The sequence below is a fragment of the Rutidosis leptorrhynchoides genome, chromosome 1, assembly GCF_046630445.1.
Source record: "Rutidosis leptorrhynchoides isolate AG116_Rl617_1_P2 chromosome 1, CSIRO_AGI_Rlap_v1, whole genome shotgun sequence".
Taxonomy (NCBI): Eukaryota; Viridiplantae; Streptophyta; class Magnoliopsida; order Asterales; family Asteraceae; genus Rutidosis; species Rutidosis leptorrhynchoides.
The window spans coordinates 581,398,015-581,542,193 of NC_092333.1; the positions used below are offsets into that span (position 1 = coordinate 581,398,015).

Genomic DNA, 144,179 nt, shown 5'->3' on the forward strand with positions numbered 1-144,179 from the left:
AAGACTTAGCCGCTCCCCGACTAATCTTACCCTTCAACTCATCGCTTAACGTACGGTAGAAATCTTTCATTAACTTATGATCATCGCCAACATATTCCGGACAAAAACGAGTCTTTGCCAAGAAGGTAGACTTGAGAGTAACCAAGTCCATTGAACCTTTTTGCAAATTGTGCAACTCGTCCCGCATTCTATCAAGATCAGAAGAAGTTCGGTATTCTTGGAAAAATTCCTTCTTAAACTCCTCCCATGTCAAAGTCATGCATTTCTCTTCACCATATAAGTTGATTTTATCGTCCCACCACAACTTCCCCTCTTCGCGCAATATGCTAGACCCATACCTCGTCTTCTTCTCGGGAGGACACTCCACGGTATGGAACGCCCCTTCGATATCGGAAATCTAATAAGTGCTTTTCAATGGATCCCTCACCCCATTGAACATCGTAGGTTGAGTATCCTTGAAATTTTTGTAGTGGAAGTCCCGCCTTCCACCCCCACCATTACCTTCACCCCCTTCGCCTCGAGGGTAAATGTTTCTAGCTTCTAAAGCCTCCTCTATCGCGGCTTTCATTCGTTCATTGATCATTTCGGTCACTTGTCCATCAACCGACTCTTGGAAGACCTTTCGGACATCCGCGAGAAACTCCGCTTTTTGCTTTTTAAAGACGGCCTCAATCTTGGCCGTGAGTTCAACGTCCTCGCTCGTACCTCCCTCGTTGGTATCATGTCCGTTTCGCATCTTCATTCTATAAAACGGAAAAGGTTAAACAAAGAACGAAAGGACATAACACGTGAGTATATACATGTACACCACACCACCCCGTCTTGCTCGACAATCGTCGTACATCGCTTGTTTGACACGATTTGCACCCGTAACAACGGTAGCTAATTGTTGTTACGCGAGCACGTCACATTAACTTGCTAGTACAACGTCTATCTCGCTTGATGGTTGCTAAAACAACACAAAAAAATTAGTGCAAGGTTAATTCACATAAACACTAGCACTTACAATTCCCGTTCCGACCCAAAATCTTACAAGTCCCGCATAAAACGCGTACACACTAAAGTCTAAGTCTAGGCACCTATCTCAAGTCGCCTAAATCCCTTAGACCATGCTCTAATACCACTTGTAACAACCCAACCCTCGTTATAACAAAAACACGACCCCCCAAAAAAAAAATTCTGGACCTGTACATCTGGACGGCGTCCGGATTCCTGGACGGCGTCCAGTACTGAAGGCCTGGACGGCATCCAGCCTTTTTGGATGGCGTCCAATTGGGCTAAAAAGTTCTGATCAGTTTTTCACTACACTAGAACGAAAAACCCGCTTCCCGACACTTTTCAACGAAACAAATTATCACAACATAACAATGTAAGTAAAACTAATAGATTTCCAACATCGAAACGAGTTTTACAAAATGGGGCCCACAACGGCAGTTTTACGAGTTTCGTACAAATCATGAGTTTCGACCACATTAGTTTAATTTCCAAACGACACTATGAGCATGGTGTTTGGGGGTTAAACTACCCAAAGTCTCGGTCAAACTCCAAAAGCTATCAAAACCCAAAAGCGTCCCCTAAACAACAAGCGGGATCTCTAATCCAATCGAATACCCTTACCCTTGTCAACACCGGAGCCTATAAAAAGATAAACAACGAGAGGGTAAGCAAAGCTTAGTGAATGCAATAATTATACATTATACATATACATATATAACTTACTTACTTGCAAACACTTACACCAAATCCACATACATACTAGCTACATAATTAGCATACCATTACAATGTATAACGCTAAAAACCACGATAACAAAGCTAGTATAACAATAGCATATAACACAACAATATAACATGCTACAACACGAATATATAACATTGATGTTCACAACATCCATAGTACTTAAAACCCAAGGCTAGCCCAACGAATGGTATCGTCAACATCGAACTTAAACCCCATCCGTCCCAATTAATGTGGTATCGTCAACATCGAACTTTAAACCCACACATGAGGTATCGTCTACATCGAACTTTAACCCCTCATCAAAATCACTACAATAGCGGTATGGCATCGTCGACATCGAACTTTAACTCCATACATGAGGTATCGTCAACAACGAAATTTAAACCCTCATCCAACAAACAATAGTGGTATGGCATCGTCAACATCGAACTTTGAATCCATACCCCACAAGCAAATAAATCATATACATACATATATAATTATTCCACTCACCTCAAAGTCTTTTATGAAGGATAACCGAGCTTGCAAACTTCAATGTAACGTACCTATTACATTATGCACATAAACAATCACAACTCAAGTTGGTCAACCAACTCATTCAACATTCTAAAGTCTTTTTGACCCAAGGTGCAATTTTGACCCATTTGCACACTTAACCCTAATTATGGGTCAACTTCACCAAAAACCCTAACTCTAGCCATTTATGGTCTTAATACACATTAAATCACAATGTTATCTCCTTTTCACACTAACAAGACAACTTAGGTCATCAAAAGACCCGTTTTACCCATTCGAGGTTTCCACACCTATTCGGGTCACCACATACCCAAATAACACCCATTTACATAACATCTAGGTGTGCTAGTAGTTAACTAACCAATTTAAAACTCATAAACACATTTAACATTTCCAAACCCTTGGTTAGTCATCCTTGAGCCCTCAAGACTCAAACTTACCCAAAAACCCCCAAATCACTAACAAATGGGTTTTATGTTCATCACTAGCCCAAACCCTAACCCTTAAACACATTAAACTAAGGAAATCAAGTTTAGGACTTACCACCACAACCAAAACGTAGCTAGTGAGGAGATGAACAACTTTAATGCTCGAGTTCTAACCCAAAACAAGCTTCTTCCTCTTCTATTTGAGCTTTCTCACACTTGAATCACACACTCTCTCTAGAATTGAAGTGGATGAAGTTTGGTGGTTGTAAATGGAGTAAATGAAGCTCCAAAAACTGATCTAGGGCTTTAAATTCGGCCCCCAAGTGAAATTACCAAAATACCCACTTTAAATATCTAAAAACAAGGCAGCTGGCCTGCCAGCTATTCTGGACGGCGTCCAAATTTCTGGACAGCGTCCAGCCCTTTACAATGGGACGGCGTCCCAAATATTTGGACGGCGTCCAATATAACTTGGAAAAACTGGATCTTACAACTTTGATCGGAGATTGGACGTCTAATGGCTGTAGCTCATTGTGCTTGGCTCCGTCACGGCTCAACCGCCACCGATCGCTGGAACCCTAACCAACCGACCGGAAATAAAGGAATTAAGAAGAAAATAGTCGAAACTTGTGTTTACCTGGTGCAGGAAGTGCGGCGAGATTCCTACGGTTTCTGACGGAAATGTTTCGACGTAAAGGGATCAGAAAAATGGAGGTGATGATAATAGTTCAGGTTATGCGATAGATGTGAGATTGCAGTTGCAGACTGCAGTGCAGGTGTACATGAATGTTTAGACTTTTTATTAAATGACCATATTACCCCTTCGCGTTTTTTCGTATAAAATTAGACTTTTTTGAAATGTGAGACCCATATTCACTTATCCAGTTTGTACCTCATTTAGTGCTTAGCTATGGATTGGTCATATATATATATATATATATATATATATATATATATATATATATATATATATATATATATATATATATATATATATATATATATATATATATATATTATTTGTTTGTACACTTTTGGGCAACCTTATAGATTATATAAGGTATGGTTGATCTAGAGACGATGAACGATATTGTGGGTGATTTGTATGAGGTTGTATGCTTGCTGGCGATTCTCCTAAAGTAGTGGAATGGTATCTCACTTTACGCCGTGAAGATGAATAAACCGGATCATAGACAATGTAGTATATATGATCTTTTTAGTATGAATTGAGAGTGTGTCCTCCTTCAGGGATTGTGTTTCCATTTTTATAGAGCAACCTTAGAGCGTCTCCCAGCTTTTGTTGCTTTAGATCGGTCTCCAAGGTGGTCTTTTAAAGGTTTAGTTGGCTTTCCTTTTGGTTGACTCTGGAGATGCAGGAGATTAGGAAAGTAAAGCTGGACCATTCATTTTTAGTCTTTGTGGGCGGTAATGTTTGAATCACATATCCCGCCTATGTTGTATCTTTACACTAGGTGATCTCGTGACTCACCTTTGTGCTTTTGCCGTTGGTAATCGTGATATCATCGTGGACAAATCTCTTCGGCTACTACCTTCGGCTATTATCCTTAGTTGTTATCTCTGTAATATTTCAAGGCATGGGGTACACTATCAATATCCATTTTGATGTTGTTGTAGATTCACAACTAAAAGTTAAAATGAGAGTCATAATCTTACGAACTCCAACGGTGAAAGCATAAATAAATTTGGGGTAACCAGATTTGGTAAGTTGAGGTTCGGCTGAAATGGGTTTTACTGACCATTCTTAGTCGAAACAATTTTCAGACATTTTTGGGTTGTTTGAATATTCATTTTGAGTTCTTTGAAACGTCTTTTAAACTGGTATTTGGTTTTAAAATGGAGATAGTGACATTAGAATGATGTTAATTTGATCTTGAAACACAAGATTAGAGTACTTCATAATATAAAGATGTGATGAACAATATATTAGGAACAAACATTATAGACACGAATAGATCTTTAAATTTGATGATGAAATTTGGAGTATTCAACGCTACGTATAATACTATCGAATTTATGACCTACTACTAATTGACTACAAAATCAGATCAATCAAAATGCACCAGCAGCAACGCACGGGCCGTTATATAACTAGTTATATACATAGTAGATAGTTTGAATATTAAATTCAGGGCCGGTTTTAAGTCTGGGTAGCCTGCGCGACCGCCCAAGTGAACAACTAATGAGGGGGCAGCAAATAAGAATCGAAATGCATATATACTGGTAGTTTTTAAAGTAAAAATAACTCATGTTTATGAAAAATGAAAACCCGGGTGTAAGTTTTGTAATGGCGATGTATTAGATGAAAGAGATGATACGTTTTTTATATAATAGTGCTACTTATTAGTTTACTAAAGATCCTCAGTAACCAAGAATATCATATATTATATTTTTAATTTCATTACAAATTTATGTGTTTATAAAAGCAGCCCTAACTGCCATTATAAATTCATATTTATAAATTCAACCGTAATTTTACTTGACTAATTCTGTAGGTTTTGCTTTATGGGTAAAAGGTTTTACCCGGTAAATATTATTAAAAAATAAATAATAATAATAATAATAATAATAATACAAGAAAGCGCAAACGACCACAAGCGCACTTTGAAGCCCCACAAACAACCAAACAACCTAGTAATTAGAACCTAAACATATAAAGAACTAGCAAAACCAAAACACCTAACAACCTGCCTAATCACGGACACAACCTATAACCTGTCTGATTTCATAGCAAACATTGTTCTTCCCTTTGAAAAAGTTTTAGAAGCCATAAACTTAGCAGTTTCATCTTTATCAGATTCAACATCGCTTTCTTCATCAATTAATCTAAACCTCAACATCGCTTTCTTCATCAATTAATCTAAACCCCTCTTTATCCAAAACTTCGAACGCGTTCTGAGTCTTCACTTGTAAACTTTTACTTGTCCCAACTTCCGGCTTCTTTTTGTCACCCGAAACACTCTTATGCAAACCATTATTAGAATCAATATTCTTCTCGGGTCTATACACCTCTTTAGCCACCTTCTTGGACCTATACCCTAAAAGGTTTTGCTTTATGTAGTTATGTAAATTACATTTACTGGAATTTCAGTCTCTTAATTACGCAAATAGTATATGTAATATGTTATATTGTTTTTACAACTAACGGTGAAAGTTTCTAAGTCCGTCTTTAGTTCATATTTTATTAATATTCATTTAGTCTAACGTTAGGCTTTGTTTTATAGAGTTTGTAAAGAAAGAATTGAAGGAAGTGAAGAGAAAGTGAGAAGAAATTGAATCCTTTCAAAAATAGGAGAGTCAAGGGGGCACATATATTAGACTAAATATAAAAAACAAAGGCTAAATTGAATTTCATACATGATTTAAAATCCTTAGAAATATAATTTTACCATTTTTATGGCGTCTCAATTTCTTTTTTTTACTATTCTTTCAAAAAAAAAATTCCTACTTATTTGCCGGAGGTCCACTCGAAAGCAATCGCTTTATCCATCGAATAGAGAGAGAGATGACTTTCTCTACTTTGAGAGTGTTCCACTCTGGATGGAGAAATGACTTGTTTTTATTCTCGGATAGGGGAAGGGTTGTCTACATCTCACCTCCCCATACACCACTCATGTGATATTTGGTTTTGTTGTTGTTGTATATATTAGACTAATTTTCACATTTTCTTTCTTTCTTTTCTTCTGAAATTAAAACTCGGGAACACCATTAAATGTAGTTTTTTCTCCAGTTATTATTATTATTATTTTTAAATATAACTCGGGAACAAAGTCTAATAGATAATAATATATTATACAGTTCATGGCTTAAACTAGATGCTAATTTGAATGTTTATATTTTTATCTATTTATTACGGAGTATATAATATAATCACATCTATCGTTTAGGACCACCCCACTTAATTCATCCAACATAGTATCCAGCTCCCTTATAGCTCTACCCGTAAGGTTTTTGTTTCAACTCCAACACCACGTAATATTATTAAATCTCAATTACAACACTTTGGATGCTTTGAAAGTTTTGAAACTGGATTGTTTTTAACACTCATGAAATTAAGAAGAGTGTTCTTTTTTATTACGTAAGTTCGTTTCTTTTTTGGTGCAATAATAGATCAAGGAAAGGGTGTTTGATAGTTATGAGAATGTGAAAATTGTTCTGCGTGTATTCCCTTGGCTATAGCCCTTTAAATATACATCGTACATGATCTTTGCCTAACAAAATTCGAGGAAGGCCTTTGGTAAAAATATCTGCAATCTGAAATCTAGTTGGTATATGAATGATGCGTACGTGGCCACGAGAAACCCTTTCACGAACAAAATGAATGTCGAGTTCAATATGTTTCGTCCGTTGGTGTTGGACCGGATTGCCGGATAAGTATATAGCACTTACGTTATCACAGAAGACGAGCGTGGCTTTCATAATGGGGCAAGATAGCTCAAGAAGAAGATTCTGTAGCCAACATGATTCAGCAACAACGTTCGCAACCCCCCGGTATTCTGCTTCTGTACTAGATCTAGAAACCGTGGGTTGACGTTTGGAGGACCAAGAGATTAAGTTATCACCCAAATATACACAATATCCCGAGGTTGAGCGTCGAGTGTCAGGGCATCCTGCCCAATCTGCATCCGTGTAAGAGATGAGAGAAAGTGATGATGACTTCGAAATATATAACCCGAATGACACGGTGCCTTGAATGTAGCGTATAATACGCTTAAGTGCAAGCATATGAGAGTCATGAGGTGCGTGCATATTTAAGCATACTTGTTGTACAGCATATGAGATATCAGGGCGCGTAAATGTAAGATATTGAAGCGCTCCGGCAAGACTTCTATAGAGAGTTGGATCATGATAAGGTTTTCCCGTGGATCCACTTTGTTTACCATTAGTGTCAACTGGTGTTGCAGCCGAGTTACTTGTAACATACCTGCACGTTGAATTATATCACAAGCATATGCAGTCTGATTTAAAAATAAACCATTAGAATCACGCGAAACCGAAATACCCAAAAATGAACTAAGGGGTCCCAAATCTTTCATAGCGAATTCAGTAGCAAGTTTGGACAAGAGAACATACCGAAGAAGAATGGTTATAAAAATCTTTTCTCCAATTCCCCTATTTGAGTATCTATCGATTCCTTTAAACTGGCCTTAATATTCAATTCCATTTTGAAGGTTCTTGACCTGCAATATGAAGACAAATTAGTCCCTAGTAAGCTAATTTGACAACATGTTGCAGCTGATTTCGAACTACACAATTGCAGACGAGCACGCTGATGGGTGGGTTTGGTCCTTATCTTCGCAAGGTATTTTTCGGTCAGAACACTATCGAAACTCATCGACGAACAGATTTTATCACTATCACATTCCCATGAAACCATGCGTAAAAAATTAGTCCCTAGTAAGCTAGAAATCTTTGTGTGGAGAGCAACCAAGAAGCGTATTCCGGTTAGACTTGAGCTTGACAAACGCGGTATTAATTTACATACTGTTAGGTGTCCGGTTTGTGACGATAACGTGGAAAGTGTTGATCATTGTTTGGTTTTTTGCAAATTCTCAATGGAAATTTGGACGCGTGTGCATCAATGGTGGAAACTTGGTCAATTTTCAAACCTAAGTGTTAATGATATATTGCGTGGTAACATGATGAAACAACCCAACCCGTATTTAAACCAGCCCATAAAATTTTTTCTTTATAATACATTAATATCATTGACATTTAGGTCCCAATTATGTTTCCAAAAACATCTTTAATACAATAGTAAGTTTAATAAGCTTTAAAACATTTAATACATGAGTTAAATATCCAAACGGACATACACGACCCGACTAATTTAATTTCCAACAAAATCGAGCATGGTGTAGTGACCCGAACTTTTCCATGTTTATATATATTAATTGAGATTGATATTTACATGATTAAATGTTTCCAACATGTTAAGCAATCAAACTTGTTAAGACTTGATTAATTGAAATATGTTTCATATAGACAATTGACCACCCAAGTTGATCGGTGATTCACGAACGTTAAAACTTGTAAAAACTATATGATGACATATATATGGATATATATATATATATATAGTTAACATGATACTATGATAAGAAAACATATCATAAAGTATATTAACAATGAACTACATATGTAAAAACAAGACTACTAACTTAATGATTTTTAAACGAGACATATATGTAACGATTATCGTTGTAAAGACATTTAATGTATATATATCATATTAAGAGATATTCATACATGATAATATCATGATAATATAATAATTTAAAATCTCATTTGATATTATAAACATTGGGTTAACAACATTTAACAAGATCGTTAACCTAAAGGTTTCAAAACAACACTTACATGTAACGACTAACGATGACTTAACGACTCAGTTAAAATGTATATACATGTAGTGTTTTAATATGTATTTATACACTTTTGAAAGACTTCAATACACTTATCAAAATACTTCTACTTAACAAAAATGCTTACAATTACATCCTCGTTCAGTTTCATCAACAATTCTACTCGTATGCACCCGTATTCGTACTCGTACAATACACAGCTTTTAGATGTATGTACTATTGGTATATACACTCCAATGATCAGCTCTTAGCAGCCCATGTGAGTCACCTAACATATGTGGGAACCATCATTTGGCAACTAGCATGAAATATCTCATAAAATTACAAAAATATGAGTAATCATTCATGACTTATTTACATGAAAACAAAATTACATATCCTTTATATCTAATCCATACACCAACGACCAAAAACACCTACAAACACTTTCATTCTTCAATTTTCTTCATCTAATTGATCTCTCTCAAGTTCTATCTTCAAGTTCTAAGTGTTCTTCATAAATTCCAAAAGTTCTAGTTTCATAAAATCAAGAATACTTTCAAGTTTGCTAGCTCACTTCCAATCTTGTAAGGTGATCATCCAACCTCAAGAAATCTTTGTTTCTTACAGTAGGTTATCATTCTAATACAAGGTAATAATCATATTCAAACTTTGGTTCAATTTCTATAACTATAACAATCTTATTTCAAGTGATGATCTTACTTGAACTTGTTTTCGTGTCATGATTCTGCTTCAAGAACTTCGAGCCATCCAAGGATCCATTGAAGCTAGATCCATTTTTCTCTTTTCCAGTAGGTTTATCCAAGGAAATTAAGGTAGTAATGATGTTCATAACATCATTCGATTCATACATATAAAGCTATCTTATTCGAAGGTTTAAACTTGTAATCACTAGAACATAGTTTAGTTAATTCTAAACTTGTTCGCAAACAAAAGTTAATCCTTCTAACTTGACTTTTAAAATCAACTAAACACATGTTCTATATCTATATGATATGCTAACTTAATGATTTAAAACCTGGAAACATGAAAAACACCGTAAAACCGGATTTACGCCGTCGTAGTAACACCGCGGGCTGTTTTGGGTTAGTTAATTAAAAACTATGATAAACTTTGATTTAAAAGTTGTTATTCTGAGAAAATGATTTTTATTATGAACATGAAACTATATCCAAAAATTATGGTTAAACTCAAAGTGGAAGTATGTTTTCTAAAATGGTCATCTAGACGTCGTTCTTTCGACTGAAATGACTACCTTTATAAAAACGACTTGTAACTTATTTTTCCGACTATAAACCTATACTTTTTCTTTTTAGATTCATAAAATAGAGTTCAATATGAAACCATAGCAATTTGATTCACTCAAAACGGATTTAAAATGAAGAAGTTATGGGTAAAACAAGATTGGATAATTTTTCTCATTTTAGCTACGTGAAAATTGGTAACAAATCTATTCCAACCATAACTTAATCAACTTGTATTGTATATTATGTAATCTTGAGATACCATAGACACGTATACAATGTTTCGACCTATCATGTCGACACATCTATATATATTTCGGAACAACCATAGACACTCTATATGTGAATGTTGGAGTTAGCTATACAGGGTTGAGGTTGATTCCAAAATATATATAGTTTGAGTTGTGATCAATACTGAGATACGTATACACTGGGTCGTGGATTGATTCAAGATAATATTTATCGATTTATTTCTGTACATCTAACTGTGGACAACTAGTTATAGGTTACTAACGAGGACAGCTGACTTAATAAACTTAAAACATCAAAATATATTAAAAGTGTTGTAAATATATTTTGAACATACTTTAATATATATGTATATATTGTTATAGGTTCGTGAATCAACAGTGGTCAAGTCTTACTTCCCGACGAAGTAAAAATATGTGAAAGTGAGTTATAGTCCCACTTTTAAAATCTAATATTTTTGGGATGAGAATACATGCAGGTTTTATAAATGATTTACAAAATAGACACAAGTACGTGAAACTACATTCTATGGTTGAATTATCGAAATCGAATATGCCCCTTTTTATTAAGTCTGGTAATCTAAGAATTAGGGAACAGACACCCTAATTGACGCGAATCCTAAAGATAGATCTATTGGGCCTAACAAACCCCATCCAAAGTACTGGATGCTTTAGTACTTCGAAATTTATATCATATCCGAAGGGTGTCCCGGAATGATGGGGATATTCTTATATATGCATCTTGTTATTGTCGGTTACCAGGTGTTCACCATATGAATGATTTTTATCTCTATGTATGGGATGTGTATTGAAATATGAAATCTTGTGGTCTATTGTTACGATTTGATATATATAGGTTAAACCTATAACTCACCAACATTTTTGTTGACGTTTAAAGCATGTTTATTCTCAGGTGAATATTAAGAGCTTCCGCTGTTGCATACTAAAATAAGGACAAGATTTGGAGTCCATGTTTGTATGATATTGTGTAAAAACTGCATTCAAGAAACTGATTTCGATGTAACATATTTGTATTGTAAACCATTATGTAATGGTCGTGTGTAAACAGGATATTTTAGATTATCATTATTTGATAATCTACGTAAAGCTTTTTAAACCTTTATTTATGAAATAAAGGTTATGGTTTGTTTTAAAAATGAATGCAGTCTTTGAAAAACGTCTCATATAGAGGTCAAAACCTCGCAACGAAATCAATTAATATGGAACGTTTTTAATCAATAAGAACGGGACATTTCAGTTGGTATCAGAGCGTTGGTCTTAGAGAACCAGAAAATTTGCATTAGTGTGTCTTATCGAGTTTGTTAGGACGCATTAGTGAGTCTGGACTTCGACCGTGTTTTCTTTAAAAATGATTGCTTAACATTTTTGTTGAAAACTATATATTTTTAACATATGAATATTATGTGATATATTAATCTCTTAACGTGTTTGATATTATGTGATAGATGTCTACCTCTAGAACAAGTCCCATTGACTCTACTAATAATAATGAAGAGTCAAATGTAAATTGGAATGATTTGTGGACTGATTCACAAGTTCCCGAAGAGGAACCGGAAGAAGAGTCGGAACCGGAAGAAGAATCGGAACCGGAAGAAGAATCGGAACCGGATGAAGAAATAGAACCGGTGGGGGAAATAATAAAACGGTTAAGTAAAAAAAAATCCTCAACCAACCGACCAAAGTTAATTATGGTCAATGGTGTTTCCGCCAAGGAAGCAAAATATTGGGAGGATTACCAATTCTCCGATGAATCGGATTCTGACGAGAATTCCGATGATGTTATAGAAATTACCCCAACTGAATTTAAAAAGGCAAAAGAAAATAATAAGGGAAAGGGCATAAAAATAGAGAAATCTAATTCCAACCCCGATGAACTTTATATGTATCGTCAACCCCCGAAGTCCTTAAGTTGTAACAATGACCCGGGAACCTCTAAACCACCAGGTTTTTCTAAACCAATGTGGACAACGACGGCTCGTATTAGGGGAACATTATATATCCCTAGAAACTTGGCAAAACGAACCAAAATCGAAGAAGAAGAAACGAGCGAGTCGGAATAAGATAGTTGTATTCGTGTGGTGTAATATATGTAATATAGTGTTCTTATGCTTTATGATATATGTAAAAATTGCTTGTATTAATAAGTATTTTTTTATGAATCTAACTCTTGTCTATTTTACAGTTTAAAAACACAAAATGGATAGACAACCCAATATTTTAAGAGACCTACCCGGAGACATGATTGATGAAATCTTGTCTAGAGTCGGCCAGAATTCTTCGGCACAACTATTTAAGGCGAGATCAGTTTGTAAGACATTCGAAGAACGTTCCAAGAATGTCTTGGTTTATAAGAGACTTTCGTTTGAAAAATGGGGGATATCACATTGGGAAACCCATAAGTTACGATGTGTTTACTTTGACGCATATATTGCGGGGAACCCAAATGCTATTTTACGCAACGGGTTAAGAAATTATTTTGACTCAATATATCCGAATATTGGACTTCGTGATTTAGAAAAAGCGGCTAACATGCAACATAAAGAAGCATGTTATGCTTAAGGATTAGTAATGTTCGCTTCTCACCAAAGTGAGAACAAGAACATCGGGCTACAACTATTAAACAAAACGTTTCCACAAGTGACGGAGTCAGTAATTGGGGTAAGAAATGAGGTTTTTAGATTATTACGGGACTGTTGGACATTACGTAACCCTCGTCCCTTTGATGACGTTACAACACGCTGTCTTATCAACGGCCATAACGGTTATGTTGCACAAGACCAAGGATGGGAAGTAGTCCTAGTAAAACCAGAATGCATGACTTGTTTCTGGACGTATGAATTACGTGTCTTTATTGCCTTTGCTGAACGACTTGTGTACTAGCTAGAATTATCTTCACAACTATCTTGTATCAAAGTTATTGTGTGCTATATTTCATGCTTTATGTAAAATAAGCGGTATTGTAAGTTTGTAAAATATTGTATAAAAGTTTGAACGCGAAATATTATTATAATCAGTTTTTCATATAGAATTGTAGTAGTTGAATTGTATATTAGCTACTAAGTATGAACTTAACGGGTAGGTACTACCCGAATTTAAACTTATAAAACGCTAATATGAAGAAAAAGCTTTTATAAATGAGTTCATATTATGCTACGAAATACTATTAACTACTCTTAATATTCTGTATGATTAACTTGTTTCATTTAACTATTTTGAAGGAAATGGCACCGACTACTCGACACACCGTGAATATGAATGAAGAGGAATTCCGTACTTTTCTAGCTTCAAACATAGCCGCAGTACAGGCTGCGCTACATACCAACAATAACCTTGGATCTAGCATTACAGGAAATCGTGTAGGATGCACCTACAAAGAATTCACTGCCTGCAAACCTTTGGAATTTGATGGAACCGAAGGACCGATCGGATTGAAACGGTGGACCGAGAAGGTTGAATCGGTGTTTGCCATAAGTAAGTGTACTGAAGAGGACAAAGTGAAGTACGCTACGCATACCTTCACAGGTTCTGCGTTAACATGGTGGAATACCTATCTAGAGCAAGTGGGACAAGATGATGCGTACGCACTACCGTGGTCAGCATTCAAGCACTTGATGAACGAGAAGTACCGTCCCAGAACCGAGGTCAATAAGCTCAAGACAGAACTTAGAGGGTTACGAACCCAAGGATTTGATATTACCACGTACGAAAGACGATTCACAGAATTGTGCCTATTGTGTCCGGGAGCATTCGAAGATGAGGAAGAGAAGATCGACGCGTTTGTGAAAGGATTACCGGAAAGAATCCAAGAAGATATAAGTTCACACGAGCCCGCCTCCATACAACAGGCATGTAGAATGGCTCACAAACTAGTGAACCAGATTGAAGAAAGAATTAAAGAACAGACTGCTAAAGAGGCCAATGTGAAGCAAGTCAAAAGAAAGTGGGAGGAAAACGGTGATAAGAATCACCAATACAACAACAACAGCAATTACAACAATAATCGCAACAATTATCCCAACAATCGCAACATCAATCGCAACTACAACAAACGGCCCAACAACAACAACAACAACAACAGCAACTACAACAATCATCCCAACAACAATAATAACCGCAACAACAACAACAATCAGAAGCAGCTATGCCAAAGGTGTGAAAAGAATCACTCGGGGTTCTGCACCAAATTTTGCAACAAGTGTAAAAGAAATGGTCAGAGCGCGGCGAAGTGTGAGGTCTACGGACCAGGGGTTAATAGAACGAAAGGAACAAATGGTGTCGGAACGAGTAATGGCGGAGCAAGTAGTGTCGGAGCAAGTTATGCCAATGTAGTTTGTTATAAATGTGGAAAACCAGGCCACATTATTAGAAATTGCCCGAACCAGGAGAACACGAATGGACAAGGCCGTGGAAGAGTTTTCAATATTAATGCGGTAGAGGCACAGGAAGACCCGGAGCTTGTTACGGGTACGTTTCTTATTGACAATAAATCTGCTTACGTTTTATTTGATTCGGGTGCGGATAGAAGCTATATGAGTAGAGATTTTTGTGCTAAATTAAGTTGTCCATTGACGCCTTTGGATAGTAAATTTTTACTCGAATTAGCAAATGGTAAATTAATTTCAGCAGATAATATATGTCGGAATCGAGAAATTAAACTGGTTAGCGAAACATTTAAGATTTATTTGATACCAGTAGAGTTAGGGAGTTTTGATGTGATAATCGGTATGGACTGGTTGAAAGAAGTGAAAGCAGAGATCGTTTGTTACAAAAATGCAATTCGCATTATACGAGAAAAAGGAAAACCCTTAATGGTGTACGGAGAAAAGGGCAACACGAAGCTACATCTTATTAGTAATTTGAAGGCACAAAAACTAATAAGAAAAGGTTGCTATGCTGTTCTAGCACACGTCGAGAAAGTACAAACTGAAGAAAAGAGCATCAATGATGTTCCCATTGCAAAAGAATTTCCCGATGTATTTCCGAAAGAATTACCGGGATTACCCCCACATCGATCCGTTGAATTTCAAATAGATCTTGTACCAGGAGCTGCACCAATAGCTCGTGCTCCTTACAGACTCGCACCCAGCGAGATGAAAGAACTGCAAAGCCAATTACAAGAACTTTTAGAGCGTGGTTTCATTCGACCAAGCACATCACCGTGGGGAGCTCCTGTTTTGTTTGTCAAGAAGAAAGATGGTACATTCAGGTTGTGTATCGACTACCGAGAGTTGAACAAACTTACCATCAAGAACCGCTACCCACTACCGAGAATCGACGACTTATTTGATCAACTACAAGGCTCGTCTGTTTATTCAAAGATTGACTTACGTTCCGGGTATCATCAAATGCGGGTGAAAGAAGATGATATTCCAAAGACTGCTTTCAGAACACGTTACGGTCATTACGAGTTTATGGTCATGCCGTTTGGTTTAACTAATGCACCAGCTGTGTTCATGGACCTTATGAACCGAGTGTGTGGACCATACCTTGACAAGTTTGTCATTGTTTTCATTGATGACATACTTATTTACTCAAAGAATGACCAAGAACACGGTGAACATTTGAGAAAGGTGTTAGAAGTATTGAGGAAGGAAGAATTGTACGCTAAGTTTTCAAAGTGTGCATTTTGGTTGGAAGAAGTTCAATTCCTCGGTCACATAGTGAACAAAGAAGGTATTAAGGTGGATCCGACAAAGATAGAAACTGTTGAAAAGTGGGAAACCCCGAAAACTCCGAAACACATACGCCAGTTTTTAGGACTAGCTGGTTACTACAGAAGGTTCATCCAAGACTTTTCCAGAATAGCAAAACCCTTGACTGCATTAACGCATAAAGGGAAGAAATTTGAATGGAATGATGAACAAGAGAAAGCGTTTCAGTTATTGAAGAAAAAGCTAACTACGGCACCTATATTGTCATTGCCTGAAGGGAATGATGATTTTGTGATTTATTGTGATGCATCAAAGCAAGGTCTCGGTTGTGTATTAATGCAACGAACAAAGGTGATTGCTTATGCGTCTAGACAATTGAAGATTCACGAACAAAATTATACGACGCATGATTTGGAATTAGGCGCGGTTGTTTTTGCATTAAAGACTTGGAGGCACTACTTATATGGGGTCAAAAGTATTATATATACCGACCACAAAAGTCTTCAACACATATTTAATCAGAAACAACTGAATATGAGGCAGCGTAGGTGGATTGAATTATTGAATGATTACGACTTTGAGATTCGTTACCACCCGGGGAAGGCAAATGTGGTAGCCGATGCCTTGAGCAGGAAGGACAGAGAACCCATTCGAGTAAAATCTATGAATATAATGATTCATAATAACATTACTACTCAAATAAAGGAGGCACAACAAGGAGTTTTAAAAGAGGGAAATTTAAAGGATGAAATACCCAAAGGATCGGAGAAGCATCTTAATATTCGGGAAGACGGAACCCGGTATAGGGCTGAAAGGATTTGGGTACCAAAATTTGGAGATATGAGAGAAATGGTACTTAGAGAAGCTCATAAAACCAGATACTCAATACATCCTAGAACGGGGAAGATGTACAAGGATCTCAAGAAACATTTTTGGTGGCCGGGTATGAAAGCCGATGTTGCTAAATACGTAGGAGAATGTTTGACGTGTTCTAAGGTCAAAGCTGAGCATCAGAAACCATCAGGTCTACTTCAACAACCCGAAATCCCGGAATGGAAATGGGAAAACATTACCATGGATTTCATCACTAAATTGCCAAGGACTGCAAGTGGTTTTGATACTATTTGGGTAATAGTTGATCGTCTCACCAAATCAGCACACTTCCTACCAATAAGAGAAGATGACAAGATGGAGAAGTTAGCACGACTGTATTTGAAGGAAGTCGTCTCCAGACATGGAATACCAATCTCTATTATCTCTGATAGGGATGGCAGATTTATTTCAAGATTCTGGCAGACATTACAGCAAGCATTAGGAACTCGTCTAGACATGAGTACTGCCTATCATCCACAAACTGATGGGCAGAGCGAAAGGACGATACAAACACTTGAAGACATGCTACGAGCATGTGTTATTGATTTCGGAAACAGTTGGGATCGACATCTACCGTTAGCAGAATTTTCCTACAACAACAGCTACCATTCAAGCATTGAGATGGCGCCATTTGAAGCACTTTATGGTAGAAAGTGCAGGTCTCCGATTTGTTGGAGTGAAGTGGGGGATAGACAGATTACGGGTCCGGAGATTATACAAGAAACTACCGAGAAGATCATCCAAATTCAACAACGGTTGAAAACCGCCCAAAGTCGACAAAAGAGCTACGCTGACATTAAAAGAAAAGATATAGAATTTGAAATTGGAGAGATGGTCATGCTTAAAGTTGCACCTTGGAAAGGCGTTGTTCGATTTGGTAAACGAGGGAAATTAAATCCAAGGTATATTGGACCATTCAAGATTATTGATCGTGTCGGACCAGTAGCTTACCGACTAGAGTTACCTCAACAACTCGCGGCTGTACATAACACTTTCCACGTCTCGAATTTAAAGAAATGTTTTGCTAAAGAAGATCTCACTATTCCGTTAGATGAAATCCAAATCAACGAAAAACTTCAATTCATCGAAGAACCCGTCGAAATAATGGATCGTGAGGTTAAAAGACTTAAGCAAAACAAGATACCAATTGTTAAGGTTCGATGGAATGCTCGTAGAGGACCCGAGTTCACCTGGGAGCGTGAAGATCAGATGAAGAAGAAATACCCGCATCTATTTCCAGAAGATTCGTCAACACCTTCAACAGCTTAAAATTTCGGGACGAAATTTATTTAACGAGTAGGTACTGTAGTGACCCGAACTTTTCCATGTTTATATATATTAATTGAGATTGATATTTACATGATTAAATGTTTCCAACATGTTAAGCAATCAAACTTGTTAAGACTTGATTAATTGAAATATGTTTCATATAGACAATTGACCACCCAAGTTGATCGGTGATTCACGAACGTTAAAACTTGTAAAAACTATATGATGACATATATATGGATATATATATATATAGTTAACATGATACTATGATAAGAAAACATATCATAAAGTATATTAACAATGAACTACATATGTAAAAACAAGACTACTAACTTAATGATTTTTAAACGAGACATATATGTAACGATTATCGTTGTAAAGACATTTAATGTATATATATCATATTAAGAGATATTCATACATGATAATATCATGATAATATAATAATTTAAAATCTCATTTGATATTATAAACATTGGGTTAACAACATTTAACAAGATCGTTAACCTAAAGGTTTCAAAACAACACTTACATGTAACGACTAACGATGACTTAACGACTCAGTTAAAATGTATATACATGTAGTGTTTTAATATGTATTTATACACTTTTGAAAGACTTCAATACACTTATCAAAATACTTCTACTTAACAAAAATGCTTACAATTACATCCTCGTTCAGTTTCATCAACAATTCTACTCGTATGCACCCGTATTCGTACTCGTACAATACACAGCTTTTAGATGTATGTACTATTGGTATATACACTCCAATGATCAGCTCTTAGCAGCCCATGTGAGTCACCTAACACATGTGGGAACCATCATTTGGCAACTAGCATGAAATATCTCATAAAATTACAAAAATATGAGTAATCATTCATGACTTATTTACATGAAAACAAAATTACATATCCTTTATATCTAATCCATACACCAACGACCAAAAACACCTACAAACACTTTCATTCTTCAATTTTCTTCATCTAATTGATCTCTCTCAAGTTCTATCTTCAAGTTCTAAGTGTTCTTCATAAATTCCAAAAGTTCTAGTTTCATAAAATCAAGAATACTTTCAAGTTTGCTAGCTCACTTCCAATCTTGTAAGGTGATCATCCAACCTCAAGAAATCTTTGTTTCTTATAGTAAGTTATCATTCTAATACAAGGTAATAATCATATTCAAACTTTGGTTCAATTTCTATAACTATAACAATCTTATTTCAAGTGATGATCTTACTTGAACTTGTTTTCGTGTCATGATTCTGCTTCAAGAACTTCGAGCCATCCAAGGATCCATTGAAGCTAGATCCATTTTTCTCTTTTCCAGTAGGTTTATCCAAGGAAATTAAGGTAGTAATGATGTTCATAACATCATTCGATTCATACATATAAAGCTATCTTATTCGAAGGTTTAAACTTGTAATCACTAGAACATAGTTTAGTTAATTCTAAACTTGTTCGCAAACAAAAGTTAATCCTTCTAACTTGACTCATAAAATCAACTAAACACATGTTCTATATCTATATGATATGCTAACTTAATGATTTAAAACCTGGAAACACGAAAAACACCGTAAAACCGGATTTACGCCGTCGTAGTAACACCGCGGGCTGTTTTGGGTTAGTTAATTAAAAACTATGATAAACTTTGATTTAAAAGTTGTTATTCTGAGAAAATGATTTTTATTATGAACATGAAACTATATCCAAAAATTATGGTTAAACTCAAAGTGGAAGTATGTTTTCTAAAATGGTCATCTAGACGTCGTTCTTTCGACTGAAATGACTACCTTTACAAAAACGACTTGTAACTTATTTTTCCGACTATAAACCTATACTTTTTCTGTTTAGATTCATAAAATAGAGTTCAATATGAAACCATAGCAATTTGATTCACTCAAAACGGATTTAAAATGAAGAAGTTATGGGTAAAACAAGATTGGATAATTTTTCTCATTTTAGCTACGTGAAAATTGGTAACAAATCTATTCCAACCATAACTTAATCAACTTGTATTGTATATTATGTAATCTTGAGATACCATAGACACGTATACAATGTTTCGACCTATCATGTCGACACATCTATATATATTTCGGAACAACCATAGACACTCTATATGTGAATGTTGGAGTTAGCTATACAGGGTTGAGGTTGATTCCAAAATATATATAGTTTGAGTTGTGATCAATACTGAGATACGTATACACTGGGTCGTGGATTGATTCAAGATAATATTTATCGATTTATTTCTGTACATCTAACTGTGGACAACTAGTTATAGGTTACTAACGAGGACAGCTGACTTAATAAACTTAAAACATCAAAATATATTAAAAGTGTTGTAAATATATTTTGAACATACTTTAATATATATGTATATATTGTTATAGGTTCGTGAATCAACAGTGGCCAAGTCTTACTTCCCGACGAAGTAAAAATCTGTGAAAGTGAGTTATAGTCCCACTTTTAAAATCTAATATTTTTGGGATGAGAATACATGCAGGTTTTATAAATGATTTACAAAATAGACACAAGTACGTGAAACTACATTCTATGGTTGAATTATCGAAATCGAATATGCCACTTTTTATTAAGTCTGGTAATCTAAGAATTAGGGAACAGACACCCTAATTGACGCGAATCCTAAAGATAGATCTATTGGGCCTAACAAACCCCATCCAAAGTACTGGATGCTTTAGTACTTCGAAATTTATATCATATCCGAAGGGTGTCCCGGAATGATGGGAATATTCTTATATATGCATCTTGTTATTGTCGGTTACCAGGTGTTCACCATATGAATGATTTTTATCTCTATGTATGGGATGTGTATTGAAATATGAAATCTTGTGGTCTATTGTTACGATTTGATATATATAGGTTAAACCTATAACTCACCAACATTTTTGTTGACGTTTAAAGCATGTTTATTCTCAGGTGAATATTAAGAGCTTCCGCTGTTGCATACTAAAATAAGGACAAGATTTGGAGTCCATGTTTGTATGATATTGTGTAAAAACTGCATTCAAGAAACTGATTTCGATGTAACATATTTGTATTGTAAACCATTATGTAATGGTCGTGTGTAAACAGGATATTTTAGATTATCATTATTTGATAATCTACGTAAAGCTTTTTAAACCTTTATTTATGAAATAAAGGTTATGGTTTGTTTTAAAAATGAATGCAGTCTTTGAAAAACGTCTCATATAGAGGTCAAAACCTCGCAACGAAATCAATTAATATGGAACGTTTTTAATCAATAAGAACGGGACATTTCACATGGTGATTGGGGATACGCTACCCAATCCTAATAAATCCAAAAGCACATCTTCTAAAGCAACCTACGCGAGTCCACTAGTTCCCACGCTTACCCGAGCCACCGCCTCCATGCAAATCTATAAAAATGTAAACAACGAGAGGGTAAGCTAACGCTTAGTGAGTGAAAGTATACTACGTACATATATATGCATAAAATGGACAAGCCACACGATAATTAACAAATAGCACATAACGGAGCATCCAAGCATAAAGGCAAGCTAATCTAAGCATACCGTACGATCGCTATACAACAAGCTAATAACATCAACAATATAAGTTCACTAATAACGATATGAACAACGCCATCAAGCTACACCCGGAGGGCTAGCTACATCACCAATACGATGATATATATATATAACAATAAAGCGTAAAACGCCTAAGGTTAACCCCTTAACCCAATACCAAAAGTCAATTACCAAAATACCAAAATGAAGATTGGCCGAACTACACGAGCCTTAGTAAATCCGCATCCACACGAGATTACTATCTTCAATACCACAACAACATCGAGGTTGGCCGAACTACACGAGCCTTAGTGAATCCGAACTACACGAGACCACTACCTCAATAAGATGACCGAAACTACACGCGTCATCGTGAATCCGCATCCACACGTGATTCACTTCCCAAATCAAAACCCACATCATCGGGGTTACTCAACGGCAACTCAATACCAATCCCACGCCATCGGGATTATATAAACTCCACATCACAAGTCCATGTGATAACCTACACACGAAGTGTGCACCTCGCCAAAGGTGGTCAACCAAAATGCACAACCGTGCCCATTAGACCTATACACAAGTCCATCAAATCCACCTATATGTGAAGTGAGCACTATAGCTGAGAATCACTTTACTCAACCCGCACCCATCCTATACATACATATGCACATAGTATATTAACACTCACCTTGAGGTCTTGATGGATGCCAAACCAAAATCCGTAAACGCCAATGGAACGTACCTATTCCATTATCACATAACAAATAATACAATTAGGGTGGATTTACAAACCAACCCAAATCGACAACTAGTGCAAATTCGACCTAAATGCACTTTCAAGCACAAATCGCGCCCAAACTAACCAATAATCACTAACACAAGTGAGAATTATCCTAATACGCCAATTAAACCCAATCATAAGTGTTAAGCACCAAACTTACCCAAATTGACACCTAAACCCTAATTTTGACCCATTTCAAAATTAGTCAACCCAATTACACCCAAAGTGGTTCCAACACTTCTATAATCACTGACACTAGTGATTATACACCACTTACAAGCCTTAAACATGGTTAAATCATTAACCAACCCAAAACCCGCCAAGTATCAACAATAACAAGTTTCCATAAACCCTCTTCATCATCTAAATGGGTTTTACAACTAACAATCTCAAAACCCTAACATTGAATCTCAAATCAAACAATGAAACTCTGAGTTAGAACTTAACAATACCACCAAAATGATGCCGTTGACGAGTAGAACAACTTATATACTTGAGGTTTGACCCGAAACACCCTTCTTCTTCTCCAAATGGAGCTCTCTCTCTCTAAACTCTCTCCTCTCTCTCTAGGGTATGAAGATGGGAGTGTTTGTGTGTGAAAATGAAGATAAGATAAGCCTTGGAACTGATTTGGGGTATAAAACCCGTCCATAAGTGAAATTACCAAAACACCCTCAAAAGATTCCATAAAAATAGGTTACAAATGGCATTACAGCGACTTTTGTCGCGTTTCGCGACACCTTGTCGCGTTTCGCGACACCAATACGCGACATCCCTATTTTAAACGCGATAAAAGGACAGAAGTCATCATCAGAAGTTGTCGCGTTTTGACCATGTTTGCCACGGATCGGGACGAACCAGAACGCGACAAACCCCCTTCAAACTCGTCAGTTTCCCTGATGTACTCCAATTTCACTTTTAAAACATCCCAAAGTCCAACGTGGTCAACGCATTACATCCAAACTATCAAATACTCATTCTTGGACTCCGTAGGACGCCACAAGCGTCATGTTTAGAAAAACGGGGTGTTACAACTCTCCCCCACTTAAATTCGATCACGTCCTCGTGATTCTAGTCAATTAACCGTTCCGAACCTACACGCTATGGTTCTCAACAAACGTTTCAATCCGACTTCCATCACATTACTCATTAACCCGAAGATTAATCCATTAACTAGATATACTCTTGCACGCGTTCCGAGCCGTGCAATACACGCAACATCCCAAGTCTATAACGGTCACCTAGAATACACGGAATCTAAAATGTCCCGTTCATATTGATTATAAACGTTCCATATTAATTGATTTCGTCGCGAGGTTTTGACCTCTATATGAGACGTTTTTCAAAGACTGCATTCATTTTTAAAACAACCATAACCTTTATTTTATCGATAAAGGTTTAAAAAGTATTACGTAGATTATCAAATAATGATAATCAAAAATATACCGTTTACACAAGACCATTACATAATGGTTTACAATAAGAATATATTACATCAAAAATAAATTTCTTGAATGCAGTTTTTACATAATATCATACAAGCATGGACTCCAAATCTTGTCCTTATTTTAGTATGCAACAGCGGAAGCTCTTAATAATCACCTGAGAATAAACATACTTAAAACGTCAACAAAAATGTTGGTGAGTTATAGGTTTAACCTATATATTATCAAATCATAATAATAGACCACAAGATTTCATATTTCAATACATCCCATACATAGAGATAAAAATCATTCATAAAGTGAACACCTGGTAACCGACATTAACAAGATGCATATAGAATATCCCCATCATTCCAGGACACCCATCGGACATGATAATTTCGAAGTACTAAAGCATTCTAAATTCCAGAATGGGGCTTGTTGGGCCCGATAGATCTATCTTTAGGATTCGTGTCAATTTGGGGGTCTGTTCCCAAATTCTTAGGCTACTAAGCTAAAAAGGGGCATATTCGGCTTCGATCATTCACCCATATAATGTAGTTTCATTTACTTGTGTCTATTTCGTAAAACATTTATAAAGTTGCATGTATTCTCATCCCAAAATATTAGATTTTAAAAGTGGGACTATAACTCACTTTCACAGATTTTTACTTTGTCGGGAAGTAAGACTTGGCCACTGGTCGATTCACGAACCTATACAAATATGTACATATATATCAAAGTATGATCAAAATATATTTACAACATTTTTTATTACGTTTTAATGATATGAGTTTGTTAAGTCAGCAGTCCTCGTTAGTAACCTACAGCTAGTTGTCCACAGTTGGATGTACAGAAATAAATAATATATATCTTATCTTGGATCAATCCACGACCCAGTGTATACAAGCCTCAGGCTAGATCACAACTCAAACTATATATATTATTTTGGAATCAACCTCAACCCTGTATAGCTAACTCTAACATTACTACATATAGAGTGTCTATGGTTGTTCCAAAATATATTATATAGATGGGTCGATATGATATGTCAAAACATTGTATACGTGTCTATGGTATCCCAAGATTACATAATATATATTAGAATATATGAATAATACAATATAAGTTTGTTAAGTTATGATTTGTATAGAATTGTTACAATATTTCCCGTCGCTACAACAATAAAAAAAAATCCAATCTTGTTTTACCCATAACTTCTTCGTTTTAAATCCGTTTTGAGTGAATCAAATTGCCATGGTTTGATATTGAACTCTATTTTATGAATCTAAACAGAAAATGTAGTGACCCGAACTTTTCCATGTTTATATATATTAATTGAGATTGATATTTACATGATTAAATGTTTCCAACATGTTAAGCAATCAAACTTGTTAAGACTTAATTAATTGAAATATGTTTCATATAGACAATTGACCACCCAAGTTGACCGGCGATTCACGAACGTTAAAACTTGTAAAAACGACATGACGATATATATATGGATATACATATGGTTAACATGAGATTATGATAAGTAAGTATCTCCATAAGTATATTAACAATGAGTTATATACATATAAACAAGACTACTAACTTAAGGATTTCGAAACGAGACATATATGTAACGATTATCGTTGTAACGACATTTAAATGTATATATATCATATTAAGATATATTAATATATCATAATATCATGATAATATAATAATTTAACATCTCATTAGATATAATAAACAATGGGTTAACAACATTAATTAAGATCGTTAACTTAAAGGTTTCAAAACAACACTTACATGTAACGACTAACGATGACTTAACGACTTAGTTAAAATGTATATACATGTAGTGTATTTAGATGTATTAAAATACTTTTGGAAGACTTCAAGACATATATCAAAACACTCATACTTAACGAAAATGGTTACAGTTACTTTCCCATTCTTTTCTTTCATCAAGAATTCTAGTCGTATTCTTACCCGTATTATACACAGCTTCAAAACGTACTTACTATGGGTATATACCAATAGGAACTAGCATGGGATTCCACTCTTGATTATGTCATGTATTACTAATCAATTTTAACTTCTACCATGAGCTAGTCAACTAACTAGAACTCCTTTTAACCCCACTCACCAATTACCACTCATCATTCACTCCATTTCACTTCCAATTCTCTTTCTAATTCTATCTCAACACACACACACTATTATGAACGTATTTTTCCAGTAGTTAATCATCATCTTCATCAAAAGTCACTTCAAGAATCAAGCTATAATCATCATAGGAAGAACACTTCAAGAACACTTCAAAAATCCCTTCAAGTTTACTAATTTACTTCCAAGCTTTCTAATCCATTCCAAGTAATCATCTAAGATCAAGAAACCTTTGTTATATACAGTAGGTTATCTTTATTATTCAAGGTAATATTCATATTCAAACTTTGATTCAATTTCTATAACTATAAACTATCTTAATTCGAGTAAAAATCTTACTTGAACTTGTTTTTGTGTCATGATCCTACTTCAAGAACTTTCAAGCCATCCAAGATCCTTTGAAGCTAGATCATTTCTTGTCACTTCTAGTAGTTTTACCTACTAAACTTGAGGTAGTGATGATGTTCATAACATCATTCGATTCATATATATAAAACTATCTTATTCGAAGGTTTAAACTCGTAATCACTAGAACATAGTTTAGTTAATTCTAAACTTGTTCGCAAACAAAAGTTAATCCTTCTAACTTGACTTTTAAAATTAACTAAACACATGTTCTATATCTATATGATATGCTAACTTAATGATTTAATACCTGGAAACACGAAAAACACCGTAAAACCGGATTTACGCCGTCGTAGTAACACCGCGGGCTGTTTTGGGTTAGTTAATTAAAAACTATGATAAACTTTGATTTAAAAGTTGTTATTCTGAGAAAATGATTTTTATTATGAACATGAAACTATATCCAAAAATTATGGTTAAACTCAAAGTGGAAGTATGTTTTCTAAAATGGTCATCTAGACGTCGTTCTTTCGACTGAAATGACTACCTTTACAAAAACGACTTGTAACTTATTTTTCTGACTATAAACCTATACTTTTTCTGTTTTGATTCATAAAATAGAGTTCAATATGAAACCATAGCAATTTGATTCACTCAAAACGGATTTAAAATGAAGAAGTTATGGGTAAAACAAGATTGGATAATTTTTCCCATTTTAGCTACGTGAAAATTGGTAACAAATCTATTCCAACCATAACTTAATCAACTTGTATTGTATATTATGTAATCTTGAGATACCATAGACACGTATACAATGTTTCGACCTATCATGTCGACACATCTATATATATTTCGGAACAACCATAGACACTCTATATGTGAATGTTGGAGTTAGCTATACAGGGTTGAGGTTGATTCCAAAATATGTATAGTTTGAGTTGTGATCAATACTGAGATACGTATACACTGGGTCGTGGATTGATTCAAGATAATATTTATCGATTTATTTCTGTATATCTAACTGTGGACAACTAGTTGTAGGTTACTAACGAGGACAGCTGACTTAATAAACTTAAAACATCAAAATATATTAAAAGTGTTGTAAATATATTTTGAACATACTTTGATATATATGTATTTATTGTGATAGGTTCGTGAATCAACCAGTGGCCAAGTCTTACTTCCCGACGAAGTAAAAATCTGTGAAAGTGAGTTATAGTCCCACTTTTAAAATCTAATATTTTTGGGATGAGAATACATGCAGGTTTTATAAATGATTTACAAAATCGACACAAGTACGTGAAACTACATTCTATGGATGAATTATCGAAATCGAATACGCCCCTTTTTATTAAGTCTGGTAATCTAAGAATTAGGGAACAGACACCCTAATTGACGCGAATCCTAAAGATAGATCTATTGGGCCTAACAAACCCCATCCAAAGTACCGGATGCTTTAGTACTTCGAAATTTATATCATATCCGAAGGGTGTCCCGGAATGATGGGGATATTCTTATATATGCATCTTGTTAATGTCGGTTACCAGGTGTTCACCATATGAATGATTTTTATCTCTATGTGTTGAGATTTATTATTGGGCTTAGACTAATGGGCTCATTTACTTGTACATAGCCCATTTACTTATCAGTTAATTAGAATTGGTAGGCTAGTCCAATAAGAATTACTTGAAGGATAAGTTTAGTATTTGTTATAAATAGCTATGTAATTGTTCAATTGGTATTCAATAAAAAATAACTTACGGAGTATTCATCTCCTTTATCAAATTTAAACATGGTATCAAGAGCAAAGATCCAGTAACCAAAATTAAACCCTATTTTCCATCGGTTATACGGACCGATCAATAAACTACAGAATTCGTCTAACCTAAATCCCAAATTCGCCTCTAAATCAAGAACCCTAAATTCAAATTCTTTCATCATCTTTCACAATTGTGAAACAGAATCCAAAATCCTCGATTCGTTAAACACCCAATCGAATTAAAATTTAACTTTTATCATCGGAATAATGGCCGGTGATGATACAGAATCAAGCTCAAGAAACCCAATCGACATCTCTTCACCGTACTATCTATCATCTTCTGATCAACCTGGACAAAACTTTGTTGGAGACAATCTTCTCAACGATGGTAATTACAGTGATTGGAAGAATGAGATGATGAATGCTTTGTTTGCAAAGAATAAAATAGGCTTCGTGGATGGTTCAATTCCGAAGCCCTCTGAAGGTTCGAAAGATCTAATGAATTGGCAACGATGCAACACCATGGTTCGTGGATGGCTTGTGAATTCAATGGTTAAAGAAATCAAAAACAGCGTTAAGTACGCGGCAATAGCAAGGGACATATGGACAGATCTTGATGAAAGGTTCAACAAAGAAAACGCTCCACGTGTATATGAGTTACGAAGGACAATTACAACGATTCACCAGGAGAATATGACCGTGTCTGCTTATTACACAAAATTGAGAGGTATATGGGACGAGATGTAATCTGCAAATCCAATTCCCACATGTACCTGCAACGGATGCACCTGTGATCTGGTAAAATCAATTAACTCTATGCGTGACAAAGAAAAGTTATATGATTTCTTGATGGGTTTAAATGAGGAATACAACACTATTAGATCACAAATCTTGAGTATGAGTCCCTTGCCTAAACTGAGTGCTGCCTTTCACATGGTGAACCAAGATGAACGACAAAGAATCGTTGGTAATTCGAGAATAACAAGCAATGATGCAGCTGCGTTTCAAGCCTCTGGTCGTAATATACGAAATCAGTCAAAATCAAACAATCGGAATTGGAACATGAAAGATAATCGAGAGAAGGGTGATGATAAGATATGCACACGTTACAAAAAGACAGGGCACACTATAGACGGTTGTTTTGAGATCATAGGGTATCCAGATTGGTGGACTAAAAAGGCTAAAAATCAATCATCTACCAAAACAACAAACACTGTTGAGCAGCTGCAAGGCTTCACCAAAGAAGACTATGAATGCTTGCTGAGCTTAATTCGAGCATCCAAAGACAAGAATACAAAACCAATCGCTAATACCACAGGACTTACATTCGAGGAGGCTGATTGGGATGGGTGATCATTCTTAAAAAAAACAAAAAAACAAAAACAAAAGACAAAAACAAAAAAAAGAAAAAAACAAAAAAAAAAAAGAAAAAAAATAATAATAATAAAATATAAAGAAGGGATTTATGGGTCTGAGAATCTAGCAGAGGGTTTGGTTTGTTGTAGTCTGTTGATTCAAGAAAATATCAAGTTATGATTGGCGATGCCGTAGTTAATAATGAGAATGATGTTGTCGTGTAAGGTAGTGGTGATTTGGAGGATAGTGATACTTCTGAGGAATCATCATCTTCATACACTTCAAGTTGGGATTTCGTTGGTTGGAGTACAAAACAAGAGAAGACAGAAAAAGGGGATAAAGGGTTCTTACTTTCTGGTGGTGTTGGCGACTAACAAAAGAAAGAAGGCAAGAATTAAATTGTTGGTTTTGGTCATCACGTGTGTAGAATAAAAGTAGTCAACAAATCCAATTAATTATTTTGTGGTGTTGATTGGGACACGTGAGAAGCAAGAGCAAAACAAGGAAATTTGGACTTTGGTGTGTGTTTTCCAGCAGAAAAAGGAAGAGGTCAAGTGACCTTTCAAAAAATGAGAGGTCAGCTAGCCTTTCAAATAATTAGGGGATCAAAATATCAAAATATTTATCTTGGATTGTTTAATGAAAATCGGCGTGGGAATGAGCCGCCTAGCTTGACTAGGTTCCAAACCCCGAGAAAAAAAAGGAGAAAAGACGATCCATGGCGAACCAAACAAGGTTCAAGTCGAACTGGGTTCAAGTCATGGAGACTGTATACTCTTCGGCGAATCAATGAAGAAGACCGGGTTCAAGTCGGGAAAAAAAACCTCCGGGCGAACCAAACAAGGTTTAAGAATGAACTGGGTTCATGTCCGGAGTTTGATGATCAAAAATCAAAAACGGAGTATTCATCTCCTATCAACAACCAAATAAAGAGTATTCGTCTCTGATTAAGAATCAAAAACAGAGTCTCTGATCAAGAACCAAATACAGTGTATTCGTCTCTGATAAAAATCCAAAGGAGGAACCTTTACCGGTTGGATAGTCGCATTCTAAAAGTTCTATTAAGGCAGCAATGGATCAAAAGGTGGATGTGACTTCTAATGGATTACTTCCGTGGCAAGTTGGATGTTCGAGATCTTCACATTCCAACTTGAGGGGAGTGTTGAGATTTATTATTAGGCTTAGACTAATGGGCTCATTTACTTGTACATAGCCCATTTACTTATCAGTTAATTAGAATTGGTAGGCTAGTCCAATAAGAATTACTTGAAGGATAAGTTTAGTATTTGTTATAAATAGCTATGTAATTGTTCAATTGGTATTCAATAAAAAATAACTTACGGAGTATTCATCTCCGTTATCAAATTTAAACACTATGTATGGGATGTGTATTGAAATATGAAATCTTGTGGTCTATTGTTACGATTTGATATATATAGGTTAAACCTATAACTCACCAACATTTTTGTTGACGTTTTAAGCATGTTTATTCTCAGGTGATTATTAAGAGATTCCGCTGTCGCATACTTAAATAAGGACGAGATTTGGAGTCCATGCTTGTATGATATTGTGTAAAAACTGCATTCAATAAACTTATTTTGTTGTAACATATTTGTATTGTAAACCATTATGTAATGGTCGTGTGTAAACAGGATATTTTAGATTATCATTATTTGATAATCTACGTAAAGATTTTTAAACCTTTATTGATGAAATAAAGGTTATGGTTTGTTTTAAAATGAATGCAGTCTTTGAAAAACGTCTCACATAGAGGTCAAAACCTCGCAACGAAATCAATTAATATGGAACGTTTTTAATCAATAAGAACGGGACATTGCAGTTGGTATCCGAGCGTTGGTCTTAGAGAACCAGAATTTTGCATTAGTGTGTCTTATCGAGTTTGTTAGGATGCATTAGTGAGTCTGGACTTCGACCGTGTTTACTTGAAAAATGATTGCTTAACAAATTTTGTTGGAAACTATATATTTTTAACATGTGAATATTATGTGATATATTAATCTCTTAACGCGTTTGATATTATGTGATAGATGTCTACCTCTAGAACAAGTCCCATTGACTCACCTAATAATAATGAAGAGTCAAATGTAAATTGGAATGATTCGTGGACTGATTCACAAGTTCCCGAAGAGGAACCGGAAGAAGAGTCGGAACCGGAAGAAGAATCGGAACCGGAAGAAGAATCGGAACCGGATGAAGAAATAGAACCGGTGGGGGAAATAATAAAACGGTTAAGTAAAAGAAAATCCTCAACCAACCGACCAAGGTTAATTATGGTCAATGGTGTTTCCGCCAAGGAAGCAAAATATTGGGAGGATTACCAATTCTCCGATGAATCGGATTCCGACGAGAATTCCGATGATGTTATAGAAATTACCCCAACTGAATTTAAAAAGGCAAAAGAAAATAATAAGGGAAAGGGCATAAAAATAGAGAAATCTAATTCCAACCCCGATGAACTTTATATGTATCGTCAACCCCCGAAGTCCTTAAGTTGTAACAATGACCCGGGAACCTCTAAACCACCAGGTTTTTCTAAACCAATGTGGATAACGACGGCTCGTATTAGGGGAACATCATATATCCCTAGAAACTTGGCAAACGAACCAAAACCGAAGAAGAAGAAACAAACGAGTCGGAATAAGATAGTTGTATTCGTGTGGTGTAATATAAGTAATATAGTGTGCTTATGCTTTATGATATATGTAAAAATTGCTTGTATTAATAAGTATTTTTTTTTATGAATCTAACTCTTGTCTATTTTACAGTATAAAAACACAAAATGGATAGACAACCCAATATTTTAAGAGACCTACCCGGAGACATGATTGATGAAATCTTGTCTAGAGTCGGTCAGAATTCTTCGGCACAACTATTTAAGGCGAGATCAGTTTGTAAGACATTCGAAGAACGTTCCAAGAATGCCTTGGTTTATAAAAGGCTTTCGTTCGAAAGATGGGGGATATCACATTGGGAAATCCATAAGTTACGATGTGTTTACTTTGACGCATATATTGCGGGGAACCCAAATGCTATTTTACGCAATGGGTTAAGAAATTATTTTGACTCGATATATCCGAATATTGGACTTCGTGATTTAGAAAAAGCGGCTAACATGCAACATAAAGAAGCATGTTATGCTTACGGATTAGTAATGTTCGCTTCTCACCAAAGTGAGAACAAGAATATCGGGCTACAACTATTAAACAAAACGTTCCCACAAGTGACGGAGTCGGTAATTGGGGTAAGAAATGAGGTTTTTAGATTGTTACGGGACTGTTGGACATTACGTAACCCTCGTCCCTTTGACGATGTTACAACACGCTGTCTTATCAACGGCCATAACGGTTATGTTCCACAAGACCAAGGATGGGAAGTAATCCTAGTAAAACCAGAATGCATGACTTGTTTCTGGACGTATGAATTACGTGTCTTTATTGCCTTTGCTGAACGACTTGTGTACTAGCTAGAATTAACTTCACAACCATCTTGTATCAAATTTATTGTGTGCTATATTTCATGCTATATGTAAAATAAGCGGTATTGTAAGTTTGTAAAATATTGTGTAAAAGTTTGAACGCGAAATATTATTATAATCAGTTTTTCATATAGAATTGTAGTAGTTGAATTGTATATTAGCTACTAAGTATGAACTTAACGGGTAGGTACTACCCGAATTTAAACTTATAAAATGCTAATATGAAGAAAAAGCTTTTATAAATGAGTTCATATTATGCTACGAAATACTATTAACTACTCTTAATATTCTGTATGATTAACTTGTTCCATTTGACTATTTTGAAGGAAATGGCACCGACTACTCGACACACAGTGAATATGAATGAAGAGGAATTCCGTACTTTTCTAGCTTCAAACATAGCCGCAGTACAGGCTGCGCTACATACCAACAATAACCTTGGATCTAGCAGTACAGGAAATCGTGTAGGATGCACCTACAAAGAATTCACTGCCTGCAAACCTTTGGTATTTGATGGAACCGAAGGACCGATCGGATTGAAACGGTGGACCGAGAAGGTCGAATAGGTGTTTGCCATAAGTAAGTGTACTGAAGAGGACAAAGTGAAGTACGCTACGCATACCTTCACAGGTTCTGCGTTAACATGGTGGAATACCTATCTAGAGCAAGTGGGACAAGACGATGCGTACGCACTACCGTGGTCAGCATTCAAGCACTTGATGAACGAGAAGTACCGTCCCAGAACCGAGGTCAATAAGCTCAAGACAGAACTTAGAGGGTTACGAACCCAAGGATTTGATATTACCACGTACGAAAGACGATTCACAGAATTGTGCCTATTGTGTCCGGGAGCATTCGAAGATGAGGAAGAGAATATCGACGCGTTTGTGAAAGGATTACCGGAAAGAATCCAAGAAGACATAAGTTCACACGAGCCCGCCTCCATACAACAGGCATGTAGAATGGCTCACAAACTAGTGAACCAGATTGAAGAAAGAATTAAAGAACAGACTACTGAAGAGGTCAATGTGAAGCAAGTAAAAAGAAAGTGGGAGGAAAACGGTGATAAGAATCACCAATACAACAACAACAGCAATTACAACAATAATCGCAACAATTATCCCAACAATCGCAACATCAATCGCAACTACAACAAACGGCCCAACAACAACAACAACAACAACAACAACAACAACAGCAACAACTACAACAATCATCCCAACAACAATAATAACCGCAACAAAAACAACAATCAGAAGCAGCTATGCCAAAGGTGTGAAAAGTATCACTCGGGGTTCTGCACCAAATTTTGCAACAAGTGTAAAAGAAATGGTCATAGCGCGGGGAAGTGTGAGGTCTACGGACCAGGGATTAATAGAACGAAAGGAACAAATGGTGTCGGAACGAGTAATGGCGGAGGAAGTAGTGTCGGAGCAAGTTATGCCAATGTAGTTTGTTATAAATGTGGAAAACTGGGCCACATTATTAGAAATTGCCCGAACCAGGAGAACACGAATGGACAAGGCCGCGGAAGAGTTTTCAATATTAATGCGGCAGAGGTACAGGAAGACCCGGAGCTTGTTACGGGTACGTTTCTTATTGACAATAAATCTGCTTACGTTTTATTTGATTCGGGTGCGGATAGAAGCTATATGAGTAGAGATTTTTGTGCTAAATTAAGTTGTCCATTGACGCCTTTGGATAGTAAATTTTTACTCGAATTAGCAAATGGTAAATTAATTTCAGCAGATAATATATGTCGGAATCGAGAAATTAAACTGGTTAGCGAAACATTTAAGATTGATTTGATACCTGTAGAGTTAGGGAGTTTTGATGTGATAATCGGTATGGACTGGTTGAAAGAAGTGAAAGCAGAGATCGTTTGTTACAAAAATGCAATTCGCATTATACGAGAAAAAGGAAAACCCTTAATGGTGTACGGAGAAAAGGGCAACACGAAGCTACATCTTATTAGTAATTTGAAGGCACAAAAACTAATAAGAAAAGGTTGCTATGCTGTTCTAGCACACGTTGGAAAAGTACAAACTGAAGAAAAGAGCATCAATGATGTTCCCATTGCAAAAGAATTTCCCGATGTATTTCCGAAAGAATTACCGGGATTACCCCCACATCGATCCATTGAATTTCAAATAGATCTTGTACCAGGAGCTGCACCAATAGCTCGTGCTCCTTACAGACTCGCACCCAGCGAGATGAAAGAACTGCAAAGCCAATTACAAGAACTTTTAGAGCGTGGTTTCATTCGACCAAGCACATCACCGTGGGGAGCTCCTGTTTTGTTTGTCAAGAAGAAAGATGGTACATTCAGGTTGTGTATCGACTACCGAGAGTTGAACAAACTTACCATCAAGAACCGCTACCCACTACCGAGAATCGACGACTTATTTGATCAACTACAAGGCTCGACTGTTTATTCAAAGATTGACTTACGTTCCGGGTATCATCAAATGCGGGTGAAAGAAGATGATATTCCAAAGACTGCTTTTAGAACACGTTACGGTCATTACGAGTTTATGGTCATGCCGTTTGGTTTAACTAATGCACCAGCTGTGTTCATGGACCTTATGAACCGAGTGTGTGGACCATACCTTGACAAGTTTGTCATTGTTTTCATTGATGACATACTTATTTACTCAAAGAATGACCAAGAACACGATGAACATTTGAGAAAGGTGTTAGAAGTATTGAGGAAGGAAGAATTGTACGCTAAGTTTTCAAAGTGTGCATTTTGGTTGGAAGAAGTTCAATTCCTCGGTCACATAGTGAACAAAGAAGGTATTAAGGTGGATCCGGCAAAGATAGAAACTGTTGAAAAGTGGGAAACCCCGAAAACTCCGAAACACATACGCCAGTTTTTAGGACTAGCTGGTTACTACAGAAGGTTCATCCAAGACTTTTCCAGAATAGCAAAACCCTTGACTGCATTAACGCATAAAGGGAAGAAATTTGAATGGAATGATGAACAAGAGAAAGCGTTTCAGTTATTGAAGAAAAAGCTAACTACGGCACCTATATTGTCATTGCCTGAAGGGAATGATGATTTTGTGATTTATTGTGATGCATCAAAGCAAGGTCTCGGTTGTGTATTAATGCAACGAACGAAGGTGATTGCTTATGCGTCTAGACAATTGAAGATTCACGAACAAAATTATACGATGCATGATTTGGAATTAGGCGCGGTTGTTTTTGCATTAAAGACTTGGAGGCACTACTTATATGGGGTCAAAAGTATTATATATATCGACCACAAAAGTCTTCAACACATATTTAATCAGAAACAACTGAATATGAGGCAGCGTAGGTGGATTGAATTATTGAATGATTACGACTTTGAGATTCGTTACCACCCGGGGAAGGCAAATGTGGTAGCCGATGCCTTGAGCAGGAAGGACAGAGAACCCATTCGAGTAAAATCTATGAATATAATGATTCATAATAACATTACTACTCAAATAAAGGAGGCACAACAAGGAGTTTTAAAAGAGGGAAATTTAAAGGATGAAATACCCAAAGGATCGGAGAAGCATCTTAATATTTGGGAAGACGGAACCCGGTATAGGGCTGAAAGGATTTGGGTACCAAAATTTGGAGATATGAGAGAAATGGTACTTAGAGAAGCTCATAAAACCAGATACTCAATACATCCTGGAACGGGGAAGATGTACAAGGATCTCAAGAAACATTTTTGGTGGCCGGGTATAAAAGCCGATGTTGCTAAATGCGTAGGAGAATGTTTGACGTGTTCTAAGGTCAAAGCTGAGCATCAGAAACCATCAGGTCTACTTCAACAACCCGAAATCCCGGAATGGAAATGGGAAAACATTACCATGGATTTCATCACTAAATTGCCAAGGACTGCAAGTGGTTTTAATACTATTTGGGTAATAGTTAATCGTCTCACCAAATCAGCACACTTCCTACCAATAAGAGAAAATGACAAGATGGAGAAGTTAGCACGACTGTATTTGAAGGAAGTCGTCTCCAGACATGGAATACCAATCTCTATTATCTCTGATAGGGATGGCAGATTTATTTCAAGATTCTGGCAGACATTACAGCAAGCATTAGGAACTCGTCTAGACATGAGTACTGCCTATCATCCACAAATTGATGGGCAGAGCGAAAGGATAATACAAACGCTTGAAGACATGCTACGAGCATGTGTTATTGATTTCGGAAACAGTTGGGATCGACATCTACCGTTAGCAGAATTTTCCTACAACAAAAGCTACCATTCAAGCATTGAGATGACGCCATTTGAAGCACTTTATGGTAGAAAGTGCAGGTCTTCGATTTGTTGGAGTGAAGTGGGGGATAGACAGATTACGGGTCCGGAGATTATACAAGAAACTACCGAGAAGATCATCCAAATTCAACAACGGTTGAAAACCGCCCAAAGTCGACAAAAGAGCTACGCTGACATTAAAAGAAAAGATATAGAATTTGAAATTGGAGAGATGGTCATGCTTAAAGTTGCACCTTGGAAAGGTGTTGTTCGATTTGGTAAACGAGGGAAATTAAATCCAAGGTATATTGGACCATTCAAGATTATTGATCGTGTCGGACCAGTAGCTTACCGACTTGAGTTACCTCAACAACTTGTGGCTGTACATAACACTTTCCACGTCTCGAATTTGAAGAAATGTTTTGCTAAAGAAGATCTCACTATTCTGTTAGATGAAATCCAAATCAACGAAAAACTTCAATTCATCGAAGAACCCGTCGAAATAATGGATCGTGAGGTTAAAAGACTTAAGCAAAACAAGATACCAATTGTTAAGGTTCGATGGAATGCTCGTAGAGGACCCGAGTTCACCTAGGAGCATGAAGATCAGATGAAGAAGAAATACCCGCATCTATTTCCAGAAGATTCGTCAACACCTTCAACAGCTTAAAATTTCGGGACGAAATTTATTTAACGGGTAGGTACTGTAGTGACCCGAACTTTTCCATGTTTATATATATTAATTGAGATTGATATTTACATGATTAAATGTTTCCAACATTTTAAGCAATCAAACTTGTTAAGACTTGATTAATTGAAATATGTTTCATATAGACAATTGACCACCCAAGTTGACCGGCGATTCACGAACGTTAAAACTTGTAAAAACGAGATGACGATATATATGTGGATATACATATGGTTAACATGAGATTATGATAAGTAAGTATCTCCATAAGTATATTAACAATGAGTTATATACATATAAACAAGACTACTAACTTAAGGATTTCGAAACGAGACATATATGTAACGATTATCGTTGTAATGACATTTAAATGTATATATATCATATTAAGATATATTAATATATCATAATATCATGATAATATAATAATTTAACATCTCATTAGATATAATAAACAATGGGTTAACAACATTAATTGAGATCGTTAACTTAAAGGTTTCAAAACAACACTTACATGTAACGACTAACGATGAATTAACGACTCAGTTAAAATGTATATACATGTAGTGTATTTAGATGTATTAAAATACTTTTGGAAGACTTCAAGACATATATCAAAACACTCATACTTAACGAAAATGGTTACAGTTACTTTCCCATTCTTTTCTTTCATCAAGAATTCTAGTCGTATTCTTACCCGTATTATACACAGCTTCAAAACGTACTTACTATAGGTATATACCAATAGGAACTAGCATGGGATTCCACTCTTGATTATGTCATGTATTACTAATCAATTTTAACTTCTACCATGAGCTAGTCAACTAACTAGAACTCCTTTTAACCCCACTCACCACTCACCAATTACCACTCATCATTCACTCCATTTCACTTCCAATTCTCTTTCTAATTCTCTCTCAACACACACACACTATTATGAACGTATTTTTCCAGTAGTTAATCATCATCTTCATCAAAAATCACTTCAAGAATCAAGCTATAATCATCATAGGAAGAACACTTCAAGAACACTTCAAAAATCCCTTCAAGTTTACTAATTTACTTCCAAGCTTTCTAATCCATTCCAAGTAATCATATAAGATCAAGAAACATTTGTTATATACAGTAGGTTATCTTTATTATTCAAGGTAATATTCATATTCAAACTTTGATTCAATTTCTATAACTATAAACTATCTTAATTCGAGTAAAAATTTTACTTGAACTTGTTTTTGTGTCATGATCCTACTTCAAGAACTTTCAAGCCATCCAAGATCCTTTGAAGCTAGATCATTTCTTGTCACTTCCAGTAGGTTTACCTACTAAACTTGAGGTAGTAATGATGTTCATAACATCATTCGATTCATATATATAAAACTATCTTATTCGAAGGTTTAAACTCGTAATCACTAGAACATAGTTTAGTTAATTCTAAACTTGTTCGCAAACAAAAGTTAATCCTTCTAACTTGACTTTTAAAATTAACTAAATCACATGTTCTATATCTATATGATATGCTAACTTAATGATTTAAAACCTGGAAACACGAAAAACACCGTAAAACTGGATTTACGCCGTCGTAGTAACACCGCGGGCTGTTTTGGGTTAGTTAATTAAAAACTATGATAAACTTTGATTTAAAAGTTGTTATTCTGAGAAAATGATTTTTATTATGAATATGAAACTATATCCAAAAATTATGGTTAAACTCAAAGTGGAAGTATGTTTTCTAAAATGGTCATCTAGACGTCGTTCTTTCGACTGAAATGACTACCTTTACAAAAATGACTTGTAACTTATTTTTCTGACTATAAACCTATACTTTTTCTGTTTAGATTCATAAAATAGAGTTCAATATGAAACCATAGCAATTTGATTCACTCAAAACGGATTTAAAATGAAGAAGTTATGGATAAAACAAGATTGGATAATTTTTCTCATTTTAGCTACGTGAAAATTGGTAACAAATCTATTCCAACCATAACTTAATCAACTTGTATTGTATATTATGTAATCTTGAGATACCATAGACACGTATACAATGTTTTGACCTATCATGTCGACACATCTATATATATTTCGGAACAACCATAGACACTCTATATGTGAATGTTGGAGTTAGCTATACAGGGTTGAGGTTGATTCCAAAATATGTATAGTTTGAGTTGTGATCAATACTGAGATACGTATACACTGGGTCGTGGATTGATTCAAGATAATATTTATCGATTTATTTCTGTATATCTAACTGTGGACAACTAGTTGTAGGTTACTAACGAGGACAGCTGACTTAATAAACTTAAAACATCAAAATATATTAAAAGTGTTGTAAATATATTTTGAACATACTTTGATATATATGTATATATTGTGATAGGTTCGTGAATCAACCAGTGGCCAAGTCTTACTTTCCGACGAAGTAAAAATCTGTGAAAGTGAGTTATAGTCCCACTTTTAAAATCTAATATTTTTGGGATGAGAATACATGCAGGTTTTATAAATGATTTACAAAATAGACACAAGTACGTGAAACTACATTCTATGGTTGAATTATCGAAATCGAATATGCCCCTTTTTATTAAGTCTGGTAATCTAAGAATTAGGGAATAGACACCCTAATTGACACGAATCTTAAAGATAGATCTATTGGGCCTAACAAACCCCATCCAAAGTACCGGATGCTTTAGTACTTCGAAATTTATATCATATCCGAAGGGTGTCCCGGAATGATGGGGATATTCTTATATATGCATCTTGTTAATGTCGGTTACCAGGTGTTCACCATATGAATGATTTTTATCTCTATGTATGGGATGTGTATTGAAATATGAAATCTTGTGGTCTATTGTTACGATTTGATATATATAGGTTAAACCTATAACTCACCAACATTTTTGTTGACGTTTTAAGCATGTTTATTCTCAGGTGATTATTAAGAGCTTCCGCTGTCGCATACTTAAATAAGGACGAGATTTGGAGTCCATGCTTGTATGATATTGTGTAAAAACTGCATTTAAGAAACTTATTTTGTTGTAACATATTTTTATTGTAAACCATTATGTAATGGTCGTGTGTAAACAGAATATTTTAGATTATCATTATTTGATAATCTACGTAAAGCTTTTTAAACCTTTATTGATGAAATAAAGGCTATGGTTTGTTTTAAAATGAATGCAGTCTTTGAAAAACGTCTCATATAGAGGTCAAAACCTCGCAACAAAATCAATTAATATGGAATGTTTTTAATCAATAAGAACGGGACATTTCAGAAAAAGTATAGGTTTATAGTCGGAAATATAAGTTACAAGTCGTTTTTGTAAAGGTAGTCATTTCAGTCGAAAAAACGACGTCAAGATGACCATTTTGGAAAACATACTTCCACTTTGAGTTTAACCATGATTTTTGGATATAGTTTCATGTTCATAAGAAAAATCATTTTCCCAGAAGAACAACTTTTATATCAAAGTTTACCATAGTTTTTAATTAACTAACCCAAAACAGCCCGCGGTGTTACTACGACGGCGTATATCCGGTTTTACGGTGTTTTTCGTGTTTTCCGGTTTCAAATCATTAAGTTACATATCATATAGATATAGAACATGTGTTTAGTTGATTTTAAAAGTCAAGTTAGAAGGATTAACTTTTATTTGCGAACAAATTTAGAATTAACTAAACTATGTTCTAGTGATTACGAGTTTAAACCTTCGAATAAGATAGTTTTATATATATGAATCGAATGATGTTATGAACATCATTACTACCTCAAGTTTAGTAGGTAAACCTACTGGAAGTGACAAGAAATGATCTAGCTTCAAAGGATCTTGGATGGCTTGAAAGTTCTTGAAGTAGGATCATGACACAAAAACAAGTTCAAGTAAGATTTTTACTCGAATTAAGATAGTTTATAGTTATAGAAATTGAATCAAAGTTTGAATATGAATATTACCTTGAATAAGAAAGATAACCTACTGTAAATAACAAAGGTTTCTTGATCTTAGATGATTACTTGGAATGGATTAGAAAGCTTGGATGTAAACTAGTAAACTTGAAAGGATTTTCGAAGTGTTCTTGAAGTGTTCTTCCTAAGATGATTATAGCTTGATTCTTGAAGTAATTTTTGATGAAGATGATGATTAGCTACTGACAAAATTCGTTCATAAGAGTGTGTGTGTGTGTGTGTGTGTGTGTGTGTGTGTGTGTGTGTGTTGAGAGAGAATTAGAAAGAGAATTGGAAGTGAAATGGAGTGAATGATGAGTGGTAAGTGGTAAGTGGTGAGTAGTGAGTGGGGTTAAAAGGAGTTCTAGTTAGTTGACTAGTTCATGGTAGAAGTTAAAATTGATTAGCCATGCATGACATAATCAAGAGTGGAATCCCATGCTAGTTTCTATTGGTATATACCCATAGTAAGTACGTCTAGAAGCTGTGTATAATACGGGTATGAATACGACTAGAATTCTTGATGAAAAAAAAGAATGGGAATGTAACTGTACCCATTTTCGTTAAGTATGGGTATTTTGATATATGTCTTGAAGTCTTCCAAAAGTATATTAATACATCTAAATACACTACATGTATATACATTTTAACTGAGTCGTTAAGTCATCGTTAGTCGTTACATGTAAGTGTTGTTTTGAAACCTTTAAGTTAACGATCTCATTTAATGTTGTTAACCCATTGTTTACTATATCTAATGAGATGTTAAATTATTATATTATCATGATATTATGATATATTAACATATATTAACATATCTTAATATGATATATATATATACACTTAAATGTCGTTACAACGATAATCGTTACATATATGTCTCGTTTCGAAATCCTTAAGTTAGTAGTCTTGTTTTTATGTATATAACTCATTGTTAATATACTTATGGAGATACTTACTTATCATATCTCATGTTAAGTATATGTATATTCATATATATATCGTCATGTCGTTTTTACAAGTTTTAACGTTCGTGAATCGCCGGTCAACTTGGGTGGTCAATTGTCTACATGAAACTCATTTCAAATAATCAAGTCTTAACAAGTTCGATTTCTTAACATGTCGGAAACACTTAATCATGTAAAAATCAATATCATTTAATATATATAAACATGGAAAAGTTCGGGTCACTACAGTACCTACCCGTTAAATAAATTTCGTCCCGAAATTTTAAGTAGTTGGAGGTGTTGACGTATCTTCTGGAAATAAGTGCGGGTATTTCTTCTTCATCTGATCTTCTTGTTCCCAGGTGAACTCAGGTCCTCTACGAGCATTCCATCGAACCTTAACAATTGGTATCTTGTTTTGCTTAAGTCTTTTAACCTCACGATCCATTATTTCGACTGGTTCTTCGATGAATTGAAGTTTTTCTTTGATTTGAATTTCGTCTAACGGAATAGTGAGATATTCTTTAGCAAAACATTTCTTCAAATTCGAGACGTGGAAAGTGTTATGTACAACCGCGAGTTGTTGAGGTAACTCAAGTCGGTAAGCTACTGGTCCGACACGATCAATAATCTTGAATGGTCCAATATACCTTGGATTTAATTTCCCTCGTTTACCAAATCGAACAACGCCTTTCCAAGGTGCAACTTTAAGCATGACCATCTCTCCAATTTCAAATTCTATATCTTTTCTTTTAATGTCAGCGTAACTCTTTTGTCGACTTTGGGCAGTTTTAAACCGTTGTTGAATTTGGATGATCTTCTCGGTAGTTTCTTGTATTATCTCCGGACCCGTAATCTGTCTATCCCCCACTTCACTCCAACAAATCGGAGACCTGCACTTTCTACCATAAAGTGCTTCAAACGGCGCCATCTCAATGCTTGAATGGTAGCTGTTGTCGTAGGAAAATTCTGCTAACGGAAGGTGTCGATCCCAACTATTTCCGAAATCAATAACACAGGCCCGTAGCATGTCTTCAAGCGTTTGTATCGTCCTTTCACTCTGCCCATCAATTTGTGGATGATAGGCAGTACTCATGTCTAGACGAGTTCCTAATGCTTGCTGTAATGTCTGCCAGAATCTTGAAATAAATCTGTCATCCCTATCAGAGATAATAGAGATTGGTATTCCATGTCTGGAGACGACTTCCTTCAAATACAGTCGTGCTAACTTCTCCAACTTGTCATCTTCTCTTATTGGCAGGAAGTGTGCTGATTTGGTGAGACGATCAACTATTACCCAAATAGTATCAAAACCACTTGCAGTCCTTGGCAATTTAGTGATGAAATCCATGGTAATGTTTTCCCAATTCCATTCCGGGATTTCGGGTTGTTGAAGTAGACCTGATGGTTTCTGATGCTCCGCTTTGACCTTAGAACACGTCAAACATTCTCCTACGTATTTAGCAACATCGGCTTTCATACCCGGCCACCAAAAATGTTTCTTGAGATCCTTGTACATCTTCCCCGTTCCTGAATGTATTGAGTATCTGGTTTTATGAGCTTCTCTAAGTACCATTTCTCTCATATCTCCAAATTTTGGTACCCAAATTCTTTCAGCCCTATACCGGGTTCCGTCTTCCCGAATATTAAGATGTTTCTCCGATCCTTTGGGTATTTCATCCCTTAAGTTTCCCTCTTTTAAAACTCCTTGTTGCGCCTCCTTTATTTGAGTAGTAAGGTTAGTGTGAATCATTATATTCATAGATTTTACTCGAATAGGTTCTCTGTCCTTTCTGCTCAAGGCGTCGGCTACTACATTTGCCTTTCCCAGGTGGTAACGAATCTCAAAGTCGTAATCATTCAACAATTCAATCCACCTACGCTGTCTCATATTCAGTTGTTTCTGATTAAATATGTGTTGAAGACTTTTGTGGTCGGTATATATAATACTTTTGACCCCATATAAGTAGTGTCTCCAAGTCTTTAATGCAAAAACAACCGCACCTAATTCCAAATCATGCGTCGTATAATTCTGCTCGTGAATCTTCAATTGTCTAGACGCATAAGCAATTACCTTCGTTCGTTACATTAATACACAACCGAGACCTTGCTTTGAGGCGTCACAATATATCACAAAATCATCATTCCCTTCAGGTAATGACAATATAGGTGCCGTAGTTAACTTTTTCTTCAATAATTGAAACGCTTTCTCTTGTTCATCCTTCCATTCAAATTTCTTCCCTTTATGCGTTAATGCAGTCAAGGGTTTTGCTATTTTGGAAAAATCTTGGATGAATCTCCTGTAATAACCAGCCAGCCCTAAAAATTGGCGTATGTGCTTCGGAGTTTTCGGGGTTTCCCACTTTTCAACGGTTTCAATCTTTGCTGGATCCACCTGAATACCTTCTTTGTTCACTATGTGACCGAGGAATTGAACTTCTTCCAACCAAAATACACACTTTGAAAACTTAGCGTACAGTTTTTCCTTTCTTAACAACTCTAGCACTTTTCTCAAATATTCTTCATGTTCTTGGTCATTCTTTGAGTAAATAAGTATGTCATCGATGAAAACAATGACAAACTTATCAAGGTATGGTCCACACACTCGGTTCATGAGGTCCATGAACACAGCTGGTGCGTTAGTCAACCCAAACGGCATAACCATAAACTCGTAATGACCGTAACGCGTCCTAAAAGCAGTCTTTGGAATATCATCCTCCTTCACCCGCATTTGATGATACCCAGAACGTAAATCAATCTTCGAATAAACCGACGAGCCTTGTAGTTGATTAAATAAGTCGTCGATTCTCGGTAGTGGGTAGCGGTTCTTGATGGTAAGTTTGTTCAACTCTCGGTAGTCGATACATAACCTAAATGTACCATCCTTCTTCTTGACAAACAAAACAGGAGCTCCCATTGGTGATGTGCTTGGTCGAATGAAACCACACTCTAAAAGTTCCTGTAACTGACTTTGAAATTCTTTCATTTCGCTGGGTGCGAGTCTGTATGGAGCACGAGCTATTGGTGCAGCTCCTGGTACAAGGTCTATTTGAAATTCAACGGATCGATATGGGGGTAATCCCGGTAATTCTTTCGGAAACACATCGGGAAATTCTTTTGCGACGGGAACATCACTGATGTTCATTTCTTCAGGTTTAACTTCCTTGATGTGTGCTAGAATGACGTAACAACCTTTTCTTATTAGTTTTTGTGCCTTCAAACTACTAATAAGATTTAATTTCGCATTGTTCTTTTCTCCGTACACCATTAAAGGTTTTCCCTTTTCACGCATAATGCGAATCGCATTTTTGTAACAAACGACCTCTGCTCTCACCTTCTTCAACCAGTCCATGCCAATTATTACATCAAAACTCCCTAAATCGACTGGTATTAAATCAATTTTAAACGTTTCATCACCCAGTTTAATTTCTCTATCCCGACATATATTATCTGCTGAAATTAATTTACCGTTTGCTAATTCGAGTAAAAATTTACTATCCAAAGTCGTCAATGGGCAACTTAACTTAGCACAAAAATCTATACTCATATAGCTTCTATCCGCACCCGAATCAAATAAAACATAAGCAAATTTATTATCAATAAGAAACGTACCCGTAACAAGCTATGGGTCTTCCTGTGCTTCTGCCGTATTAATATTAAAAACTCTTCCGCGGCCCTACCCATTAGTATTCCCCTGATTCGGGCAATTACTTCTAATGTGGCCCGGTTTTCCACATCCATAACAAACAAAGGCGGCATTACTTGTTTCGCCACTATTTGTTCCTTTAGTTCTGTTAAACTTTGGTCCGTAGACCTCACACTTTTTCGCACCATCGCCAGTTCTTTTACACTTGGTGCAAAATGTCGTGCAGAACCCATTCTGGTGGTACTCTTCACACCTTTGGCATTTTTGGTTTTTGTTGCCGTTGTTGTTATTGAGGTTGTTGTTGGGATTGTTATTGTTGTTGGAATGGTTGTTGTAGTTGTTGTTGTTGGGACGTTTGTTGTAGTTATTGTTAGGATTGTGGTTATTGTTGCGATTGTTGTTGTGGTTGTGGTTGTAATTGTTGTTGTTGTTGTTGTATTGGTGACCCTTGTCACTGGTTTCTTCCCACTTTCTCTTGAGTTGTTTCGTGTTGTCTTCTTCGGCCGCCTGTTCTTTAATTCTTCCCTCAATCTGATTTATGAGTTTTTGAGCCATTCGACTTGCCTTTTGTATGGAAGTGGGCTCGTGTGAACTCACATCTTCTTGAATCCTTACTGGTAACCCTTTTATAAACGCGTCGATCTTCTCTTCTTCATCTTCGAACGTTCCTGGACATAATAGGCATAACTCTGTGAATCGTCGTTCATATGTGGTAATGTCGAACCCTTGTGTTCGTAACTCTTTAAGCTCTACCTTGAGCTTATTGACTTCGTTTCTAGGACGATACTGCTCGTTCATCAAATGCTTGAATGCCGATCACGGTAGTGCGTAAGCAGCATTTTGTCCTACCTGTTCAAGATAGGTGTTCCACCACGTTAACGCAGTACCTGTGAAGGTATGTGTAGCATACTTAACTTTGTCCTCTTCAGTACACTTACTTATGGCAAACACCGATTCGACTTTCTCGGTCCACCGTTTCAATCCAATTGGTCCTTCGGTTCCATCAAATTCCAAAGGTTTGCAGGCAGTGAATTCTTTGTAGGTGCATCCTACACGATTTCTTGTGGAATTAGTTCTACTGATAGATCCAGAGTTATTGTTATTTTGCATCGCAGCCTGTACTACGGCTATGTTTTCTGCAAGGAAAACACAGAAGTCTTCCTCGCTCATGTTCAAATTCTGACGAGTCGCCGGTGCCATTTCCTTCAAAAATAGCCAAAAGAATTGAGTTAATCATATAGAATTTAAGAGTAGTCAATAGTATCTCGTAGCATTATATGAACTTATTTATAAAAGCTTTTTCTTCATATTAGCGTTTTATAAGTTTAAATTCGGGTACTACCTACCCGTTAAGTTCATACTTAGTAGCTAATATACAATTCAACTACTACAATTCCATATGAAAAACTGATTTTAATAATATATCACATACAAATATTGTTCAAACTTACAACTTCGCTATATTACATATAACATGAAATATAGTACACTTTGATACAGAACAGTTTTGAAGATAAACCTAGTTAATACGCAAGTTGTTCAGCAAAGGAAATAAAGACACGTAATTCATAAGTCCAGAAACAAGTCATGCATTCAGGTTTTACTAAGACGACTTCCCATCCTTGGTCTTGTGGAAAGTAACCGTTATGACCATTGGCTAGGCAGCATGTTGTAATGTCGTCAAAAGGACGAGGGTTTCGTAGTGCCCAACAGCCTCGTAGCAATCTAAAAACCTTGTTTCTTACCCCAACTACTGAGTCCGTCACTTGTGGGAAGGTTTTATTTAAAAGTTGTAACCCGATATTCTTTTTCTCACTTTGATAAGAAGCGAACATCACTAACCCGTAAGTATAACATGCTTCTTTATGTTGCATGTTAGAAGCTTTTTCTAACTCACGAAATCCTATATTGGGATATGTTGAGTCAAAATAGGTTCGTAACCCGTAGCGTAAAATTGCATTTGGGTTCCCCGCATTTAACGCTTTAAAGAAAACACGGTGTAGCTTACGGTATCCCCAATGTGATATACCCCACCTATCAAAGGAAAGCCTTTTATAAACTAAGGCATTTCTGGAAAGTCTTTCAAATGTTTGACAAGTTAATTTCGCCATAACTAAATGTGCTGATGAACTCTGACCGACTCTAGACAAGATTTCCTCAATCATATCCTCTGGTAGGTCTTCTAAAATATTCGGTTGTCTACCCTTAACGTCCATTTTGTTTTTATACTGTAAAATAGACAAGGATTAGATTCGTAAAAGATAATTAACAAACAATACAAGCAATTTTTACATAGAACATAAAAGTACAACCACACTACAATACATATAATACACAACATGATTACAACCCTCTAATCTGAATCACTGGTTTCTTCTTCTTCAGACTTGGTTCGTTTTCCTAATTTTCTAGGAATATATGGTGTTCCTCTAATACGAGCCGTCGTTTTCCACAATGGTTTAGAAAAACCTGGTGGTTTAGAGGTTCCCGGGTCATTGTTACATTTTATGAAATACGGATGTTGCCGATACATATAAAGTTCATCGGGGTTGGAATCGGGTTTCTCTATTTTTATACCTTTTCCCTTATTATTTTCAAAAGCTTTATTAAATTAGGTCGAGGTAATTTCTATAACATCATCAAAATCCTCATCGGGATCCGATTCATCGGAAAATTGGTAATCTTCCCAATATTTTGCTTCCTCGGCGGAAACACCATTGACCATTATTAACTTTGGTCCGTTGGTTGAGGATTTTCTTTTGTTTAATCGAATTACTGTAGGTATCGATATTTCTTCCTCCGGAACCTCTTCTTCTTCTGGTTCCTCCTCTTCCGATTCCTCCTCTTCCGGTTCTTCTTCTTCCGGTTCCTCCTCTTCCGATTCCTCCTCTTCCGGTTCTTCTTCGGGAATTTGTGAATCTTCCCAATATATATTCGACTCTTCATTATTATTAGGTGAATCGATGGGATTTGTACTAGTGGTAGACATCTATCACACAATATCAAACACATCAAGAGGTTAATATATCACATAATATTTACATGTTAATAATATATAGTTTCCAACAAAAGTGTTAAGCAATCGTTTTTTTTTAAAGAAAACACGGTCGAAGTCCAGACTCACTAATGTATCCTAACAAACTCGGTAAGACACACTAATGCAATTTTCTAGTTCTCTAAGACCAACGCTCTGATACCAACAGAAATGTCCCGTTCATATTGATTATAAACGTTCCATATTAATTGATTTCGTCGTGAGGTTTTGACCTCTATATGAGACGTTTTTCAAAGACTGCATTCATTTTTAAAACAACCATAACCTTTATTTTATCGATAAAGGTTTAAAAAGCATTACGTAGATTATCAAATAATGATAATCTAAAATATACTGTTTACACAAGACCATTACATAATGGTTTACAATAAGAATATATTACATCAAAAATAAGTTTCTTGAATGCAGTTTTTACACAATATCATACAAGCATGGACTCCAAATCATGTCCTTATTTTAGTATGCAACAGCGGAAGCTCTTAATAATCACCTGAGAATAAACATGCTTAAAACGTCAACAAAAATGTTGGTGAGTTATAGGTTTAACCTATATATTATCAAATCATAATAATAGACCACAAGATTTCATATTTCAATACATCACATACATAGAGATAAAAATCATTCATAAAGTGAACACCTGGTAACCGACATTAACAAGATGCATATAGAATATCCCCATCATTTCGGGACACCCATCGGACATGATAATTTCGAAGTACTAAAGCATTCCAAATTCCAGAATGGGGCTTGTTGGGCCCGATAGATCTATCTTTAGGATTCGAGTCAATTTGGGGGTCTGTTCTCAAATTCTTAGGCTACCAAGCTAAAAAAGGGCATATTCGGCTTTGATCATACACCCATATAATGTAGTTTCATTTACTTGTGCCTATTTCGTAAAACATTTATAAAGTTGCATGTATTCTCATCCCAAAATATTAGATTTTAAAAGTGGGACTATAACTCACTTTCACAGATTTTTACTTCGTCGGGAAGTAAGACTTGGCCACTGGTCGATTCACGAACCTATACAAATATGTACATATACATCAAAGTATGATCAAAATATATTTACAACATTTTTTATTACTTTTTAATGATTTGAGTTTGTTAAGTCAGCAGTCCTCGTTAGTAACCTACAGCTAGTTGTCCACAGTTAGATGTACAGAAATAAATAAATATAAATTATCTTGGATCAATCCACGACCCAGTGTATACAAGCCTCAGGCTAGATCACAACTCAAACTATATATATTATTTTGGAATCAACCTCAACCCTGTATAGCTAACTCCAACATTACTGCATATAGTGTCTATGGTTGTTCCAAAATATATTATATAGATGGGTCGATATGATATGTCAAAACATTGTATACGTGTCTATGATATCCCAAGATTACATAATATATATTAGAATACATGAATAATACAATATAAGTTTGTTAAGTTATGATTTGTATAGAATTATTACAATATTTCCCGTAGCTACAACAATAAAAAAAAATCCAATCTTGTTTTACCCATAACTTCTTCGTTTTAAATCCGTTTTGAGTGAATCAAATTGCCATGGTTTCATATTGAACTCTATTTTATGAATCTAAACAGAAAAAGTATAGGTTTATAGTCGAAAATATAAGTTACAAGTCATTTTTGTAAAGGTAGTCATTTCAGTCGAAAAAACGACGTCTAGATGACCATTTTGAAAAACATACTTCCACTTTGAGTTTAACCATGATTTTTGGATATAGTTTCATGTTCATAAGAAAAATCATTTTTCCATAAGAACAACTTTTAAATCAAAGTTTACCATAGTTTTTAATTAACTAACCAAAAACAGCCCGCGGTGTTACTACGACGGCGTATATCCGGTTTTACGGTGTTTTTCGTGTTTTCCGGTTTCAAATCATTAAGTTAGCATATCATATAGATATAGAACATGTGTTTAGTTGATTTTAAAAGTTAAGTTAGAAGGATTAACTTTTGTTTGCGAACAAGTTTAGAATTAACTAAACTATGTTCTAGTGATTACGAGTTTAAACCTTCGAATAAGATAGTTTTATATATATGAATCGAATGATGTTATGAACATCATTACTACCTCAAGTTTAGTAGGTAAACCTACTGGAAGTGACAAGAAATGATCTAGCTTCAAAGGATCTTGGATGGCTTGAAAGTTCTTGAAGTAGGATCATGACACAAAAACAAGTTCAAGTAAGATTTTTACTCGAATTAAGATAGTTTATAGTTATAGAAATTGAATCAAAGTTTGAATATGAATATTACCTTGAATAAGAAAGATAACCTACTGTAAATAACAAATGTTTCTTGATCTTAGATGATTACTTGAAATGGATTAGAAAGCTTGGATGTAAACTAGTAAACTTGAAAGGATTTTCGAAGTGTTCTTGAAGTGTTCTTCCTAAGATGATTATAGCTTGATTCTTGAAGTAATTTTTGATGAAGATGATGATTAGCTACTGGCAAAATTCGTTCATAAGTGTGTGTGTGTGTGTGTGTGTGTGTGTGTGTGTGTTGAGAGAGAATTAGAAAGAGAATTGGAAGTGAAATGGAGTGAATGATGAGTGGTAAGTGGTGATTAATGAGTGGGGTTAAAAGGAGTTCTAGTTAGTTGACTAGTTCATGGTAGAAGTTAAAATTGATTAGCCATGCATGACATAATCAAGAGTGGAATCTCATGCTAGTTCCTATTGGTATATACCCATAGTAAGTACGTCTAGAAGCTGTGTATAATACGGGTATGAATACGACTAGAATTCTTGATGAAAAAAAGAATGGGAATGTAACTGTACCCATTTTCGTTAAGTATGGGTGTTTTGATATATGTCTTGAAGTCTTTCAAAAGTATATTAATACATCTAAATACACTACATGTATATACATTTTAACTGAGTCGTTAAGTCATCGTTAGTCGTTACATGTAAGTGTTGTTTTTACAAGTTTTAACGTTCGTGAATCGCCGGTCAACTTGGGTGGTCAATTGTCTACATGAAACTCATTTCAAATAATCAAGTCTTAACAATTTTGATTGCTTAACATGTCGGAAACACTTAATCATGTAAAAAACAATATCATTTAATATATATAAACATGGAAAAGTTCGGGTCACTACAGAATCACCATGTATTCTTCCAACTCCTCTAGGCAATTCCTCTCAAAGAGCCACCTTTAACAACTAAATCGTCACCAGCGGTTTAACAATTCCACAATCCGAGCACTAATACTTGCTCAATTCCACATATCGGAAAAACTCAACCAATCTCGTACCGAGATATCAACTCCTAGCATACCATACCAAGTACATCGCTAGTAACAACCACATATCAAAATAAAGTCAACCATCTAGCCGATGAAGACCGAATCAAAGCGAATCCTTACTGATAACACTTACCACTCAACATCCCTTGTAGTGCGCAACACGGCTAATACGCAACTATCATAAAATCGTAAGCAAACGACTAAAACCGCTAGCGTCCCAAACGACTATGGCAACGCTAAACCCAGGGTGTACAAAATCGACTATTGTCACACCCGTAACAACATGTAAGCGAAACACGGCTATCGCATCACTAATCACACAACATGGTCCTCAGGACCCCACCATCGGCTTATAAAATAACCAATAGATCTCCACACTAACCACATAAAGGCTGGCCGAAACTACACGTACCTTAGTGAATCCGCACCACACGCGACTCACCACCTCCACCGTACAACAATCGGGATCGGCCGAACTACACGCGCCCTAGTGAATCCGAACTACACGGGAGTCACTATCCCAATAGAATGACCGCATCCACACGTGTCATTGTGAATCCGAACTACACGAGACTCACTTCCTCAATAAGATGACCGAACTACACGTGTCATCGTGAATCCTCATCCACACGTGATTCACCTCCCAAATCTCAACACAGGAATGGTACTCCCATTCCGATAACGTTATACCATACCGATATAACACTACTCCCATGGTGAAGTTTAGCGTACCGAGTCAACGGCCATAACCCACCAATCACATACGCTCTTTTGGCCTCAATCAACGAGTAGTGTAACATCGCGCACTGCTACACCATAGTGAATCCTAACGGAATACACTAACCATTCATCCCAAACAACAAGTATATACACATACTTAGAAACATTCCACTCACATCGAAAATCTTTGCACATGCATCACACGTACGTGTACACAACGCCACCACAATCGAGCAAGAAACACCAATATCGCACATAGGCACAAAACAATAATTCTCTATAAGAGAATCCGACACGCACATCCCTTAACTGAGGGATCGCGTCTTGCTCGTCAAATACGTCCATTATCTCTCAAAGATATTCACCACATTACCACCTTGGCGGTAATTTAAATCCAAAACCATAAGTACAATTTATTCCAAACCGTACTTTTACCACAATCGACCAACGTAGGTCTCAACGCTAGCTCTGAATCCATACGAGCATCGTCCAATATCAACACACTAGAACATCCTCGTGCGAGAGTTCAAACTCACCCACTTAGAACTCCGTTCCATAACCACATCATCGAGATAAAGGTATCCCGCGAATCCACTACTCACTCATTGTTGATTTAGTCAATGTCGAGTCCGTCTCCGTCTCACTGAGACTCATACAACCATCATGCTAAAGAAAAACAAGATCCATCCGTCTTGTATTCCATAACATACCCATCACGATACCTTGCTCCAACCTTGAGCAAACGAACAACATACAATATCACACTAAAAGTACTTGATGCAGCATCGTTGGGCTTCCGTGCCCCACTTCCCATCATGTAGTCGCGCTCTAACCTCTTAACCCGATAGTCAAACGATTCGGAACACTCCGACTTTCGGTGTCCCTCTTTTCGACAATTAAAGCACCTGATCGTGCCTGAAGGTACACCCGTACAATCTAGTGCCAAATGACCTCTTTCTCCACACCTATAACACGTAGGCATGTAACCCCTCTTACTCTTCTTCTTCACATTCCCGACGCCTTCAGGTGTACTTCGTGCCCTCTTACCAGGAGCACCATGTGACTCAAACCTTGCAAGTACTTCTTCATCATCACTACCTCGAGGTTTGGAAAACCTCTTCTCAAACTCTTCCCTCACGACTTTAGTCACTTGGTCTCGGACCAATTCGGTTACCCGTCCTTCGATTGTCTCCTTGACTACTTGCCTAACTTCGTTGGCCAAACCCGAGACATAGTGTTTGATCGCGACTTCAACCCTTACCGTTAACCCATTCTCGCCTTCATGAGTAAGCCCTTCCGTTCTGTATTAATCTTCCGTCTTCATTCTAAGAAATGCAAAACGATTAGACCACGAACGTAAAACCACACACGCAACATCGCCCCATCTTGCTCAACACTCGTCATACATCACTTGCAGACACGATTTGCACCCGTAATAATGTCTGCAAGTCCTTAGTACGCGCGCACGCCGTATCAACTTGTTAGTACAACGACCGCCTCGCTCGATGATATAACCAATACAAACAAAAATTCTACGCGATAAAAACACGCAAGAAGTAATATCATAACATGAGTCACAATCCTAGTTAGTTCACCTACACGCTAAGGCACTAACCAATCTCAAGTCGCCTAAATCTCTTAGACCATGCTCTGATACCACTTGAAACAACCCAACCCGTATTTAAACCGGCTCATAAATTTTTTTTCTTTATAATACATTAATATCATTGACATTTAGGTCCCAATTATGTTTCCAAAAACATCTTTAATACAATAGTAAGTTTAATAATCTTTAAAAAATTTAATGCATGAGTTAAATATCCAAACGGGCATACACGACCCGACTAATTTAATTTCCAACAAAACCGAGCATGATGATTGGGGATACGCTACCCAATCCTAATAAATCCAAAAGCACATCTTCTAAAGCAACCTACGCGAGTCCACTAGTCCCCACGCTTACCCGAGCCACCGCCTCCATGCAAATCTATAAAAATGTAAACAACGAGATGGTAAGCTAACGCTTAGTGAGTGAAAGTATACTACATACATATATATGCATAAAATGGACACGCCACACGATAATAAACAAATAGCACATACCGGAGCATCCAAGCATAAAGGCAAGCTAATCTAAGCATACCGTACGATCGCTATACAACAAGCTAATAACATCAACAATATAAGTTCACCAACAACGATATGAACAACGCCATCAAGCTACACCCGGAGGGCTAGCTACATCACCAATACGACGATATATATATAACAATAAAGCGTAAAACGCCCAAGGTTAACCCCTTAACCTAATACCAAAAGTCAATTACCAAAATACCAAAATGAAGATTGGCCGAACTACACGAGCCTTAGTAAATTCGCATCCACACGAGATTACTATCTTCAATACCACAACAACATCGAGGTTGGCCGAACTACACGAGCCTTAGTGAATTCGAACTACACGAGACCACTACCTCAATAAGATGATCCAAATTACACTCGTCATCGTGAATCCGCATCCACACGTGATTCACTTCCCAAATCAAAACCCGCATCATCGGGGTTACTCAACCGAAACTCAATACCAATCCCACGCCATCGGGATTATATAAACTCCACATCACAAGTCCATGTAATAACGTACACACGAAGTGTGCACCTCGCCAAAGGTGGTCAACCAAAACGCACAACCGTGCCCATTGGACCTATACACAAGTTCATCAAATCCACCTATATGTGAAGTGAGCTCTATAGCCGAGAATCACTTCACTCGACCCGCACCCATCCTATACATACATATGCACATAGTATATTAACACTCACCTTGAAGTCTTGATGGATGCCAAACCAAAATCCACAAATGCCAATAGAACGTACCTATTCCATTATCACATAACAAATAATACAATTAGGGTGGATTTACAAACCAACCCAAATCGACAACTAGTGCAAATTCGGCCCAAATGCACTTTCAAGCACAAACCGCGCCCAAACTAACCAATAATCACTAACACAAGTGAGAATGGTCCTAATACGCCAATTAAACCCCAATCATAAGTGTTAAACACCAAAGTTTCCCAAATTGACACCTAAACCCTAATTTTGACCCATTTCAAAATTAGTCAAACCAAATACACTCAAAGTGGTTCCAACACTTCTATGATCACTAACACTAGTGATTATACACCACTTACAAGCCTTAAACATGGTTAAATCATTAACCAACCCAAAACCCGCCAAGTATCAACAATAACAAGTTTCCATAAACCCTCTTCATCATCTAAATGAGTTTTACAACTAACAATCTCAAAACCCTAACATTGAATCTCAAATCAAACAATGAAACTCGGAGTTAGAACCTACCAATACCGCCAAAATGATGCCGTTGACGAGTAGAACAACTTATATACTTGAGGTTTGACCCGAAACACCCTTCTTCTTCTTCTCCAAATGGAGTTCTCTCTCTCTAAACTCTCTCCTCTCTCTCTCTAGTGTTTGAAGATGAGAGTGTTTGTGTGTGAAAATGAAGATAAGATAAGCCTTGCAACTGATTTGGGGTATAAAACCCGTCCATAAGTGAAATTACCAAAACACCCTCAAAAGATTCCATTAAAATGGGTTAAAAATGACATTACAGCGACTTTTGTCGCGTTTCGCGACACCTTGTCGCGTTTCGCGACACAAATACGCGACATCCCTATTTTAAACGCGATAAAAGGACAGAAGTCATCATTAGAAGTTGTCGCGTTTTGACCATGTTTGTCACGGATCGCGACGCACCAGAACGCGACAAACCCCCTTCAAACTCGACAGTTTACCTGATGTACTCCAATTTCACTTTTAAAACATCTCAAAGTCCAACGTGGTCAACTCATTACATCCAAACTATCAAATACTCATTCTTGAACTCCGTAGGACGCCACAAGCGTCATGTTTAGAAAAACGGGGTGTTACACATGAACCCTTCAATTCGTATGTCAAAATTCGGTAATGAAGTTTGGCAAGCGGTTGAATCGGTGAGCGCTTACTACATTTGGAAGAATCGTAATAACATAATCTTTCACAAAAAAGGATGGAGCGTTCCGGTGGCAATAAACGTGATCTAAATCAAATCATTCGAGTGGATTTCGCAAAGAGCAAAAGGAAGACAATTTGATTGGTTTTAGTTGGATTAGTGATCCTAGTACTTACTTAACAAGTTCATAATTTCGTGTTTTGTATATCGGGGTTAATTGTATGTTTGCTCTCTCCGCAAGCTTTATAGGTTGCTAGTTGCTAATTGTTGTGTATGGTTTTCTTACATTGGGGACATGCCCCATTGTAACTCTTATGTAACTCTTATGTTTCTTCGTCGAGTAATAATATTACCTTGCTTTAAAAAAAAAATATGAAGACAAATTATCATTAATCATTAATTACAATAAAACACATTATTGCATACAACAATTATTCAATAATAACTTCAACATAAACTTGCTTTTCCAACTCCCACAACACTATATGAGACTTTTTCAATACATAACAAATGACAATTTCAAACAAAATATAAACTTTCAAAATGTAGCTATATTAGAAATTTTTTTGAAAGTATATGACCTACACTGGTATTTTTCTGGATATATAACCTACTTTGAGACAAAAATAAAACTATATAGCTATTTGATAGCCTTAACCCTAATGAAAAAGGATAAATATACCTGGACATATTTTCTTAATTCAAACCCCAACGCAACAGAACCTAGAAACAGAATGGATTATTCTCATATTTTGTACAACAAAATTTAGAGTTAAAACACAAGTATACCTTTTTTTTTGAATAAAGAAACACAAATATAGTTTAACATGCACTTTTTTAAATAACTAAACAATCGTGATAGTAAAACTTAAGGATACTTACTGTTTTAATGAATTTGAAGAATTTACAGTAGTTAACCCATATAGAGAAGTAAATGCTCATAAATAAGAAAACGTAGGTAACCCGATTAAACCCCGTTATCCCATTTTACCCAATTCCATGCCAGTTTTTTTGAATTTGGCTCATTTGGGATAGAACACAATGTGTACAAAAATTCCATGACATAATAGTATTATGATAATACTAATCCATCATTGAAATAACATACTATTTCTTTGGTCTCTTTAACACAATCAGCCATGCAATGCAACGCCATTTAAAGTAAAGAAACATCATTAGTCAATATAATCTGAAGATTTTATTGTAGTATTTCATCAGCTGCATTATGAAAAGAATACACTTCCAAAATAGAATAAGGAATAGCATGCAGTTGTGTTGATGTTGAAGTTATATTACCTCTTCCTACAATATCATATTTTCTGAAAAGTAAATAAAAGAAATGCAATTTTATTGATAAATGGTTAAGGATTACCAGCCAACATCTTCCCATCATTGATTAGTACAGTGTCTATGAGTCTTCGATTGATGTCTCCTATTCCTTCCAAATGGGGATGCTGTTTTGACGACTCCTTAAAGCAAGAACGCTGTTGAATAAAGTTTAACATGAATAGAGTTTAACATAAATAGATCACAGGTGGCAATCCCGACCCATCCTCGTATGACTGGGTTGCTTTGGTGTTATGTCATTTTAAAGGGGTTACGGTAAAAGACTTGATTAGATAATATACATGACAAACGTGCAACTACATGTCTATTATACCGTAACCATAGAGGACCATCACCAAGCCACGTGTCTCCAAAAACGAATATCCATGCATGATCTAATTTTACGATACATATAATGAAGCGGGATAATATTCTTTTCATGAAGCCATAAAGATGAAGCAACAACGGAGCCCCATATACTCTTACCTTTTGGCTGGTTGTTAGAATCAAAACAATATTGGCCATGAATTGCCTTAATCAATCTTGCCCAAAGCATGTCAGGTTTAGAACTAAATAGCCATCTCCATATTTCCAATAAGGTACCTGAACATGTTAATAATACAAATTTACAATAATATAAGTATACGTTGGTTATATAAGATTATGTTAACCCTAATCATCCAACATTTTTCGCAGTTGACATATCATCACAAATCACAAATAAAATTATACTAAAACAAGACTAATGCAAGTGCAGACTTCTTAGAAGTGTTGAGGGATTACAGAATTCCAAATGAAGTGCACCAGATGACCAACTATATATTTAAAAGGAAATCACCTATAAACAACAAACAAAATTAGCTGATAGTAGAATCCCTTCAATATAATGGTTTGTCTGTTCCTTTCACAAATCTGCACTACTTTTGACACTTGTTGAATTATAATTATAAAACTAAATATTATAAAAGCAAAAAGTTTGATACTTGGCCTGTATAATGAAAAAAGTGGGACACAAGGTATAATAGTACAGAGATGTTCTTGACGATTTTGATTGAATACAAGATGTATTTAAACACATAAGTGAATTGTTGCATTTGTTCATTATAACTGATAACTCACCAAAAATTCTTCAGCGACGATGATGTAAATGACATGTAGTTGTATTTGTACTACTATGTGTTTCATCAGGTGAAGTTGGCTGAAAGTCACCCGAATAGTATTAATCCATAAAGGCTCCTACATCATCTTATTAAAAAATGTAATTATTTGTACTACTATTGACGTAATTATTTGAATTCGTAAAATTTCAATAAAGAATTTGACCTTTTGGGACGATGTGTTTCGGTTCAGCCCATAATGACTTGTTTCAACCCGTTCAATACAAGTTACACCAATTTCAATTATGAATGTGAAGCTGATGGTAATGAATGTAAAGCTGAGATATGAAATTACAGAGTAGTAACTTACTTATACCACAGAGGACTCAAACTTTTCTTCCTTGAATGGAGATTGCTGGTGTGACAACTATTGATCTATGACCAGAATTTATCCTCGGTATCTGCTACATCCCAAAGATTAACATATATCAACAAATAACCAAAATCAAGGAAGAAACTTGTTTGCTCGAGATACAGTTTCAACAAATGTCCAACTTCAAAAAGGCCACATTTGCATATATATATAGTTATATCCTCTCTCATCATTAATACCTTTACTCATACATATCTTGTGAGAAAATGGGTATTAAAGTGACACTCAAACTGCATCTAAAAGTACACTTCTGAACTGCATATTATCCTACATGCAACTCATGGAAAGTAGGTTTAAACCAACAAAGGTCACGACTTCAGAAAATTCAAACAAAGGTTTAAACCACAGAGTAATCTTCCAACCAACCTTAATTAATCGAAATCTACAAAGCATAAATCAAATAATCATAAATCCTAAATGATTACCACACAATGGATACAAGGCATAAATCAAATAATCATAAACCCAATTACCACACAACAATGGATGATTATACTTGATATCAAATTCGTAAATCAAATATTAAGAAAACCCTAACTTTAAAATTTTTAAAAACACCAAATAATTACCTCACAATGGATGATTATTGTTGATATCTTTATTCGAATTTGTTTCTCCATCCGAATTGAAAGGTGATAACCTTCCAATTTTTTTAAATGGAAGTTTCCGACTTGAGAAGCCGCGATTTTGACATCCGAAGATCCATTTTTTAAATTGAAGTTTCCGACTTGAGAAAGGGCGATTTTGACATCCGAACATCCATCGATCTAGTTATTTCTTTTGGTGATTGCTAATTAGCCAGATGCAATTGCTAATTAGTGTTGAAGGTTGGCTCGTCACTAGGGTTCCTCGTAAAAAAAAAAAAAAAATAAAAAAAAATTGTTGAAAGTTTTATTAGTTACTTCCGTATCACCAGTTATTGAGTTTTGAACCGGGAATGTGAAGGTGGTATTCTGGTCACTCAACAAATAGACAAATGTTGAAGTGATCGATTGATCTAATAGAATATATTAAAAGTTTGTTTTTCATGGTCACTTCTTTTTCATTTTAAATTTTCTGAAAATGATTAGCAAAAAAGGACTTTGTTATTAAAAGGACTTTGATAATAAATGATGGGTGGTCATGTTCCGATTATAATGGTAACAGGCTAGACTCCAAGTTTATGATAAAATTGAAAGCTGTTAAGTCTAAATTGAGATCATGGAGCCATGAAAAATTTGGTGAGATCGACAAGGAAATAGAAACACACAAAACAATAGCCATGTCGTATGAACTCAAAGCTGAAACAACAACATTGAATGACAGTGAATTGGAAATTTGGAAAAATGAGAGGAAACAGTGGATGGATAAAGACAAGATCAAAGCAAACATGATGAAACAGAAAGCTCGAATCCGTTGGGCACTAGAGGGGGATGAAAACACGAAATTTTTTCACTCACTCATACGAAACAAATACAACAAGTGCAATATTCGGGGTCTCAATATAAATGGTAACCGGAATGAAAATCCAAATGATATAAAAAAAGAGGCTTTTGATCACTTCAAACAAATTTTCGATGAACCTGATACAATGAGACCTTCAATGGAGGATCTCATGTACCCGTCTATTACAGTGAGTGAGACCGAGGCATTGGAAAGACCAATTTTGGAAGATGAAATTCATGCTGCGATTTTAGATTGTGGGAGTACAAAGGCACCAGGGCCCGATGATTTTAACATGAGATTTTTCAAAAAGTTTTGAGATATCATAAAAGTTGAGTTAGTGGAAGCAATTAATTGGTTTTGGGACAAAGGGGAAATTTCCAGAGGTTGCAACGCGTCGTTTGTTACACTTATTCCGAAAAATTCAAACCCGGAGGGACTTGGTGATTTTCGCCCAATAAGCTTAATTGGGAGTTATTACAAGATTGTAGCCAAAATCCTCTCAAATCGTCTTAGAAAAATACTACCTTCTCTCGTGGGATTGGAGCAAAGTGCTTTCCTAAAAGGTCGGTTTATTTTAGATGGCACTTTAATAGCAAACGAAACAATAGAATATTTGAAAGCAAAACGCAAAAAAGGTCTCGTTTTAAAAGTCGATTTTGAAAAGGCCTTTGATAGTCTTAATTGGCAATTCCTTTTCGAGGTCATGAAGAGTATGGGATTTGGCAAGAAGTGGATCAAATGGATAAATTCATTTCTCAAATCGGCATCTATCTCCATCCTTATAAATGGTCCGCCCACTAATGAATTCTCACTTGGAAGGGGTGTGCGACAAGGAGATCCATTATCTCCTTTTCTTTTCATCATTGTCCACAAAAGCGGCAATTGAAAAAGGACTTTTAAAAGGTGTCGAAGTCGGTGAGGATAAAGTTCTTGTTTCACACTTACAATATGCGGACGACACGATTTTTTTTGGCGAGTGGAATAGATTGAATACACTTAACCTAAGAAATATTCTCAAATGTTTTGAACTTTCATCGGGTTTAAAAGTTAATTTCCAAAAAAGTTGTCTATACGGTGTCGGGGTGGATTTTTCGGATGCTAGTCGAATGGCTAGACATATTGGATGCCAAGTAGGTAAATTCCCATTTATTTACCTTGGGTTGCCAATAGGCGCGAAAATGAACAAAATAAAATATTGGCAACCAGTGATAGATAAATTCAAATCAAGGCTTTCGAGTTGGAAAATGCGTTCGATGTCTTTTGGAGGAAGATTAGTTCTAATTAAATCGGTCCTTACTAGTCTACCGTTGTATTATTTTTCGCTCTTTCGTGCTCCGCCAAGTATCATAAAATTGCTCGAGAGTGTAAGGAGAATATTTTTTTGGGGGGGGAACGGGTCAAAAAATAGCATGGGTGAAATGGGAAAATGTTTTAAATACTTTCGGGAATGGGGGGTTAAATATTAGATCTTTAAAATCTAAAAATCTTGCTTTATTGGGAAAATGGTGGTGGAGGTTTAAAACTGAAACCAATTCTTTTTGGGTCAAAATTATTCGTAGTATTTATGGATCAAATGGGGGCTTATTGGTAGAGGGTGATAATCTTCACTCTCCACCGATAGGCATTTGGAATAACATAATTGCTGCTGGTGTTGCTATGGATGAGATACAGGTTCCTTTTACTCATTCGTTTATCAAGACAATAGGCGATGGTGGCTCTACTTCTTTTTGGCAAGAACATTGGATCGGAAGTGACAAGTTGTGCAACCTATTTCCTCGCCTTTATAGGTTAGAGCTGAATCAGAACGCTAGTGTCAAAGATCGCTGCTGCAAGCTTAATGATGAGTTAACTACAAGTTGGAACTGGTCCCGCATCCCGTCTGGAAGAACCTATGATGAACTGCACAGGTTGGTTGAACTTTTCAATACATTAGAGTGTAACAACAACAATTCAGATACCTGGCGATGGGCTTTTGTTTCGAGTGGAGTATTCACAGTTAAGAAACTCACTGTTATTTTGGATGAACAAATTCTTGGTCAGTACACTTCGCCTCAAAATACGTTTCGTAATAATCTTGTTCCAAAAAAGGTTGAAATATTCATTTGGAGAGCTCTCAAAGGAAGATTGCCCGTTAAAATTGAGCTCGATAAAAGGGGAATCGACTTACATTCGGTGAGGTGCCCTCTTTGTGATAATGATTTGGAATCGGTGGAACACACGCTCATATCGTGTAAATGTGTGGAGGATATTTGGTGCCGAATTTATAAATGGTGGAACGTTGGATCCTTCGTTCCTTCGAACATCTCAGATGTCCTAGGTGAAGACAACCCACCTTCAACAACAAAATTTGGTGGAAGATTGTGGCAAGCTATAAAATGGATAAGTGCCTATCTTATTTGGAAGAATCGGAATAATTTGATGTTAGATTTAGTGTAGGTTTAGATTTTTTAGAAGTGATAGATTAGTATGAAGTATTATAGTGTTTATAATGTTAAGGGAGTGTTTTAGAAATTAGAATGGAAACGAGTTTTTAGAAAGTTGTTTTATTACTTCAATTTGTTTGTATTTTGTTGTGTTACATTTTGCAAGACCACTAGCCTATTTATAGGCTCAATAAGTCTACTAGATCATTCTAGCAAATCTTGATTTTTTTGACTAACTAATTCTCTAACAATTTCTAGTCACTTCTACTTAAATATCTACTATTAAATATCTAATAAAACTTACTAATTCTAGACTAATCTATATTAATCTAGAAAAACATTATAATATTTTAACACTCCTCCTTAATGTTTTTCGGTGTTACTCCGAGCATGTTGCGTAGGAACTCGAACTTGGGTCTTGGTAGTGCTTTAGTGAAAATATCTGCAATCTGCTCTTCGGTCTTGCAGTATTTTAATTCAATATCTTTCTTGGCTGAGCTTTCTCGCAGAAAGTGATACTTGATGTCAATATATTTTGTTCTGCCATGGAACACTGGATTCTTTGCCATCGCGATCGCGGACTTGTTGTCGCAGAATATTTTTGTAGCTTCATCTTGTTTCTCGCCCATGTATTCTAGTATTCTTCTTAGCCATATAGCTTGATTAGCTGAGTTTGCGGCTGCGACGTACTCGGCTTCACCTGACGATTGTGCCACCGTTTCTTGTTTCTTTGATGTCCATGAGAACACACCAGATCCAAGTGTGAATGTGTATCCTGAAGTACTTCTCATGTCATCTATCGATCCGGCCCAATCACTATCAGTGTATCCATGAAGCTTCGAGTCTATAGTAGGATTGTACCATATTCCATAGTCCATAGTACCTTGCAAGTATCTTAAAATTCTTTTAGAAGCTCCGTAATGTATTTGAGTAGGGTTTTTCATGTACCTGGATAATAGACTCGTTGCGTACATAATATCTGGTCTTGTTGCTGTCAGATAAAGTAGACTTCTGATGAGACTTCTGAATCTTGAAGCGTCTGCTTTCTACGATCCATCTTCTTGTCTCATCTTCTCATTGGCAACTAGTGGCGTCGCGATGGTTTTACAACCGTATAGTTTAAACTTTTTCAGGAGATTTTCTGTGTATTTCCTTTGGCATATGAAGATGCCTTCCTTTTCTTGACTGATTTCAATGCCAAGAAAATAGCGCATCAAACCAAGGTCGCTCATCTCGAACGTTTTCATCATGTCTTCCTTAAACTCTTGTATCATTCTCTCATTGTTTCCCGTATATATAAGATCATCAACATACAAGGAAATAATGAGAGTGTCAGAGTTACCTTGGGTTTTGATATAGAGTGTGGGCTCACTTTGACTCCTCCTGAATCCTGTACTTGTGAAGTAGTTGTCAATGCGGCTATACCAAGCACGTGGTGCTTGTTTAAGTCTATATAGAGCTTTCTTTAGCTTCAGGACTTGGTCTTCTTTTCCTTTCTGAATGAACCCTTGTGGTTGCTCGACCTATATTTCTTCTTCGAGAAATCCATTTAGAAAGGCTGATTTTACATCTAGTTGGTGTATCGTCCACCTTCGTTGAGCTGCTAATGCCACAAGTGCTCTTATAGTGTCTTTGAAAGGACCCGTTCATATACATTATAAACTATTCACAATAGTTGATTACATTGCGAGGTATTTGACCTCTATATGATACATTTTACAAACATTGCATTCGTTTTTAAAAGACAAACTTTCTTTACATCGAAAATTGACAGGCATGCATACCATTTCATAATATCCACTATCCAACTATAAATTGATTTAACAATAATCTTTGATGAACTCAATAACTTGAATGCAACGTTCTTCGAAATATGCTATGAAATATGTTTGTATCACATATTTATTTGATAAAATAATATCTATAATAATAGTAAGTAAAATTTGTATTATTTTGTAATAATAATTATTATTATAAAAATATCAATATTTATAATTACTAAGATGACATTATGATAAAACGATAATTCTAATTATGATAACTTTAATATTTACGATAATTTTTAATATTATCTTTAAAATAATAATTCTATTTAAAATAATAATAATAATGATATTTTATAGTAACAATGACATTTCTATTAAAATGATAAATTTTGTTAAAATGATAGTTTTGATACTAACGATACTTTTAATAATAATAGTAATGATAAAAATAATAATAACGATAATTTTATCTAAATCAATATCTTATAATATTTTAATTTCATCATGATACTCCTACTCATTATTTCCTAATCGTTTCGTTTAATAGCTTTTAATCGTCTTTTATATCGTGTTCATAATAATGATAATAATAGTAATCAAAATAATTAGGTGTTACAAATATTTGTTTTAATTACACTAATATTAATAATGATAGTTACTATAACATTATTAATGATAATACTAATAATTATCTTAATGATAATATAGTAATAATAATAATAACAATAACAATAACCATTTTTAAATAAAGATATACATATTAATAATGATAATAATAATAATAATACTAATAATAATAATAATAATAATACTAATTATAACTTTAACGATAATAACGATAGTAATAATAAAAAAAATAACAATTTTTAATGATAAATCCTTTTTATTGATAAAGATAATAATAATAATGATAATAATAAGATAAAACTAGAACGACGATAAAAACGACGATAATAATAATCATTTTTAATAAAAATATCGAAAATTCAATTGATTATAACTTCTAATCCGTTCATCGAAACCATTCGATATCTAAAGGAAAATTTCTTAATTTTTCGCTAGCTTTCCAAGGACATGCATATCTTATACCTTATCTCAACCGTAAGTGTAACTAATTCAAGATTCAACCTAACCTGTCTATGGGCAATATCAAAAGTACAAGCATGCATAATCCTAAATACTCGAGCACTAGTCAGGGATACACTATTAGTATGTAAAAGTTAAATTATGAGTACTCACGTATCAATATTGAGATTCAATATTGCAGGAAAGGTACGTAGACGCAACGGAAATGATAAACACTATATTGACCTCACGAGCATACCCATGAACCATACTCAATCACCTCCATAGCTATAACTCATAATTTCCTTAATCCTATCCTACTTGAAAAACAATTTCGAAATCACTCGGACAGCACTCTGTCGTAATATTTTATGTATACTAATAATATCTTGAAATAATATGGAGTAAATATATATATGTAAATCGATTGAGAGAGTTTAGAGAAAAATATTTTCAAGTTTCTATGAAATAATGAAACCTATTTAATTCTATTTATAATAAATTTTTGAATTATTAAAATGAATTATTAAAGTATGAATTATTAAAGTGAATTATTAAAGTATGAATTATTAAAGTGAATTATTAAAGTATGAATTATTAAAGTGAATTATTAAAGTATGAATTATTAAAGTGAATTATTAAAGTATGAATTATTAAAGTGAATTATTAAAGTTAAAGTAAAGTAAAAATAAAGTAAAGGTAAAGTTTAAGTATAGTAAAAGTATAAAACTATGTACGTATAATACGCGTATAAATATATATAATATTAATTTAAATCGTTATATATATTTAATAAAATAAAATATAAATATCGTTATCTTTATCATACTAGTTAAGTAATGAGTTGTCAAAAGTGGTTCTAGATATTTATAAAAGTTATATACGTTTTAATAATAAAGTTCTTTTTAAACTGAAAACGTTTTTGTACGTTTGAAACTAAATAGATCAATCGAGTCTTTATGAGATTCAATCTTCCACTATCCTTTGTCTAGTTCTCAATGATTGACAATTTGTTCTTATTTATAAATCACTTTACCATTTTCCGAATATTGTTAAAATGGAAAGATTTCTCAAATCAACGTGGGCCTTTCAACGGAGACTTGTAATCATAATTCAATATATCTGATAATTCAATCATTTGATCTTATCTTCTAATTCCATTGATAAACATTTTGAAACAGATACAATCATATAAAGTATTTAATCTAATATTTTGTTTACGTTTCAAGTTATAATATATATACACATATACATATATAATCATATTCGTTTAATGGTTCGTGAATCGTTGGAACTTGGTCGAGGTTGAATGAATGTATGAATATAGTTTAAAATTCTTGAAATTTAACTTAACAAATATTTCTTATCGTGTCGGAAACATATAAAGATTAAAGTTTAAATTTGGTTGGAAATTTCCGGGTTGTCACAGTACCTACCCGTTAAAGAAATTTCGTCTCGAAATTTGAGTGGAAAGGTCGTGAATGATAATAAGTATGTTTTCATGATGCATACGGGCTGAAAATTAGAGTTTTATCATCAGCGAATAATTTGGATAAACAATCCATTTATATGAAGAGTACGAATGAAGATAACATAGAAGAGTGAAATGAGTAAGTGTAGATTCATCTTATCATTTGACGTAGATATGATTGATTCCCAGATTTCAAGGGATTTGAAGAAAATCTTCTTAATAAGATTTGACTCTCTGGTAATCAAGGGAATTAGGATCCGCTTTAAATGCGATCGTCCATTTTAATTGTTCTGTCGGAGATTTTCTTATAAATCCACCTCCTTCATTTCCTTACAACTCAAACCTTCTGTTGATGCATTTTATGCAAGTCCCTAGACATCTACCCACGTCCATTGCAGGTACAACAGTTTACAGGCCACCATGATTGCTCGTTATTATCCTATCCGTGTTTGTATGTGGTTACAGGAACTGCAGGAACGAGATTTAGATGTTTAACTATGTTAGACTTAGTCAGACGTATGAGTGAAGCCTCACTAGTACGGCTGACAGGCTCATACGCAAGGTTGATGCTGAGCTAAGTCACAATTACAACCTAAATGAGAAGACTCGAGTGAGTGATCACCCGTACGGCTGATGAAGCCAAATCGTACGTGTGATGAATGAATCGTATGGGTGAGTCAACAGCAGGGGTATATAAAGTTTTATGTTCTTCATTTTAGGTTAAGCCTCTCATTTATTACACACACTCAGATCTAGTGAGCTCCTCCGATTCTCTCTCAGTCCAAATCACCCAGGTGGTGAATAATAGCTCTAGGTGTTGATCTAATCACACTTGATTTAGTTGTGGTTTGACTAAATTAACCAAAAAAAAAAAAACTTAACCTATTCACTAGAGGGTTTGATTCACTTATTCCGCCATTGTGTGAGTTAAATCTGTTAATTTCTAAGTTCCTAGTCATGTTTAATCACCTTCTATTCTTTCCCCCTCAACTCATATTTTAAAGTATTCATCAATATGCTCCATCCAGTTCTGATTCTCGATATACTTCTAACTTTCATATCGGTCATTCTTCTTTTTCATCTACCGCCGGAAGAATCTATTTACTTCTACTATACTCTTGGGTTTATAGTGTTTCTAGTTCTCCCGTGTCTTTATATTGCTATATGCATCGATATATATGGTTTATAATTTCTGGTTTGTCGTTGGCCTTTATATGTTCCCTTATATTTCAAAGTCTCTGCTTCTGTCTTCTATAATCATTATCATTCACAGTTAATGCTCTCTTTTATTTGCTGCAATTTATACCCCAATTTCTATTTCGGAGTTTTGTCCTTTCATTTCTTCTTCTTGCGATTAAGCACCGCTTGTAATGGTCCAGAATTCACAGATATGAATTTCGGAATGAACATTGTTAATGTTCTAGGAAGGAAATTGTGATGGCACGATCTTGACTTGTCAAATTACTAGAATACCTTGGAAAAGGCCGAATCATCAAGAAATATTTTCTTGATATTTTAGAGGTTAAATAGAATACAAGAGTCGTATAACATGACACATGATGATGTTATGATCTGTGAATCATCACATTCTATTTAGAAACTCAGCATGACTTACTGTAATATAATCACATTGATCAAGTGTCATTATATTATACTAAATCATGCTTCAGTTCCCAACACTACTTCAAAATATTCCTATTTTAAACTTGAATGTTTCAGAATTTAGAAACTAAAATAGTTTCTTTTATGATGTAATACATATAGTGCGAAGAGGTAAATGATTTCAAATAAGAAAAATTAAGAAAATATCTTCAGAAATATGGAGGATATTTATAATGAAAGATATGATGATATTTTAGAATTTTTAATATCAAAGGATGATGAAGAATATTGTCCGCAGGGGGTTTAGAGTCAGGAGCAAGGTATTCGTTAATGACTTCAGCATGTACTGAATCATTTGGATCCTTTGAAGTCAGGTTCAGTCTTTGTAATTTGTCCACAGCCTCCTTCCTACTTTGCTCAATCCGTTTTCCAGTTCCAAAACTTCTCTTTTTCTGCGCTTTGCCAGCACACTTCATCATTATCATCCAGCTTTTACCGTTTATAGTTTTTGCTGCTTCATCAGCATTTTTTTTCCATTTTCGGAGAACCAATTCGTAGTTCAGAGTGTTTTTCAGAAACTTCACATTCAAATTAAGTCCAGAAGATAGACGTTATATATACACATATAACTATTGGCGTAGACATGCTGCGAGATTTCAAAATACTGATTGCTAATTCCCAATGATTCGTATGGCAATTCTCATTACAAGATGCGAATGAGTAAATGATGGGGTTTCAATGAATAATTATAATGACTTTTTGGAGAGGCTAAAGTCAAAGGGTAATGAAGTTGTTGGTACATCTGCTAATAATGTGGTGGAATGTAAAAGGTTCCCTGGTAACGATGGTGCATATCTCAAGGTTATAATAAGGTTAGTCTGACTGAAAAGTCGAAGTTGACTTGCTGGAGCTGTGACAAAACTGGCTACTTTGAATAGGAGTCGCAAAGTTATTTTTGCTAATAAATGCCAAAGAATCTGACGCGGATACGTTGTTTAAACTTTTACTTTGGTTTCAAGAGTTTTTCGGGTACATGACTGTGGGTAACATGTGGTTGGATCATCATCTCGATTGCTCATCATTCGAAGTGTCTTCAAAAATTTTTGAAGGGTTTGAACACAGATTGTAATCGTTAACATACATTTGATATTCTAACACAGTTTTGAAGTCAAAATATAGCTTGTGAAAGATGTAAGGATCTAAGAGTGATGATTTTGGTCATATCTCAAGTTAAATTTTGAGATTTCAAAATCAGAATATGTAATTAAATTTTGAATGAGTATGGTTGTTTTGATTTCTATAAAAGAATGTATATTGTTGTGAAAGTAGAGAGTATAATGGATGATTTGCTGAATCAGATTCGAAGAATGTAACATATTAATTGTGAATTTATATATCTCTCGGGTATTACCTACCCGTTAAAAAAATTCACAATTAATATTTTGTACAAAAAAATTTTATTACAGTCTTTATGAAAATATATATATGTATATTTTCTTCAGATGTAACATAGATTTAATGAGTTAATGTTAAATTAAACTCATTTGATTTACGGTTGAAACTAGAATTGAATATTCCCTAAAAGCTTTAAAAAGTACATAACTTTTACGCAGTATTTCTTTAATGACATCGAAATTATGAATCAATACTTCGTTATTTGTTGATGTATGATGTTCGGTTCGTGGAATTCTTGTGAATTTCGCAAAGTACGAATGATGTTATCTGAAAAGTTTCGGGTACATCGATGATGAAAGTGTAAAATCAAATATATACTTGATTTATTATGAATTGAAATTTGTTGAATTGCGACAGAGATTGTAGTTAACGCTGGTTAAGTTGCGGCCGAAGGACGTACATTATTGCATATTTGTAATATGAATTAACCGAGTAGTTAAGATTCACACACAATAACTTAGCACGGAAAGATTTATTTCAATATATATATATATATATATATATATATATATATATATATATATATATATATATATATATATATATATATATAATATACATATAATTTCTTCAGAGGGAATGAGTTAATTCTTCATAACTCGTTGATACAATATACACGTTATTGATTCGTAATGATGTCCACAGTGATTCTTGAACTGACGGAGTTTGTGATATTATCGGTGTTGTTGATTCAGATGTTGACTGTACTGACGATGCTGGTAACGCTGACGGTACTGTTGATGTTGTTGGTAAAGCAAGTTTAGCTTGTTAATCACACACCATTTTTGTCAGGGTTTCTACTCTTCCTTCTATCATTTTGGTTCGCTTAATTGATTTATGGTTAGGGCTAGATTAGATAATCTCTAAGACTTTAGAGATTACATAATCGCCTCGGAATGTTTCTTCAATGAAGTTATGAATTAATACTTCGTCAGTTATTGTTGTTGGTACTCCTTGGTATCTATGGTGCGTATGACGTTGATGCTTGTGGGACAGATTGTGAAGTTGAGGTTTACGACGCGGTTGTGGTTGGAGGTGGTAATGGTACTGTTGGCGTTGATGATGGTGGTACTGGTTATGCTGCTGATGCTGCTGCTGGTGTTTGTAATCTCTGCATCATATTCTCCAAAGCCACTACCCGAGCGCGAAGCTCGTTGACTTCTTTTATTACACCGGGGTGATTGTCGGTTCAGACGAGCGGATAAATAAAATCTAAAATTTGATGTAATATATAATCGTGACGAGATACTCTGGAAATGAGCGAGAAAATGGTGTTTCGGACAGGTTTGTCGGTAAGTGCTTCAGGTTCTTCGTCAAGAGGGCAATTTGGTGGATGGAAGGGATCACCTTCTTCTTGTCTCCAATGATTTAGGAGGCTACGAACCCATCCCCAATTCATCCAGAATAGGTGATGACTGATTGGTTGATCTATTCCGGTCACACTGCTTTCGGAGCTTGAATGGGATTCCATTTCAGAATCTGAGTGACTTGAACTGATGACGAATTCCATTTCGTACGATTGGATAAAGGAATTTTTTTTTTCGATATGAAATGATTTTGGCTAACGGATGGTATTCTAATTACATAGAATATATATATATATATATATATATATATATATATATATATATATATATATATATATATATATATATATATATAGATCAAAAGATTTCGTAGATTACAGAGGACTTTGCGGGATATGTCAGGCAAAGTTTAAAGTAACAGATACGATAAGATATGATTTAGCAGATATGCTAAGATATGAATTTTTGTCTATACACTATTCATGCAATCAATACAGCAAGACGTGTCTTAGACTAAAAATGATAAGCAGGTAATTTCCTGAGGATGATAAGTAGTTAATTTTTGACACAAAATGATAAGCAAAACTTTTGACATGCAGACACGGTCGAAGTCCAGACTCACTAATGCATCCTATCGACTTATCAGTTAGACACACTAATGCAGACCTGGTTCGCTAAGACCACATCTCTGATACCAACTGAAAGGACCCGTTCATATACATTATAAACGATTCACAATAGTTGATTACATTGCGAGGTATTTGACCTCTATATGATACATTTTACAAACATTGCATTCATTTTTAAAAGACAAACTTTCTTTACATCGAAAATTGACAGGCATGCATACCATTTCATAATATCCACTATCCAACTATAAATTGATTTAACAATAATCTTTGATGAACTCAATAACTTGAATGCAACGTTCTTCGAAATATGCTATGAAAGACTCCAAGTAATATCTTTAAAATGAGCAAATGCACAGCGGAAGATTTCTTTAACACCTGAGAATAAACATGCTTTAAAGTGTCAACCAAAAGGTTAATGAGTTCATTAGTTTATCATAATCATTTATTTTCATCATTTTAATAGACCACAAGAATTTCATTTCCAGTTCTCATAAATATACGTCCCATGCATAGAGACAAAAATAATCATTCATATGGAATGAACACCTGGTAACCGACATTAACAATATGCATATAAGAATATCCCCTATCATTCTGGGATCCTTCTTCGGACATGATATAAATTTTGAAGTACTAAAGCATCCGGTACTTTGGATGGGGTTTGTTAGGCCCAATAGATCTATCTTTAGAGTTCGCGTCAATTAGGGTGTCTGTTCCCTAATTCTTAGATTACCAGACTTAATAAAAAAAGGGGCATATTCGATTTCGATAATTCAACCATAGAATGTAGTTTCGATTACTTGTGTCTATTTCGTAAAGCATTTATAAAAGCAGCGCATGTATTCTCAGTCCCAAAATTATATATTGCAAAAGCATTTAAAAAGGGAGCAAATGAAACTCACACATATAAATATTGTAAAACAGTTAATAAAGTATTTGCATGTATTCTCAGCCCAAAAATGTAATGAGTAAAAAAGGGAGCAAATGAAACTCACACATATAAATATTGTAAAACAGTTAATAAAGCATTTGCATGTATTCTCAGCCCAAAAATGTAATGAGTAAAAAAGGGAGAAAATGAAACTCACCATACTGTATTTCGTAGTAAAAATACATATAACGTCATTGAACAAGTGCAAGGTTGGCCTCGGATTCACGAACCTAAATTAATTATATATATTTATGTGTTGGTCAATATTTGTCTAACAAATTAGGTCAAGTCATAGTGTACCACAATCCTAATGCTCGAGACTAATATGCAAAAGTCAACAAAAGTAAATTTGACTCAAAATAATTTCCAAAAATCTATACATGATTAATATATAGTTTAAATATCGTCGTTTTATATTTTTAAATATTTTTAAAAGATTTATTAGAGTAAATAATATAATTTATTTATTAATAAATAAAATTTTATATTAAATTTATATAATAAAATATACTTTTATATAAATTAATTAATAAAATTTATAGGGTTCATTTAGTATCATAAAGATAATATGATATGTATTATTAAAGTAAGTTATTACACGTAGTAAAATATGTTTGTATCACATATTTATTTGATAAAATAATATCTATAATAATAGTAAGTAAAAGTTGTATTATTTTGTAATAATAATTATTATTATAAAAATATCAATATTTATAATTACTAAGATGACATTATGATAAAACGATAATTCTAATTATGATAACTTTAATATTTACGATAATTTTTAATATTATCTTTAAAATAATAATTCTATTTAAAATAATAATAATAATGATATTTTATAGTAACAATGACATTTCTATTAAAATGATAAATTTTGTTAAAATGATAGTTTTAATACTAACGATACTTTTAATAATAATAGTAATGATAAAAATAATAATAACGATAATTTTATCTAAATCAATATCTTATAATATTTTAATTTCATCATGATACTCCTACTCATTATTTCCTAATCGTTTCGTTTAATAGCTTTTAATCGTCTTTTATATCGTGTTCATAATAATGATAATAATAGTAATCAAAATAATTAGGTGTTACAAATATTTGTTTTAATTACACTAATATTAATAATGATAGTTACTATAACATTATTAATGATAATACTAATAATTATCTTAATGATAATATAGTAATAATAATAATAACAATAACAATAACCATTTTTAAATAAAGATATACATATTAATAATGATAATAATAATAATAATACTAATAATAATAATAATACTAATTATAACTTTAACGATAATAACGATAGTAATAATAAAAAAAATAACAATTTTTAATGATAAATCATTTTTATTGATAAAGATAATAATAATAATGATAATAATAAGATAAAACTAGAACGACGATAAAAACGACGATAATAATAATCATTTTTAATAAAAATATCGAAAATTCAATTGATTATAACTTCTAATCCGTTCATCGAAACCATTCGATATCTAAAGGAAAATTTCTTAATTTTTCGCTAGCTTTCCAAGGACATGCATATCTTATACCTTATCTCAACCGTAAGTGTAACTAATTCAAGATTCAACCTAACCTGTCTATGGGCAATATCAAAAGTACAAGCATGCATAATCCTAAATACTCGAGCACTAGTCAGGGATACACTATTAGTATGTAAAAGTTAAATTATGAGTACTCACGTATCAATATTGAGATTCAATATTGCAGGAAAGGTACGTAGACGCAACGGAAATGATAAACACTATATTGACCTCACGAGCATACCCATGAACCATACTCAATCACCTCCATAGCTATAACTCATAATTTCCTTAATCCTATCCTACTTGAAAAACAATTTCGAAATCACTCGGACAGCACTCTGTCGTAATATTTTATGTATACTAATAATATCTTGAAATAATACGGAGTAAATATATATATGTAAATCGATTGAGAGAGTTTAGAGAAAAATATTTTCAAGTTTCTATGAAATAATGAAACCTATTTAATTCTATTTATAATAAATTTTTGAATTATTAAAGTGAATTATTAAAGTATGAATTATTAAAGTGAATTATTAAAGTATGAATTATTAAAGTGAATTATTAAAGTATGAATTATTAAAGTGAATTATTAAAGTATGAATTATTAAAGTGAATTATTAAAGTATGAATTATTAAAGTGAATTATTAAAGTTAAAGTAAAGTAAAAATAAAGTAAAGGTAAAGTTTAAGTATAGTAAAAGTATAAAACTATGTACGTATAATACGCGTATAAATATATATAATATTAATTTAAATCGTTATATATATTTAATAAAATAAAATATAAATATCGTTATCTTTATCATACTAGTTAAGTAATGAGTTGTCAAAAGTGGTTCTAGATATTTATAAAAGTTATATACGTTTTAATAATAAAGTTCTTTTTAAACTGAAAACGTTTTTGTACGTTTGAAACTAAATAGATCAATCGAGTCTTTATGAGATTCAATCTTCCACTATCCTTTGTCTAGTTCTCAATGATTGACAATTTGTTCTTATTTATAAATCACTTTACCATTTTCCGAATATTGTTAAAATGGAAAGATTTCTCAAATCAACGTGGGCCTTTCAACGGAGACTTGTAATCATAATTCAATATATCTGATAATTCAATCATTTGATCTTATCTTCTAATTCCATTGATAAATATTTTGAAACAGATACAATCATATAAAGTATTTAATCTAATATTTTGTTTACGTTTCAAGTTATAATATATATACACATATACATATATAATCATATTCGTTTAATGGTTCGTGAATCGTTGGAACTTGGTCGAGGTTGAATGAATGTATGAATATAGTTTAAAATTCTTGAAATTTAACTTAACAAATATTTCTTATCGTGTCGGAAACATATAAAGATTAAAGTTTAAATTTGGTTGGAAATTTCCGGGTTGTCACAGTACCTACCCGTTAAAGAAATTTCATCCCGAAATTTGAGTGGAAAGGTCGTGAATGATAATAAGTATGTTTTCATGATGCATACGGGCTGAAAATTAGAGTTTTATCATCAGCGAATAATTTGGATAAACAATCCATTTATATGAAGAGTACGAATGAAGATAACATAGAAGAGTGAAATGAGTAAGTGTAGATTCATCTTATCATTTGACGTAGATATGATTGATTCCCAGATTTCAAGGGATTTGAAGAAAATCTTCTTAATAAGATTTGACTCTCTGGTAATCAAGGGAATTAGGATCCGCTTTAAATGCGATCGTCCATTTTAATTGTTCTGTCGGAGATTTTCTTATAAATCCACCTCCTTCATTTCCTTACAACTCAAACCTTCTGTTGATGCATTTTATGCAAGTCCCTAGACATCTACCCACGTCCATTGCAGGTACAACAGTTTACAGGCCACCATGATTGCTCGTTATTATCCTATCCGTGTTTGTATGTGGTTACAGGAACTGCAGGAACGAGATTTAGATGTTTAACTATGTTAGACTTAGTCAGACGTACGAGTGAAGCCTCACTAGTACGGCTGACAGGCTCATACGCACGGTTGATGCTGAGCTAAGTCACAATTACAACCTAAATGAGAAGACTCGAGTGAGTGATCACCCGTACGGCTGATGAAGCCAAATCGTACGTGTGATGAATGAATCGTATGGGTGAGTCAACAGCAGGGGTATATAAAGTTTTATGTTCTTCATTTTAGGTTAAGCCTCTCATTTATTACACACACTCAGATCTAGTGAGCTCCTCCGATTCTCTCTCAGTCCAAATCACCCAGGTGGTGAATAATAGCTCTAGGTGTTGATCTAATCACACTTGATTTAGTTGTGGTTTGACTAAATTAACCAAAAAAAAAAACTTAACCTATTCACTAGAGGGTTTGATTCACTTATTCCGCCATTGTGTGAGTTAAATCTGTTAATTTCTAAGTTCCTAGTCATGTTTAATCACCTTCTATTCTTTCCCCCTCAACTCATATTTTAAAGTATTCATCAATATGCTCCATCCAGTTCTGATTCTCGATATACTTCTAACTTTCATATCGGTCATTCTTCTTTTTCATCTACCGCCGGAAGAATCTATTTACTTCTACTATACTCTTGGGTTTATAGTGTTTCTAGTTCTCCCGTGTCTTTATATTGCTATATGCATCGATATATATGGTTTATAATTTCTGGTTTGTCGTTGGGCTTTATATGTTCCCTTATATTTCAAAGTCTCTGCTTCTGTCTTCTATAATCATTATCATTCACAGTTAATGCTCTCTTTTATTTGCTGCAATTTATACCCCAATTTCTATTTCGGAGTTTTGTCCTTTCATTTCTTCTTCTTGCGATTAAGCACCGCTTGTAATGGTCCAGAATTCACAGATATGAATTTCGGAATGAACATTGTTAATGTTCTAGGAAGGAAATTGTGATGGCACGATCTTGACTTGTCAAATTACTAGAATACCTTGGAAAAGGCCGAATCATCAAGAAATATTTTCTTGATATTTTAGAGGTTAAATAGAATACAAGAGTCGTATAACATGACACATGATGATGTTATGATCTGTGAATCATCACGTTCTATTTAGAAACTCAGCATGACTTACTGTAATATAATCACATTGATCAAGTGTCATTATATTATACTAAATCATGCTTCAGTTCCCAACACTACTTCAAAATATTCCTATTTTAAACTTGAATGTTTCAGAATTTAGAAACTAAAATAGTTTCTTTTATGATGTAATACATATAGTGCGAAGAGGTAAATGATTTCAAATAAGAAAAATTAAGAAAATATCTTCAGAAATATGGAGGATATTTATAATGAAAGATATGATGATATTTTAGAATTTTTAATATCAAAGGATGATGAAGAATATTGTCCGCAGGGGGTTTAGAGTCAGGAGCAAGGTATTCGTTAATGACTTCAGCATGTACTGAATCATTTGGATCCTTTGAAGTCAGGTTCAGTCTTTGTAATTTGTCCACAGCCTCCTTCCTACTTTGCTCAATCCGTTTTCCAGTTCCAAAACTTCTCTTTTTCTGCGCTTTGCCAGCACACTTCATCATTATCATCCAGCTTTTACCGTTTATAGTTTTTGCTGCTTCATCAGCATTTTTTTTCCATTTTCGGAGAACCAATTCGTAGTTCAGAGTATTTTTCAGAAACTTCACATTCAAATTAAGTCCAGAAGATAGACGTTATATATACACATATAACTATTGGCGTAGACATGCTGCGAGATTTCAAAATACTGATTGCTAATTCCCAATGATTCGTATGGCAATTCTCATTACAAGATGCGAATGAGTAAATGATGGGGTTTCAATGAATAATTATAATGACTTTTTGGAGAGGCTAAAGTCAAAGGGTAATGAAGTTGTTGGTACATCTGCTAATAATGTGGTGGAATGTAAAAGGTTCCCTGGTAACGATGGTGCATATCTCAAGGTTATAATAAGGTTAGTCTGACTGAAAAGTCGAAGTTGACTTGCTGGAGCTGTGACAAAACTGGCTACTTTGAATAGGAGTCGCAAAGTTATTTTTGCTAATAAATGCCAAAGAATCTGACGCGGATACGTTGTTTAAACTTTTACTTTGGTTTCAAGAGTTTTTCGGGTACATGACTGTGGGTAACATGTGGTTGGATCATCATCTCGATTGCTCATCATTCGAAGTGTCTTCAAAAATTTTTGAAGGGTTTGAACACAGATTGTAATCGTTAACATACATTTGATATTCTAACACAGTTTTGAAGTCAAAATATAGCTTGTGAAAGATGTAAGGATCTAAGAGTGATGATTTTGGTCATATCTCAAGTTAAATTTTGAGATTTCAAAATCAGAATATGTAATTAAATTTTGAATGAGTATGGTTGTTTTGATTTCTATAAAAGAATGTATATTGTTGTGAAAGTAGAGAGTATAATGGATGATTTGCTGAATCAGATTCGAAGAATGTAACATATTAATTGTGAATTTATATATCTCTCGGGTATTACCTACCCGTTAAAAAAATTCACAATTAATATTTTGTACAAAAAAATTTTATTACAGTCTTTATGAAAATATATATATGTATATTTTCTTCAGATGTAACATAGATTTAATGAGTTAATGTTAAATTAAACTCATTTGATTTACGGTTGAAACTAGAATTGAATATTCCCTAAAAGCTTTAAAAAGTACATAACTTTTACGCAGTATTTCTTTAATGACATCGAAATTATGAATCAATACTTCGTTATTTGTTGATGTATGATGTTCGGTTCGTGGAATTCTTGTGAATTTCGCAAAGTACGAATGATGTTATCTGAAAAGTTTCGGGTACATCGATGATGAAAGTGTAAAATCAAATATATACTTGATTTATTATGAATTGAAATTTGTTGAATTGCGACAGAGATTGTAGTTAACGCTGGTTAAGTTGCGGCCGAAGGAAGTACATTATTGCATATTTGTAATATGAATTAACCGAGTAGTTAAGATTCACACACAATAACTTAGCACGGAAAGATTTATTTCAATATATATATATATATATATATATATATATATATATATATATATATATATATAATATACATATAATTTCTTCAGAGGGAATGAGTTAATTCTTCATAACTCGTTGATACAATATACACGTTATTGATTCGTAATGATGTCCACAGTGATTCTTGAACTGACGGAGTTTGTGATATTATCGGTGTTGTTGATTCAGATGTTGACTGTACTGACGATGCTGGTAACGCTGACGGTACTGTTGATGTTGTTGGTAAAGCAAGTTTAGCTTGTTAATCACACACCATTTTTGTCAGGGTTTCTACTCTTCCTTCTATCATTTTGGTTCGCTTAATTGATTTATGGTTAGGGCTAGATTAGATAATCTCTAAGACTTTAGAGATTACATAATCGCCTCGGAATGTTTCTTCAATGAAGTTATGAATTAATACTTCGTCAGTTATTGTTGTTGGTACTCCTTGGTATCTATGGTGCGTATGACGTTGATGCTTGTGGGACAGATTGTGAAGTTGAGGTTTACGACGCGGTTGTGGTTGGAGGTGGTAATGGTACTGTTGGCGTTGATGATGGTGGTACTGGTTATGCTGCTGATGCTGCTGCTGGTGTTTGTAATCTCTGCACCATATTCTCCAAAGCCACTACCCGAGCGCGAAGCTCGTTGACTTCTTTTATTACACCGGGGTGATTGTCGGTTCAGACGAGCGGATAAATAAAATCTAAAATTTGATGTAATATATAATCGTGACGAGATACTCTGGAAATGAGCGAGAAAATGGTGTTTCGGACAGGTTTGTCGGTAAGTGCTTCAGGTTCTTCGTCAAGAGGGCAATTTGGTGGATGGAAGGGATCACCTTCTTCTTGTCTCCAATGATTTAGGAGGCTACGAACCCATCCCCAATTCATCCAGAATAGGTGATGACTGATTGGTTGATCTATTCCGGTCACACTGCTTTCGGAGCTTGAATGGGATTCCATTTCAGAATCTGAGTGACTTGAACTGATGACGAATTCCATTTCGTACGATTGGATAAAGGAATTTTTTTTTTCGATATGAAATGATTTTGGCTAACGGATGGTATTCTAATTACATAGAATATATATATATATATATATATATATAGATCAAAAGATTTCGTAGATTACAGAGGACTTTGCGGGATATGTCAGGCAAAGTTTAAAGTAACAGATACGATAAGATATGATTTAGCAGATATGCTAAGATATGAATTTTTGTCTATACACTATTCATGCAATCAATACAGCAAGACGTGTCTTAGACTAAAAATGATAAGCAGGTAATTTCCTAAGGATGATAAGTAGTTAATTTTTGACACAAAATGATAAGCAAAACTTTTGACATGCAGACAAGGTCGAAGTCCAGACTCACTAATGCATCCTATCGACTTATCAGTTAGACACACTAATGCAGACCTGGTTCGCTAAGACCACATCTCTGATACCAACTGAAAGGACCCGTTCATATACATTATAAACGATTCACAATAGTTGATTACATTGCGAGGTATTTGACCTCTATATGATACATTTTACAAACATTGCATTCGTTTTTAAAAGACAAACTTTCTTTACATCGAAAATTGACAGGCATGCATACCATTTCATAATATCCACTATCCAACTATAAATTGATTTAACAATAATCTTTGATGAACTCAATAACTTGAATGCAACGTTCTTCGAAATATGCTATGAAAGACTCCAAGTAATATCTTTAAAATGAGCAAATGCACAGCGGAAGATTTCTTTAACACCTGAGAATAAACATGCTTTAAAGTGTCAACCAAAAGGTTAATGAGTTCATTAGTTTATCATAATCATTTATTTTCATCATTTTAATAGACCACAAGAATTTCATTTCCAGTTCTCATAAATATACGTCCCATGCATAGAGACAAAAATAATCATTCATATGGAATGAACACCTGGTAACCGACATTAACAATATGCATATAAGAATATCCCCTATCATTCTGGGATCCTCCTTCGGACATGATATAAATTTTGAAGTACTAAAGCATCCGGTACTTTGGATGGGGTTTGTTAGGCCCAATAGATCTATCTTTAGAGTTCGCGTCAATTAGGGTGTCTGTTCCCTAATTCTTAGATTACCAGACTTAATAAAAAAAGGGGCATATTCGATTTCGATAATTCAACCATAGAATGTAGTTTCGATTACTTGTGTCTATTTCGTAAAGCATTTATAAAAGCAGCGCATGTATTCTCAGTCCCAAAATTATATATTGCAAAAGCATTTAAAAAGGGAGCAAATGAAACTCACACATATAAATATTGTAAAACAGTTAATAAAGTATTTGCATGTATTCTCAGCCCAAAAATGTAATGAGTAAAAAAGGGAGCAAATGAAACTCACACATATAAATATTGTAAAACAGTTAATAAAGCATTTGCATGTATTCTCAGCCCAAAAATGTAATGAGTAAAAAAGGGAGAAAATGAAACTCACCATACTGTATTTCGTAGTAAAAATACATATAACGTCATTGAACAAGTGCAAGGTTGGCCTCGGATTCACGAACCTAAATTAATTATATATATTTATGTGTTGGTCAATATTTGTCTAACAAATTAGGTCAAGTCATAGTGTACCACAATCCTAATGCTCGAGACTAATATGCAAAAGTCAACAAAAGTAAATTTGACTCAAAATAATTTCCAAAAATCTATACATGATTAATATATAGTTTAAATATCGTCGTTTTATATTTTTAAATATTTTTAAAAGATTTATTAGAGTAAATAATATAATTTATTTATTAATAAATAAAATTTTATATTAAATTTATATAATAAAATATACTTTTATATAAATTAATTAATAAAATTTATAGGGTTCATTTAATATCATAAAGATAATATGATATGTATTATTAAAGTAAGTTATTACACGTAGTAAAATATGTTTGTATCACATATTTATTTGATAAAATAATATCTATAATAATAGTAAGTAAAAGTTGTATTATTTTGTAATAATAATTATTATTATAAAAATATCAATATTTATAATTACTAAGATGACATTATGATAAAACGATAATTCTAATTATGATAACTTTAATATTTACGATAATTTTTAATATTATCTTTAAAATAATAATTCTATTTAAAATAATAATAATAATGATATTTTATAGTAACAATGACATTTCTATTAAAATGATAAATTTTGTTAAAATGATAGTTTTAATACTAACGATACTTTTAATAATAATAGTAATGATAAAAATAATAATAACGATAATTTTATCTAAATCAATATCTTATAATATTTTAATTTCATCATGATACTCCTACTCATTATTTCCTAATCGTTTCGTTTAATAGCTTTTAATCGTCTTTTATATCGTGTTCATAATAATGATAATAATAGTAATCAAAATAATTAGGTGTTACAAATATTTGTTTTAATTACACTAATATTAATAATGATAGTTACTATAACATTATTAATGATAATACTAATAATTATCTTAATGATAATATAGTAATAATAATAATAACAATAACAATAACCATTTTTAAATAAAGATATACATATTAATAATGATAATAATAATAATAATACTAATAATAATAATAATACTAATTATCACTTTAACGATAATAACGATAGTAATAATAAAAAAAATAACAATTTTTAATGATAAATCCTTTTTATTGATAAAGATAATAATAATAATGATAATAATAAGATAAAACTAGAACGACGATAAAAACGACGATAATAATAATCATTTTTAATAAAAATATCGAAAATTCAATTGATTATAACTTCTAATCCGTTCATCGAAACCATTCGATATCTAAAGGAAAATTTCTTAATTTTTCGCTAGCTTTCCAAGGACATGCATATCTTATACCTTATCTCAACCGTAAGTGTAACTAATTCAAGATTCAACCTAACCTGTCTATGGGCAATATCAAAAGTACAAGCATGCATAATCCTAAATACTCGAGCACTAGTTAGGGATACACTATTAGTATGTAAAAGTTAAATTATGAGTACTCACGTATCAATATTGAGATTCAATATTGCAGGAAAGGTACGTAGACGCAACGGAAATGATAAACACTATATTGACCTCACGAGCATACCCATGAACCATACTCAATCACCTCCATAGCTATAACTCATAATTTCCTTAATCCTATCCTACTTGAAAAACAATTTCGAAATCACTCGGACAGCACTCTGTCGTAATATTTTATGTATACTAATAATATCTTGAAATAATACGGAGTAAATATATATATGTAAATCGATTGAGAGAGTTTAGAGAAAAATATTTTCAAGTTTCTATGAAATAATGAAACCTATTTAATTCTATTTATAATAGATTTTTGAATTATTAAAGTGAATTATTAAAGTATGAATTATTAAAGTGAATTATTAAAGTATGAATTATTAAAGTGAATTATTAAAGTATGAATTATTAAAGTGAATTATTAAAGTATGAATTATTAAAGTGAATTATTAAAGTATGAATTATTAAAGTGAATTATTAAAGTTAAAGTAAAGTAAAAATAAAGTAAAGGTAAAGTTTAAGTATAGTAAAAGTATAAAACTATGTACGTATAATACGCGTATAAATATATATAATATTAATTTAAATCGTTATATATATTTAATAAAATAAAATATAAATATCGTTATCTTTATCATACTAGTTAAGTAATGAGTTGTCAAAAGTGGTTCTAGATATTTATAAAAGTTATATACGTTTTAATAATAAAGTTCTTTTTAAACTGAAAACGTTTTTGTACGTTTGAAACTAAATAGATCAATCGAGTCTTTATGAGATTCAATCTTCCACTATCCTTTGTCTAGTTCTCAATGATTGACAATTTGTTCTTATTTATAAATCACTTTACCATTTTCCGAATATTGTTAAAATGGAAAGATTTCTCAAATCAACGTGGGCCTTTCAACGGAGACTTGTAATCATAATTCAATATATCTGATAATTCAATCATTTGATCTTATCTTCTAATTCCATTGATAAACATTTTGAAACAGATACAATCATATAAAGTATTTAATCTAATATTTTGTTTACGTTTCAAGTTATAATATATATACACATATACATATATAATCATATTCGTTTAATGGTTCGTGAATCGTTGGAACTTGGTCGAGGTTGAATGAATGTATGAATATAGTTTAAAATTCTTGAAATTTAACTTAACAAATATTTCTTATCGTGTCGGAAACATATAAAGATTAAAGTTTAAATTTGGTTGGAAATTTCCGAGTTGTCACAGTCTTGTCGAGCTACTGGTGCAAAAGTTTCGTTGTAGTCGACTCCTTGTTGTTGTGAGTAGCCTTTAGCTACTAACCTTGCTTTGTGTTTTTGTATAGAACCGTCAGGGTTGAGCTTTGTTTTGTAAACCCATTTAACTCCAATGATTTCTTTATTTTCTGGAGGATCAACTAACTCCCATGTGTTGTTTTTCTCAATCATTCTTATTTCTTCATTCATAGCAGCCACCCACTTTTCATCTTTCGATGCAACTTCATAGCTTTCAGGTTCTATAGTTGTGAAGTTGCAAGTCTCGTACACCTCTGCTAACTTTTTAACTCTTCCCGGTGTTGACTCCAGACTTGAATCTTCTTGCGCTGAAGGTAATGTTGCCGAAGGAGAACTTGGCGTAGCAGGGCTCGTTTCTCCTGTGCTTTCATGACCAGAATGCTCTGTTTGTAGTGGATGTTGAGCTGGAGTTTCTATAGATATCCGCGGCAGATATGTTTGCTTTTCAACTTTGTCTTTCTCCCAGTTCCAAGAAGCTTCTTCGTCAAACTCCACGTCTCGGATGATCACGATGTTATTGGCCTTCAAGTTGTAGACTCGGTAACCTTTTGATTGTGTGTTATAGCCCAAGAATATTCCTTTCTCTGATTTTTCTTGGAGTTTGTGACGTTTCTCCTTTGAAATATGAATGTAGCAGATAGATCCAAATACTCGTAAATGTTTTGCCGACGGTTTCCTTCCACTCCATGCCTCAATTGGAGTCTTGTTTTCAACTGCTTTTGTTGGACATCGGTTTAATATATATACAGCCGTGTATACAGCTTCAGCCCAAAAACTGTTTGGAAGGCCTTTTTCATGTATCATTGTTTTGGCCATTTCCATTACAGTTCTATTTTTGCGTTCAGAGACGCCATTTTGCTCAGGGGCGTAACCAACAGTCAGTTGGCATTTAAATCCTTCGTCTTCACAGAATTTGTTAAACTGTGTAGAGGTGTATTCTTTTCCTCTATCACTCCTTAGCGTTTTTATATAATGGCCACTACTCTTTTCGACGAAGTTCTTGAACTTCTTGAATATTGTAAATACTTCTGATTTTTCACGCATGAAATAAACCCACGTCATTCTAGAATAATCATCGATGAAGAGAATAAAGTACCTGTTTTGGTTAAGTGACGGGGTTCTCATTGGTCCACAAACGTCGGTGTGCACCAGCTCCAGTATACCTTTCGCTCTCCAAGCTTTGTCACGAGAGAAAGGTTTTCGATGTTGCTTGCCCATCACACAGCTTTCACACGTGTCGATGATCTCTTTTATGTTAGGCAAGTCTCTCATCATATTCTTCTGTTGGAGGATTTTTAGTGCGTGAAAGTTAAAGTGGCCAAATCTTCGATGCCATAGCCATGATTCTTCAACTTGAACTTTCATGGCTGTGTCTTGGATATACTGCCAATGAAGCGGAAAGTTGCGGTTCTCCATTGGCACTTCGGCTATTAATTTATAGTTATTTTTCTTGTCACGAATAGCGCATGATTTGTCTTCGAAGAGTAAAGAGTATCCGTGCTCCATCATTTGACCAACACTTAACAAGTTACTTGCTAGGCTTGGTACTAGAAGAACGTCATTGATAGATCGAGTGATGTTATTAGTTTGAACAGTAATAGTACCTCTGCCTTTAGTATCCACGAGTTCTCCATTCCCTAACTTGACACGGGACTTTATGGAGGTGTTGATACTCTGAAATAGCTTCTCATCTCCTGTCATGTGATTGCTGCACCCACTGTCGATCAACCAAGTATCGTCCCTCTGTTTATTTGCGACATGACAGGCATAGAATAGCTGATTTTTGTTCTCCGGAATATCTTCACTTTCTTCCGTGAAGTTAGCTCGATGATTTTGTTTTAAACGGCAATCTTTTTCTAGATGCCCAAATCTTTTGCAGTTATTGCATTGTGGTTTCCCTTTGTGGAAACAATCTTTCTCCAAGTGGTTTGTCTTTTTGCAGATACCACATGGAGGATAGTTTTTTCTTCTCTGATCAAACCCGGTTCTGGGTTTTTCTCCTCCTCTCGACTTTTCTTCGAGATTTCTTTTCCCCTCATTATTAGATTTCTGAGACCTTATTTTGAGTTTAGACTGAAAGGCACTTTCTAGTGAGTTTTCACTACGCCGACTCAATCTAGCCTCATATGCTTCAAGAGAGCCAATTAATTCTGGTACCGACAGAGTCTCGATGTCTTTTGACTCTTCGATAGCAGTAATGACATGATCGTATTTTTCGGTCATACTGATAAGTATCTTTTCTACGATCCTTTTATCAGTTATATTATCTCCATAGGCTCTCATTTGATTTACTATTTCTTTGATTCTAGAATAGTGATCTTTAACGGTCTCAGTCTCTTTCATATTTAAATTTCCAAAATCTCGTCTTAGAGTTAGTAGTTTTACAGATCTCACCTTGGCATTTCCTTGAAATTCTTCTTGAAGGATCTTCCACACCTCTTTGGCTGTCGTAGCTCCCATGATTCGTGGAAAGATAGACGGTGTCAAGGCTTGTTGAATGTAGCCTTGAGCAGCAGCATTTATTACAACATTTTTGTTGTATTTTTCTTGTTCTTCTGCGGACAGAGTTTCGACGTCTTTTGGAGTTGTAAACCCGACTTCGACAATATCCCACAAGCTTTGTGCTTGGAAATATGTCTTCATTCGGATACTCCAAAAATCATAGTTATCACCATCAAAGATGAGGACGGGAATATTGTACGCACCGACGGTAGTCATGGTGTATTCGAACAACGCCCAACACGGCTCTTGATACCACTTGTTAGATTTAGTGTAGGTTTAGATTTTTTAGAAGTGATAGATTAGTATGAAGTATTATAGTGTTTATAATGTTGAGGGGGTGTTTTAGAAATTAGAATGGAAAAGAGTTTTTAGAAAGTTGTTTTATTACTTCAATTTGTTTGTGTTTTGTTGTGTTACATTTTGCAAGACCACTAGCCTATTTATAGGCTCAATAAGTCTACTAGATCATTCTAGCAAATCTTGATTTTTTTAACTAACTAATTCTCTAACAATTTCTAGTCACTTTTACTTAAATATCTACTATTAAATATCTAATAAAACTTACTAATTCTAGACTAATCTATATTAATCTAGAAAAACATTATAATATTTTAACATTTGGTTTTCAAAGACAAAAAATGGACCGCTCTGATGGCGCTAAATGAGATACAATCTAAATCCTACGAATGGCTATCCACAAGATCAAAAGGAAAATGCTCCGATTGGCTAACGTGGATTTCGTTCCCAAATCAATTTCTTCATAGTTCGTAAATTTGAGTAGTTTTTTTATTCGTGATTGTATATAGATAAGTTACATACTTGCAACTAAATGTAACGCTAGTTATAGTTCACGTGCTCTTTCTTAGGAGGACCAGATATGTTAGGTTCCCTTCTCGCGATGTATTCTTTCGAGGTTTAATAAGATTTCTTGCTTTTCAAAAAAAAAAAAAAGAATATAGAAATATAGATATAGATATAGATATAGATATAGATATAGATATAGATATAGATATAGATATAGATATAGATAGATCCTTTTAATTTGTTATAGTATTAATGAAAGCATCAATTGTTAAACTATATTGTGTATTGTTCAACTTTATTACTTCCTCCGTCTCATTACAAATGTCCAGTTTGATTTTTCATAGTCTTTTTAGTTCAACTTTGACTCTAAATAATTTTGTTTTTGTTATGTAACTTTTTACGAAAATGATATGAATTGATTGTTTTTTAATTGTATTTTGATAGATATAAATTTCATCTATTATTATGTAACAAAAATAAAATTACTTACAGTTAAAGTTAAATAAAAAAGACTCTGAAAAGTCATACTGAACACTTGTAATGGGACGGAGGGAGTATCATATAAATTGGGTTTTTCAAATTTTGTTATAGCATAAATTGGGTTACTTAGGGTTAGTTATATATTAGGGTTTTGAGCTCGTACGTTGCACGTGTGTCTAAAAAACCGTGCAAAAAATGTAATTTGCAGTTCATACTGGTATATAAATAGCGATACTAAAAAAATAGGAAAAATATAAGAATTATTTAAGAACACGTGGTGTTGAAAAATTTTAAATTATTATTTTTTTGAGTTTAAGAGCTCGTAGTGTTGACGAATTTTAAAAGTTCTTTTGAGTGTAAGAGCTCGTGGTGTTGACAAATTTTAAAAGTCGTTTTGGATGGTGTTATTATGTGATAACCCGGAAATTTTCGATAAAATTTAAACAAAATCTTTACATAATTTCATTTAACCTCGACTAATTCCGATGATTCACGAACAAATAATTCTAAATAAATATATAAACTTGAAAAATAATACGACTTAATTGTTATAACTAAAAAATGTAAAATTTTATACAAGATAATATTGTTGTTATATTATTACTTTTATTATTGTATTTAACAATATTATCATTATCATTGTCATTTACAATTATCATTATTAGTATTGTCAAAAACAATACTATTATTAATATTGTTATTATTATTATCAAAATTATTATTATTATTATTATTATTATTATTATTATTATTTATCACCTATTATGATGGCTAGTAATATCATTAACATAATATATATCATTAACATAATTATTAGTATAATCACTACTACTAAAATTATTTAAAAATTATTAATAGTATCATTATTATATTAATAAAATTATTAGTATTAATATTATTATTTATATAATTATTATTAGTATTATTATTAAAATACTTATTAATTATTATTAATACTAAATATGTATAAAAAAATATAAAGAAGTCGACATATACCTAAAATGGAATATCTGGTTTCATTATTTTATTAAAAGCAGTTAGGTATATATCTGCATTTTATTTTTAATCAAGTTCGTATCTGCTTTATCTATTTTTAAATTTTTCCTCTTTTCTTAATTGATCGTGATTCTGCTTTCCATTTTTTTCTTCTGCTTTTTATTAATTTTTTTTATCGTTTCCTGATGAGATTCATGTCGACACCCACTCAGGATATATCAAATCGTTCATAGCAGATTTGCTGTTTAAATTAGTCGTTTACCATCATAATATAAATACTACTACTCGCTACAGCTAATTGAAGGAATTAAACAGAAATTCACAGAAACTAAACTCGATATCTCTGTTCTTACTTCCATTTTTACAAAACCTCGAGAACGAATGCCATTTCAAAATCCTTAAATGCAGTTTTGTTAGGAATAATTTACTCAAACTTCCTGTAAAATCCTAAGTTCCAATTCTTGTTATCGAAGTCGAATTTTCGAGTCAAAGTTTCGAGTTTAAAAAGTCAACAATTGTTCTTCCATCAAATTCGTATTCGTTTTGATGTTTCAGATTAAATTGAGGATTTCAGAAGATTCTAGGAAGGTTTTAAAACTTATTTCGTGTAGAAATTTTTGGCTAAAACGATCTTAAATTCAAAAAGTAATTTAGAGTTCATATATTTATTTTCGCGACACACAGCAGGTTTGTTTTTATTTTTTTATTTTTTTATTAACTCAATCAATTATAACTCGTTTCTGTATAAGTTTCAAATCCTAAAACGAAGTAATAAGTTCGTGGGTAGCTTGGTTTGATCCCGGGTCGAGTTGATTTTTGGTGAAGAAGATGAATAAAATGAAACAGAATAGTAACGGGTTATATATATAATAGAATGATATAATTTCAGAAAAATGGAAATGGAGGAGTGGTTAAGGGTGTTTCGGGTGAACGAGAGGTCTTGAGTTCGAGCCCCGGCGTGGACGTTTATTTTTTTAAAAGCCTAATCTTTTGAGGTAGCATTTCTATTTTATTATTATTATTATTATTATTATTATTATTATTATTATTATTATTATTATTATTATTATTATTATTATTATTATTATTATTAAGTGTGAAGTATTATTATAAAAATGATTATTTTCATTATCATTATTATTAAATTTTTCATTTAAAAACTACAAGTATTATTATTAGAATTAAAATTATAGGAGTTATTATTAAAACCATCATTTGTATTAAAATTAGTATTATTACCATTATTATTATAATTATTAGTAAATCATTATTATCGAAACTATTATTTTTACAAATAAATATTTTGTACATCGAATACACTTATTTTATATACTACAATTATATTTCATATAATTATATATCAAACATATTAACATTTTTATATAAATATTCATATATAACAAATTATGTATTTTTAATATAATACCAATCAAACATATATATATATATATATATATATATATATATATATATATATATATATATATAACAATTGAAATAATATATATAAACTTATTCGATTACGAGTATATGTGTTAATATATATACTTGATATAGGTTCGTGAATCCGAGGTCAACTATGTACTTGTTCAGTGCCATCCTATGCATATTTACTACAAACTATCGTATCGTATCATGAGTTCATTTGCTCCCTTTTTATATATATTTTTGGGCTGAGAATACATGCGCAACTTTTATAACTGTTTTACGTTTAGACACAAGTACTCAAACTTTTATGCTATATACGTGCTTTGTCATGCTAAATCCCTGCCGTAATATCGTTAATTGCTGAGGTATAAGATGCAAGCTTAGTTATTGTGAGTAGCGCTACTGAGAGTGACGTCTCTGTCCATTTGACCGTTGGTCTTTGGATACATAATAATGATTCAAAGACACTGACAGTACAAGGTGTCACGGGGTAACTTTTGTTTAGTCGCGATATTACAAACAACAACTCTTTCGATTGATATATTTGGTATCAATCAACTTTAAACTGAAATTTTGTGGTCTAATGCTATACTGAACTATTGATTTATGATAAACCTATGAACTCACTCAACCTCGTGTTGAATTTTTAAAGCAGGTTTATTCTCAGGTACTTAAATATTGCTTTCGCTGTATATCTGCTGCTTTGATGATGATTGATTGCTATGCTTGGAGTCTTCATTACATATCATATCAATTAAGAACATTTAATGCTCTAAATACAATGTAATCTATTTATCTTCCGCTGCAAAACTCAATAAAATGTCTCATATAGAGTCGTTCTCGTTTATACATCTGTAATTTGATATAATTAGTCACAAATACCCCAGGCCCTATTTGGGGGTGTGGCATATTAACTTAATGTCTACAATATTTTTTTCTCACTATTAATATCTTTTATATATATAAATTCTATAGTACGTAATATTTAGAGTACATTGAAAATTTGTCATGAAACGTAACATTAGTAAAGTATAAGTTATATTATTTTAGAATTATTATATACAATTATTTTAGTTCAAATTTTTTAGTGTATAAAAATAATTTCTCACCTTTAAATTATCTACAATCTAAAAAAATAATCAAAATGGGTATAATAAAATTTACTTCGTTACTCATAATTTAAATGGAGTTTTCTTAAATATACGAGTATGTAGTTGTCTAGCACACATTTAATTACAAAATTGAAAATGTAAGGAGTAGTTGTTTATCTATATAACTCGATAAGGGCATAGGAGGAGACAAGAGGATACATGTGAATGTTTTGTCACCATCAACTTCCCAAATAGTAAATGACCCGTGAAACTACGGGTTTGTTTAAACGAAACAGTTTAATGATATGTTTTAGGTATTAAGTGAACGTAAATGCTAAAGTCATTTAGTTTAATGACCCGTGGAAGCACAGAATCCGACTAAGAAACTCGTCAGCTGAACATTTCATCAAAAACCTAAAATGCATATTAAACAATCCACATCCAATCATAAGAGATAATATTAGTTGTCATTTTATTTTAAAAGTGTAAATTCAAAATAATTAATTAAAATAATTCAAAATTATTTAATTTTAATCATTAAAATAATTATTAATAAGCTTTAATAATAATAATTAATTAATAAGATTTAATTTTAATTCAAAAGATTAATGACATCACCTACTATGCTTAGATTTTTTTTTTTTTTGATTTTTTTAACAAAAGATTTATTCTAATAATAACATTATCATTATAGAATTTTAATAACTATAGATAATATATTAAAAATTGTAAATTAATTGCTCCTATTATGAATATTAGGTTTCCCTTAAATATGAATAATATATAACATTTTTAGTTCTTTGATCCAATTGTATACGAAGTATATGAAATTTTTATATTGATATTAACTTTCATGAATTACTCCCTTGTTCGTAAGAGTCTAACTTCGCCTATAAATAAAGGGACTATAATTTCTAAAAGTTCGCGCAAGGCACCAAAATAGATAAGATTGGCCCCTGGGCCCTGACTAGAGTGTTCTAAAAGTTCGCACAAGGCACCGAAATAGATAAGAGAGACCCTGTCCACAATTAGAATTTTCTAGAAGTTTACACAAGGCACCGGCACTAGCCCTAGTTGGCCCTGGCCGCGATTATATTATATTATATTATACTACATACTAAACGGCTTAATTAAAATCCAATACGGACCCGTCACATACTCCACTTTCACTGTTATGCTGTATCATTTTCTTTTTTCCCCCACTAAAAATACATTCTACACCCTTGATATTTGTTGTTGACGATTAAATCTCCTAGGCTTCCATTTTTCTAGATCCTTCATGTCATTGCCTTCCTCACTATTTTCTTCCCCACTTTCATCACGTCACTACCATCTCCGGCGCACCACCCGACGGCCGCCTTGAGCGATTTAAGCCCGACGATTTTGACCTTCTTCAGGGCCCGATTTTAAGCTTCCTTTTATGGCGAAAGACTTTCTCTATATTTGTCTCCTGAAGAAAAATTCTAAAAATGACAGAACTAATCCTCACCATGGATATTGGCCTTGATGGGGTTTCTTTGATCACCATCTCTCATCCCCCTGTTAATGCTTTAGCTGTACTAAGTACGTTTCTTTTTCCTTTAATTCAATTGGATTTTGTAAAATCAACAGAATTTTGATATTGTGTCACATATTCATTTGATTCAGTTAGGTATTATATAATCTAATAAAAAAGTTTAATTTTTGCCTTGCAGTAACTCTTATGGCGTTTAGTTTCTTATTGTTTTATGAATTAAGTTTAATTGAGTTTTTTTCTTACATTTGTTTACTCCAATTTGATCTCAGGTAAAAATAGAAAGTTGAGATTTTTAGTTGATATCTTATGTTAATTTGTTATTTTATGTAAGTTCTTGCTGGGTTGAAGGATAAATGTGCTGAGGCTATAAGAAGATATGATATTAAAGCTATTGTCTTGCCTGGTAATTTTTTGGATCCAAGTTATAATTTTAATTGAGTTATAATTTTATTATTTGTTATTATTTTATTTATTTCCGAATTATTTTCATGTATGGTGAATATTACAGTAACATATAAGAATTCTGTAATGGGTTGAATCCAGCTTTTCTTATCATTAAATTGAGTCTTATACTATTTTGGTCATGTTTGGTAAAACCTAACAAAGAAAGTGACTGGTAACCTCTTTAATTTGATTATTTTTCATGGAATTCAAGTGTTTGGTACAACATACTTCATATGACTAGAGGTTTATTTGAAAAATTATAACAATTAACAATTTCAAGTTTGGACCAATTGAAGTAAGGGTGTTTAATGAAAACTGAATTGTGTTATGACAAATGGTTCAATAAATTAACTGTTAATAATGGTATAATCATCAAAATCAAAATGGATTGATCAATGTTTTCATCCATTAGTATTGTTCAAAAGGACATAGATTTACAGGAAAATACGGTTCTATAAATTGTTATTAGGAGTTTCGTATGACTATTTGATTTAACGCTTTCATCATTTTTTAATGCTCATTTAATAATATATGACCTGTCAATGAAACATTGTTAAGTGAAGTCAGACTTTCAGTCATTTTTTCCCCTCTCAGAATCTGACATCTAAAGCTCTAAATAATTGTACTAAATGCAGATTCGCGATGATTGTGGGGGTTAACAGTCCTTGGTTCTGAATGACTTCAGACTGCTTCGAGGAGCTTTGCTACCGTCTTTGCACATTGTATCCACTATGCATAGTTTGGTTGCCGTCGTCGGACATGGCAGTGTCTCTGTTTGTAGACAATCGAAGTATGTTTATGAAGCTACTCACAACTCCCAATAAAGACGAGTGAGGTTTGCATAAAGAAGGTTTAACTAAAACGGGCTGTGATGATGAAGATGTGGGAGTTAGGTCAAGCAATGAGAAATATGAGCTTGTATCTTGGCGGGGCAACCTACTGGTCGCAGCCATGGCGATTCATAATCCGTTGCTTGATTTTATACAATGATCCGAGCCTCATTTATTTTGATCTTTCTTTTTAAATTTCTATTAATGTCGTTTTTTATGTTAGCATGCCTTTTTCATTGGCGTAGTATGGTTACTGATTCATTCTATATCCAGTGTGTTTCTCTAACAAGTCGATGTATATGTCTGAGATCTTACATCTATCTTGCAGCACAACTAAGTTGTATACTCATTGTACCAGGACTACCGTCATATGTTTTGTGGCAAGATCTTAAGGTAACAATATTTCTAATGCTTTTAGTTTGTTTTATATATGATGTCTTAGCCTTTAAACGAAGAATGCTAAAAAAAAAAATCATGCTCACATAAGGCGGTTTACGTTGGTTTCTCCCAAATTTAGTTGCTTATTGCTGCTCATGTTTCTTTATGCAGGTACTTTTGGATTCTTTTGGGTTAACTCAATATATTTATTTGGGCTGCAATTTGAGTTACAATGATTTCTATGTCGTGTTACCACCATCGTTCTTACCTCCTATAAATGTATGTTACTTTGTGCTTTGTCGTCTTACTCTTTGGTTGAACTAACTACTGTTATTTGGTTGATATCTCTTAATTTGGTTCATTAACTTTATTTTTCTCTTATATCCGCATTCATAGGTGAAGATTCTTCTATTCCATGTCAACAATTTACACAGTTATATGCTCCAACACCGAAGAATGCCGTCAATCGTGCAACATTTGTATTCATCTTGAACCTAAAGGTAACATCCACTTGTTTTTACCAATTTAATTACCTGCTAACTGTTGTGTTGTGCAACAATTGTGTTTTGTATAAATATTAAATCAGTCATTCCATTTTTTACGTACTGTTGCGTTCGAGCCGTCAACTGCAACCCGAACGCATTGCAAGGTGGTTTCAAATTTGGTAATTGTCAATTTCGACAAGGCATACCAATATCCGCCGCGAAGCGCGGACCACATACCTAGTTAGAACTATAATTTGTAATTAATTCATGTATAAAGACAATATATATTACAGTATCAAAAATCCTTTATACATACTAATTGAGATTAGGAATGATGTCGTATTGTTCCCAACTTTTTTTTAAGGAAATTGATAAACGTAGCTCTAAGGGCTACACTTAAATATACCAAAAATAATTTTATTTCATATTTATAACTCAACCCTGTCATGAATAATATTAATACCAAATTTATATAAGGAAAATCGATATTAAAAAAGGAATATTTATAGTTTTTATAATTAATTAAACAAAGTTTATAAACTTATTTATAGTATGCTTAAACGTAATCCTAAGGACTACGTTTATCGAAACCCTTTTTTTAATTATACAGTAAAGGAGATACTCCACATAGATGTGTTAGATGATAGTTAGATGATACCAGGTTATAGAATGAAACTCGTGACTATTACTTTATTATTATTACGATAGATATAGGGATTACAAACCCTAGTATACTAACAAAACCTTAATGGACCCAAACCCACAATCGGGTTAAGCCACTAACTATCATCTAACAAGATGTTGTCGACCACAAAGCAATCTTAATTCTTTTCTAGTTTAACGTATAATTGTGGGCTATTTTAAGATTGTACTGTCCTATATGTCTTACCATTAATGACATTCTCCAAATTTCTTCAAAAATTAAACACTTTTCATTCTTTCACCAAACTGAGACGACTTATTATGACGAAATCTGGCCGGGGATTCAATCCGTACATTTATCTTTGTGTATAAATTAAATACCTCTCCAAATCATACTTAACACATAACATAATTAGGGAGTATAATTATAACCATATAAAGCAAGTCATGCAGGGTGCACTACAACATTACCAACCAATTTCCAAATGCAGCAATCAAGGCAGATCACAACAAACAGTTTTAGCTGATCTTGATGGCACCATTCTCGTATCTCGAACCAGTTTCCCGTACTTCTTCCTTGTAGCACTTGAAGCCGGAAGTCTATTACGCACACTCGTACTTTTATTATCTGTACCATTCGTGTACGCAACCTACATCATCATTTCAGAAACCTTAGCCATTCAAACTTTCATTTTCATATCTTTTGCCGGCCTACGAATGCATGATATTGAAGTTGTTTCTCGTTCGGTTTTGCCTAGATTTTATGCGAATGACGTGCATTCTGAATCATGGAAAGTGTTTAATTCATTTGGAAAGCGGTATATTGTAACGGCTAATCCAAGAATCATGGTGGAACATTTTGCAAAGGATTTCTTAGGAGTTGATAAGGTAATAGGGACTGAATTACAAGTGACGAAAAACGGTAGGGCAACTGGAATTGTTAAGGACCCTGGTGTTGTTATTGGTGAACACAAAAAATTGGCAATTTTGAAGGAGTTTAAAGATCGTGAATTGCCTGATTTGGGACTCGGCAATCACGAGGGTGATAATGATTTCATGTCCATTTGCAAGGTGCGGAATAGTATCAACTTTTAATGAACTTTTTGCTGCATATCCGTTTATTATATATGCATGATTCAATCTAGCTAAATATATAACAATACACGGAAATAGAACAAATCACACTTTGACCATTGCTTTGTTTCAGTGATTTTGCGTAATCACTTGTTGTTTGGGTCCAAAATGTCTTACACAATTAACGTCCAGAATGTCCTAAGATGCAGAATTTATTTTAATTACGGAGTATATTCTATGGTTTCCAAACAAGTCTAATTAATTAAGGCAATTATGTATGTATGCCAATTATTATGTATCCAATTAATTAACGATTACATGTTATTTTTTCAATGGAACAGGAAGCATACATGGTACCAAGGATAAAATGCAATCCTGTACCAAAGAACGAGCTTCTAAGTACGATTATTCTTCACGAAGGTCGTTTTGTTCAAAGGCCTACGCCGATTATGGTGTTATTAACATTCTTGTGGATGCCACTTGGCATACTACTATCAATCCTTCGGGTTTTAATCATCAGATATTCAACCCCAAAGATCTGTACTTACCTGCTTAATATCCTTGGAGTCAAGATAGTCGTCAAGGGTACACCTCCTCCTCCTAACTTAGGCCAAAGTGGTACGCTATTTGTATGCAATCATCGAACTGTCTTGGATCCTGTTTTTGTCACACTCGCTCTAGGAAGAAAAATCAGCGGTGTCGCATATCGTATTAATAAGTTTACAGAATTAATATCTCCAATTAAAATTGTGGAAGTGTCTAGGAAGAGAGAATTAGACGCGATGTACATCAAACAGTTTCTTAACGAAGGTGATTTGGTGCTATGTCCCGAGGGAGCTACGTGTAGGGAGCCATATTTGTTACGATTTAGTGCATTGTTTGCAGAGCTCACTGATAGCATTGTGCCCGTTGCAGTTAACACGAAAGAAAGCTTATTTTATGGTACAACGACTCGTGGGTATAAGTTTATGGATGTATTTTTTTTCCTTATGAATCCAAGACCTGTTTATGAGATAACATTTTTAAGGCAATTACCTTTAGAGTTTAGTTGTGGAGGTGGAAAGCCTGCAATTGAGGTAGCTAATTATATTCAAAAGGAAATAGGGAATGTGTTGCAGTTTGAGTGCACTAGTTTAACCAGGAAGATTAAGTTCCAAAACATGGCGGGAACAAATGGAAGATAGATGCATGATCCAGCCAACTGAATATATATTAGGTTTGTAAACAGAAATATTGATGCGTGAAGGAACTATAAAATAAAAATATATGTAATAATCTCACATAAATATATGTCCATGTAAGTAAATAATCAAGAAACTATCAAAAAAAAAAAAAAAAAAAAAAATTCTTGACACCCAGGGACTTAACCACCCACGCGTTCATCTCCCATAGTTGCATAACCCACCCTCAACTACTGCCTTGGAGGAAACCCGGACCAATCCGAGGGCATGGCTGGTATAACCCCCCTCCCCGCTGCCCCCGCACTAAGCGAAAGGCGGCCTGGTGAAAGGACTCGTTCATATACATTATAAACGATTCACAATAGTTGATTACATCGCGAGGTGTTTGACATCTAAATGATATATTTTACAAACATTGCATTCGTTTTTAAAAGACAAACTTTTATTACAACGAAAGTTGACAGGCATTCACAATATCCCATAATATAACTAAACTATGAATGACTTATTATCAATCTTGATGAACTCAACAACTCGAATGCAACGTCTTTTGAAATATGCCATGAATGACTCCAAGTAATATCTTTAAAATGAGCAAATGCACAGCGAAAGATTTTCTTAATACCTGAGAATAAACATGCTTTAAAGTGTCAACCAAAAGGTTGGTGAGTTCATTAGTTTATCATAAACAATCATTTCCATTATTTTAATAGACCACAAGATTTTCATTTCCATTTCTCATAAACATCATCTCATATCAGGCATTTCGCACTGCATAGAGATAAAAATCATTCATATGGTGAACACCTGGTAACCGACCTTAACAAGATGCATATAGAATATCCCCATCATTCCAGGACTCCCTTCGGACATGATAAATTCAAAGTACTAAAGCATCCGGTACTTTGGATGGGGCTTGTTGGGCCCAATAGATCTATCTTTAGGATTCGCGTCAATTAGGGTGTCTGTTCCCTAATTCTTAGATTACCAGACTAAAAAGAGGCATATTCGATTCGATAATTCAACCATAGAATGTAGTTTCAATTACTTGTGTCTATTTCGTAAAACAGTTATAAAAGCAGCGCATATATTCTTAGTCCCAAAAATATATATTGCAAAAGCATTTAAAAATGAGCAAATAAAACTCACAATATTGTATTTCGTAGTAATTAAGCCTATGATGGCATTGAACAAGTGCAAGGTTGGCCTCGAATTCACGAACCTATATTAATTATTAATTATATATATTTATATGTTGGTCAATATTTGTCTAACAATTTAGGTCAAGTCATAGTGTACCACAATCCTAATGCTCGAGACTAATATGCAACAGTCAACAAAAGTCATCTTGACCAAAATGACTTCCAAAATTTATACATGATTATTATATATTTTAAATATAGTCGTTTTATATATTTAAATATTTTTAACAGATTTTATTAGAGTAATTAATATAATTCATTTATTAATAAATAAAATTTTATATTAAAATTTATATAATAAAAATATACTTTTATATATCTTAAGTAATAAAATTTATAAAGTTCATTTAATATCATAAAAATAATATGATAGGTATTATTAATGTAATTATATTACACGTAGTAAAATATCTTTGTATATTTATTTGATAAAATAATATCGATAATAACAGTAGTAAGTAAAAGTTGTATTATTTTGTAATAATAATTATTATTCTACTAATAATAATAACAATATTTATATTTACTAAAAATGATATTATGATAAAATGATATTTTTTATTAATAATAATACTAAAATGATAATAATGATGATATTTTATATTAACAATGATATTCCTATAAATAATAATTTTTGTAAAAATGATAGTTTTAATATTAATAATACTTTTAATAATAATAATGATAAAAATAATGAAAATGATATTTTTATCTAAATCAATAACTTACAATATTTTTATTTCATCATATGATACATATACTCATTGTTTCCTAATCGATTTGTTTAATAGTTTTTAATCCTCTTTTATATCGCATTCATAATAATGATAATAATCGCAATCATAATAATTAGATAATACTAATGTTAGTTTTAAAGATAGTGATACTAATAATTATTATAATAATATTAATAATAATACTAGTAATTATAATAATAATGATGATAATATTAATAATAATTTTTGATGATAATAACCATAATAATAATAATAACAATAACGATTTTTAAATAATGGTACATATATTAATAATGATAATAATAATAATAATAATAATAATAATAATAATAATAATAATAATAATAATAATAATAATAATAATAATAATAATAATAATAATTACTAGATAATAATAATATTAATGGCGATAATAACGATGATAATAATAATAATCATTTTAACAATAATACAAAAACTCAGTTGACTATAACTTCTAATCTGTCCATCGAAATCATTCGATATCTAAATGAAAAGTTCTTAATTTTTCGCTAGCTTTCCAACGACATGCATATCATATACCTTATCTCAGTAGCATATGTATCTAATTCAAGATTCAACATAAGTTATCTAACGACAATATCAAACGTACAAGCATGCATAATTCTATAAACTCGAGCACTAGTCAGGGATACACTATTAATATATAAAAGTTAAGTTATGAGTGCTCATGTATCAATATTGAGATTCAATATTGCAGGAAAGTACGTAGACGTAAGGGAGATGATAAACACTAGGTTGACCTCACGAGCATACCCACGAACTATACCCATAACCTCCATAGCTATAACCCATAATTTCCTTAGCTCTATCCCGCTCATAAAATCCATTTTTGAAATAACCCGCTCATGACTCCGTCGTAGTATTTTATGTATAATACTAATAATATTCTTAACTATAAGATTAACAATAATATTAATCTTAATAATAATAATAATAATAATAATATAAATATATATATATATATATATATATATATATATATATATATATATATATATATATATATATATATATATATATATATATATATATATATATATATATATATATATATATATATATATATATATATATATATATATATATATATATATATATATATATATATTGAGAGTAAGATAGAGAGATAGATTGATAAACTGGAAGTTGAAGTGTTCGTCAGGAGAAAGAAAATAATTAATGGTAGTGTGATTGTGTGTCTGATCGATCATATATATAATATGATAATAATAATTTAAATAATATAATAATATAATATATATAAAACGTGTTATAATAGTGAAAAACAGTGAGGAATAGTGAAGCCGCCTCAAAATATGTCAACAAATCATTACGCGTTTCGCGTAAAGATTACACTTCTCGTGTAATCTTTTAAAACATTATGCGTTTCGCATAGATAGGTACGCGATCCGCGTATGGTGTCTTCAAGAAAGTTGTAGATTTTTGAGTTACGGACGTCTGGACACTGGAATCACCCTTTTTCGAGTCAGTATGATTTAGTTATGATTTTTCTCGTGCAAGTGCGCAAGTTTAGTGATTTCCATCATTTTAACTTGTAATCTTGAGATGAAATTTGTAGTCTTTTAGTGCTCATTAGAAACCTTTATTTTATCTTTATTTTTATTTTCATATCATTGAAAATCCATAAAAACATTTTATATTCAAATTCTATTATATCGGAAAAAAATGTTTTCGTTCGTTTGAAACTAAACCAAATAATACTATAAGGTTTAGTTTTCCAAAACTACTTATATTAAAAATCATTTTTTTAAAAAGGTATAAATAATAGAAATTGTTATATCATAAAACATTTTCATTTAACAAAGTAAAATCATATAATATATAAGTCATAATGGTTTCCAGTTTTTACTTACAATTTATTCGTGGATCGTAGGGTTAAGTCCAATGGACAATTAAACGTATGAAATCGTTTTAAATCAACATATCCATTTGCTTATCTTGTCGACATCCATTTACATTTAATGTTCTTACTATAAATTTTAGGAAAGTTAAATAATTAACTTATCAAGAGTTACGAGAAAGTTATTGTAAAGCATGCATTGAAAATTAAGCAGGAATCTCTACAAACTTTTGTCCAGTTACCGTTAATTGACACTTTTATTCTTACTTGTAAATCACTTTACCAATCATTCTGAATACCGTTAAAAAGGAAAGGTTTCCTAAATCAAAGTGGACCTTTCAACAGAGACTCATAATCATACAATGTATCTGATAAATCAATCATTTGATATTATCTTTTAATTCTGCTGATAAATATCTTGAAATATTTACGTTCATGTAAAGTATTATTCATCTAATACTTTGTTAACATTCTCAAGTCATATAATAGATTTCGTAATTTATTTTCATATCAATCAAACCGTTCAATGTTTTATTAATATTTCCCAATTTAATATTCACACACACACACACACACACACATACATACACACACACACACACACACACACATATATATATATATATATATATATATATATATATATATATATATATATATATATATATATATATATATATATATATATATATATATATATATATATATATACATATATATATTCATGCATATCTATTTACACATAATTGTTCGTGAATCGTCGGGAACAGTCGAAGGGTAAATGAATACAGGAACACAGTTTAAAGTTTTTGAGATTCAACTTAACAACCTTTGCTTATCGTGTCGGAAACATATAAAGATTAAAGTTTAAATTTGGTCAGAAATTTCCGGGTTGTCACAGTACCTACCCGTTAAAGAAATTTCGTCCCAAAATTTGATTGGGATGGTCATGGCTAACAATAAGTATGTTTTCATGACGCATACTAGCTGAAAATTTGAGTTTTATTATCACCGAGTAATATAAACAAAATAATTTGATTTTGTGAGGAGTACAAGTGAAGCTATCACAGAGAAGTGAAATGGGAAAAATTTCGTCATATCTTTTGATGTAGATAGAGTTGATTTCCAGAGTTCGAGGGATTTAGAGAAAATCTTCGTAATAAGATTTGATTCTTCGGTAATTAAGGAAATTAGGATTCGCTTTGATTAAATGCGATAATCTGTTTTGATTTCTCTATCGGATATGTCACTATAAATTCATTCTCTTCGTTTCCTTATTACCACAGCTCCCACCTTCTATTCTCCCTTCCTCAATTCATACTTTAAAGTATTCGTTAATATGCTTCATCCAGTTCTGATTCTTGATATACTCCTAACTTTCATATCTATCGTTCTTCTTTTTCATCTGCTACCGGAGGAATCTATTCACTTCTATTATACTCTTGGTTTTATAGTGTTTTTAGTTCTCCCGTGTCTTTACGTTGCAATACTTATTGATATACACGGTTTGTAATTTATGTGTTGTCGTCGGGCTTTATATCTTTCCTTATTTTTCGGAGTCCCTGCTTCTGTTTTTCTATAATCGTTGACATCCACAGTTAATGCTCTCTCCTATTTGCTGCGATTTATGCTCCCATTTTTATTTCGGAGCTTTTGTTTTCTCTTCCCGACTTTAAATCAAGCATATAATGGTCCAGAATTCGTAGGTATGAATTTCGGAATGAACATAATTAATGTTCTAAGAAGGAAATTGTAATGACACGATCTTGATTTGTCAAATTTACCAGAATACCTCGGGAAAGACCGAATCATCAAGAAAATATTTTCTTGATATGTTTAGAGTTTAAGTAGAATACAAGAGTCGTGTAACATGGCACATGATGACGTTATGATATGTGAATCATCACGTTCCATTTAGAAACTCAGCATGACTTATTGTAATATAATCACGTTGATCAAGTGTCATTATATTATACTAACTCATGCTTCAGTTCCCAACACTACTTCAAAAACATTCATACTTCAAACTCGAAGGTTTCAGAATTTAGAAACTAAACAGTTTCCTTTATGATGTAATACAGATAACGCGAGGAGGTAACTGATTTCAGATAAGAATAGTTATGAAAATATCTTCAGGAATATGGAGGATATTTATAATGAAAGATACGATGATATCTTAGAATTTCTAATTTCAGAGGATGATGAAGAATATTGTTCGCAAGGGTTTATAGTCAGGAGTAAAGTATTCGTCAATGATTTCAGTAGATACTGAATCATTTGGATTCTCTGAAGGTAGATTTTGTCTTTGTGATTTATCCACAGCCTCCTTCATACTTTGCTCAATCCGTTTTCCAGTTCCAAACCTTCTCTTTTTCTGAGCTTTGCCAACACACTATTCTTTATCGTCAAACTTTTAACTGTTACAGTTGTCTTACAGTTTCAGCTGCTTCATTCAGCTCTTCTAAAAATTCAGAGAACTAAATCGTAGATTGGGGTGTTTTTCAGAAACTTCACATTCGAATTATGTAAGTATAGAAGATATACGTTATATGTACACATATAATTGTTGGTGTAGACATGCTGCAAGATTTCAAAATACTGATTGCTGATTCCCAGTAATTGGCATGAAAATTCTTGTTTCAAGATGCGAATGAGTAAATGATGGGGTTTCGATAATTATAATGATTTTTCAGAAAGTCAAAGATCACTGAAGTTACTGGTTAGTTTATTGCTAATGTGGTGGAACATAAACGGTTCTCCGGTAATAATGATGAAAGAGTAATCGTCATAATAAGGCTTATTCGATTGAACAATTGAAGTTGATTTGCTGGAGCTGTGACAAAACTGTCTACTTTGAAAAGGGATTGAAAAGTTATTTTTGCTAATAAATGCCAAAGGGTCTAACACGGATACGTGTTAAACTATGACTTTGGTTTCAAGAGTTTTTCAGGTACATAAATGTGGATAACATGTGGTTGGATCATCATCTCGATTGTTCATTATTTGAAGTGTCTTTAGGAATTTCAAAGGGTTTGAACACCGATTGTAATCGTTAATATACATATGATGTTCTAGCACCGTTTTGAAGTTAAAGTATAGCTTTGTAGGAATCTAATAGTGATGATTTCGATTATATCTCGAATTAAATTCTGAGATTTCAAAAATCAGAATATGTATTTAGATTGGAATGAGTATGGTTATCTTGATTTCTATATTGTTGTGAAAGTAGGGAATATAGTTGATGATTCGCTTAATCAGATTCGAAGAATGTAACATATTAATTGTGAATTTATATATATCTCTCTCGGGTATTACCTACCCGTTAAAAAAATTTACAGTTAATATTTTGTACAAAAGAATTATATTACAGTCTTTATGAAAATGTATATGTGTATATATTCTTTAGATGTAACATAGATTTAATGAGTTAATATTAAATTAAACTCATTTGATTTACGGTTGAAACTAGAATTCAATAATCCCTAAAAACTTTAGAAATTATATAACTTTTACGGAGTATTTCTTCAATGAAATTGAAATTATGAATCAATACTTCATTATTTGTTGATGTATGATGTTGGTGTTCGTGGATTTTTTGTGAACTTCGCAAGGTACGAATGATGTTATTTGAAAAGTTTCGAGTACGTCGATGATGAAAGTGTAAAATCAAACATTTATTCGAATAATACACTTGATTTATTATGAATTGGAATTTATTGAATTGAGACAGAGATTGTAGTTAACGATGGTTAAGTTACGGGCGAAGGACGTACATTATTGCATATTAGTAATATGAATTAACCGAGTAGTTAAGATTCACACATAATAGCTTAGTACGGAAAGATTTATTATGGTTTAAAAATTTATATATATAAAATATACATATAAATCCTTCAGTGGAAATGAGTTAATACTTCATAACTCGTTGATATGACATACTTGTTGTTGATGTCCACGGTGATTCTTGAACCGTCGAAGCTTGTGATGTTATAGGTGCTGTTAGTGTTGATGATGCTGACGGTACTGTTGATGCTGCTGATAAAATAAGTCTAGCTTGTAAATCACGCACCATTCTTGTCGGGGTTTCTATTCTTCCTTCTATTATTTTGGTTCATTCATCTGATTTATGGTTAGGGCTAGAATAGATAATCTCTAAGACTTTGGAGATTACATAATCGCCACAAAATATTTCTCCAATGAAGTTATGAATCAATACTTCATCGGTCATTGTTATTGGTACTCCTTGTTATATATGGTGCGTATGATGTTGATGTTCGAGGTACAGATTGTGATGTTGAGGTGTGGGATGCGGATGTTGTTGGTGGTGGTAATGGTACTGTTAGTGTTGTTGATGGTGATACTGTTGTTGCCGGTGCTGCTGCTGGTGCTTGTAACCTTTGCACCATATTCTCTAAAGTCACTACCCGAGCGCGAAGTTCGTTGACTTCTTCTATTACTTTGGGATGATTGGTGGTTCGGACGAGTGGATGAATAAGATTTAGAATTTTAGATAATATATAATCGTGGCGAGATACTCTGAAAATGAGAGAGAAAATGGTGTCTCGGACAAGTTCGCCGGTAAGCGCTTCAGGTTCTTCGCCAAGAGGGCAATGTGGTGGATGGAAAGGATCGCCTTCTTCTTGTAGAAGAGTTGGACGCCGTCCAGTGTAGAAGAGTTGGACGCCGTCCAAGATTTGGGACGCCGTCCAATAGAACTGACGGGCCAGCTTTTAGTTTTGTTTTAAAAAGGGGTAAATTGGTAATTTCACTTGGGGTTAGTTTGAAGCCTTCAAAGCTGACCCATTGATCATCTTATCCTCATTTTACACCCATAAACACTCTCACCTTCAAACCCTAGAGAGAGGAGGAGCTTTAGAGAGAGAGAGAGAGCTCCATTTGGAGAGGAAGGAGTCGCGTGTGGAGGTAGGTGAGTCGCGTGTGGTGCGGATTCACTAAGGCGCATGTAGTTTTCGGCCAGCCTTCATGTTGTTGGATGTGTGAACTATTGGTTGTTTTATACGCCAATGGTGGGGTCGTAAGGACCATGTTGTATGAACTATTGGTTGTTTTATACACCGATGGTGGGGTCGTAGGGACCATGTTACGTGATTAGTAATGCGATAGCCGTGTTTTGCTCACATGTTGTTACAGGTGTGACAATAGTCAATTTTTTACACCTTGGGATTTGCATTTCCATAGTCATTTGGGACGCTATCGGTTTTAGCCGTTTGCTTATGATGTTACGATAGTTGCGTATTGGTCGTATTGCGCACTACAAGGGATGTTCAGTGATAAGTGTATCCATAAGGATTCGTTTGTTAGGTCTTCATTTGGTTTGGTTGTTGACCTTATTTGGTATGTGGTTACTTTAGCATTGTACTTGTTAGGGGTACGCTAAAAGGGTTGATATCTTGGTACAAGATTGGTTGAGTTTTCCCGATGTGAGGGATTGAGCAAGTTTTAGTGCTCAGATTTGTTTATGATTAGATCGCGGGCGACGGATTAGTGATTGAGGGTGATTCGTAGGGAAGAATTGCCTAGGGGAATTGGAAGAACGCATGATGTTTTCCATGTATGCTAAGAGTTTGTAGTAGATTTCGAATGTTGTGTACATGGCATGTCTCGAAATGCGTGTACATGTGTTTTTGGTAAATGGGATAACCTTCGGATTAACGATAATATGACGGAAGTTGTATTGGAACGTGTGTCTAAGGAGCATTAGAGTGTGGTCCATTTGGTTAAGTGGCGCAGATCGCGAGGACGCGATCATGTTTAAGTGGGGGAGAGTTGTAAGACCCTATTCCTGTTTCAGTTGTATGGGACGCCGTCCAGTGTAGAAGAGTTGGATGTCGTCCAAGATTTGGGACGCCGTCCAATAGAACTAACGGGCCAGCTGTTAGTTTTGTTTTAAAAAAGGGTAAATTGGTAATTTCACTTGGTGTCGGTTTGGAGCCTTCAAAGCTGACCCATTGATCATCTTATTCTCATTTTACACCCGTAAATACTCTCACCTTCAAACCCTAGAGAGAGGAGGAGCTTTAGAGAGAGAGATCTCCATTTGGAGAGGAAGGAGTCGGATTCTCGCCAAAGCTCGGGTTTTAAAGTTGTTCATCTCGTTCACGGCTACATTGTGATAGTATTGGTAAGTTCAAACTCCGAATTTTATTTGTTAGATTTGATATTCAAGTTAGGGTTTGAGCTTGATTGGTTGTGAAACCCTTTTAGATGATGAAGTGGGTTTATGGTGACTAGTTATTCTTGTCACTTGGCGGGTTTTGGGTTGGTTGACGTTTTGGCCATGTCTAGGCTTTGATATTGGGTTTAATCACTAGGTTTAGTGATTATAGAAGTGTTGGAACCCTTTTGGGAGTATTTGGTTGACTAATCTTGAAATGGGTCAAAATTAGGGTTTGGTGTCAATTTGGGCAAGACGAGTGTTTAACACTTGTGTTCGGGTTTAATTGGCGTATTAGGACCATTCTCACTTGTGTTAGTGATTATTGGTTAGTTTGGACCCGGTTTGGTGGTTGGAAGTGCAATGGGTCGAAATTGCACTAAGTGTCGATTTGAGTTGGTTTGTAAATCCACTATAAGTGTGTTGTTTGTATTATGATAATGGAATAGGTACTTTCCATTGGCGTGTTGCGAATTATTCGGTTGCATTCATCAAGGCGACAAGGTGAGTGTTAATATCCTATGTGCATATGTATGTGTAGGATAGGTGCGGGTCGGGTGGAGTGGTTCTCGGTTATAGAACTCACTTTACATATAGGTGGTTTTGATGGACTTGCGTATAGGTCCAATTGGCACGGTTGTGCATTTTGGTTGACCACCTTTGGCGAGGTGCACACTTTGTGTGTACGTTATTACATGTGCTTGTGATGTGGATTACACAACCCCAATGGGGAAGGGTTGATATTGTGTTGTGGATTGGAATACCCCGATGATGTGGGTTGTGATTGGAGAAGTGGATCACGTGTGGATGCGGATTCACGATGACACGTGTAGTTCGGTCATCTTATCGGAAATGAGTCTCGTGTAGTTCGGATTCACAATGACGCGTGTAGTTCGGTCATCTTATTGAGGTAGTGATCTCGTGTGGTTGCGGATTACTAAGGATCGTGTAGTTCGGCCAACCTCGATGTTGTTATGATATTGAAGATAGTAGTCTCGTGTGGATGCGGATCTACTAAGGCTCGTGTAGTTCGGCCAATATTCATTTTGGTAATTGGTAGTCGGTTTTGGTATTGGGTTAAGGGGTTAACCTTGGGTGGTTTACACATATATTGTACATTGTTGTATTGTTGTGATGTAGCTAACCCACCGGGTGTAGCTTATTGGCGTTGTTCACATCGTCGTTGGTGAACTTATCTTATTGTTGATATTATTAGCTTGATGCTTAGTGATCGTACAGTATGCTTAGCTTAGCTTGCCTTTTTGCTTGGATGCTCCGGTATGCGTTATTTGATTATCATTGTGTGGCGTGTCCATTTTATGCATATATATGTATGTAGTATATTCTCACTCACTAAGCGTTAGCTTACCCTCTCGTTGTTTATATTTTTATAGATTGCTTGGAGACGGTGGCTGGGTAAGCGTGAGAACTAATGGACTCGCGTAGTTTATTTTAGAAGACGTGCTTTTGAATTTGATTAGGATTGGGTAGCGTATCCTCAATCACCATGCTCGGTCTTCGTTTTTGTGTTAAAATTTATATGGTCGAAAACTCGTAATTTTGTACGAAAGTCGTAAAACGACCGATGTGGGCCCGGTGTCGTAAAACTTGGTTTTATTGTGGAAAACTCTTAGTTTTAATTATTATAACATATTGTGAAAGTGTTTTCGTGTGAAAGTGTCGGGAAGCGGGTTTTCCGCTCGTGTAAAATGGTAATGCTGATCAGAATGTTTTAGTTCACTTGGATGCCGTCCAGTCCTTTAATACTGGACGCCATCCAGATGTGTTGTTTCAGAAGAAGAAAAAATTTAAGACGTGTTTTTGGTCGGATAACGGGTTGGGTCGTTACAAGTGGTATCAGAGCATGGTCTAAGGGATTTAGGTGACTTGAGATAGGTGCCTAGACTTAGACTTTTGTGTGTGCATATTTGTTACGGGACTTGTAGGATTACGGGTCGGAATGGAAACTTGGTTAGTGCCTTAATTTGTAGGTGAACTAAAGGTTATATTAATATGCGGATATTATTAATATTATTGCGTTATGTTTGTGTTTATGTTGCGTTTGCGAATATCATCGAGCAAGATAGTCGTTGTACTAACGAGTTGATACGGCGTGTGTGCGTAATAAGGACTTGCAAACCTTATTCCGGGTGCAAATCGTGTCTAACATGTGATGTACGATGAGTGTTAAGCAAGATGGGGCGGTGTTGTGCGTAGGGTTTTATACGTTCGTGGACTAATCGTTTTGAATTCTTCAGAATGAGGACTCGAAACGAGATCGAGACGAATGACATGGAGTTTAACGCTAGAGTTGCGGCCGCTATTGCGGAGCAAATGGGTACGTTTAAAAGAAGAAATGGATATGAAGTATTCCGAATTTCGAAGTAGTAGTGAAATGGAGCGTTGTCTTAAGAGCTTCATGAGGACTAAACCCCCGATGTATGACGGGAAACCGGATCCTATGGTTAGCACAACATGGATCTCGGATGTCGAAGGGTGTTTTCGTACTATTGAATGCCCTCCCGAGAAGAGGACAAGACTCGCTACTAGCTTGTCGCGGGGTAGGGCGAAGGATTGGTTGGATGGTAAGATTGATCTTATCGGTGGTGAGCTGTATGTGGCGTTAACTTGGGACGAGTTTAAGAAGGAATTCTTTGAGGAGTTCAGGACATCAGCTGACTTGTCGGAATTGCGTAATGAGTTGCGAAATTTGCAACAGGGTTCTATGGATTTGAATACTCTCAAGACGACCTTTATGGCGAAGGATCGTTTTTGCCCGGAGTATACGGGGAATGATCGTTTGTTGATGGAGGATTTCTATCGAACTTTGAATGATGACTTGAAGAACAAAATTAGCAGAGGTCACGCGAAATCGTTTGCGGAATTATTCGTCGTGGCTAGGGGTTTCGAGTCGTATTCGCGATCGAAGATGGGCGAACCTTCAAGTGAGAGAAGGGTTGTTTCGTATGGTGCTCCAAGTAAGAGGACTAAGGGTCTGAGTGTGAGCACGGGTGGTATACGGATGGGTATATCGGACTCTAGTGCGTCTAGGTGTTACAATTGTGGCTTGAGGGGTCACATGTCTTGGGAATGTTTGGTGCCAAAGGGGGATGGCACGGTGTGCTTCAATTGCCAAGAAGAAGGACATCGTAAGTCGGAGTGTCCCAAGTTAGCAGGGACGGGTGTGGCAAGGAGACGTTAAGGTACGTTTCGTTTTAATAAATATGTCCTTTGATTATTTATTATGTGCCGATGAGCTCGGTTTGTTGAATGCATTGTGTTGTGCATGTTATTGTTACGGTGACATTCCTAATGGAATTACCCTACGGTGACGTTTTGGATTGACGGATGAAGGGCGTAAGACTTGGTGCAACCAAGCATTACTTAGTGTTGGGAAATGTTTTTACCAAGCCATGGGTGTGGGCTTTGGTGTTCGGAGGATTGAGGTGTTCGCTCTCGTTTTGAAGTTGGTGAACCGTGTGGTTCGTCGGGTGGGTGAAACCCTTGAGGTCGAGTGTTTTGAATCTCGATGAACGTTGGTAATGGAGTCTACGGGACACAATGATAGGTGCCTCTTTCATACCTACTAGCGTGGTGTTTGACTCCGTTTGTGTCGCGGTTACATTGTACTTGGGGTGCCGGAGAGAAACCCTTAGGTACATGAGTGACTAGGTGATAATGCTAAAAACGAACATATATTTCATAGCATTATTCCTCAAGAAAGACAAGCTTTTAGTTGCAATTGTTCGATTTACAAGCAATATTCGTTTAAATATTAAAAAGTGAAGACAAAAGGCAGATTCGACAAATTGAAGACAAAAAGGTCCAAAGAGCTAAAAAGTACAAGATACAACTAAAAAGGTTCAAAATATTGATGAGGAACGTCTCAAAATGACAAGAGTACAAGTTACAAGACGCAAAGTACGCGATATAAAATAATACGCGAAGACGTCCGAAAATCCGGAACCGGGACCTGAGCCAAGAAGAAACGCCCGACGCAACGGACCAAAAATATCTAGTCTACTATGCACAAGAATATAATATAATATATATATAATTATATATAATTATATATTATATATATTATTATTATTATATTACGTCGACAAGAAGAAAACAAAGCAATTTGGCTGGATCCAGGGTGGCCATGCGACTCGCATGGCCAGAAGCACAAATCCATGCGAGTCGCATGGAGTGAGATTGCTGGTCAGGTCCTATATAAAGCCAGTTTTCTGCCGAGTTTTCATCATCTTTTTTCTTCCTCTTCATACGTAAATATATTTATATTTATAATTTATATTTTAATTTTAATTATAATTCTAATAATAAGGGTATGTTAGCGAATGTTGTAAGGATGTAAGTCGAAATTCTGTCCGTGTAACGCTACGCTATTTTTAATCATTGTAAGTTATGTTCAACCTTTTTACATTAATGTCTCGTAGCTAAGTTATTATTATGCTTATTTAAAACGAAGTAATCATGATGTTGGGCTAATTACTAAAATTGGGTAATTGGGCTTTGTACCATAATTGGGGTTTGGATAAAAGAACGACACTTGTGGAAACTAGACTATGGGCTATTAATGGGCTTTATATTTGTTTAACTAAATGAAAGTTTGTTAATGTTAATATAAAGATTTACAATTGGGCGTCCCTATAAATTACCATATACACTCGATCGGACACGATGGGCGGGGTATTTATATGTACGAATAATCGTTCATTTAACCGGACACGGGAATGGATTAATAGCCACTAGAATAATTAAAACAGGGGTGAAATTACATTCAAGGGTAATTGGTGTAATTGTTAACAAAGTAGTAAAACCTTGGTTTACACGCAGTCGATAACCTGGTGTATTCATTAAACAAAGTATTAAAACCTTGTTACAATTCGAATCCCCAATTAGTTGGAATATTTAACTTCGGGTATAATAATAATTTGACAAGGACACTTGCAATTTATATTTATGACTGATGGACTGTTATGGACAAAAACCAGACGGACATATTGAATAATCCAGGACAAAGGACAATTAACCCATGGGCATAAAACTAAAATCAACACGTCAAACATCATGATTACGGAAGTTTAAATAAGCATAATTCTTTTATTTCATATTTAATTTCCTTTATTTTATATTTAATTGCACTTCTAATTATCGCACTTTTATTTATTGTTATTTAATCGCATTTTTAATTATCGTACTTTTTAATTATCGCAATTTTATTTTATCGCACTTTTATTATTCGCAATTTCATTATCGTTATTTACTTTACGCTTTAATTTTAGTCTTGTATTTATATTTTACATTAGGTTTTAACTGCGACTAAAGTTTTAAAATCGACAAACCGGTCATTAAACGGTAAAAACCCCCCTTTATAATAATAATATTACCTATATATATATTTGTATTTTTATAAAAGTAAACTAATATAGCGTTGAGCTTTGTTTAAAGATTTCCCTGTGGAACGAACCGGACTTACTAAAAACTACACTACTGTACGATTAGGTACACTGCCTATAAGTGTTGTAGCAAGGTTTAAGTATATCCATTCTATAAATAAATAAATATCTTGTGTAAAATTGTATCGTATTTAATAGTATTTCCTAGTAAAATAATAACTATTTTATATACACCTCGCTTCGCATCAAGTATATTTTTGGCGCCGCTGCCGGGGAACGCCGAAGCGAAACGCCATATTTTTAATTTTTAAGTTATAATTAGTTTTGGTAAAATTTATATTTTTAAAAATAAAAAAAATATATAAAAAAAATAAAAGCTTTTAAAATCGAAAAAAAAAAAGAGTATTTTAAATATATTTTTAAGTTTTTCTTTTATTTTTACAAAATTATAAAGTATTTTAAGTACATTTTTAGTTTTTAAAATTAAGATTTATTTTAATTATATATATATTTATCTTTTAAATATAAAACAGAAAAATATAAATAAATAATAAATATTACGTGACCTGTCATTTGAACCAGTCCAATTGAACCAGTTCAGGGTGTCCATGCGACTCGCATGACCCACCCCCTTAAACCATGCGACTCGCATGAGGGGTCTGACAGGGCCACAACCAAACCCTAATCACGCATTTATTACGGATAATTTATTATTATTATTATTAAACCCTAATGTTTTTATTATTATTATAATTAAGTTTTTACTTTATTTTATTTATATTACTTTTAAACTAGTTTTATATATTATAAACTTAATACTTTTATTATAAAATATAAAAATTATATTTTTATAAAAATTATATTTTTACAACTTTTTGTATATTTTTATATTTTGTCCCTTTTTAATCGTTGTAGCGTAATATTTGTATTTTTTTTAGCTCATATTTAATTTTAAACTTAGTTTTTGCTATAGTTATTTTTACTCCTAGATTTTTAGGCTTTGCCGTAGAATTCCTTAAGTGCTTTTTCTTTAGACTAAGATTTAGGTGCTTTAGAATTTTGCGACTGATGTGGTAGCGTGAGGGTACGAAATAGTATTATTTTTAATACAAAATACTACAAAATATGACACAAGTTTTATTAATTTACGGATGGGATATACCTAAACCTTGCTACAACACTATAGGCAGTGTACCTAATCGTAGAGTAGTGTAGTTTTTAGTAAGTCCGGTTCGTTCCACAGGGAGCTGGTGAAGTTAACGCTATATTATTAAGTTTATTTGTAAAAATATATATATAAATAAGTAGTAGTATTATTATAAAATGGGGGTTTTACCGTTTAATGACCGGTTTGTCGATTTTAAGCGTAAAAATAAATGACAAAAATTAAAGTGCGTAAAATAAATTGCGATAAATAAAATGACAGAAAATAAAATTGCGAGTAATAAAATGACAGTAAATAAAGATACGATGAGAAATATAATAAAAGAATTATGCTTATTTAAACTTCCGTAATCATGATGTTTGACGTGTTGATTTTAATTTATTACCATGGGTTAATTGTCCTTTGTCCTGGTTTATTTGATACGTCTATCTGGTTTTTGTCCATAATAGTCCATCGGTCATAAATATAAAGTGCGAGTATCCTCGTCAAATTACCCTTATACCCGAAGTCAAATATTCCAACTGATTAAGGATTTAAACTGTGACGCAGTTATCACTTCTGTCAACAATTACACCAGTTATCACTGTATGTAATCCACCCCTGTTTTAATTAGTTTATGAATATTAATTCATCCACTTGATCAGAATGAATAATCAATTACCCAACCCAATTGATTAATTAAATGATTATAACAGATTTCATATGAACGTCACTAAATAGGACAACCATAATCATTATTAATTATTAGGTTAATTAATTTGAAGATAGGTTCGACAGACTCCAATGAGTTGTCACTCAATTAGACAATACCCCCCATCTATTAATAGTCAATAGTCCAATTTCCACAAGTGTCGGTCTTTTGCCCAAACCTTAATTATGGTACAAAACCCAATTACCCAATTTTAGTAATTAGCCCAACATCATGAGTACTTCATTTTAAATAAGCATAATAACGACTTAGCTACGAGACATTAATGTAAAAAGGTTGAACATAACTTACAATGATTAAAAATAGCGTAGCGTTACACGGACAGAATTTCGACTTACACACTCAAACGATCTCTATCATAAATCTTATTATTATCATAATTTAAAATTAAAATTAAGATTATTGTTATATCTGATTACATTAACATTATGATAGAGAATTATAAATATAGATATTGATATTTGATAGATAGAAAAATAAGAAAAAGATAGAAGAAGAAAAAAAAGATCGGAAAAAAAAAGTCTTCTTCCCCTAATTCATCGAACATATCGTTCCTTTTATAGGAAAATTAGAATTCAAATTTTCATTTACGACCCCTGAACTATGCTCAATTAACAACTTTTTATTATTTAATATTATTCTTATTATGAATTATTTAAATATTATATTTTATTCTTGTGCATAGTTGACTTGTAATTTTTACACCGTTGCGTCGAGCGTTGAGAGTTGGTTCATGTCCCAGTTCCGGATTTTCGAACGTCCTTGCGTACGCTGAGATATTTTGTACTTTGCGTTTCGTAACTTGTACTCTTGTCATTTTTAGACGTTCCTTATCAATAAATTGAACCTTTTTAATTGTATCTTGTACTTTTGAGCTTTTTGGATGTTTTGGTCTTTCAAATCTTCGTTTTTGTCTTTAAATCTTCATTTTCGAGCGATTTGCGTCTTTCGTCTTCGCACTTATTTATTTAACTATTACAACTAAAAATAAGGAAATTACATTTAAAAACTTTACATATTGGAACGATATTGCTACAAAATATATGTTCATTTGGAGCACTATCAAATATCCCCACACTTGAGCGTTGCTTGTCCTCAAGCAATACAGAACTTGAAATAAAAACATACATGAATCACTTTTTTATTCATCACATTTTGTACATCAGTGATTTTGATATAGCGGTATAAACAATGACAGTAATGATGGTTAAAGGTGGGTGTGTCATCCACAGTTGCCTCGGGTTTAGGTCAACGACACTTGCAATCAAATAGCCGATTTACTTTCGGTTTCCAAAGCAAAGTGCACATTTGAAAGGTGGTTTACAGTCCCACATGACTATTAAAATGTAGATCCTTAAGGAAATTGGATCTTTATGAAAACATTTGATCTTTTTGAAAATTTAATCTAGCTTTTACCCTAGATAAGTTTTCCGGAATAACCCTTCACCGGTGTTTGCAAAATATTTTTGTGGGTTGTGTGGGTTTCAGATTTGAAAATTTTAGCTCAACACTTGTGGTTTTGTGTTACCCACTTGCTAACCTTGTATTAGGAAAGCAACACGTCCAGTTTACTTGTCCCGTATATTACCTTTCGGCAAACTACCGTCCGGTTGTAAAGGAAAGCGATGAACAAGAAACTGTTAAGGCAATGTCCCGTGACATGCAGATGATTATGGTCTTATTAACGTGTCGGATGCTAGAACTATCCTTGGTAGGAGCGATAGTAAAGATCATCCTATAATTTTTCGGTCTGGCACAAGGTCCTGTCTCCGACCATGCTATGCAACCACCGTTCTTACGGTTGACACCCGATTTGGTTCAGGTGACCTAATGAATTCTGATGAATTCTCAGGATTTTACGTTCAATGGTAATGAACGCATTGAAAATGGGTTTTCAGAAAACAAATCGGTTTGTATTTTTGATCAAAATATTTTCTCGTTCAAGCTCGAGTTTAGATATCATTGAATTCCATGAGTTTGAATTCTCAATCTTTAAGGTCAATCTCTAGGATTGAGTAATATCAGTCTTAAAAGCTGATTTTTAATCTTTAAGGAGATTATCCTTTCTGGGGATCTGATTCATTAGTCTTATCAAGCTAATTTGCACGGTGCCCTCCCCATTTTACAAGACAGACCCTCTCATGGTTAGGATAAGTCTGACCACTTGGCGACCCTGTTTGATGCTGAGGTCCGTGGATTTCCTGCTGATTTTAGTGATGACTTTTCTAGGTTTTTCGTCAACCTACAGCTGGTCTGGACGACAACTTCATGACCTAAATCAAGAAGCGCGTGTCTTTTTCGGAAGACTTTACTTCCTTTTAATGATGGAATTGATTCATCGTGTAGATCCATCTTTCTTTCAAATGTATTACAGTAAACCGGGTAAAACTGATTAGTATCGTCCAAAGCAAAAGTACCTGCAATAATCTTGTACAAAAATATGTGATATTTGTTTTAAATTGAATAACTTGGTACATTCTTCCCACACTTAGTTTCTTTCTTTGCCTTTTTATTTTCTTTTATTTCATTTTAAATGAATTCAAGCGTTTTAGGGTGTTTCTCAATTTATGTCCTTTCCGAGGTAACGATAATTTCGGTATTATCACCTAGTTTTCACCGTTCATAAATATGTATAAACATGATTTTGACTTCATTTAATTGAAAATTTTTCAAATTTTCACAAAATTTGGCAAATAAACCAAGTATAAACCTGAGAGAATTTATAACCCTTCCCCACACTTAAGATCATGCAATGCCCTCATTTGCATGAAATCAGACTATAATTTAAATTCATGAGGGTGATTAGCGTAGAAAAGTGATTAAAAATACCGAGTTTGTAATTACAAAGCTCGTCGAATGATAGATGGCGCCTCATCGTTCATTCCTTCATTTGTTATATCATATTTGTTGTTTTGCGTCTTGTCGTCAAAATTAGTACCTTTTGCTTAACTTTAATGACAGTCTTTGAAAGTGCATTGTTTTACTCTGTTTTGTACATAAGATAAAATACAAACATATATATATGTATATATATTTTTGAAGTTTGGTTTATAACCCCACTTTTCAAAAATTTATAAAGTATAATATTTTTGGCATACTTTAAATCAATAAAATTAAAAATAATGATAACAAAATTTGTCGCCCCGCCCTCGGGTAAAGTAATTTCGGCTCTATGACCTAGTCTTCAACTTACGACGAATTTTATAAATCATTTTTTTTTTTTCAACTTAATGAAATAAAGTAAATTTTGTTTTTAAATATCACACAAAATTTAAAAGCATATTAATTTCATATAAAACCTAAAAAAAACAAAAATTCAGAATGGGGGGAGAAAACTAGTTCTTTAGTGTCTGCTAGCGGAAAAGACCAATCGGATTCCATTCTCGGAACTACACGAGAACAGAACAACTAACTCTAGATAACATTTTCTTAGAACATTTGAATCTCCCCACACTTAGGTAGCTGTGGTGTCGAAATTGTGATTAACTTCATCGTCAATTTCTTTTGGTCCATAATCAACTTGCCTATCTGTGACTTTTTCTTTAAGCCAGTGCCCGGCTTCTTCCGTAATATCCCAAAATTCAACTAGTTTCGCCTTTTCTTTAGGCGACAGATTGGATACTAACCGGTTACATAACTTAAAGTTCCCCTTACTTCTAGCATCGATAGCCCGTTTAAAAAGTTTCTTCATTGAACTGTTAATAACGGGGTCATTTAATTTCGTATCAACAACGGGGTTCTTTATTATCAAGTCATCATTAGATTTTACTTCATTTTCCCCACACTTAGGCGTTTTATTATTGCTAAGCACTACCGTTGGAGTTGGTAAAACAACATGGTTATTACCAATCGTTTTTACTGGTTCAACGGTTTTAGTTGGTGGAGATTTAGACTTTCGAATCATAAAGGTGATAGATTTGTTACCACTTTTAAGTGTCATTCTTCCATTTCCTACATCAAATAACGCCCCGGTGGACGCTAAGAATGGCCGACCTAAAATTAGAGGAATGTTTGGGTCCTCTTCTATGTCAATGACAATAAATTCGACTAGAAAGGTTAAATTGCCTACTTGAACGGGTAGGTTGTCAGCAATTCCAACTGGGTGCTTAATGGTTTGATCAAAGAGTCGAACACTCATATCCGTTGGACTTAACTTACCTACACCTAATCTCTTATATAAGGAAAGAGGCATAACACTTACACTCGCACCTAAATCTGCTAGTGCATCATACATGACACAATCACTAAGTAGACAAGGAACAATAAATTCACCCGGATCACCTACCCTAGGTGGAGGTTTTGGTGGAACTGTCTTCACCGAGTTTATATTTACGGCTTTTGTTTCTTGCACTTTCTTATTCTTTTTCTTCTTCTTCTTTCCAGAGGTATCACAATCTTTATTACCTATCACTTGCTCATACTCAACTCCTTTTCTTGGAAACGGGATGGGTGGTTTGTATGGTGCCACCACTGGCTTTACATACTCGGGTGGTGGTGGTGTAACTTCTTCATTGTTACTCTCATCTAAAACCTTCCCATCTTCTGATGCTGGTTTTTCAGAATTCGTTGACACCATATTAACATTCTCATTCCGAGGATTTACTTCAGTATTACTCGGTAGCTTTCCTTGTTCCCTCTCACTCATCATGCTAGCAAGAGTACCTACGTGTTTTTCTAGATTCAAAATGGAAGCTTGTTGAGTTCTTAATGACTGATCAAACCTCTCGTTCGTTTGGGTTTGAGATGTAATGAATTGTGTTTGAGATTCAATCAGCTTTGCCATCATTTCTTCTAGATTTGGCTTTTTCTCTTCGGGTTGTTGTGGTGGTTTATACAAGCTAGGTCTTTGTTGATTGAAAGTGTTGTTTTGAGTTGGTTGGTTATTCGGACCTTGTTGGTTATACCAGTTATTTTCGGGTCCTTTTGGATTGTAAAGAATGTTTTGATTTCGATTTAAGTTTAGCCTTGGCGGTTGATAATTATTTTGATAATTATTTCCCGGCCTTTGGTTCATATAGGAAACATTCTCTCGTTGTTCCATCGTTGGTTCAATGTGACAATCTTTCAATAAGTGTGGTCCACCGCATTGCTCACAACTGATTCGTATTGCGTGAATATCTTTATTCATCTTTTCCATTCGTCTTTCGAAAGCATCTATTTTTGCGGAAACGGAATCAAAGTCAGGGCTAGAATCGGCTCTAGCCGCTTTAGATGATCGAAAGATATCTTTTTCTTGGTGCCACTCATGCGAGTGGGAGGCTGTGTTATCAATAATTTTGTAAGCTTCAGTTGCGGTTTTCTTCATAATGGATCCACCAGCGGTTATGTCGATGTCTTTTCGTGTGGCGATGTCTACGCCTTTATAGAAGATTTGTACTATTTGAAAAGTATCTAATCCGTGTTGAGGACATCCTCTCAACATCCTTCCGAATCTTGTCCACGCCTCATATAATGTTTCATTTGGATTTTGCGCGAACGTAACAATTTCTCCTTGAAGTCTCACGGCTTTGGATGCCGGAAAGAATCGTTTAAGAAATTTTTCAACTAAAACATCCCATGTGTCAATCGCCCCTTCAGGTAACGATTCTAACCAATCTTTGGCTTCTCCCTTTAAAGTCCAGGGAAATAACATGAGATAGATTTGTTCGTCTTTCACTTCTCGGATTTTGAATAGTGTACAGATCCTATTAAACGTACGAAGATGTTCGTTTGGGTCTTCATTCGGCGTACCACTATATTGGCACTGATTAGTTACCATGTGTAGAATTTGTCCTTTAATTTCATAATCTGGAGCATTAACTTCTGGTTTAATAATGGCGTGACCTTGGCCAGTGCGCTTAGCTCTCATTCGTTCTTCCATACTTAGAGGTTCTAGATTTTCCATGATTGGATTTGTTGTATCCGAATCACTAGAGGATTCTGATTTAATGGTTTCTTTCCTCAACAATCTCTGTTTGAATGATTGGTGGTTCCGGAGGAAAGTTTAATGGTTCGGGATCTACAAACCGTTCCTGAATATTCTCCGGATTCTCAATTGTGAGGTTTGTTTCAAAAACTGGATTATCGGAAATTTGAGTTTGAGGATTTGGTCGACTTGATGACGATTCTAAAGAAAAATCAACGGCGGCGATATTCGTTAAACGATGTCTTGATCGAGTTACAGGTGGTGAACGTACAAAAGGTGGTGAACGTCTTGCTCGGTGCATTCACTGAATATCCTATTAGTTTTAAAAAGGAAAGAAAAATTATAATAAGTTATCCAACCAATAGACTTTTCTGATTTTGCCCACGTTTCGAATAGCCAAAAGATGCAGCAGAGGGGCAGGATTCGTTTGGTCTCAATATAATTGAGGACTGTTTGGCTCCAATAACCCGGTCCACGTACAAATCCAACTATTACTACGAACCAGAAAATTTTGATGTCTATCAATTTAACCACTTAAAATAAATTTTCGTAATTTTAAGAAATTTAGAGAAGAAGTAGAAAAAAAATTCTAAGTCCTAAAAACTAGAATGGCGAGAAATAAGAAAGAAATAGATTGCGCGTCGAAAAATGTCGAAAAATAAAAGGTCGAAAAATAGGCGTCGAAAAATGAAAATAAGAAAGTAGTGCGAAATACGGCGTCGTAAAATTCTAAAGCACCTAAAACTTAGTCTAAGGAATAAGCACTTAAGGGATTTTACGGCAAAGCCTAAAAATTCTAGAAGTAAAAATAACTATGGCAAAACTAAACTTAATACTAAAAGTTGCGACTATAGTCTAAAAATCTAAAGGTAATAAAACTAAAAAAACATTTTTTTTTATAGACAAAATTTTAAAAATATATATATATTTTTTTTTTAATTTTTTTTTTTTTTTTTTTTACGTTTTTTTTTTTTTTTTTTACGTTTTTTTTTTTTTTAAATTTTTTTAAAAAAAACGAATTTTTTTTTTTTTACAAATTTTTTTTTTAAAACGATTTTTTTTTTCTTTTAAAAAAAACGATTTTTTTTTTTTTTACACAAATTTTTTTTTTTTTTTTTTTTTAAAAACGAAATTTTTTTTTTTTTTTTTTTAAAAAACGATTTTTTTTTTTTTTTAAAAACGATTTTTTTTTTTACAAATTAATAATTTTTTTATAATTATAATTTTTTTTTTAAAACTTTTTTTTTAATTCATTTACTATTCATGAATAGTAAATGAAAATAAATTAATTAATTTACTATTCACATGAAAGCGACATGATAGCAATTATTAATTATAAGTTACATAATATACCCCTGAAGTATTTAATAATTACGACTTTTTTTAAAAATTTACGTAAATTTTTGATTCTTAAATATTTTTATATTATTATATTCTATTTCAATATTATTATATTATTATATTCTATTTCAATATTATTATATTATTATATTTTATTTCAATATTATTATAATTAAAAATATAGCGTTTTAGCGCTCCCCGGCAGCGGCGCCAAAAAACTTGATGTGGTAGCGTGAGGGTACGAAATAGTATTATTTTTAATACAAAATACTACAAAATATGACACAAGTTTTATTAATTTACGGATGGGATATACCTAAACCTTGCTACAACACTATAGGCAGTGTACCTAATCGTAGAGTAGTGTAGTTTTTAGTAAGTCCGGTTCGTTCCACAGGGAGCTGGTGAAGTTAACGCTATATTATTAAGTTTATTTGTAAAAATATATATATAAATAAGTAGTAGTATTATTATAAAATGGGGGTTTTACCGTTTAATGACCGGTTTGTCGATTTTAAGCGTAAAAATAAATGACAAAAATTAAAGTGCGTAAAATAAATTGCGATAAATAAAATGACAGAAAATAAAATTGCGAGTAATAAAATGACAGTAAATAAAGATACGATGAGAAATATAATAAAAGAATTATGCTTATTTAAACTTCCGTAATCATGATGTTTGACGTGTTGATTTTAATTTATTACCATGGGTTAATTGTCCTTTGTCCTGGTTTATTTGATACGTCTATCTGGTTTTTGTCCATAATAGTCCATCGGTCATAAATATAAAGTGCGAGTATCCTCGTCAAATTACCCTTATACCCGAAGTCAAATATTCCAACTGATTAAGGATTTAAACTGTGACGCAGTTATCACTTCTGTCAACAATTACACCAGTTATCACTGTATGTAATCCACCCCTGTTTTAATTAGTTTATGAATATTAATTCATCCACTTGATCAGAATGAATAATCAATTACCCAACCCAATTGATTAATTAAATGATTATAACAGATTTCATATGAACGTCACTAAATAGGACAACCATAATCATTATTAATTATTAGGTTAATTAATTTGAAGATAGGTTCGACAGACTCCAATGAGTTGTCACTCAATTAGACAATACCCCCCATCTATTAATAGTCAATAGTCCAATTTCCACAAGTGTCGGTCTTTTGCCCAAACCTTAATTATGGTACAAAACCCAATTACCCAATTTTAGTAATTAGCCCAACATCATGAGTACTTCATTTTAAATAAGCATAATAACGACTTAGCTACGAGACATTAATGTAAAAAGGTTGAACATAACTTACAATGATTAAAAATAGCGTAGCGTTACACGGACAGAATTTCGACTTACACACTCAAACGATCTCTATCATAAATCTTATTATTATCATAATTTAAAATTAAAATTAAGATTATTGTTATATCTGATTACATTAACATTATGATAGAGAATTATAAATATAGATATTGATATTTGATAGATAGAAAAATAAGAAAAAGATAGAAGAAGAAAAAAAAGATCGGAAAAAAAAAGTCTTCTTCCCCTAATTCATCGAACATATCGTTCCTTTTATAGGAAAATTAGAATTCAAATTTTCATTTACGACCCCTGAACTATGCTCAATTAACAACTTTTTATTATTTAATATTATTCTTATTATGAATTATTTAAATATTATATTTTATTCTTGTGCATAGTTGACTTGTAATTTTTACACCGTTGCGTCGAGCGTTGAGAGTTGGTTCATGTCCCAGTTCCGGATTTTCGAACGTCCTTGCGTACGCTGAGATATTTTGTACTTTGCGTTTCGTAACTTGTACTCTTGTCATTTTTAGACGTTCCTTATCAATAAATTGAACCTTTTTAATTGTATCTTGTACTTTTGAGCTTTTTGGATGTTTTGGTCTTTCAAATCTTCGTTTTTGTCTTTAAATCTTCATTTTCGAGCGATTTGCGTCTTTCGTCTTCGCACTTATTTATTTAACTATTACAACTAAAAATAAGGAAATTACATTTAAAAACTTTACATATTGGAACGATATTGCTACAAAATATATGTTCATTTGGAGCACTATCAGCGACGCCTTTTTAAGTTTTAGTTTCTTTTTAAGTTATTTCCATTTGGGATTTAGTTTTTCCCTGTAAGCTTTAATATTTTTAGACCTTTTTACTATGTATCAATTATCATTCCAATTAGTAATTTCAATTTGCGATTATAATTTTAAGTTAGTTGTAGTAATAAGGTTAAATTAGTTAAGTATTTTTAAGTTTTTATAAGTTTCTTTTATTTTTCCGTCACCTTTTATTTTTCAACCATTTTTCTTTTTCGACCTTTTGCGACGAACTCTTTGTCTTTCTTATTTCTCGCCATTCTAGTTTTTAGGACTTAGAATTTTATTCTACTTCTTATCTAAATTTCTTAAAATTACGAAAACTTATTTTAAGTGGTTAAATTGATAGACATCAAAATTTTCTGGTTCGTAGTAATAGTTGGATTTGTACGTGGACCGGGTTATTGGAGCCAAACAGTCCTCAATTATATTGAGACCAAACGAATCCTGCCCCTCTGCTGCATCTTTTGGCTATTCGAAACGTGGGCAAAATCAGAAAAGTCTATTGATTGGATAACTTATTATAATTTTTCTTTCCTTTTAAAAACTAATAGGATATTCAGTGAATGCACCGAGCAAGACGTTCATCACCTTTTGTACGTTCACCACCTGTAACTCGATCAAGACATCGTTTAACAAATCTAACCGCCGTTGATTTTTCTTTAGAATCGTCATCCAGTCGACCAAGTACTTCAGTTCAAATTTCCGATAATCCATTTTTTGAACCCAACCTCACAATTGAGAATCCAGAAAATATTCAGGAACGGTTCATAGATCCTGAACCATTAAACTTTCCTCCGGAACCACCAATCATTCAAACAGAGATTGTTGAGGAACGAACTATTAAATCAGAATCATTTAGTGATACCGATTCAACAAATTCAATTATGGAGAATCTGGAACCTTTAAGTATGAAAGACCGAATGAGAGCTAAACGCACTGGCCAAGGTCACGCAATTACTCATCCAGACATTAATGCGCCAGATTATGAAATCAAAGGACAAATTTTACACATGGTGACTAATCAATGCCAATTTAGTGGTGCGCCGAAGGAAGATCCAAATGAACATCTACGTACCTTTAATAGGATCTGCACACTATTTAAAATACGAGAAGTGGAGGATGAACAGATATATCTCATGTTATTTCCCTGGACTTTAAAGGGAGAAGCCAAAGATTGGTTGGAATCGTTACCTGAAGGGGCGATCGATACATGGGACGTTTTAATTGACAAATTTCTTAAACAATTCTTTCCTGCATCTAAAGCCGTAAGACTTCAAGCAGAAATTGTTACGTTCACACAGAAGCCAAATGAAACTCTATATGAGGCGTGGACAAGATATGGAAAATTGTTAAGAGGATGTCCGCAACATGGTTTAGACACCTGTCAAATAGTACAAATATTCTACCAAGGATGCGACATCACTACAAGAAAAGACATAGATATAGCAGCTGGTGGTTCTATTATGAAGAAAACCGAAACTGATGCTTACAAAATTATTGATAACACTGCTTCCCACTCACATGAGTGGCACCAAGAAAAAGATATCATTAGATCATCTAAAGCAGCTAGAGCCGATTCTAGCCATGACTTAGATTCCATTTCGGCAAAGATAGATGCTTTCGAGAGACGAATGGAAAAGATGACTAAGGATATTCATGCTATACGAATTAGTTGTGAGCAGTGTGGAGGACCACATTTGACAAAAGATTGTCTCAGTATTGAATTAACAATGGAACAAAGAGAGAATATTTCGTACATAAACCAAAGGCCTGGAAATAATTATCAGAATAATTATCAACCGCCAAGACCGATTTACAATCAAAACCAGAATTATAACCGAAATATTCCATACAATAACCAACAAGGTCCTAGCAATCAACAAGTATCCAATAATACTTATAATCAGCAAAGACCAAATTTTCAAAACAAACCACCACAACAAACCGATGATAAAAAGCCGAATTTAGAAGATATGATGACGAAGCTAGTTGAAACTCAAACGCAGTTTTTCACATCTCAAAAACAAACCAATGAACAAAATGCTCAAGCATTTAGAAATCAACAAGCTTCTATTCAAAATCTGGAACAAGAAGTAAGTAACCTAGCAAGGTTAATAGGTGAAAGAAAACCGGGAAGTTTACCTAGTGATACAAATGCTAACCCCCGGAATGAAACAGCTAAAGCTATTACCACAAGAAGTGGTACAACACTTAAACCACCGGAAATACCTGTAACTTCTGATGAAACCATTCCTACTCCACAAGAACCACAATCTGAGCAAGATAAGGAAAAAGAACCGGTAGTTGAAAAGGTTAATGAAGATAACACAGTTAAGGATAAACCTTATGTTAAACCATACCAACCACCACTTCCTTATCCGAGTAAAATGAAGAAAGAAAAACTTGAAGCCGAGCAATCCAAATTCTTGGATATGTTTAAACAGATAAATGTAAATCTTCCTTTCATTGATGTAATTTCAGGAATGCCTAGATATGCTAAATTCTTGAAAGATCTAATCACGAATAGAAAGAAAATGGAAGAACTTTCGGCTGTCACTATGAATGCAAATTGTTCAGCAGTGCTGTTGAATAAGATACCAGAAAAACTATCTGATCCAGGAAGTTTCACAATTCCATGTTTTCTGGGTAGTCTTAGTTCAATAGAAGCATTGGCAGATTTAGGTGCTAGTATAAATCTAATGCCGTATTCACTATACGCTAAACTAGACCTTGGAGAATTGAAACCAACCAGAATAAGCATACAACTAGCCGATAGATCAATAAAATATCCTAGAGGGATAATGGAGAACATGCTAGTTAAAGTTGGTACTTTAGTATTTCCAGTAGATTTTGTTGTTTTGGACATGGAAGAAGATTCTCAAGTTCCTCTCATATTAGGAAGACCATTCTTAAACACGGCTAAAGCAATGATAGACGTGTTCGGTAAGAAACTGACCCTAAGTATAGAGGATGAGAGTGTTACCTTTTCAGTTGATAGAGCAATGCAACAACCACAATCTGCAGATGATACATGTTATTATATTCAAACTATAGATGCACATGCAGAATTATTAAAAGAATTTCCAGAATTACAAGGAACAGGAGAATGTTCTTTAGGAGAAGGTAATGAACCAATTGATGAAGCTGAAATGTTAGCTACACTTATAGCTAATGGATATGAACTAACAACAGAAGAAATTCAAATGCTAAAAGAAGAAGACAGATATCGATATAAATCATCGATAGAAGAACCTCCGAAATTAGAGTTAAAGCCACTTCCAAACCATTTGGAATACGCTTATTTACATGGTGAATCTGAATTACCTGTAATAATATCGTCTTCTCTTACTGAAAATGAGAAATCACAACTCATTTCTGTGTTGAAAGCTCATAAACCAGCCATTGCATGGAAGATTCATGATATTAAAGGAATAAGTCCTTCGTATTGCACACATAAAATCCTTATGGAAGAAGGTCATAAAACGTATGTGCAACGTCAACGAAGACTAAATCCTAATATGCAAGATGTAGTTAAGAAAGAGATTATTAAACTGCTAGATGCAGGTTTAATTTATCCAATCTCTGATAGTCCATGGGTAAGCCCAGTTCAATGCGTACCTAAGAAGGGTGGCATGACTGTCATTACAAATGAGAAAAATGAGCTTATTCCTACTAGGACTGTAACAGGATGGCGTGTATGTATTGATTATAGAAAATTAAATGACGCCACCAGAAAAGATCACTTTCCCTTACCTTTCATAGATCAAATGTTGGAAAGATTAGCCGGAAATAGTTACTATTGTTTTCTAGATGGATTTTCCGGATATTTTCAAATTCCAATAGCACCCGAGGACCAAGAGAAAACCACATTCACGTGCCCTTATGGTACGTTTGCTTACAAACGCATGCCATTTGGACTTTGTAACGCCCCTGCAACCTTTCAAAGGTGTATGATGGCGATTTTTCACGACATGATAGAAGAATGCATGGAAGTATTCATGGATGACTTTTCAGTCTTCGGTGATACATTTAAATCATGTCTAGTTAATCTGGAACGAATGCTAATTAGATGCGAAAAATAAAATCTAGTACTTAATTGGGAGAAATGCCATTTCATGGTTAAAGAAGGCATCGTTCTTGGACATAAAATTTCAAAAGAAGGAATTGAAGTGGATAGAGCTAAAGTAGATGTAATTGCTAAACTTCCACATCCCACCAATGTTAGAGGAGTTAGGAGTTTTCTAGGGCATGCCGGTTTTTACCGACGTTTCATAAAAGATTTTTCTAAAATTGCCACTCCTATGAATAAACTCCTAGAAAAGGATGCGCCATTCATCTTTTCAGATGAGTGTATCAAATCTTTTAATATTCTTAAAGAGAAACTCACTAATGCACCGATCATGATAACACCAAATTGGAATCTACCATTTGAACTAATGTGCGATGCAAGTGATTTTGCAATGGGAGCCGTTTTAGGACAAAGGATTAAAAAACGATTTCAACCTATATATTATGCTAGTAAGACATTACAAGGAGCACAAACGAACTATACAACTACTGAAAAAGAACTCCTTGCTATTGTCTTTGCTTTTGACAAATTTCGATCATATCTCGTTCTAGCAAAAACGGTGGTCTATACCGACCATTCTGCTCTTAGATACCTATTTTCAAAACAAGATGCTAAACCAAGATTAATCCGTTGGATCTTACTCTTACAAGAGTTTGATATTGAAATCCGAGATAAAAAAGGAGCAGAAAATCTCGCCGCTGATCATCTTTCTCGTCTTGAAAATCCCGAATTAGAAGTTCTGAATGAATCGGCCATACAAGACAACTTTCCTGATGAATATCTATTGAAGATAGATTATAAAGAAATCCCATGGTTTGCAGACTATGCAAACTACTTAGTTTGTGGATTCCTTGAAAAAGGATTATCGTACCAAAGACGAAAGAAATTCTTCAGTGATATAAAACACTATTTCTGGGAAGATCCACATCTATTTAAAAGTTGTCCCGATGGAATAATACGCCGATGTGTATTTGGAGATGAAGCTAGTAAAATTTTAAACCATTGTCACACAGGACCAACAGGAGGGCATTATGGGCCTCAACTAACAGCAAGAAAAGTTTATGAAGCTGGATTCTATTGGCCTACAATTTACAAAGACGCACACCTTCTTTGCAAATCCTGTGATGCATGTCAAAGGACCGGAAGAATAAGTCAACGTGATGAAATGCCACAAAATGTCATCCAAGTATGTGAAGTATTTGACATTTGGGGTATTGACTTTATGGGTCCATTTCCAAAATCTCATAATAATCTATATATACTCGTAGCCATTGATTATGTATCTAAATGGGCGGAAGCACAAGCTCTCCCAACTAACGATGCACGAGTTGTAGTCAACTTTTTAAAACGTCTTTTTGCAAGGTTTGGAACACCGAAAGCTTTAATAAGTGATCGGGGTACTCATTTCTGTAATAATCAACTTGAGAAAGTTCTTAAAAGATATGGAGTAACTCATAAAATCTCCACCGCATATCATCCACAAACAAGTGGACAAGTTGAAAATACAAACCGAGCCTTAAAACGTATTCTAGAGAAAACCGTAGGATCAAATCCAAAGGAATGGTCCATTAAATTGGAGGATGCACTCTGGGCTTTTAGAACAGCCTACAAAACTCCAATTGGAACCACACCTTTTAGACTTGTGTATGGAAAAGCATGTCATCTTCCAGTAGAAATTGAACACAAAGCATTTTGGGCTTTGAAAACATGTAATCTTGATTTACATGAAGCCGGACGTCTACGATTAAGTCAACTAAACGAATTAGAAGAATTAAGACATGAAGCATACGAAAATTCGTTAATCTATAAAGAAAGAACGAAGAAATGGCATGATAAAAGAATCAGAAGTTCAAAAGAATTTAAAGAAGGAGACAGAGTTCTTCTTTTCAATTCACGATTCAAGCTATTTCCTGGAAAATTGAAATCAAGATGGTCTGGACCATTCATAGTCAAAAGAGTTTTCCCATACGGAACGATAGAATTAATAAATTCAAATGGGATTGAATTTAAAGTTAATGGTCACAGAGTTAAACATTACATAAAGGGTCCGATGGAAGTCGACAACGAAGTTAATCACAATTTCGATACCACAGCTAACTAAGTGTGGGGAGAATCAAGTCTGTAAAGGATAATATGTATTTCTGTTAGAGTTAGATTGTCTGTTTTCGTGTAGTTCTCGAAAATGGAACACGTATGGTCTTTCCCTAGCAGACCCTAAAGAACTAGTCTTCTCCCCCCATTCTGAATTTTTATTTTTTTAGGTTTTTACGAAATGAAGACTGCCTGTGAATTAAACCATGGTCTAATGCTACACGCTTTGATCACTAAAAGAAATAATGACATACTACCGAGCGAAATAGTATCAGTAATCAGAGAAAGAATGGACGGAGTTAGAAAAGGATCCAGATGCGAAGATAATAAGTTACAATTTGGTAAAGGAAAATCAAAATCCGCAGCGAAAAGAAGAGCACGACACCTAGAACGATGTCACAAATGCGGAAAATGGTCACATGGAGGTAAATGTTCAAATAATCAAACCTATTCAAATACCGAATTTGTTACTTTATGCAGAGACAGACCGTTCATATGTTTAGAAGAAAAGACAATGAATGCTCGAGGTTACGCCTATGCAGCCATGGAAAACCAATTAAACTGACTATCTTATGAATATAATAGATCATATAACTAAGAAATCTATTTCACAGGTATGTCTGTACAGTTTTTATTTTTATTTTTATTTTTAACCTTTTGATAATAAACGCTAATTTGTTCGCTAAAAAGTATTAAATTGGTATTAAATAAAATTAGGTTTGGCGACTGAAATTATTGATATCGTTCAAAAATTTATAACATCACTGCGAAATTTAACGTTTATTCTTAAGGTATAAATATCTTTAATCAATCAACCCAAAATATTTCAAAAATTCGTCATGAGTTAAATTAGGTCTTGGAACCGAAATTACTTTACCGAAAAGAGGGGCGCATATTTTTGATAATATTTGACTGATTAAAGTGGGATAAAAAGACAAAAAGATTTTTAATTTTATTTTTACCATGTTTTTAAAATTAATATTTAAATCTTAAATTAATATTGTAAACTTTGTAAAAACAATATATTTAAAATTGTAAATATTTGAAAAATTAATATAAGTGTGGTATGAATTTATGAATTTTTAAATTAAGTTTGGTGTGAATTTTTAATTTTTAAAATATGAAATTTAAATTTTATGCATTTCAAATTTTAAGTTTGGTGTGAATTTTTAATTTTTAATTTTTAATTTTGAATTTTATATTTAAGTTGTGTGAATTTAAAAACAAAAATTTACTTTATCTCATTAAGTTAAGAATATGATTTTTAAAATTCGTCGTAAGTTGAAGACTAGGTCTTTGAACCGAAATTGCTTTACCCGAGGGAGGGACGAGAACTTTTATTATCATTATTTTTAATCTTATTAATTTAAAGTATGCCAAAAACATTAAAAAACCCAAAAATCTTAGCTTTTAAAACAATCGCTACAAAAAGACAAATTTTAAAATTTTGTCGAGGGACGGACTAGGACATCGATCCGAAACGACCTCGTCCTAAATAACAAGGGAAACAAAATTTTAAAATTAATTTCTTAATTGTTTTCAAAAGTTAATGATTATAAAAAAAAAAAAAAAAAAAAAAAAAAAAAATAGTAAAACTCCGCGACTCGCGGAGTTTGCAGTGCAAAACCTCCGCGACTCGCGGAGGGATCAAAAATCATAAAAAAAATAAAATGAGCTGCACGATCAGTTCACTCAAACCACACAAAAACACACGAAAAACACAGCGAAATAGCTGCGAAAACCACCGAAAATCACCCCCAAAAATCTCAATTTTTAACCGTTAATCACCAAATTTTTTGCTAAAATCATGTTGAGAAGGATGATATCTAAGAACTACTCAAGAAAAACGGTAAATTTCTACACCTAAACACCATTTAATTCGAATTTTAGTGTTCTTGAGCTATTTTTCCCCAATTTGATTTTGATGCTTTTTAGTGTAATTAGACTTAAATTGTTTATGTATTATGCTTGTATAACCTAGATTGATGCTGTTTAACATGATTAGAAGCCTTAAACTTCAAATTTTGAATAATCTAGGGTTTGTGTTCTTGAGCAATTTGGGGCTTTTTGATATAAACAGGTTATGGCCGATTTTTGTCATGAATTGTTGCTAAATTGAGTAGTGTAACATGTCTAGGTAGTTAAATGATCCAAACTTTGAGCCTAAACATGATTTTGAGAATTAAAGTGGACTTTTTCAAGTCCAAAATTCATGAACTTGATTTTAGAAAGATAATGCCATTTAAGACTTGTTTATTTGCTAGTAATGATTATTTTGACATGTTATTTGAGTTGAATGCTTATGAACTTGGCGAAAATTTTCGTATATGCTTATTTGAAAAAGTGTAGATTTGATAAAAATGTGAAAATAAGCTTAAGTTTGATATAAATTGATAATGTCATTGTAATTATTTTGATTGATGATTTTGCTAACACTAATGCATATTTGGATGCACAATTTTTGTGTTTAATGTGTTTTACAGAAAGCCGATACTGGAGGTTCAGGAGCATCATCGTCCAGGCAACCAGAGCCCGAACCAGAAATGTTTCATGAACAAGAACAACATATGCAACAAGAAGAAGAAGAACAGGAGGAGCAACATATTCCATATCACGATCAAGATCAATTATTCATGAATCAGTTTCGTCAATTCGCTCCACATCAAAGGATTCTGAGCTTAGACATTAATGAAGATCAGTTACACCCAAATCTGAGATTTGATCGATGTTGGATAGAGTATCCAGATTATCAAAAGAACATGCATATTCTCTACTTTAAGGTTGTTGAAATGCCAAGGGCAATTGACTGGGTACCTTTGGAAACAGTTGACCTTGCCGAACCGATTCGGGAATTATTGGTGCAAAGGTATGGTAATTCTCAGTTTAACGATTGGATGCGCCTATTTTCCATTCGTAGAACCATATATAGGGAATGGTGTATAGAATTACTTAGTACTATTAAGTTAAACAGTGATGTTAGGAGGATAGATGATAGAAGCTTTATTAGATTTCTGTTAGGTGGACGCATGTACAGAATGTCCATGATAGATTTAGCTAGGGCCTTACAGATTTACACCCCTGCTGAACTTTTGAGCCCCGACTGTAATAGCTTGATTGCCCAAGGAGAAAGGGTAGATAGGGAATTTGATATTAACGCTGTCTGGAGGCGTATGTCCCACTTTAATGAATTTCACGCCAGTGGAAATCATACATACTTAGATATAGACAGAGCTGAACTCCGGGTGATTCATAGATTTTTAGCAAACACAATTACACAAAGGGGAAGAAATAAGGAGAAATTGACCGTAAACGATTTGTTCTACCTCAAGTGTATTAGAGACCCGAGGAGTTTCGTTAACATTCCCTATTGTGTTGGTTATTATCTCGCTAATGTAGTTTCGGGGATGAAATCGGGGAGTATTATAGGTGGTGGTATTTTCATTACTCTCATTGGAGAGTATTTAGGTGTAGATAAGCACCAAGGGGGTCCAATGAACGAAATAGAGGACGAAGGTGAAACTATAAGTTCAAACCTTTATCACGGTGCAAGGGTATTATTAATGAGACGTGGTCGGGTATATCGATACGAGGGACCTCAGCGACAGGTAGAAAGAGGTTCGAATGACGAGATGGAGGATGCGAACAACATTATAGGAGTTGTTCGGGAGACTGCTCTTGATTTAGGCGTTCGTATGGAGGATGAATACATGACGAACTATGATAGGCATATGCAGTACGAGGCATGGCAACGTCGGAATGACTACGAGCATTCCCGGCAACGAGAGCATGGCCGATGGGATTATCATCAGCGCCAAATTATAAGCCAGTTGCAGCCTGGCGAGATGCATTATCCGACCCGACCCGCATACTATCCCGCACATCAGCCAGAAATGAGACCACCCTATGATTCATATGATTATGACGCAGCATACCAGTTCACCTATAATCAGCCATGGAACCCGGACGCGAACATGAATTGGGATCCCTATCCTAATTATCCTCCTAACCCACCTCCTGATCAGTAGAGATAAGTTGGTAATTTTTATTTTTATTTTAAACACTTAACATTTTATTACGTTTATGTAATGTTTGATATTCTTATTATTATTGTGTACTAATATTTTTCTTATAGTTTGAAAGTGGGATGCCAAAGTTCCATTTCAAATTGCATGTATGATTATATTTGTATTGTATGTATTCTATTTTATGCACAAAACAGGGTAAAACAACGCATTTTCAAAGACTGGCATTAAGTTCAGCAAAAGCAAGTAATTTTGACGACAATGATGCAAAATGTATGTGAAATAACAACAAGACGGAATGAACAAATGACGTGCACCATTTATCATTCAGCAAACAAACGCCAATATATTTGGAAACTTTGGTAAAAATTTAATCATTTTCACACTAATCACCCTCAATAATTTAAATTGTTACTGATTTCTTGCAAATGAGGGCATTGCAAGATCTTAAGTGTGGGAAGGGGTTAAATTCTTTCGGATTTTAAAATTTTTATATTAAACACTTGGTTACTATTAAAAATACTAGTAAAGCAGTAGTTGTATTAGAACCTAGTGCTCTCTGATAAAAAAGAACAGCCCTAGTCTTATATACTGACTACCCAATTCTAGTAAAATTTTTCAAAATTTTTAATTAAATGAATTCAAATCATGTTTATACATATTTATGAACGATAAAACTAGGTTTTAACACCGAAATTATTGTTACCTCGGAAAGGACATAAAAATCTAGAAAAGTCATCACTAAAATCAGCAGGAAATCCACGGACCTCAGCATTAAACAGGGTCGCCAAGTGGTCAGATTTATCCTAACCATGAGAAGGATTTATCTCGTACAATGGGGGGGCACCATGCAAATTAGCTGGATAAGACTAATGAATCAGATCCCCAGAAAGGATAATCTCCTTAAAGATTAAAAATCAGCTTTTAAGACTGATATTACTCAATCCTAGAGATTGACCTTAAAGATTGAGAATTCAAACTCATGGAATTCAATGATATCTAAACTCGAGCTGAAACGAGAAAATATTTTGATCAAAATTATAAACCGATTTGTTTTCTGAAAACCCTATTTTCAATGCGTTCATTACCATTGAACGTAAAATCCTAGGAATTCACCTGGAATTCATTAGGTCACCTGAACTAAATCGGGTGTCAACCGTAAGAACGGTGGTTGCATAGCATGGTCAAAGACAGGACCTCGTGCCATACCGAAAAATTATAAGGGTGAGCTTTACTATTGCTCCTACCAAGGATAGTAATTGCGTCCGACACGTTATAGACCATAATCAAAAGCATGTCACGGGACATTGCCTTAACAGTTGCTTGTTCAACGCTTTCCTTTACAACCGGACAGTAGTTTGCCGAAAGGTAATATACGGGACAAGTAAACTGGACGTGTTGCTTTCCAAATACAAGGTTAGCAAGTGGGTGACACAAAACCGCAAGTTTTGAGCTAAAATTTTCAAATTTGAAACCCACCAAACCCACAAAAATATTTTGCAAACACCGGTAAAGGGTTATTCCGGAAAACTTATCTAGGGTAAAAACTAGATTTCAAAAGAACAAATGTTTTCATAAAGATCCAATTTCCTTAATGGATCTAAATTTTTATAGTCATGTGGGACTGTAAACCATATCGTTACTACCATTGTTTATACCACCGTATAGAAATCACTGATGTACAAAGTGTGAAGAATAAAGAAGTGATTCTAGTATTTCAAGACAATATTGCTTGAGGACAAGCAACGCTCAAGTATGGGAATATTTGATAATGCTAAAAACGAACATATATTTCATAGCATTATTCCTCAAGAAAGACAAGCTTTTAGTTGCAATTGTTCGATTTACAAGCAATATTCGTTTAAATATTAAAAAGTGAAGACAAAAGGCAGATTCGACAAATTGAAGACAAAAAGGTCCAAAGAGCTAAAAAGTACAAGATACAACTAAAAAGGTTCAAAATATTGATGAGGAACGTCTCAAAATGACAAGAGTACAAGTTACAAGACGCAAAGTACGCGATATAAAATAATACGCGAAGACGTCCGAAAATCCGGAACCGGGACCTGAGCCAAGAAGAAACGCCCGACGCAACGGACCAAAAATATCTAGTCTACTATGCACAAGAATATAATATAATATATATATAATTATATATAATTATATATTATATATATTATTATTATTATATTACGTCGGCAAGAAGAAAACAAAGCAATTTGGCTGGATCCAGGGTGGCCATGCGACTCGCATGGCCAGAAGCACAAATCCATGCGAGTCGCATGGAGTGAGATTGCTGGTCAGGTCCTATATAAAGCCAGTTTTCTGCCGAGTTTTCATCATCTTTTTTCTTCCTCTTCATACGTAAATATATTTATATTTATAATTTATATTTTAATTTTAATTATAATTCTAATAATAAGGGTATGTTAGCGAATGTTGTAAGGATGTAAGTCGAAATTCTGTCCGTGTAACGCTACGCTATTTTTAATCATTGTAAGTTATGTTCAACCTTTTTACATTAATGTCTCGTAGCTAAGTTATTATTATGCTTATTTAAAACGAAGTAATCATGATGTTGGGCTAATTACTAAAATTGGGTAATTGGGCTTTGTACCATAATTGGGGTTTGGATAAAAGAACGACACTTGTGGAAACTAGACTATGGGCTATTAATGGGCTTTATATTTGTTTAACTAAATGAAAGTTTGTTAATGTTAATATAAAGATTTACAATTGGGCGTCCCTATAAATTACCATATACACTCGATCGGACACGATGGGCGGGGTATTTATATGTACGAATAATCGTTCATTTAACCGGACACGGGAATGGATTAATAGCCACTAGAATAATTAAAACAGGGGTGAAATTACATTCAAGGGTAATTGGTGTAATTGTTAACAAAGTAGTAAAACCTTGGTTTACACGCAGTCGATAACCTGGTGTATTCATTAAACAAAGTATTAAAACCTTGTTACAATTCGAATCCCCAATTAGTTAGAATATTTAACTTCGGGTATAATAATAATTTGACAAGGACACTTGCAATTTATATTTATGACTGATGGACTGTTATGGACAAAAACCAGACGGACATATTGAATAATCCAGGACAAAGGACAATTAACCCATGGGCATAAAACTAAAATCAACACGTCAAACATCATGATTACGGAAGTTTAAATAAGCATAATTCTTTTATTTCATATTTAATTTCCTTTATTTTATATTTAATTGCACTTCTAATTATCGCACTTTTATTTATTGTTATTTAATCGCATTTTTAATTATCTTACTTTTTAATTATCGCAATTTTATTTTATCGCACTTTTATTATTCGCAATTTCATTATCGTTATTTACTTTACGCTTTAATTTTAGTCTTGTATTTATATTTTACATTAGGTTTTAACTGCGACTAAAGTTTTAAAATCGACAAACCGGTCATTAAACGGTAAAAACCCCCCTTTATAATAATAATATTACCTATATATATATTTGTATTTTTATAAAAGTAAACTAATATAGCGTTGAGCTTTGTTTAAAGATTTCCCTGTGGAACGAACCGGACTTACTAAAAACTACACTACTGTACGATTAGGTACACTGCCTATAAGTGTTGTAGCAAGGTTTAAGTATATCCATTCTATAAATAAATAAATATCTTGTGTAAAATTGTATCGTATTTAATAGTATTTCCTAGTAAAATAATAACTATTTTATATACACCTCGCTTCGCATCACTAGGTGGGAAATTTGACAAACTATAGCAATTGGATGATTGCGAGAGTAGATTTTGTGTAATTTGTTGTACACTTTTCATTCGAAGTGTTTAAGGATAGGTTAAAATCCTTCGGGTGCTCAAGATTGGAGCAAGATGTAGCGATGGGTCGTGTGAACCCAATTGTTAGTAAAGTCTACCCTTGGTAGCATTGTACGGTTGTACAAGGTGCGGTTATATAACGTAGTTCCAAGTGGGGGAGTTACACTCCCGCACTGGGAGGTTTTAGTGTGAAATTTCTGATGATACTCTTAGTAGATCCGGGATTTGTGTCGGGACCTACATTTGGTCGATTTGTGGTAGAGTACAATTTCGGTTAAATTGTACTTATGGTTTCGAATTTGAATTACCACCCAGGTGGTAATATGGTAAATCTCGTTGGGAGATAACGGACGTGTTTGACGAGCAAGATGGGATCCCTCGGTTAAGGGATGTGCGTGTCGGATTCTCTTCTAGAGAATTATTGTTTTGTGCCTATGTGCGATATAGGTGGTTCTTGCTTGATTGTGATAGTGATGTTCGCGTGGGCGTATGATTCGTGTGCGGAAATTCCAGGCGGTATGGAATGATTTTAAGTATGCGTATATATACTTTGTTGTGGTGAATGGTTAGTGTATTCCGCTAAGGTTCACTATGGTGTAGCAGTGCGCGATGTTATACTACTCGTTGTTTGAGGCCAAAAGAGCGTATGTGATTGGTGGGATATGGCCGTGACTCAGTCCGCTAACTTCATCATGGGAGTAGTGTTATATCGGTATGGTATAATGTTATCGGGAAATTCGAGTACCTACGGGGAATGGAAGTACCATTCTTGTGTTAAGATTTGGGAAGTGGATCATGTGTGGATGCGGATTCACGGTGACGCGTGTAGTTCGGTCATCTTATTGTGGAAGTGAGTCTCGTGTAGTTCGGATTCACAATGACACGTGTGGATGCGGTCATTATATTGAGGAAGTGAGTCTCGTGTAGTTCGGATTCACAATGAAACGTGTGGATGCGGTCATTCTTTTGGGATAGAGATTCTCGTGTAGTTCGAATTCAATAGGGCGCGTGTAGTTCGGCCAATCCTGATTGTTGTGCGGTGGAGGTAGGTGAGTCGCGTGTGGTGCGGATTCACTAAGGCGCGTGTAGTTTTCGGCCAGCCTTCATGTTGTTGGATGTGTGAACTATTGGTTGTTTTATACGCAATGGTGGGGTCGTAAGGACCATGTTCTGTGAACTATTGGTTGTTTTATACGCCGATGGTGGGGTCGTGGGGTCGTGGGGACCATGTTACGTGATTAGTGATGTGATAGCTGTGTTTCGCTCACATGTTGTTACGGGTGTGACAATAGTCAATTTTGTACACCTTGGGATTTGCATTTCCATAGTCGTTTGGGACGCTATCGGTTTTAGCCGTTTGCTTATGATGTTACGATAGTTGCGTATTGGTCGTATTGCGCACTACAAGGGATGTTCAGTGATAAGTGTATCCATAAGGATTCGTTTGTTCGGTCTTCATTCGGTTTGGTTGTTGACCTTATTTGGTATGTGGTTACTTTAGCATTGTACTTGTTAGGGATACGCTAAAAGGGTTGATATCTTGGTACGAGATTGATTGAGTTTTCCCAATGTGAGGGATTGAGCAAGTTTTAGTGCTCTGATTTGTTTATGATTAGATCGCGGGCGATGGATTAGTGATTAAGGGTGATTCGTAGGGAAGAATTGCCTAGGGGAATTGGAAGAATGCATGATGTTTTCCATGTATACTAAGAGTTTGTTGTAGATTTCGGATGTTGTGTGCATGGCAAGTCTCGAAATACGTGCACGTGTGTTTTTGGTAAATGGGATAACCTTCGAATTAACGATAATATGACGGAAGTCGTATTGGAACGTGTGTCTAAGGAGCATTAGAGTGTGGTCCATTCGGTTAAGTGGCTGATAATGCTAAAAACGAACATATATTTCATAGCATTATCCCTCAAGAAAGACAAGCTTTTAGTTGCAATTGTTCTATTTACAAGTGATATTCGTTTAAATAATAAAAGGTGAAGACAAAAGACAGATTCGACGAATTGAAGATGCAAACGACCAAAAAGCTCAAAAGTACAAAGTACAATCAAAGTGGTTCAAATTATTGATGAGAAACGTCTCAAAATTACAAGAGTACAAGACGTAAAACGCAAAGTACAAGATATTGAATAGTACGAAAGGACGTTCGAAAATCCGGAACCGGGACCAGAGTCAACTCTCAACGCTCGACGCAACGGACTAAAAATTACAAGTCAACTATGCACATGAATATAATATAATATATAAATAATTCTTAAAATTATATATATATATATATATTATATTTTATATATAAACTGTCGGCAAACTAGTGTACAAATGAGTGTGAGCTGGAACAGCCCTCCATGCGATCGCATGGAAATCAGGCATCAAAGCCATGCGATCGCATGACCCTGAAATACTGGCCACATCTATAAAAGGCGACGAGTTTCAGCGAACAAAAACAACATCTTTTTCTTTCCTTTCTCTCAACGTATAAATATATATATATATATATATATATATATATATATATATATATATATATATATATATATATATATATATATATATATATATATATATATATATTATAATTTTAATTTTAATTTTAATTTTAGTAATAAGGGTATGTTAGCGAATGTTGTAAGGGTGTAAGTCGAAATTCTGTCCGTGTAACGCTACGCTATTATTAATCATTGTAAGTTATGTTCAACCTTTTTAAATTAATGTCTCGTAGCTAAGTTATTATTATGCTTATTTAAGCCGAAGTAATCGTGATGTTGGGCTAAATATTAAAGACAGGGTAATTGGGCTTTGTACCATAATTGGGGTTTGGACAAATGAACGACACTTGTGGAAATTAGACTATGGGCTATTAATGGACTTTATATTTGTTTAATTAAATGATAGTTTGTTAATTTAATATAAAGATTTACAATTGGACGTACCTATAAATAACCATATACACTCGATCGGACACGAGAATGGATTAATAGTCTATGGACTTATTAAAACAGGGGTGAATTATATACAAGGAAAATTGG

The 144,179-nt window shown here is 33.9% G+C and overlaps 4 protein-coding genes across 8 annotated transcripts; all 4 read left to right on the forward strand.

Moving 5' to 3' along the window:
* The first annotated feature begins 28,662 nt into the window (after positions 1 to 28,662).
* Positions 28,663 to 29,142, forward strand: LOC139845922 (uncharacterized). The gene has a single exon (XM_071835933.1). It carries the CDS (start codon positions 28,663 to 28,665, stop codon positions 29,140 to 29,142), a length of 480 nt encoding a protein of 159 aa, XP_071692034.1.
* Positions 29,143 to 61,792: 32,650 nt separating this feature from the next.
* On the forward strand, positions 61,793 to 62,371 carry LOC139845938 (uncharacterized). Its single transcript, XM_071835934.1, has one exon. The coding sequence runs from the start codon at positions 61,793 to 61,795 to the stop codon at positions 62,369 to 62,371; it is 579 nt and encodes a 192-aa protein (XP_071692035.1).
* Positions 62,372 to 62,840: 469 nt separating this feature from the next.
* Positions 62,841 to 64,491, forward strand: LOC139845954 (uncharacterized). Its single transcript, XM_071835935.1, has 2 exons — positions 62,841 to 63,189; positions 63,647 to 64,491. The coding sequence occupies exons 1-2, from the start codon at positions 62,841 to 62,843 to the stop codon at positions 64,489 to 64,491; spliced, it is 1,194 nt and encodes a 397-aa protein (XP_071692036.1).
* A 30,678-nt stretch (positions 64,492 to 95,169) lies between these two features.
* On the forward strand, positions 95,170 to 100,605 carry LOC139901072 (glycerol-3-phosphate 2-O-acyltransferase 6-like). Of its 5 annotated transcripts, none has more exons than XM_071884355.1 (7): positions 95,170 to 95,477; positions 95,762 to 95,833; positions 96,510 to 97,097; positions 97,254 to 97,361; positions 97,479 to 97,582; positions 98,651 to 99,280; positions 99,625 to 100,604. In XM_071884355.1, exons 6-7 carry the CDS (start codon positions 98,657 to 98,659, stop codon positions 100,465 to 100,467), a joined length of 1,467 nt encoding a protein of 488 aa, XP_071740456.1. In that variant the 5' UTR covers positions 95,170 to 95,477; positions 95,762 to 95,833; positions 96,510 to 97,097; positions 97,254 to 97,361; positions 97,479 to 97,582; positions 98,651 to 98,656; the 3' UTR covers positions 100,468 to 100,604. The 5 variants fall into 5 exon arrangements, 4 of the variants coding, with proteins under 4 accessions (XP_071740456.1, XP_071740108.1, XP_071740857.1 ...); XM_071884007.1 differs by having other exon boundaries at positions 98,655 to 99,280; XM_071884756.1 differs by having other exon boundaries at positions 98,701 to 99,280; positions 99,625 to 100,602.
* The last annotated feature ends 43,574 nt before the right edge of the window (positions 100,606 to 144,179 follow it).

Excerpts from the sequence above, each read along its gene's own strand:
- LOC139845922 (XM_071835933.1), top strand. The coding sequence starts at position 28,663 with ATGGCCGGTGATGATACAGAATCAAGCTCAAGAAACCCAATCGACATC.
- LOC139845938 (XM_071835934.1), top strand. The coding sequence starts at position 61,793 with ATGATAAAATTGAAAGCTGTTAAGTCTAAATTGAGATCATGGAGCCAT.
- LOC139845954 (XM_071835935.1), top strand. The coding sequence starts at position 62,841 with ATGGTCCGCCCACTAATGAATTCTCACTTGGAAGGGGTGTGCGACAAG. Across the intron at positions 63,190-63,646 it reads ACATATTGGATGCCAAGTAG|AGGGTGATAATCTTCACTCT; the intron begins GTAAATTCCCAT and ends GCTTATTGGTAG.
- LOC139901072 (XM_071884007.1), top strand. The coding sequence starts at position 97,498 with ATGTCAACAATTTACACAGTTATATGCTCCAACACCGAAGAATGCCGT. Across the intron at positions 97,583-98,654 it reads TATTCATCTTGAACCTAAAG|TCATGCAGGGTGCACTACAA; the intron begins GTAACATCCACT and ends ATATAAAGCAAG. Across the intron at positions 99,281-99,624 it reads ATTTCATGTCCATTTGCAAG|GAAGCATACATGGTACCAAG; the intron begins GTGCGGAATAGT and ends TCAATGGAACAG.